At 41.9% G+C, this 140721-nt stretch overlaps 23 protein-coding genes across 35 annotated transcripts; 10 read left to right on the top strand and 13 right to left on the bottom strand.

Annotated features, from left to right (window-relative positions):
* Positions 1 to 21562: 21562 nt before the first annotated feature.
* RB195_014018 (uncharacterized protein) lies at positions 21563 to 21850 on the bottom strand (the record flags this gene model as incomplete). The annotated part of the gene is made up of 1 exon (XM_064204100.1): positions 21563 to 21850. The coding sequence occupies one exon, from the start codon at positions 21848 to 21850 to the stop codon at positions 21563 to 21565; it is 288 nt and encodes a 95-aa protein (XP_064059981.1).
* A 4505-nt stretch (positions 21851 to 26355) lies between these two features.
* Positions 26356 to 26862, bottom strand: RB195_014017 (uncharacterized protein; the record flags this gene model as incomplete). The annotated part of the gene is made up of 1 exon (XM_064204099.1): positions 26356 to 26862. One exon carries the CDS (start codon positions 26860 to 26862, stop codon positions 26356 to 26358), a length of 507 nt encoding a protein of 168 aa, XP_064059980.1.
* A 381-nt stretch (positions 26863 to 27243) lies between these two features.
* On the bottom strand, positions 27244 to 28185 carry RB195_014016 (uncharacterized protein; the record flags this gene model as incomplete). The annotated part of the gene is made up of 1 exon (XM_064204098.1): positions 27244 to 28185. One exon carries the CDS (start codon positions 28183 to 28185, stop codon positions 27244 to 27246), a length of 942 nt encoding a protein of 313 aa, XP_064059979.1.
* Positions 28186 to 34309: 6124 nt separating this feature from the next.
* On the top strand, positions 34310 to 39300 carry RB195_014015 (uncharacterized protein; the record flags this gene model as incomplete). 2 transcript variants are annotated; one of them, XM_013438718.2, is made up of 7 exons in its annotated part: positions 34310 to 34435; positions 35544 to 35631; positions 35713 to 35801; positions 36092 to 36175; positions 36851 to 36931; positions 38234 to 38323; positions 39106 to 39300. In XM_013438718.2, 7 exons carry the CDS (start codon positions 34310 to 34312, stop codon positions 39298 to 39300), a joined length of 753 nt encoding a protein of 250 aa, XP_013294172.2. The 2 variants fall into 2 exon arrangements, with proteins under 2 accessions (XP_013294172.2, XP_064059978.1); XM_064204097.1 differs by having other exon boundaries at positions 34310 to 34456.
* A 1244-nt stretch (positions 39301 to 40544) lies between these two features.
* RB195_014014 (uncharacterized protein) lies at positions 40545 to 41261 on the bottom strand (the record flags this gene model as incomplete). Its single annotated transcript, XM_064204096.1, has 1 exon — positions 40545 to 41261. One exon carries the CDS (start codon positions 41259 to 41261, stop codon positions 40545 to 40547), a length of 717 nt encoding a protein of 238 aa, XP_064059977.1.
* A 3134-nt stretch (positions 41262 to 44395) lies between these two features.
* Positions 44396 to 48689, bottom strand: RB195_014013 (uncharacterized protein; the record flags this gene model as incomplete). 2 transcript variants are annotated; one of them, XM_064204095.1, is made up of 12 exons in its annotated part: positions 44396 to 44469; positions 44593 to 44710; positions 45136 to 45263; positions 45314 to 45467; positions 46580 to 46661; positions 46935 to 46990; positions 47045 to 47118; positions 47184 to 47251; positions 48159 to 48274; positions 48330 to 48424; positions 48513 to 48585; positions 48645 to 48689. In XM_064204095.1, 12 exons carry the CDS (start codon positions 48687 to 48689, stop codon positions 44396 to 44398), a joined length of 1083 nt encoding a protein of 360 aa, XP_064059975.1. The 2 variants fall into 2 exon arrangements, with proteins under 2 accessions (XP_064059975.1, XP_064059976.1); XM_064204094.1 differs by lacking the exon at positions 48513 to 48585 and having other exon boundaries at positions 48330 to 48455.
* A 4382-nt stretch (positions 48690 to 53071) lies between these two features.
* On the top strand, positions 53072 to 53450 carry RB195_014012 (uncharacterized protein; the record flags this gene model as incomplete). The annotated part of the gene is made up of 2 exons (XM_064204093.1): positions 53072 to 53182; positions 53283 to 53450. The coding sequence occupies 2 exons, from the start codon at positions 53072 to 53074 to the stop codon at positions 53448 to 53450; spliced, it is 279 nt and encodes a 92-aa protein (XP_064059974.1).
* A 114-nt stretch (positions 53451 to 53564) lies between these two features.
* RB195_014011 (uncharacterized protein) lies at positions 53565 to 66545 on the bottom strand (the record flags this gene model as incomplete). 5 transcript variants are annotated; one of them, XM_064204090.1, is made up of 22 exons in its annotated part: positions 53565 to 53737; positions 53804 to 53975; positions 55785 to 55894; positions 55966 to 56041; positions 56163 to 56231; positions 56290 to 56387; positions 56889 to 56996; positions 57062 to 57169; positions 57235 to 57342; positions 57408 to 57515; positions 57581 to 57688; positions 57741 to 57848; positions 57902 to 58012; positions 58176 to 58241; positions 60232 to 60345; positions 61998 to 62051; positions 62151 to 62288; positions 63100 to 63202; positions 63254 to 63365; positions 64608 to 64720; positions 65303 to 65360; positions 66469 to 66545. In XM_064204090.1, 22 exons carry the CDS (start codon positions 66543 to 66545, stop codon positions 53565 to 53567), a joined length of 2292 nt encoding a protein of 763 aa, XP_064059969.1. The 5 variants fall into 5 exon arrangements, with proteins under 5 accessions (XP_064059969.1, XP_064059971.1, XP_064059972.1 ...); XM_064204091.1 differs by having other exon boundaries at positions 57902 to 57979; XM_064204089.1 differs by having other exon boundaries at positions 63103 to 63202.
* Positions 66546 to 67488: 943 nt separating this feature from the next.
* On the top strand, positions 67489 to 67746 carry RB195_014010 (uncharacterized protein; the record flags this gene model as incomplete). The annotated part of the gene is made up of 1 exon (XM_064204087.1): positions 67489 to 67746. The coding sequence occupies one exon, from the start codon at positions 67489 to 67491 to the stop codon at positions 67744 to 67746; it is 258 nt and encodes an 85-aa protein (XP_064059968.1).
* A 329-nt stretch (positions 67747 to 68075) lies between these two features.
* On the top strand, positions 68076 to 68462 carry RB195_014009 (uncharacterized protein; the record flags this gene model as incomplete). The annotated part of the gene is made up of 1 exon (XM_064204086.1): positions 68076 to 68462. One exon carries the CDS (start codon positions 68076 to 68078, stop codon positions 68460 to 68462), a length of 387 nt encoding a protein of 128 aa, XP_064059967.1.
* Positions 68463 to 69369: 907 nt separating this feature from the next.
* On the top strand, positions 69370 to 70098 carry RB195_014008 (uncharacterized protein; the record flags this gene model as incomplete). Its single annotated transcript, XM_064204085.1, has 1 exon — positions 69370 to 70098. One exon carries the CDS (start codon positions 69370 to 69372, stop codon positions 70096 to 70098), a length of 729 nt encoding a protein of 242 aa, XP_064059966.1.
* Positions 70099 to 70245: 147 nt separating this feature from the next.
* RB195_014007 (uncharacterized protein) lies at positions 70246 to 79203 on the top strand (the record flags this gene model as incomplete). Of its 3 annotated transcripts, XM_064204082.1 has the most annotated exons (15): positions 70246 to 70500; positions 71882 to 71966; positions 72100 to 72220; positions 72279 to 72378; positions 75519 to 75631; positions 75685 to 75827; positions 75882 to 75964; positions 76074 to 76193; positions 76733 to 76864; positions 77566 to 77658; positions 77737 to 77820; positions 78068 to 78172; positions 78628 to 78750; positions 78811 to 78951; positions 79144 to 79203. In XM_064204082.1, the coding sequence occupies 15 exons, from the start codon at positions 70246 to 70248 to the stop codon at positions 79201 to 79203; spliced, it is 1758 nt and encodes a 585-aa protein (XP_064059963.1). The 3 variants fall into 3 exon arrangements, with proteins under 3 accessions (XP_064059963.1, XP_064059965.1, XP_064059964.1); XM_064204083.1 differs by lacking the exon at positions 70246 to 70500 and having other exon boundaries at positions 71885 to 71966; XM_064204084.1 differs by lacking the exons at positions 71882 to 71966; positions 72100 to 72220; positions 72279 to 72378; ... (9 more) ...; positions 78811 to 78951; positions 79144 to 79203 and having other exon boundaries at positions 70246 to 70554.
* Positions 79204 to 79424: 221 nt separating this feature from the next.
* Positions 79425 to 85767, top strand: RB195_014006 (uncharacterized protein; the record flags this gene model as incomplete). Of its 2 annotated transcripts, none has more annotated exons than XM_064204081.1 (8): positions 79425 to 79464; positions 79539 to 79628; positions 80973 to 81132; positions 81209 to 81330; positions 81395 to 81480; positions 84912 to 85034; positions 85109 to 85364; positions 85688 to 85767. In XM_064204081.1, 8 exons carry the CDS (start codon positions 79425 to 79427, stop codon positions 85765 to 85767), a joined length of 957 nt encoding a protein of 318 aa, XP_064059961.1. The 2 variants fall into 2 exon arrangements, with proteins under 2 accessions (XP_064059961.1, XP_064059962.1); XM_064204080.1 differs by lacking the exon at positions 85688 to 85767 and adding an exon at positions 85530 to 85603.
* A 237-nt stretch (positions 85768 to 86004) lies between these two features.
* Positions 86005 to 88717, bottom strand: RB195_014005 (uncharacterized protein; the record flags this gene model as incomplete). 2 transcript variants are annotated; one of them, XM_064204079.1, is made up of 3 exons in its annotated part: positions 86005 to 87660; positions 88278 to 88411; positions 88534 to 88717. In XM_064204079.1, 3 exons carry the CDS (start codon positions 88715 to 88717, stop codon positions 86005 to 86007), a joined length of 1974 nt encoding a protein of 657 aa, XP_064059959.1. The 2 variants fall into 2 exon arrangements, with proteins under 2 accessions (XP_064059959.1, XP_064059960.1); XM_064204078.1 differs by lacking the exons at positions 88278 to 88411; positions 88534 to 88717 and having other exon boundaries at positions 86005 to 87603.
* A 2525-nt stretch (positions 88718 to 91242) lies between these two features.
* RB195_014004 (uncharacterized protein) lies at positions 91243 to 92654 on the top strand (the record flags this gene model as incomplete). Its single annotated transcript, XM_064204077.1, has 3 exons — positions 91243 to 91354; positions 91757 to 91882; positions 92542 to 92654. 3 exons carry the CDS (start codon positions 91243 to 91245, stop codon positions 92652 to 92654), a joined length of 351 nt encoding a protein of 116 aa, XP_064059958.1.
* Positions 92655 to 93582: 928 nt separating this feature from the next.
* On the bottom strand, positions 93583 to 94230 carry RB195_014003 (uncharacterized protein; the record flags this gene model as incomplete). Its single annotated transcript, XM_064204076.1, has 1 exon — positions 93583 to 94230. The coding sequence occupies one exon, from the start codon at positions 94228 to 94230 to the stop codon at positions 93583 to 93585; it is 648 nt and encodes a 215-aa protein (XP_064059957.1).
* A 47-nt stretch (positions 94231 to 94277) lies between these two features.
* RB195_014002 (uncharacterized protein) lies at positions 94278 to 94763 on the bottom strand (the record flags this gene model as incomplete). Its single annotated transcript, XM_064204075.1, has 1 exon — positions 94278 to 94763. The coding sequence occupies one exon, from the start codon at positions 94761 to 94763 to the stop codon at positions 94278 to 94280; it is 486 nt and encodes a 161-aa protein (XP_064059956.1).
* A 71-nt stretch (positions 94764 to 94834) lies between these two features.
* On the bottom strand, positions 94835 to 95371 carry RB195_014001 (uncharacterized protein; the record flags this gene model as incomplete). The annotated part of the gene is made up of 1 exon (XM_064204074.1): positions 94835 to 95371. The coding sequence occupies one exon, from the start codon at positions 95369 to 95371 to the stop codon at positions 94835 to 94837; it is 537 nt and encodes a 178-aa protein (XP_064059955.1).
* A 138-nt stretch (positions 95372 to 95509) lies between these two features.
* RB195_014000 (uncharacterized protein) lies at positions 95510 to 96287 on the bottom strand (the record flags this gene model as incomplete). 2 transcript variants are annotated; one of them, XM_064204073.1, is made up of 3 exons in its annotated part: positions 95510 to 95816; positions 95860 to 96012; positions 96096 to 96133. In XM_064204073.1, 3 exons carry the CDS (start codon positions 96131 to 96133, stop codon positions 95510 to 95512), a joined length of 498 nt encoding a protein of 165 aa, XP_064059954.1. The 2 variants fall into 2 exon arrangements, with proteins under 2 accessions (XP_064059954.1, XP_064059953.1); XM_064204072.1 differs by lacking the exon at positions 95510 to 95816 and having other exon boundaries at positions 95823 to 96287.
* Positions 96288 to 98222: 1935 nt separating this feature from the next.
* RB195_013999 (uncharacterized protein) lies at positions 98223 to 99079 on the top strand (the record flags this gene model as incomplete). Its single annotated transcript, XM_013448501.1, has 2 exons — positions 98223 to 98262; positions 98913 to 99079. The coding sequence occupies 2 exons, from the start codon at positions 98223 to 98225 to the stop codon at positions 99077 to 99079; spliced, it is 207 nt and encodes a 68-aa protein (XP_013303955.1).
* A 405-nt stretch (positions 99080 to 99484) lies between these two features.
* RB195_013998 (uncharacterized protein) lies at positions 99485 to 114756 on the top strand (the record flags this gene model as incomplete). Its single annotated transcript, XM_064204071.1, has 15 exons — positions 99485 to 99649; positions 100979 to 101071; positions 101813 to 101880; positions 105018 to 105136; positions 105496 to 105654; positions 105866 to 105963; positions 106495 to 106575; positions 106634 to 106708; positions 113542 to 113598; positions 113659 to 113731; positions 113948 to 114041; positions 114109 to 114200; positions 114288 to 114369; positions 114450 to 114562; positions 114626 to 114756. The coding sequence occupies 15 exons, from the start codon at positions 99485 to 99487 to the stop codon at positions 114754 to 114756; spliced, it is 1500 nt and encodes a 499-aa protein (XP_064059952.1).
* A 5277-nt stretch (positions 114757 to 120033) lies between these two features.
* RB195_013997 (uncharacterized protein) lies at positions 120034 to 120606 on the bottom strand (the record flags this gene model as incomplete). Its single annotated transcript, XM_064204070.1, has 1 exon — positions 120034 to 120606. The coding sequence occupies one exon, from the start codon at positions 120604 to 120606 to the stop codon at positions 120034 to 120036; it is 573 nt and encodes a 190-aa protein (XP_064059951.1).
* Positions 120607 to 121157: 551 nt separating this feature from the next.
* On the bottom strand, positions 121158 to 140201 carry RB195_013996 (uncharacterized protein; the record flags this gene model as incomplete). Of its 2 annotated transcripts, none has more annotated exons than XM_064204068.1 (24): positions 121158 to 121527; positions 121584 to 121804; positions 124498 to 124602; positions 124673 to 124798; positions 127263 to 127325; positions 127401 to 127520; positions 127580 to 127744; positions 128121 to 128256; positions 128321 to 128421; positions 128482 to 128590; positions 128855 to 129402; positions 130525 to 130620; positions 130676 to 130797; positions 130861 to 130951; positions 131006 to 131119; positions 131220 to 131347; positions 131407 to 131492; positions 132119 to 132216; positions 132281 to 132377; positions 132425 to 132498; positions 132609 to 132714; positions 133337 to 133401; positions 133599 to 133747; positions 140159 to 140201. In XM_064204068.1, 24 exons carry the CDS (start codon positions 140199 to 140201, stop codon positions 121158 to 121160), a joined length of 3333 nt encoding a protein of 1110 aa, XP_064059949.1. The 2 variants fall into 2 exon arrangements, with proteins under 2 accessions (XP_064059949.1, XP_064059950.1); XM_064204069.1 differs by lacking the exon at positions 124498 to 124602 and adding an exon at positions 135746 to 135824 and having other exon boundaries at positions 140159 to 140173.
* Positions 140202 to 140721: the final 520 nt, after the last annotated feature.

Below are 140721 nucleotides of genomic sequence, written 5' to 3'. Positions count from 1 at the left end.
TTCCTGCTTAGGGAGATGAAGCTGAGATGAAAATTTAAGAATTTTGACTGCTGTGTTGCAAACATTTATTAATAAAATTGAGAATGAAGCTGACATGATAGAAATTTGCCGTTTATCGATGTGAGGGAAGTTGCTACTAGAAGGGATGCCCTAACATGAGTGGAGAAGGAAATCTGACGAAATATGTAATCCTAATACTATCGGAAAAGCGCGGCTAATTAACCGATTTAGGACACTAATTTTTCGGGTAAACTGTTTTAGAATCACAAACATTCCATATTTTTGAAAAACACTGCCACGGCCAGTTTTCTACCTCCTTTTTCTGGGAACAAACAAATGAATACTTTTCCGTCCCTGAACTAAGTTGACGTACAACATTTGTGGATAGAACTACGCTCTTTCTACTGCCCTGAAATTCACTTCTTTTGCTACGTGATGGCATCAGTTATGAACTGGTTGCAAAACTATTTTTTTTAAAGAACTCTACCATCATAAAACAGAACAAATTATAAATCTGACGTAAATCACGTCCTCACCGTAAATAAATCTCGGGTACGCATGTCCATTGCGCAACAATAGTGTAAATGTGAGGTTCTTCATTTTCTAAGGGGGTATCGAAGAAAAGAAATCCTCCTGGTTGCAAAATGTGCAACTCAAGGCGTATGGATTCTCGAATTTCCTTGCGCCATTGTTGCATATTTTTTTCTAAGGTTGGACGTGAAATTTTGGAAGAGGTGATTTATCCAGAATATTCGATTTCTTTCCGCAGATTTGCTTCATTTTTACCTGTTACGTTTGGTTATTTGCCGATTAAATTTTTTTATACACCATGAAGCCTATCGATTCCTTGGGCGATGATACTCTCATTGTTTGGGGTTGAATGCGATTAAAAGGAAAATGGTACAAATTTAGTCCTCGGCATGTTCTTCAGCCTCTGGGATCACGTGGCCTCTCCAGCCCTTCCACTAAAGAGTATTGTTTTCAATAGAAACATCACTTTCTGGTGCTTTGAAAATAGACAATTTTTCTGAAAAATATGGAACACAAACAAACGATATTCAAGCGCGAAATGAGCGAGTAAACTAGAGCTTTCCAAGGGATTTGTTTCCCTTCTCATTTATTCACCACCACGGTGGTACTGAAACATGTCACAACTCGCTCCCACAGATCCTCTCGTTCTCTCGGATTCGCTCGTTTTAGGAGCCGCGCTGAGCAAGTTCCGGACCTCGGTGAGCTCGCCTCTATTTCATATTCAATACGAGAGTTGCGTAGTGTATGTGAGAATATGTGTGTGAGTGAGTATATGCGGTGAATTTATGATCAATTACATCTGCCCCACACACTGCCCATTCACACGTTCATCGCTCCTTCGCTGGTGCGCTCACCTCAACTCACCTCTTCTTAACCAGCTCCTCCTCTTTTTCTATGGATTTTTTGCCGTCGAAAAAAGTCACTTAGAAACTGCCGATTCGGAGGAGAACAGGGGCCTGAGCGTAAAAAGCGCAGCAGCAGCACTGCTTGGTATTTTACCACGCTGAAAGGCAGAGTCATCATTCTACTCAAAAAATGTGCACCTGTTCTGGTTGTCTATCATTTGTGGAGAAATTTCTGTCTATTCAGCTGCTGGTTTTTTTTCTACTACCGGCTGTTCTCTTGCTCAATAAGATAGATTTCTCAATGCTTTCCGCTGATAAAAAGTTTAATTTCGAGAAATAGCGGAAAACTATTGAACTGAATTGGAACTTGGGCTGCGCGGCTTCATTCAGAACGAAACAAGCTGTAAATTTTTAAAAAACAGCCTCTCAAACATACGGAATGAAACCAAACAACTACAAGTTTAGCAAACCATTTACAATGCAGTGGCCTGCACTGCTGCATTTTTTTTCTTGAAGAGACAGTGGAATCAGCCTGTTCTGGACTGTAGATAATCTGTACAACTAGCTAGCTTGCCTTGAATTTGAAAAGAATTTTTGAGTTATATGAATTGGAGGCAAGGGTTTCGAGAAATAATCAAATAGACTATAAGATTTGGATGTTCCTCTATTTTCACGACGTCCCCGGTAGTTGTAGAACGTTCTGAATACTTCTTCGCAAAAGTTATATGAGAAGGAGTGCTTTTTCGTGACTTCAACTTCAAAAGAGCAGATTCGAGCCTCCACCTTCAACGAGCGCACTCCGCAGCACTGCAGTCTTGACCGTAACGTCAACTGCGCATTGGCCGAAGTCCACGCTACGTCTCCTGCCGTCCGCCTCTGGTTTACTCCACTTGAGGAAGGAAACACGGACTTTGAAGATCAGCCTCGGTTGAAATATGTTAACCGCAGTTGGAACAGGGAACTACTTTTTTACTTTAAGCTGCTCCCACGGTCATCTATGCCACTCAGCTCTAGAGCCTCACGAAAGCTGTCTGAACACCTTACGTTCAAAGCATATGATTCCATCTTCTCCAACAAAAAACTGCCGAAAGGAGCTTCAATGTACCTCCTTCACGTCAACGTTCACACACGCTGCAATGGAAACACGTCAGAAAATCGAAGAGCTCAGCTGGTACACGGTGTCCTACCCACCATACTCTCCTGACTTAGTCTGCTCCTGACTTAGTCTGATCCGATTAACTCTTGTTTCGGCTGCTGAACGTTTCCTGTCCAAGAAGGAAAATCTCGCCAAGTTTGAGGGTAGTGGACGGACTGTTGCTTACTTCATCTGTTCCCATGCTCGCCGATTCAGCTCCGCGAGAAGAAAATCGCTGGCCTGCTGATGAGATCAACGGTGGTAATACTGTTGACTAATTCAAATTGCGTACAGGAAAGAAAACGGAAAGCAATCACAAGTATCTTAAAACGTTTTTTTAACCTAATACATATGAATTTTAGAAGACACACTTGCATTTAAAAAAAAAAAAACTTAGATAACTTAGAAGCCGCCAATACGCTTTGCGATAGGATATGAATTGGGAACACCAACAACAGAAGCCGCCAGTAGATAAAAACTAGTAAATCCGTTTTCTCACCGACATGCACTGCTTGCAATAAAGGGGGAACTTCTATGGATTTCCGCTAGACTATCACATCAATTAGACCTTTGGATTGCAAAAACTATTGGATGCTTAAGCGAATATGTTCTCAGGGGCAGTGGATCTATAACCAATTTGAACAAAACGTCGTTAGTGTAACAATATTAGGAGAACATTTAGTATTTGCAAATTTGACGTATAGTGGCTTCAGAAAAGAAGGCAGTGATTTCTATTAATGTGCTTTTGCAACTAAGACTCCTAATTCAACGTAAAAAGGTGCTTACCTCAAACAATAATTGCTGAGGAACTGTTTAGTTGGTGCCGAAAGGATTCAACTGTACCAGCGCGATGCGGAGGCGGCGAGGAAGAGCGGTTTCGTTCTGACTGCCTGACAATCATGCAGGCATCACAATGCCCAGCACGATTTCGCGAAAGTACCAGCTTCTTCACGTACCAAACGATTTTACATTTCATTTCGGTTTGCAATATATTTAAAAAATGGCATCGGTGGTTGGTAGAGCGAAAACACGACTTGTTGGAGTTGATCAAGACTTTCAAGTAAATCTAACACTTTGCTTGCAAAAAACTGTGTGGAACTCTCAGAAAAACTCCATTTGCTCCGTTACACAATTCCTGAACAAGAGAAATTCAAGTAAACTTCACCTCTACAGAATCTCTGAGATACTAATTAATTAAAAATATGTGCTTTTTTCTTCTTTGAACACCATTTTAGCAACTTTACATACTGTCCAGCACAACGTAGCTGGTAGCTATACTGGTTCCGAGTAAAAACTGGAATTATTTCCAGTGTGATTCCGACTAAAAAAACGTTTTTATTTCACTGCTATTTTAGCCTCAATAATTGCGTTTCTGATTTTCGTTAATGTATGAACATGTAAGTTCTTTTTTGTCGTGGTGTTCGTGACACTCACTCATTAGGCTATCTCATTCCTTATTTCTTCTACAAGTGCTTATTGACGTATGTCCCTTAGCGGAGAAGGGTGTGGTGTTAATTTGAACTACAAGAACTGGCTCTCTGATATCAATTTTCCATATTCCACGAGATTTATCATGGAATGCTAAAAAATGTTTGGTCACGACTCTTTTTTTTTGAAACATGCGAAGCGTTAGGGAGAGAGGGATTATAACTCATGTGGCTTCTCAGAAAGAGTCCCTAAAGACTGCTGCTTATCCAAGCGCGAAGTTCCTGTAAGTTTTTCAAATTTTTTTCTGAATAGCAGAAACTTAGAAATATCTTAACGAGATAGAATATAAATGAAGTCGCAAGAATGAAAACCTTTATTAGAAATAGCGGGAGCGAGTGGTTCAGCTTTGAGCATTAGGAATGCAGATCACGAACATGGACGCAATCACTCCTAATTTCTTGTAGTAATCGAGAAAAAAGAAATGAAACAGGCTTGCATGGTCTCATCTCTCCAATGATGTTACTTGTTACGGACGACGTAACGAGAGCAATCCGTTACTTGAGTGATATTAAGTCTACTGCGGACGACCACTGATTTCCTCCGTTATATCGCTCAATAAGTTGTATCCTGGGGGATATGGGATCACACAGCGTAGCCCCTGTCTTTATTACTGGTAGTCTAGTAGACTAGTAGGCGAAATCTAGCGCGATGATGGTCGCGCTTGTAAACTACAACCCTACTTTTTTTCGTGAGGAAATCCCAACATCCTCAATTTCGTGTTACGCTTCCTTTAACTTTAACTTCATCCACAGCTGATTGCTTCACTGACGTTGGTCCAAATTTACATTGATAATTTTTCGAGTAGAATCGGGACGAGCCACCTTCACTTCCAGCGTTTTCATGCAGAAAAGACGGGCACAAGCGACACTCACTGCAGTCATGCGAACGTCAATGCGAATGCCACCTAAACGGTGACTGTGTTCAGGACTACACTTGCGCGGTGATCTGGTGGCGCGGACGTCGGTGATTGCCGAGCACTCGTTTGCGTTGTTCATACTTGGATTTCCAGTGAAAAATCTACATTTCTTCGAATGCTTGCTTGCTCTGCCGCACTTTTCTCGTTAACGTCACTATCAGTGCGCTTGCCTCCCAAGCGCTGAGGGTGTATGTCCTCGTGCTTTGCTGACTGAACCCTCGCTGATGCGAACACGTAGTTCTCTGCTTGTTCTCCATCAGTTACCTACCTGGTTTTCTTGTAATGCCTATTGCAAGGAAAACTGCGCTAACACAAATTTTAATCTACTTACTGCATGAACCTGTACTTTTTAGCGCAGCTTCCTAAATTAATGTATGGACAAATAATCTATATACAATAATGTATAAAGACAGGCTAAAATACCACCCTCTGCTTGTCTGAATTGTATCATCTGGCATTTCAAGCACTGTTTTTCTCAGTTTCGTCGACTGCAGAAGGGCTTCAATTCAGTGGAGACGGAAGAGGTCATGGGTGCCCAGACGACCAATGTCTTCTTACAGAAGAAGAGAATCTGTTATGCCTCTGTTCTTCTGTTTACACAGAAATACGTTTTGTGTTATATGACGAATTTACCACCAAAATTCCCCCATTCCACAATAAGGTCACATGGTGACGCATTGTCACTGTAAATTAAAGGCATCACCTCCTCTGGGGTGGTACAGATTTCAGGTGGAGTATCCGTAGATGGGGTCGTAGATTATGGAGCCCCTGAATGCTGTTCGGTGCGATGCCTTCTATTGCAGCGCGCCACCCTTGCGCGCGTAGCGTCCCTTACTGCCTATCGGGGCAGTCCGAACTGATTTTCGAGAATCCCAGGGCGGAGGCGGCGCAAGGGGTGGAGCGTTGCAATAGATGGTTTCGTACAAAACAGCATTCTGGAGGCAGCCGTTTGCAGTGATTCAGGGAGAGATGAGCGGAACTACCCCCGTCTCCATAACCTACAACCCCGTATACGAATACTCCACCTGAAATCCGCACCAGCTCAGATTCGTGGTATGCTGCCTTTAAGTGTCATTCCCGGAGAACGTAATGCGAGGACCGGAAAGGAATACCATGGCAGAGCAGGTTGATTATGGTTACACTATCTTCGTTTCGCTGGTAGCATCTGGTAACTCTGATAATATCAAGCATCAGACAGGCACAGGGTCTATCAAGGTGACTAAACATGACCACTTCTCCTCACTTTCCCTCATCCTGAAACCCTCCTCAATGTTGCTGCAACAGTTCTCCGTCACCGCCAATCCACTATGTTGGAAATTTCCTGTGTTTCGAAAACGCAGCATCGGAAATTCGCTGAGGAATGAATGGCAAAAGGGAAGCTCGGTAGGTGATAGAAGAGAAGGGACCCCGAGTATCAGAAAAAGTTGAATATTGTTGAAAGAAATTATCTGTACCCTAAATTATCTGTACTGTAAAGACGGATTAAGCTACAGAACACAGTAAATCTGAGAAGAGTGGTGAACACAGGTCGAATTACTGAGGAACAACAAAAAATCATTCCCATATTTGGGTAAGGGGTCTAAAGAAATCAACGAATGAACGATTCTTCTTTTCGAATTTGCAGAAAATCTGAGCTTTTTGGGCCATTAAATTTCATTAAGTCCCTGTGTTAAGAACGATATATCAAATAAAAATCAAACTTTTCGTCCTTTCAGTATTTTCACATTTGTACTTCTTCGCAAGAATTCGGCTCACCGTAGTGTCGAACCTGTCAGCACCACACTGCCAAACTGATTTTTGCGTCGTTTTGCGTCGTTGCCCTGTAATTCCACGACGTACCTCATCGTCTCTGTCCTGTTGCACTGCGCACTTTAGTCAGTCTTTAAAGATATCTCAAAGGTCCTAGAACGTGGAAATATTTTAGCAACATTTCAGCGAATTTCCTTCTGCTAAATGATTTTTCCTCGCTTCTGTCAACTACCGAATTTCTCTTTTGACACTCATTCCTCAGCAAATTTTCAATGTTGCGTTTTCGAAACACAATAAATTTCTCAAGTACTAAACTGGCACTAAGCAACGTGGAATGTATGAAAGAGAAATTGAACGAAACTGGGCAATTATGGTTTGCTTAGTGCCAAATCTCATTTGTTGAAGTCAACTTCTTTTTCTTTTAACTGAGATTTCTTTTTTTGTTTCACAGGCTTCACGTAATGTGTAAAAATTGTAAAATAAGGTTAACAAAATTGATCACTTCCTTGGTTTTTCCAGAGCGATAAAGGAGAGGAATTTCATAGTTCAATCTCCGTAAACTTTAACAATTCAAGGTTTCAAGAAAAATGATCCATTTCAAGCATTCCTGATCAGAAGTCAGGAAAATGCCGATAACTTGGGGGAATGCAATGAATTTTTTGCCGGAATTAGAACAGCCCCGCACGCTTTCGACAACACCGAAAAACTGACTAGAAGGGAAGGGAGTTTAATGACAGGGGGGAAGGACAGGCTACTAATACATTTTGTTCAGTGCTATGTGCTCTCCTCTTCGCAAATGTTTTTTTTTTTGTTCGGGTGATGTGGATTCTTGGACTGCTTCACAGACAACACATAATTATGCATGGGAGAACCATCGACGCAGCATTGACTAAAGCAACGAGAAAAATGTCAATTTTCGGTGGACTCAATGCGCAATAGATCATTTTTAACGTATTATCTTGTCATCGCTATATATTCATCTTCTCCGGCAACAAAAACACAAATTCAACGTTTTCCACAATGGTTTATACAAGAAACTATGAGTTTACTTCAAGGATGTACAATTAATACAACATATTGTTCTTCAGTCTTCCAATAAATCCTGAACTTATACGACTGCATTGGCATCCGGGAGTAGAAACTTTAGAGGCTTCATTCTAAATTTCTACAACTAACTTTGAACTCGCTCTACTTCTAATTTTTATTTAGTGCCACCGTGAGGAAATACATAGGACCGTCCCTGCGTGTTATCGGCCTAGACCTGAAGTTTATTTACTTTCGTCCTGATCATCATTCTGTGCTCAATTCACCTGCTACGCCATTCTCCATCCCTCCACCCTGTTACGATCCCCTCCATCCTTACGACCTTCCCTTGCGACCTCCAATGGGAAAATCCCACTACACGCATGACTCCTGTAACGTGGAGCGAATACTGTTCGAACTGAATGAAACAAGTAAAGAGGTCTCCGCCAGAGTGTAGTAGAGATACATCCGAGTGCTCCAGCTGCGTATACCTAGGTCGAGAAATTAAGATGGTGAACGACCTATTCTTCGAGCAAGAGAGGAAGTTACCGGCTCGAAGAGCGCCTAGGGGCATCGAGGACCATTTGACATAGCATTTGACCATATCTTCTCCTACGCGAGCACTCGGATCAGCGTTGCTGAACGTTGAGTAGAAGGAGAGAGTTTTTCGTTTCACACAAGTGAAAGAGGGGACTCGAAGTTTCGTTCCACTCAGCGGTCGAAGAATGGCGATTCCGTCACAATGCCACGGAAAGTAAAGTAAGCTGATGCGTTTCAGCGGGAACCGTTGGACCAGAGCAGTGGACGAGTAGGTCCGAAGCGATATTAAACGCAATACGTGAAGGTCGTCGGACCCCTTTACGAAGTGTTCTGAAGGAAATTACATGCTCTTCGTTTTACTCGGAAGAATATAAGCTGCTGTGTAACCTTTGCTCACGATCGAGACAAATGGAAGCAATATTGGCGCCAGCTCGAGCAACGACGAACAACGGGAAAACATGTGATACAGATGATATCATCTTGCAACCGAACTCGTATCCTGGTGATAAATTTGATGGAACACTCGCTAAAACTTACTTTGTAAACTAACAACCTGGGTTTTGTCTACTTTCATACGTTCCGCTTTTGCAAACTTCTATTTTTTCTTGCCTCTCGTTGTGAGTTTCCAATTTGCAGCATTCACTCAAGAGATACTCGAAGATGGATGTTAGCTCTACTTGAGATTTAGTGCTAACGTGGATCTCGACGTCTCCGAGAAGCTTAGGTGAGAGTCCCTTCCGTCCCGGGAAACAATTGGTCAATCTCACCTTCTTTCATTCCACACATTTTGATCCACCTTGAATTTCTCGTCCACACAGGTGTTCTCATTGGTGAACTCTTCGCTGCTCATTAATGTGCTCTGCGTGTACGTGATCAGTGAAGTGTGGAAATTCTTTCTGCCTTCGCACATGAGGGCAATCGTTGGGGAATAACTTCACGGAGAGTCATCCTCTTTCGCTTCTTCGTGCAACGCTCCTGTCAGACACAGTCGAGGTGCAAATCTTTCCAGTTGCTTTGAGCGAATCAGGAATCCACTAATACCGTCCTCCACCTGTATAGCGGCGCTTGGAAAACTTTACGTAACTGCCATTAATCAAACAGCTAACCAACGCTCCGACCAAGTACGTAGAGTGCGGATCGGCCGTTTTTTTCCATAATGAATTCGCGCAACACTTGCAAGCTGCTGCTCGTCAGTCGACACTGCCATTTGCTCGCTCGGTGCTGTCATGCTCCCTGATACATGTCCACTTCAATTGCTTGCCCTCCTGAGTTGCCCGCTTGACAGCCAAACAACACGTCCTCGGATCAGTGTACTCAAATCGCACTGTGAACTCCTCTGCAAACTTATAGTACATAGTTTCTTTCTTTTCTCTGCGAAAGTCGAAGTAACAGTTTTATTAGAAAGCAATTTGTTTTTTGACCTATTTTCTATCACATATTCCCCAATCAAATGGTTGGACAAGTCTTATTTACCCTGATTCCCCTACTATCAGTGCCTTGATGATGTCAGGTTTTCCGAACATTTTTGAGACGGTGGATATGGACCTGAGAGGTGTCTTAACAAATCCGATGTCGTTTTTTTCCATTTGTTCTCGGCTTTTTTGAAATCGGTTTTCTCGTATCCATCTGTGAGGAAGTATAAGACACATGCCGTTTTTCCGTACATAACCCCATCCTTTGTGTAAATCCGGATTTGTAATGGAGAAATTGGAGAACCCGATATGTTGTAGTGGGTGCGTAGTGCAATTTTAGAAGCTGCTCCCAATATTTCTCATCAGAAAAGTTCTTAACACAAGCTTAGCGAGTTCTAGAGGGCAACAACTCATGCATATTTCATTAGCCACAAGACTAAGTGTAACTTGAATTCCCCGCTGTTTTCCAAGGTTGCATCTCAGGAGGTTTGTAACGAACACTCTTCGCATTTTCACAACAATATATATGCCCTTAAATTTGAATGACTATTATGTAAATGTTCAGTTTGTAAAGAATTTGATGTCCTACTTAGTGATAATCCTACTGTGTAGGCTGTAAGAGCCCACTAGGATTTTCTCATAGAGAATATTATGTAGAGGTTGTTACGGATGAATCGGACAGTAGTGACAGAAGTGCAGCAACGTTAGCGTCTGTGTTCGTTAAGAATTCTTCGAGAAGTACTCTTGGCGGAAAATGGCGAAGAATTCAATTTACCATTACTAGTGCCTAATAAAATATGCATGAGGGTTTCGACAATCTTACTCTTCTGAATTGTCTTTACTAACAGTCATTTGATAAAGACAGAAACTTGTTTTTCCTTAAGACAATGGGGAGAAAATTCATAGAGAAGCAAAAAAGAAGCACTTTATCTCTTAACTCTAACCTGAAGATTAAGCTCAAGTTACGTTCTACTTGCTTTAGGGTAGATCCGTAAGATTCTAGGACTAGGTACATTTTTGATCACTTGAACACGATAATTATTTATCTCAATCCACGCGAGGAACGCCACAAAAAGTGTAAGTCCGAAAAGGATTGAACTACAATTCCGCAAGTACACCGACCGAGCTGAAATTTACTATTTCCATGCTGCCTACGTCCTTACGGCTGAAGTCTGAAACCACGACGTAACTTCGTCCTCGACCTCGAAGCCACTGCCTAGTTGCTCACAAGCTCACAGTCACCGGCGAGCGGTTGAAAACAGCTTCGCCCGAAGACTTCGGACTCGCTTCTGCTCTATAACGAGATGAGTCAGATCTTTCCAGTTCACTCTAAAAACGTAAACTGGAGAGCCGAGACGTTATCCTCTCGCATTTCCGTTCGATTTACTGTTAGCTGCAAATCCCTACTTGAGATTTCTTCTCCGAGATTATGATTCGCTTACAGAACCCTTACATGTTCCTCCTCTAGGTAAAAATTATTCGCCAAATTATATGTTTATAAGATACTAAATAAAATAAGTTCCTAAACGCAAAACATAAAGCGATGAGAAGTGGAGTGTGGAAGTGGAGTGTGGAAAAGCTTTCGAGTAGGGTGCTTGAGTCAATATTCGGTGCGAGGACAGTTTGAGACCCCAGTGACGGTGATTCGGTGTTGAACACCATTGCGAATTTTCGTCTCGGAGTGATTTTGTGGATGCCGATCTTCTCTTCTTGCTGTTACTTGTTAGATTTTCGAATCAAAAATTCCGGCTGTTTTTTTTTAAATAAAACCCTAAGGCGTCCCGAAATCGTCTAATTGTATTGTCATTCTATTATGGAAGGACCTTCATCCCATCTTCGCAGCCACAACGAAAGTGAGAGTTTTAGAACGTCTTTTCTAAAATTGCAACGAGCTGGTTGATATCTTTATTTGACTAATTTTCACTTCAGCATTCTTGCGGTGTTGATCCTGATATTTACTTTTAGTCCTTCGAACCTATCTTTAATGTTAGTTTCTAGAAACGAGCATCTTTCTCTCTCCTTTGTTTCGAAGATTTCTAGAAGATCTCTGTGGGCCCCACTGCTTCGGTTTCACGTAAACTGATTTTTTTCCTTTTTTGACGCACTTTTTATTGGTCTTCCTTGCAAGTAAACAATGAACAAAAATCTCTGAAACGGTTAATGTTCACTTAATTGCGTAGTCTCATAGCTAGTTAAAGGTTCCTCTGTGAAAAAACGCAGAGTAGAATTCCTATGAAAGACGAGAAATGCCATTTTCAGGCGCTGTTCACGGGATGCTATGCGATCTTGGTGCTACGTAGTTATTGCCATAGGTCTGTATACAAAGCAGAATTCTAATATTCTTTGGTAATTTCACACCCAATTCCAATTCAGTCAAATGTCAAATAAAGTGTCACTCGTCTCCTCCTCTGGATATCTATTTGGTCAGATTATTGAAAACGGGTCACGTCTAGCGGTCATTTAGTGTCTTTGAGTGACATCTGGAACGTTTACGCCGTCCCTTCAGAAATCGAGCGCTACCAATGTCGATCAGTTCTTCTTCTGTTCCTAGCGCTTACAGACAAAAGTTTACATTTAGCACCGCTTTTCCACGAAAAATACCTTTCAGGCTCATTTTTTCGAACGCTTGTTTGTTTTTTCTTGCCCACCATCTAAAGGCGTTATGTTGCGAAACGTTTTCTGTGGTAAATAAATAACCCATCTATCTGGAATAAAAAGTTGAAATACCAATAATATGAAGAATAAGTGACTACAAAAAATGACAGTAAATGCTCGATTAGACGCAAATTCTCCTAGCAATACTTCTTCACAGAAAAGCACACTCATCGACTACATCTAGCATGGTTTCTTGTGTATTTACATTTATATTTTGTTTTACAAGTAGAAAATAAACAAACCTAGCATAGTTTCCACTGAGTAAACGGATAAAAAGCTGTTATTTTAAATTCTTGTTCCTCTTTAACACCGGGTGGAGACCAAGTACATGCAAATTCATTTGGTGGGATGTGCTTTTCTCCATTCTTTCGAGAGGATTATTCAGATCATTTTTTTGCAGTCTTATTTACTTCACATATTCTATTTGTTAGGGGCGGTGTAGTGCAGTCGGTAAGAGGTTACGCTGTGGCTACAATCGATCAGAGGTTCGAATCCGTCCTGGCGCAAGCCAATCCTTTCCTCCCTCCGTCGATAAATTAGCACCAGACTTGTCTGAGAGGATATAAACACTGATTTACCACATCGACTAGACCTGCAAGTCATTGGAAGGCGTTCATAAACCTCAAACGAAGTCTAAGTTGACGTCGAACGCGTGGGCGCTTGATAGGGATTGATCATCGATCACTTTATTATTTATTATTATTTATTTCTTTTCCTTCCATTAATTTCCCTTATTTGTTCTATTTGTTTGTGTTTACCTTCACATTCCGATATATGGCTCAGTTCCTCATCCCGATATATATTTCCCCACAAAACTGCATTTAGAGGTAAAACATCATTTTCAATAGGTGAATCTTATTTGGAGAGGTTTTTTTGTGTGGATGCTTGTTGTTCATACAAATTATTTTTCAAGAAAAAGTAGTATTATAATTGAGAGAGAAATAAAGTGATAATCTACTGCTTCTCTTCTCTTTTCTCGGTTTGCACATGAATTGCGCAATAAACGTTTGTATTTTCAAAACTAGAAAGTTTTCTTTCTTGTCTGTCTGTTTTCTGCTGGAACACCCGAATACAAAAAAGTAAATAAATAAATAGATCTCTGGAAAGATGAGAAGTTGATATCGCAGCACTTATAAGCTAATTTCTGTCGTCATGTTGACAGTAACTTTTGTTACAGTGTTCCATGTAACTGAGGAAAACTAGGGAAAAAAGGAAAAGGAACTTAAATGAAGATTCCTAAAATAGAGAGAATCAAATAGATCTACGGTGTTTAGTGATTATCGAAGGTGAGACTATCCAACATAAATCCGTCGATTGTTCTTCCCGCATTTTATATAAACACTTCTTTGAAACAGGAGACATGGAGATTTATTACTAAAGAGGAAAAAAAAACTGAAAGAACTTGAAGTAGCGCAAGCAAAATCACTCTTGTCGCATCCCTGAATGCCTGATTCCCATCTCCATTTCCAAGATTTATTGGAGTGCGGATTCTAATAAGATCTAGCATTGCGAACCAAATATCTCAGCGATCCGAGTGAGCGCGGGTGGGGACAGAACGCCATCCACACCAGCAGGCGGTAGACCCGTAACCCTGTGCCTGCATTGGTTCACGCTTCGCTGCAACGGGGTCCCTACACCTGGAGGCCCTAAGCTACTATTCTATACTTCCGTTTACTATGGTCGTATGCTTGGCCTCTTGCACTACGCTCTATCACTTGTGCGACGTTGCTAGCGCAGTCCCTCGCGCAGCAGGGTTCTGGACAGCTCTCTGCGGCTTAGATGTACATTACCTGGCCACTTCCTCCAAATGAGGACATGAATTACGAAACATCGAGTTGCAGCTTTTAGAAAGGCAAAAACAGGCGGGACAAAAAGGGCGCGCAGTGGACGAGGCACCGCCAGCGCCTTGCGACCTTTAGATGGAAACGAAAGAAGTCGTGTCGAATTCGCAACCACTTCCAAGAGAGCACTGTTTGAGCAGCAATGTTTTCTGAGAAAAGAACATTTCTTCTTGTGACCCAGTAGCTGTACAAATTTGTGTGCCGTTTCTAGTCACTACGGGTTCCTGTAGAAAATTTCTGCTCCAGAAAAACCTACGGCCTTTTTAAGATTGAATAAATACCAGTCTTGTGTAAAGAATGATAACGCCAAGACCAGGACAGAGTCAGAGGGAGAAGAGGATGCTTTCGTGATCTGCCTATCCTTCATCATGCGTTGTTGTTTACAGGACAAATGGCCGAATAATTAGATACAAACACCACAAAAGCGTAGATATATGTAGATGTAAATATTGTAAAAATTGGGGGTCGCTAAAATGACGCTTTCCTCTGGTCATCTACCGTTAAGAAGTTGTTTTTGGTGGACATCGAAGATTCCAAGTAGTTCTCTTCCACATAGAATGTACGGACAGTTCTCTGGATTTTTTCCACTTGTTACCGAAACTGAGAAGAGTAAGACGAGCTGAACATACCCGCTCGAAACGTATGTGTTTACGCAGACATTCTCACGTGGGCAGGTCTGGTTCGCTGTCGCTCCTCCGCCATGTCCAGACTTGGACAAGGAGTTGACACATTGACACACACATAGACACCGCACGTAAAAGTGAAAATGATTTAAAAGGCGACTTTTTTAGCTTCTTCAACTCAAATGAGAAGGTATGCTCACTTCCAGCGAAAATGTCTGTAGTGTCTGTAATTACAAAATTATCTTTGGATGCTTATAACTACACCTTGCACCAGAATAATAAAGTTCAGGTCACATTCTTCGCCACCAGCTCACATTTTCGCCCGCTTTATTGAACAGAAATGCAAAATTGTTGAACGTAAATTGGATTATTTGCTTCTGCAACGGAGAAGTATCTCTTGTACTTTGCGTCAATATTCTAGCCATAGCTGTTTAGGATAAAATTGATCCAATTACGGACTACAACTGTTGCCGCAGCAATAACACTTCATTTCATGCTTTTGTCCTTCACACAGGAGGGGCCTGTGTGAAGGACAAAAGCATGCCCAAATCCAAGTCCGCAAAAAATGCGCACTTACATGGTAGAAAACAAATGTTAAAAGTTGGCGCCTTCTTTCTAAAAAAAAAAAAAGGATTAAAAAAAACGTTCCGGACAGCTCTGGTGTTTTTCAGTTGCCGTTCAAGCTTAGTCGAATCCTTTCCTTCTTCCACTCTTTTGTCGTCTTTTCCAGAACACGCAGCCTAGAACTACCGTGTTTTTTTTTATTATAAACAATTATCTCTACTTCTTATACGAAATTTTTTGGTGTAATTTCTTCACTTACGTTATTGCATAATTAGTACAGAGTAATTTTACTTTTCATTAACAGTTTACTAATTTTATCCAACGAATTTATAATTTCTAAGCATTTTTCATCCATTCTTATGTATGTTATATATTATTATGTTTTATCTTGTGTAAAACTGCTTCATTTCTCGACGCCTCAACAAGAACTTCATTCTTTCTTTCTTGGCATCAATAAACTGACTGAAAGATCTTTTTTTTCGAAATTTCAAATTCTCGGGAACCGGTTGAAACTTCCTATTAACCTAAATTGTATCTTTGCATTTCTGTCAGCGATACTTTATACTTTCAATTGCTTAAATCTATTTTGGATGTTGTTTGAGCGTTCTCGTGGGACTAGGTCCCTTTGTCGACGTCTCACCTTCTTTTGTTCTTCTTCATCATCGCTAAGAAACTTCCTTTGAGCTCATCTACACTACCTCGCATCCCTTCGCTTTGGTCACATTTTGATTGGTGTTTTCGGCTGTTGCGCAGACGTCTTCTTTTTAGCTGAGTGTGGAAGTAAATAACAAATAAATGAACCGTTGCACTTTTAACACCTTAATTAATGCTTATTTAATTATATTTGGTTGTGACAGTCCCATAGACAGCTGTAGCTTTCTTGTGAAACCGACCATGAGGGAAATCTTTAGGAACAAATGTAAGCCAAATCAAATCTGCTTTCCCTTAGAGCTCCCTTATCAAAATAATCTTCAAGAAATAATAAAGACCCGATTAAAGCGTAGCACTAATTGTAAATGTGGTGAAATGAAATGAGTCTCTCCATATCAATCATTGATTCGAACCAATTGAATAAAATAGTCTGATGCAAAATTTCGCGTTTTAATCCATTCTGGCCGTGCAAACGGCACCTGTGATAGGATTTTGAAGGGAATTTCTCTAGACTATTTTCTTTCCAGCCAATTGTCATTTTTGCAGTTTAACTCTACTGAGACGCGCTCCTTTTCGTATTACACCGTACCATTCGATCTCAGTTTATAGCTTTTCACCACAGCTGTATTCGTTCTGGGTCGTTTTCTGCACAGGAGCCCCATTATTACGTCCTCGCACCATATCTCATTCATAACTGATTTACCAGCTACTCTCTTCACGTTCGCTGACCGCTGCGCTCACCTCACATGTGCACACAACCGTTCTAGGAGCCTAACATTTGCTCATGCTTCATAGTATCTTGGATTATTATGTCTGGATACAATTTTCTCTTATAAGTTATGGATCAGAGCTAGAGAAAACGAAGTTATGGGGAGCGTAATGGACAGGACCGAGTTTTTTCTCCTGAAAAGAAAGGGAGCAAATAAAGAACTTGGTGCTTTGTTTAATTACCACCCCTCCACTACACATGGACTTCATTCTACTCAAATGTTGGACGATTTTTTTTCGTTGATTCTTTTTGTAAGATTGTAGAAATCGTAATGCTTTGTTTTTCATCTATCGCTAACAAGAAGAATTGATTGGCATAGAGTAGGGTTACATAGGCTTCTTAATCGTATAGAAGCCATCGAGGCATTCCCCTCCTCTGTCTGAAGATCGATCATCTATAATTATATGTCCTATAACACAATATTTCATTATACTATAAAAAAGAAGAGCTTCTTTGACAAGGAAATTTCATTATCTCTTGGGAAAATCCCCTTTATCCTAATTACATTTGTTCTAGTTAAAGCAGTTGCGCATCGAAATCTGTCATCACGTTCTTGCTTTTTCCACGATGGAGTCTGGATTTTGCTGGCTGATTTTTTTGTTATCCTCACTTATTATCAATTATAAATGCTCAGTGAAAGAATAGCGTTGTAGTTAGCACCTAATAACTTGGAAGTTTAGAAAAATTACCTATTTTCGAAGCAACAGCTCAATCAATGCTTGGATTAATCATTTAAAAATATATAACAACAGGTATGAAATCTTTGGTAACGCAACGATTAATTCAAGAATACGTCTATGAGATTTTACTCTGTATAATATATATTATAATTCTCTTCTCCTGGGGTCGATAAATTGGTACCAGACTCGTCTGGGAGGATAAAAACACTGACTTGACACATCGGCTAGCCACCACCAATCATTGTATAGGCCAGATACACGTTAGTAAACCTCAAACGATTCTGAATTGAAGTGAACTTGGGGCGAATCCCAGGCGGATTGATAAACGCCAGAAACTTTATCCTTTATTATCTTTCCTTTGAATTCCTCATTCCTCCCATCCTTCTTGACAACTCAAAGAGGAATGCATGTTCTAGATGAGTCACATTGGTTTGACTTCATCTTTTCTACAATATTTTCCAAAGAACACACCGGAAGTATTCATGAGATTATAATAGGAAACTTGTGAGAGTCGTCGGCTTTGCTTCAAATCCCTGCGCTGAATGCGCAAAAATCCATAACTGCTCTCGATTTCCCTCGATGATTCCAGTACATATAGAAGCTGTTCATTCAGTTTATCGCGTTGATTCATCATGTCCGTATATTAGACGCTAAAGACCCTAAGGATTTGCTATCGTATTCGCATAATTGCATCATCAAATCGAGAAGAAAAAACGCTGGCGGGTTCGGCGAGCGTACGCCCCACTGCACATCCGGTGATGCTGTCCCCAGCTTACTTCTTACTCTAGTACATTGTTTTTCCTGTACTTCCCTTCGTTATCCGTTCACCCGATCTCAACGATAAATTTTTCACCGTTAGGATGGATCTACTCGATAGGATCGTGGATTTTTTTCACAACAGTGCACTTTCATAATTGCTCAATTCGATTTCGTTGGAATCGAATGAATACTAAATCGAATTTTCTAGAATGGGTCCGAAAAGCTTGTTAATCCTCACATGCGCTGAGAACCTGGACGTATAATGAATGGCAGCCGAGGGCCCGCATTATTTCGATTTTCCGAGTATTCGGAATGACTTGTTTTTTGAAGGAATTCCCGGTAACAGATTTGGAACCTTCCACTTAAATCACGAAAGGGGCAAAAAATTACCGGTAGCAACTGATAAGTGTTACACGTGTCGCCAAATTGTAGCGCTAGTTCTCTCAATTGCAGTCTTTCTTAACCTGAACGCAAATTGAGGTAATGTGAGGAACGAAGGAGTACGTCAGAGGAAGATATTTAAATTAAAAAGGATTTAACATTTACATTTGTCTCACTCAGCTTTAACGCATCTCTATTCACTTTCTTAAGCATTCATTACTATTATTATCAGTATTAATCAAAAAAAGAATATTATAAGCACTGGAAGCTTTTTTCAGAAAATTGTCATTTTTTAGCGCATTAGATTGCAGGCATTGAATTGCAGAGTGTAGTTTAAACTGTTGATACTAAAGATGCTTAGAATTCATGGATTCTTCTTGCCTTTTTCTGGTTTCTGCCCTCATTACACATTCCCGAAAAAAAAACCTTTCAAGATTTTCGTGTTTTCGTTTTTGGTGCTATCATCTTCCGATTTTTTCCACTAACTTAAACGATCCCCAAATGCTGGCGATCAGTTTTTGTGTGATCGTGGAATATCTGCGATCTATCAGGCCATCACTCGAAAATTACAAATATATTATTTTATTTTTCCATCTATTTTTGTTCGGAAATTGATGCGCCTGTCACAGCATACGTTGGTTGTCCATGACACATTCTCTCTTCTCTCGGTCCTTCTCCAATCGAAAACGCATCCAGCACTCTCGGCTAAACATGCTTAGCGCTGACTATGTACGCCATTTACTATCGCCTAGCATTTATTACTACTTATGGTACTGCAAAAAAAAATTAACAGAAAAATGACACCCTGCTTCTGTAAAGATTAAACAGAATTTCTTCTCATTTTTCCTAACGCCACCAATGTCTACGATTTTTTGCACTTTTCCCTATAGTCGATGGATATTGGTTCAGCTAGACGAGGCTTAGATAGATGCGTGGGAATTTTGCTTTCCTGTCATCCGCCTTATAATTCAGTTCTATTCTTATTTGAAGGCCACTGCTGTTTTATAATATTTTCTGCACACGCTTGTAAGCCTACAAGCTTTCTTCTTCTTTTTTTACTAACACAAAATGGTAGAACATTATCCGCACTAGTTTACTGTTTGTAGAATTCTTCCACGTCCACTGGCTTGAGAGAAAACAACACCGCCAAGCCCGGAAGGTGATGATCTATGAAGGAGGCTAAGGACTGGTTGAATCACTTCTTTCATCAAATACGGGACAACAGTCGAAGCTTTCGCCGCTGATCAGTCCATTTGGGATGCACGTTCGGCTGCAATTTACGATTGTTTACGATATTTGAACGCATATACAATGATTTGCGTAGCCCTACCAATCTATCGAGTCAGCGAGTCTTTGCCCTAAAAAACTACACAGAAATCAATCCGTTGAGGAAGGAGGATTGGTAGGCTTAATGGTATTGAGCGGCTTCGAACCATCGAGCTACAGACGTTGGAATCCCCAGTACGCTACACATGGTCATTTTCTTTATAATTAGGACAATTCTGACAATCTTCGGAAGGATGGAGTGTTGCGGTGGAAGCCTAACAAGGCATCCATGGATGCTCTTCGTTCTGTTCCACCCTAACACACGATTGTCATTCTGTCCTCGTTTTGATCTGTTTTTGCTGAGTCATCCAGTTCTCCCGTATTCTATGGAACCTTGCAAATATCATTTAAAAAATAAACTGTTGAAGTTTGTTAAGCAATTTTCAATGAGAAATAAACCCCTGCAGTGTGTCGGTGTGCGCTATTAGAGCAGATGGAGCAAAGAAACTACTTTGCAGCGCATACGCGACTAAGCCAGAAAATAAATCTACTTACAATGTCGAATTTGTAAGAAAAACCATGAAAACTCACGACTTCAAAAATAAAGAAAAAAAAGGAGATTAATAACGTAACAATTACCCTGTAGCTTGACAAAAGCTGGGTATAACAGGAAGCAGCAAAGCACGATCTGACGTGGTGAGGGAATCCGCGGGAAAAGCTGGAGATGGGGTTGTAGATTGCGGGATCTGCCGTGGTTCCACTCAACGCTCCGTAACTCGCCGTAACTAAATGGAGTGGGAAGAACGTTAGTTTCTACGAGACACCTTAGAACGTCCCACTAGGTACACATTCTGGTTGCTTCAGTAGCCTTTTGATTAGCTTCACTTGAATAGGCTGGTGAAGACACCTCATCATTCTTTGACCGCTCGCACGTCGATGCGGCGCGTGCGCAATGGTGCCGCGTTTCAAGTGATTTTGTAGGAAAGAACGCCGCCTTCCACACCGTTTTTTTCACGGCGTTTATCGAAAGATGACCGCTTCAAATTCGTGGTATGCTTCCTTTAATTCATTTATTGTAGAAGAAGGAGAAAAATCTTTCTTTTCTCCAACAGCTGTTTAATAAGTTTCCATTTGTGTTTGTAAATAAGTAAGTAAAGTAGTGTGTTTGCAAATAAGTAGTAAGTAAACCATGAATTTATTGTTGTAATTGTAAACATTTCTCCAATGTTTGACGGAGTTGCATATTTATGTATTTAAAGAAGTTTTTTCTATAAAGTATACATGCATCAGCTATGCACAAATTATAGCCGTTCAGTCTGAAATTATCAGAAAAAAAAGTCTGATAGACCATTTAAGGTGTTCAGTTAGAATTCAGAGGATTTGATGAGAGAAATATGTTCCTCGCCAAAAAAAGATGTACGATCTCATATTCAAAAATAAAGCATAAAGTGGGGGTTAAAACATAAACAACAATTCTAATGAATACATTAAATTTAAAAGAAATATTTTCCATCTAAAAAAACCTCCCCCCGTCGACTCTCTACTTAATTCATATGCATTCAGAAGAAATTTTAAAAAATTCGCTCAGATACATACATTTTTCACATTCTCCATTAAGCAATGAATTACTCTCATTTTCCTATTAGGATGCACATCTCTAAGCTCTGATTTGCGCAATTTACTGGCAGACGCTTAAGCGTTTTCCTCCCAGTCTCAGATTTCCATCGATGTTTTTCAACGTTGAGGACAAAAATCCCTATGTTCCTTCACTTCCCCATCTATTTTATGCCTATTCCTGGTTACGGGAACAATTCGTCGACGAATGGCCGTGCAAATTTTCGACTGCTCGATGAGCGCATTAACGTAATGGATAACAAGCGTTTTTCCATCACAGTCATTCGTCTTATCCGACATCTCCGGATCATTGACATTTCCCAAATCCGTAGCTGAGATTAGTGTGTCGAGCAGAGCCGAGAAGACAACGCGGTGCTTTGTCGCCGTGCACGCGGTGCCAGCAGCCATGACACATCTGCCTCCTCGTCGTCGTCCTCACTCCCCCATATCTCTTAATCTTCGCGCTAAGTGGCCACTTTATCGGTTTTTTGAACTTTATACTTGGTCAGTCTGTCCGCTAGTCTTTCTTTCCTGCGCATGGATTATGTGGATTAGGTGACTGGTGAGCCCAATTTTTTATTCGAAGTTTCAGCTCATCGTTATGTATGTACACGGCTCACGGTGGCTTTCTAACGTTTCACTGAAAACTTCGGGGAAATACTTTCAACAAAAGTTACAATATGTTCTCTGCAGTCACAAGTGACTCACGAACAAAGGAACTCACTGTGCAGTGTGTTAACAAAAAGAGAAGAAAGACAATAAAGAATAACTGCCGCTAGATCTAAAATAAACGTACTTAAAGTGTTGAAGTTGCGGCACAAAGCAATTAAGTCCCGTAACTTCAAAAAAAAAGAATTTTACATTCTACATTTACACTATTACGGAGAAATGTCAATATTTATTAACTTATTTGAAAGTATCTATAACTGTGTAGTGGACATTATTCTTGTCTATATCCGACTATCAAACAATTTCTCTATAGATTATTTATTAATTTTGTAATATATATTTATTACGTTGTTTAGTTATTATTACTACCTGTCCCTTCTTTCTAACAAAGAAAAATATCTGCTTTGCGCTGAACTTAACGGGATTTCCATCCTTTACTCCATAACGTAAAGTAAAATGTCATTCTAATGTAGAAACAGAAACTGCAGCGTAGAAATGGCTAAGTCAGTGTGTGGATATCCATTACGCACAGCATTACTGATGGACGTCCAGCAAAAAACACTTCTCAGGGAGTGCTTCCTGCTGGGCACCACGCAGCCATCCCGATCACCTCCCTAAACACCCATTACTTTTTTACAGAATAGATAAGCTCACAATGTTTCAAATCATGTTGTATGTAAATACTGCCTAACGCTGTTTAGTTTCCTTCTAATTTTTTAATGACATTTTAAGGATTTAAATTATTTCATTTTTTACGTCATTTTTCACATTTGTAGATCTAGGTACGTTCAAAATAGGCCCAGAATCTGCCTAGGTTTATCACGAAGAATTCTTTAAAAAAAAACTGCCTGTATCCCCATCTATTTCGTTTCAGGAACCCTGATTTTTAATGAAATGTGATGAAGTCTCCTGAAGTCCTTACATGAATCGCAAAAAAATTGAGATGTTGCAGTAGATGACGTACGTCATTAAGAAATTCAATTCAAACTATTCGATACTGAAATTCTTTTGGTCAAAGTTATATGCAGCACTCTTGGCGCTAGCTGGCATCCTTGTTAACACTATCAGTTTTCCTCAATTTCTATAGAACGATATTCTATGTATTTCCTTAGCAACACATAATCCGCCCTTTATCGTATATCACTATGACAAATGGCGAGAAAATCCAAGAATTTATTATGGCATCTGGGAATTGCTGATGGCTGAGCCAGCTGATACTAGCAATGGGAAATTTTTGGGCGACCAAATCTAGGCCTATTTCCAACATAAGGAGCTGCTTTTTGTTCCTCAAACCACCGCTCAGATATTCAGGATTTTTTGGAAACTTTTCAGATACCCTGGAGCTTTTTTATTCCTCCGTTTCTTTTTTCCTGCAAATAATATCTTTTGGAAAGTCTAATGTTGACCATTTGCTTAGAGAAGAACGATCTTATTTCATGAAAACGTGGCCGACACGGTCATTTTCTATTGCTAGAGCACTAGCAGTGAAAGTCTTGCTTTGACTCGGATACAGTAACACATTTTCTCTCCTTTAATGCATCTCCCTCTTATACAAATGAATAAGTAGATAAATAGTCAACTCATTGAACATAAAACAGAAATGATCTGTGATGGAACTCCTATCCAGATAGCTATTGTTCTACTGAAAATCTAGTTGGCTAGGCTGGCTTAATCCATCTAATCTCCCGTACGGAAATGGATGGGATTAGGCTTCATAAGCACGATGAGGAACATCGGCGATAAGGAGAACAGCATGAATAGGAGAAGTCACTAGTGTTTTTAGAGGGAGGAACGCCACAATGTGGATTATTTGAAACGAACTGAGAGCTTAGTTATCCTATGAAATATTTATTTGAATCGCGTATGCCACATTTTTTAGAGTACCCCACTCTCGTTGCTTCTAAAACTTATGCATGTGTTCAGATGATCAGAAAAAAATTAAGGAAAGAAGGACGTTGTGAAATTCCGAAAAAAGAAGGCTTAGAAGTAATAAATAAATTCAGAACTATGGATTTGAAGGAGTAGGAAGAAAACAACGTCTTCAACACTTCTGAATATTCCTGCCTTACTATGACCATCCTTAAATTCTCATTAGTTTGTTCGCGTGGATATAATTTTCTTTCACAACGCAAATCCGTCATCAAATTGCTCCTGTCCTTGTTTTGACTCTTCGACTCCCTATCATTTTCACAATTATTCTTGGCGTACATCAAATGAAGACGCAGAGATGTCTAGGATTTATGAGTATTATAAAGAATTACCGGTGTAATTTTTCACTAAAAGACAATTGCGCACCGTGATCCTGCACATCAGGAGCAATCAGGTAGATAATTTATTCTTCGGGGTCTTTTGAAGTCATCCTTATTTAACTTCGACGTTTCTGCGTCATACATCATTGTTTCACGCTTTCCTTGAACGTCAGTAGCAAATAGGTTTCAAAACAAGAGAGGAAAAAGCGAAAATAAGAAAAAGAAGCTACACAATCTCTGAAAAACTGATTGCTTTGATATGCTCAGTCCTAGCTTTCCTCTGGTCCTTTTTCACTCACATCAGACCTGAGAGGTAGGCGGAGCTAGCAGCTGAGAATATAACAACCTCATACCGTTCTTCACGAATCTTTTCTTCCATTTCAAATCATTTATTACCTCGGAACTCTCAGCGTTTCCGGGAAAAGCATATTTTTTGCGAGAACTATTAGTTCAGCCATTCCAAGCAGATCCTTTGAGTTTACCGCCGCCGCCGTTTGGCAAGTGCACCTCTGCGACAAAATCATCCAGCGCTCTATTCAGGTGAGCCACTTATTCCATGAAAGCCCCGCTGCCAGGGTTATCCAAATGTGCTGAGTACGCCTATTTGGACATTGCGGTGGCGGCTTCAGCCAGTCAGCCGACCACCGCCGCCCCTGGAGAGCAGTCCAGCGATTCGTCATATCGGTCGCCTTTTCCCAATTGTCGCACACAAGAGTCTCATGAAAAATGTTCATCTCATCGAGACACTCAAAACTCTTCTTCATTCTTATTTTTCAGTTCTGTAACTGAAAAACATCGCTGCAATATGACGCCGTATTCTGTTTCCTCATATCCGAAGAAGGATAGCCAACTTTTGGCTGGAACTCATTTCAATTTTATTTTCTGTACGCCGCAGTAGTATTTCGTGGAAATTTTCCGCTAAGTAACTCTCGTTATGCATAGTGCAAATATGTGCAGTCCCTTTTATGATGTGATTTCTCTTCATTTAAATTTTAAATCACTAACGAAAAAAAAGGAAGCTCATCATAGCTTTCTATGTTTGTCATTCTGGTCAAAATCAGTAAAAGACGGGTGGAAAACAACGGAAAACACGGGGTTCTGGATAGATCTTCCAACTTTCTCGTTATAGAAATGTGTATTCGATGACATGATTGTATTTAACTTGTCCCACAAAATTACTGTATAGATCACTGCTGACATATGCGTAGACCACATAACCTTGTAATTGCCTGTGTTTTCCAAGGATTATTCTTCTGGTAATGTGTTTGTACACCTTCTCAAATTAACGTTATCTATAATTTTCTTAGTTCTACCCTCCAATATTGTGTAAGTTTTTCAAGCCGGTACAGCATATTCGAAGAAGTCCCTTGCTTTCTCCTTCCTTGCGTGTGTCACTCAGACGACCACTTCCACTTTTCAGAGTGAATTGGGATTCGACCTGTACTCTTGTGTTCGAAAATCGGCTCCATTCGGCTTGGTCACGTGAAGACTGTTCGAGCATGTTCTTAAAAAAATGCTCTAGCCGAAATACATCGACGAGGAAAATATTCCTACCTTAACAGTGATCATATACGAGCGTAGTTTGCGTTAATAAGATAGAGATTGTAAACCAATCAATAAAATCAATGGTTAGTCGATGAAATTCAAGCGTGAATCAGAAATTAATAAAAATCTTGTACAGCGATTCTGATGTCCTTGACAATACTTAGTTACTTAGTTACTTAGAGGGCCCGTCTTCACTGGACGTGCAGGCCCCATCATCTCTTCCACTCGTTTCCTTCCCTCGCCATTGTCATCCCAGATGTTCTCAAGTTTAGTGAGTGTCGTTGACGAGGTTCTTGAGCCGTATCCAGCTGAGTTCTCAGCTGGTTCATCCGTGTAGCGGACACGTCACCCCATTGGCGGTCTCCCTCGAGGGCGTTTAGCATCTCTTGGGATCCACTCTAGCGTTCTTTTAGTCCAATCGTCGTCGATTCTTCTCATACTGTGAGCGGCCTATCTATGCTTTGCTTTCGATATATATTCTGCTGGATCGCGAAGACGGGACATTCCTCTTAAGTCGGAGGTGCGAAGGCCAGCTAGGTGTTGTGTGCGCCTATTAAACTTCAGAAGACATCTCTCAAGGGCTTTGTGGGTCGTAAATAACTTCCTAGAGGTGGCAGCGGTGTCTGCCCACGTCTCCGCTGCGCAACAGAGCGCTGGAAGAACTGTCGAGTCGAACAGATGGGCACGAAGATCTTGGTTCGCCAGTTGGTCCGTAACTTTCCTGACGAGTGCGAATGCTGCCCATGGTGCTCTCATTCTTCTATTCAGTTCTTCCTTCAAGTCGTTTTCCATGTTCATAGAACGTCTGAGGTATACGTATGACGAAGTTTCCACGATTAGGGAGCCTTCGCATTGTACTCCTCTATCCTCGCAGTAGGCGTTCTTCATGAACTGTGTCTTCTTTCTGTTTATTCGCAGCCCTATTTTCTTCCCTGCTTCGTTCAATTCGTTGAGCATAGTTTCTGCTTCATTGGTACTGCTCGAAAAACGATGTCGTCCGCGAAACGAATGTTCGAAAGAAATCTTCCATCAACACGTATCCCTCTTTCTTCACAAGGTAGTGATTTCATTATCCATTGCAATGCAGCCGTGAACAGCTTCGGCGATATAGTATCGCTTTGTCGTACCACCTTTTTAATGGTATGGTGAGGGAGCGGTGGAAAAGCTGTATCTTAGTGATGCATCGATCGTGGCAATCAGCTAATGTCCTCACATACGACGCGTCCACTCCTTGATCGACCAGCGCCGACAGTACTGCATTCGTTTCTACGCAGTCGAAGGCTTTCTCACAGTCGACGAAGGTTAGAACAAGGGGCAGGCGGTATTCCCGGCAAACCTCTATGACCCTCGGCACGGTCTAGATGTGGTCCAAGCAGCTGAACCCCTGACGGAATCCAGCTTGTTCTTGAGACTGGGCTTCGTCCTAGATATGCGCGTGAGAATGATCTTGGTGAAGACTTTGTATAACACGCTCAGCAAGCATATCGGACGGTAGTTCCGAAGGTCCTCTCTGTCACCTTTCTTATGGATGATAACGGTTCGCGAGGTCTTCCACTGGTCTGGGATCCTTTCTTTCTGAAGATAGGATGTCATGTGCGCATCTAAGATTACATGAAGCGGATGGGCACCAGCCCGAAGAAAGTTTGCTGATATAAAATCAGGTCCGGGGGCTGTGCCAGGTTTCATGCTCTTGATAGCGACTCGTACTTCCGAAGGAAGAATCCGTGGTGGAGCTTCGCCAGTGGGGATGATTAGGCTTGACACAGGAGTTGATGGACGGAAAAGGTTCGAGTGGAACCTCTCCGTAATGATTTCCATCTTACGACGAGAACACGTGCGAGTCCCGTCTTCGCTCAGCAAGGCTGCTAGCGGAATATTATATTCGCGGAGATCTCTGCGGCACTTCTTTAGACTCGTTCTTCTTTGTGCTGCTTCTAGAATCTTCTTCTGCCTGTACTTCAAAAGATCCTCCTGCAGCGCTTTTCTGCAGCTAGTGTTTGCTACTAAGCGCTCAATGTGCGATGCATTCGGATCCAGCCTCAAAGCCCTTCTTCTTCCCAACAATTCTTTGGTGGTCTTCGAAATTCGATCCAAGTTTGTCGTGCGCGGCTTCGAGGCACGTTCAGCGCAGGCTCGTAATCCTCTGAGGAGCATCTCGTAGTCCACGTTTGGGTCTTCCTCGATGTGCCAGTCACTTTGGAACAAGGAGTCCTCGAGTACGCAATCGTCGTAGACGACTTCTTTTCTCCTTCGTTGCCGATAGCAGATGTTCTTTTCCATCGTGTGGCTAAGACGTATTTTCGCACGAAGGAGATGGTGATCAGAACCACTACAAAAGGATGGTACTACTGAGACATCAAGTAGACACCACCTCCGGTTGGTGAGTATGTGGTCGATCTCCGCATGAGTCGCGCCATTGGGTTTTTCGATTCCCATGTCCACCGACAATGATCTTTTTTCATGAAAACAGAGTTCCCATGAAAGAGGCGAGCGGCGGACAACAGCCCGGAGAGACGAACATTTTCATTCCGGTCCCCTAGTCCAAATCTCCCAATCCTGTATTCCTCTTCTGTGGCCTTTCCTAGTTTTGCGTTGAAGTCTCCGACAACGAATTTGTAGAAGGACTTCTCCTTGCGGACTACTTCATCCAGCTCCTCGTAAGACGCGTCCAATTCGGACAGGATCTCGTGAGAATCGACAAGATGGACGATGGGTGCACAACAAAACCAACACCGCCTACATTTCGCGATGGAACCTTCTCTCCACGAATGACGAGTGTACCGTCATTCATCTGTCGTACGTCGCTCCTTCTGCACTTGGTCTCCTGCAGAGCAATCACGTGAAATTTGATACGCTTTGCAGCTCCGAGAAGGGCATGCAGGTCAGCGTCTGTGGAAACTGTTCTCGCGTTGTAAGTACACAGTCTGAGACAGTCTCCATGGCGAGTGCGTGCGTGTGTCGCCTTGGTCCAGAATCAATGACGTCCTGAGCAACTTGAGATTTGATCGCCTCTCACCGGTCGCCATACCGTCCGACGTCTGAGACGGCAGGGCCCAGTGTGCAGGGTACTGAGGCAGTGAATATGCTGGAGTGGCAAAGAGACTTTTCCCCAAACTAAGCAGCCATGCCACGACGAGCTTAGCTTTCACCACAGGTCGTCGCCCAAATTATATGGATCAGAAAACCAACTTGCGACATTTTGCCGAGACGGTGGTGAATCTTAGCAATGGTTTACTCTTAGCTAGGCTCCCGATTCCGAGAAGTCGGAATGTCGGATGTGTCGAACTCCTTCTCAACTTGGGAGACCCTGCCGGAGGACGAACCTCCGCTGTGCATCGCAGTTCGACGCCCAGTCACCTCCACGCCACTATGAGGCGGTAAACCGTTGTGGACTCAAATAAGCAATAGAAGTTGTTCCACCTCCGAAAACGAGGACACACTGTTGATTTTCCTCGTTCTATTGCTCGTGATGAGTTGCATCGTTGCGGAGACGTGATCACACAAGGTTGTTTCACACGTGTTATTTTATTTTGATTACTAGGGTGATTGGATAGGATCACACTCATATTCGTGAGCTACAATCAGTGCCATCTATCCGATGGTGCAGAATCCATATATCGTCAATTCCCTCAACTCCTCGAACACTTCGTCCAATTGGAATGTGTTTAGTAATAGTGAGTAACCAACACTTCAAGAGAGCAAATTTCCACTGTACATTCAGAATTGTTAATCGTGCTCAGCGCCCGTGCAGAATAAGCATGTTTGTCATTTCTCCAGGTTATTTGCTTTTTACATGTGCGTTAGGAAAGTCTGAATGCATAATGTTGACGTTTGCACGAAAAAAACCGAACCTGAACTACTGCTTGATTTATTTGCAGCATTTTTTACAAACGACGCACAGCAGATGCTGCGGACATCAAGGAACACTGACTGGCATCCCCAAGGTCGGCGCTGAATATCGATCGATTGAGAGCAGCATCACTGCTGGAGCGCACGCTCCTTCTGCGCAACACCTCTCCTGCCTTGCTCCGATCGTAAGCGCATCGCAGTCATTCAAATGGACATATTCAGCATCGACCGTACTTCTTCTTTGACCACTCAATAATCAACATTAGAATGCGGCAGTCGACAATATCTGTTAGAAAAAAAGAAATGAAAGTTGTCTGATCTCTCCCATCGTTGCAGCCCACTTCGCAAACCTCCCATTTTCCCGAAGGATCAGAAATACTCCTTAAAAACATCCTGGAAAAGTTACCAGATGTGTTAACTCATCCGAAAATTTCACCTATAAGAACACCGCAAACTTCTTGGGTACTTTCTCAAATACCGACTTTGGTATGCACAGTGGATTTTTGTCGAATGCCATATTCTTACTTCTTTCGGGAAATTGCCATAGCACTGTAGCAGGTCCACGAGAGCTAATTAAATATTACATGACTTGTTTATTTATGCTGAAAATATGTAGGATAATCTGGAAAATTACATTATGTATAGCAAACCATGCAACAACATGTAATGGACACGGCTAGAACACTGAGTTGGGTTGCAATTTACGTTATCTCGCAATTTTTCCCCATTTCTTTTTTCTTCCTAGCCGTCCATTAGCTCGTAGCCGCAAACATCTTTATTTCCTAAAGTTAACTCACGGAATATGTTTTTCTGATGGGCTTTGGGGAAAAAATGAAGTACAACATTACTGTAAATGTTACTGAGTTTTTGTTCCAGAACAAAAATTTCTGAAAAATTTTTGCACATCGCGTATCAGTTAAGGAATGATCGGTTGCTAATTTTCATGTTCACCATGCTGCGATTCTCATCTTGCTTCTTTTTTTTTTCGAAATTCCAGACCGAAACTTTTTTTTCGAAATTTTCAAGATTAAAAAAAAGATTAGTTTCCGGGTTTTTCCTATGTATAGGTTTTCCGCTCCCATCTGTGATGTGGACTGTTTTGCACACAATAGTTCCGATGACAAATGACTTCTCCTGAAACCTAGTGTGCTAGGCAACATACCTTTCATTTCCGGAGCTCTCCAAGTCATTATGCTTTGCGGCAAAATTCTTCGACTTATCTGAAAAGAGACTTTTAATAGGGCTTCTTCAACAAATAGGCTAATTGTGCATAGAATCTTTTGAATTGTGAACTTTTGAACTTTTGAATTGTGTACCCAAAGCGCTCAGTGCTGCAGTGTTTTCCACAATCACAAGGGCTACAGAAGTAGGAAGCCGCAAAATTACTAAATGGTGGTTTGTTTGGACAGAATCCCAACTATCACCCTAACGAAACAATTCAAGACTCTCACCACTGTGGAATAAAATAAACAGCTCATCAACCTATTCACATTTCATTCAAGCAAGAATAATTTTGGGAGAAAATTATGGTTCATTACTCTGATTCTACTCTTATTTGCTTCACTTTTCACTGCGTTATTTGAATGAAATGTGTTATATCAATGAAGATATTGTTGGAACTGAACTGTTGTTGTCATTTTGATTAAAAATTGCAGAATTTCCCTGCGACTAAAAAGAAAATTGTCTAAGCTTCTATATCCAGAGGTTAAGCAAGTTAAATAAATAGTCGTCCCTATATATGGGGAGTTTGATCAATATTAGTTCATTTTTTCGGTCCGTTTATCCAGTTTCTACTTTTTTCTCTCCGTAGAATTTCAATGATTTTCCGTTGCTGATTTCTATCTTTCTTTTTCCGACGTAAACGTCATCTCTACTCTTGTTTGGTTCGAATCGATGTTGTCATTATCGCATGACTAGGTGGATAACTAGACTTAATGAGATGATTGGATCAGAACTCGTACAGAGCAACTAAAAGGGAAGGAGAAACAGCAGGATTCATACGGTCCGTGTCACACTTATGTATATGAAATTTTCCCGCTCCCGCCAACAATTTTTCCAAATTTCCCCGCTTTGTCTTCTTTGAGTGCGACTTGCTTGACGGAAAAGGCTTCCAATAAAGTGTTGGATGCAACGGTACTCTTACTCTTAAAATTAGTCTGCAATTTTAATTAGCCATAGTTTTAAAATGTATTCGCTTCATTTTCAGCTCCCATTTTTATCCAAATTTTCGAAACATTACTTTATTTTCAATTATTTCAGTTTTCCAATTTTATTTGAAAAGCTGTTGAACCTCCTGTGGAGAACAACTGTAGATCAGAACAAGATGATCAGACCACCATTCTGAATCGTCAGTGGAACCACGCTCACTGAAGGTGAAGCCTCTGCAGGACGCAGGCGTTTCAGTTTCTTTTGCTCCTTCCACTCCAATTATGATAAGTTAAAGTGTTTATTAAAAAAATTGCGACGATATTCCAGTAGGACCTCAAATACCGACACCATAACTGTCGACAACCAACATTTCTGGGTATTGTCAATTTCTTACGTGTTCTTGCCGCTATCCTAAATCCCTATTGTTTATTTGTTCATACATCGCAGTTCCGTTCCTATTAATAGCAGTGGTCCCGGAAGCTGTTCCCTCGATAATATTTTCTTCTCTTGTTCTATTCCTATGTTTTCGAGTCCAGAAGAGATAATCCGAAAAGACTATGTGATCTGGCACAATGCTGGTGAGAAGGCCGTGCTTGTGTGTGGATGGATGTTGGTGGCACGTTGTTGGCGAGCTGGCAAGCTGTTTGCCTGACAACCTGTTAATCGCTTATGCAAGGCGTTCAGCGGTGTTTTCGGTTTGTTCTACGTGGTTGTGAATACTCACACAATACAATGATGCCTCAGCAGAATGTTCACTCCACTCCGATCCGAGTTTTGCGAAAAAAAAGTCACAATTATTTTTTTTTTTGCATCAGATCAATCACTCAAAAGAATCTTTCTTAATGATCAAAATATAGCGATTGCTTGTGGTGATTCTCAGATTAGCCTCACTTTTTTCGATGTTCACTTTTTCTATAAAGCAACTGGGAACAACGGCTAAGAGGTGAATTTCACGAAATCCTACATAACCTGGCTCACTCTTCGTAATTTTTTATTATATTATTAACACTTAATTATTTTTTAAACTCTGTTTTTGCGTATGTCCTGTCTTTCAAACACTCTTTGTGACCTGCAATTGAGGAATAAGTAGGAAAATGGTAAGCATCTGTTTGGATCGTGCTTCCTCTGATTGAATTTCTTTTTTTATACCTGTTTGTTCCTAAATACGAGTATTTTGGTGATTATTTAGTTGTATTTGTACCATTTCAACTGAAATACAGATTAGTCTACTCATAGAACACTTGTCGTTTACAAGTTAAGATAAATAAATTTAAAAAATTATATATGTATCTCTATCGCTCAATGGTAACCAGTTTCCGCGCCGTCTGCATGGTCCGTGATTCGAAACCGGCCCAAATCTGCAAAAACATCACCTTTCGGCGATCGATAAATTGATACCAGACTTGTCACGGAAGATAAAATGCTGACTCGGTACGTTCGCTCGCAACCGCAAGCCAGTGCATGGGCCATCCTCTATGGTTCGTGAAGCTCAGACAGATCTGAGTGGAACACGAACGAGTTCGTGCATCCCAGGGGAAGCAAAGAACACGAGCTCTTCATATTCTACAACCCACTTCTGAGTTATTCGCTTTATAACGGAAACACTTGCAAGATAAACCATCTGGAGCTCTGCATGCTTTCATTTGCTGTTGCTATGTAGGTTCTCTTTCTAAATTAACTCCTAACAAAGGGTACTACTTCGAAAAAAAAAGACGTACATAGTACAGAGTGCTTTGAGGGAATGCCACCACCCCTTCTTCTTTCCCAGTGTTCCTTTCCAAGAACTTCTCAAACTCTGTAAGCTTTCTCCTAGTTATTTTCAAAAACACCATGGGAGCCGTTTCTCATCTACGAAAGATTGTTTGCTTGCCTGAATGTCCGTGATTTTATCGTTCTCTAGTTTTTATTTGTTACTTCTCTGGATTTTGCTATTTGATATGTAAGATTGAAAAGTTTGATGAACTGCTCGATCTCTGCCAGGAAAAGATCTCAAGGATCTCTGCCATGTGAGCGCTGCCTGTAGCACTCACATGTTTTTTATCCCATTATCAATCTAGTTTTTTTTAGCTTCTAATTCAACAACATTGAAGTTTCAGGATGTTTAGAGGATTTGCAGGATTTCCGCTACTTTGCAACCTTCCTCCGTTTGCAGCATTTCTTTCGTAATTTTCCCTAGAGTTCCTCTTCATTCTGACGATTGTAGATTACGATTTTTCAATCTCTTTTCATCGTTTCTATGCCCCATTTGTTCCTCTTCCTTATGCGCTTGGCAGCTTTGCAAATGTTTTGTAGATTTTTTGCAACTGTGCACAACTACTGAATACTGAAGTAGATCGATGAATTTTTCTCATTGTTCGTCAGTTCTTCCACACTTGCGTTTAAAACTAATTTCAGTTACTATGTGGTGATGATTTCACTCACTGCCTTCTTCGTTATTTTGCGGGCTGGATGCGCTTTCCTTTTCAATTCACAGACGGATATCGCTCATTGCTACGAGTTAGACCTCGAGAATTGCTTTCGGGAGGCTTTTCTGGTCAGTTCGTTCAGCGATTGGGTGGGTTCGAAGGATATTTCTCAGAGGCTTGGCTGAAATCCACTGAAATGTGACGTCTACAGATAGAGATCAACATAAAAAAAGTTCTTGTGGCGTGTTAATGTGACATTCGCAAGTGTCTGTACGTAAGCAACGTTTATATATGTGCTAATTTACTAATTATGGTTCTTTATTCAGAAAAAAAATTGATGTCTCATTATGAATTCAATAAATTTACATTACCTCAAAACACTCATCTCAGTCTGCTTTTCAAAACTACTGATTTTCCCTCAAGATTAAGGAAAATCGCAAATACCAAATTTGCATTCCTCCATGATTTTTTTCTTTAACTCTTTATAGGAAAAGGTGAAGCTTGAAGCCCCAATGTTTAGAAGCCTTGTGGCAGCTTCTATGCATCCTGACGTATTCATTGATCTGATAATTTCCGTTGTTTCAACTCCTACTACCTCAGTAAACTCCATATTCCGATAACACTACTTTAAATAAAGTTATCGGAGATTTGCAAAGTTATTGGTGGGGTTCCTTTCACTGTACGCGTAGCGAGGGTCCCCACACTTCTTCTTATTCTTCTCATCTGAAGGGAATCCATGATGTGTGAAGTGAGAAATCCAGATATCCTAAATTCACTTGCCAGTCTGGATGGGTAAGTGGTCATGCGTATCATTTCTTTAAAAAAATGAAAAAAGAAGCACTTTTCCGGAACTTCGGGAATGGGACGAAACGCTTTTGCCGGATACTTTTCAGAAATCACGTCTATTTGCAAAACGGAAACAAGCTCGTGGTCATGTTTTGCACATCGATCTGCACATCGACAATGGTAGCACGAAGACATTTAAAGCACTAAAAATCCCGCGATCACTGTATCTTCCTGGAGTCAGCGGCCTATTTGCTAGATATTAACCGCAATAGAATTTACTGTTACAAAAGTGGTTTCTCTTTCAAATTGTTTTATTATAGTTCTTAAAACGTTCATTGGTTTGGTAACAGCCTTTTTTCCATTACTGTTTTAAGTCTCTTTTTCTTCTTTTGTTCTTTTTTATTTTGTATTCGAATTCGTTTCCTTCCCTCACCATTCTCGATTTTCCAGGCAGCCATTCATCCACCAATTCGAGGTCGACGAGCCCAATCGGTCCACCATTCCGGTAACATTACAGTGTTGGATAAGCGGAAAGCGGGTAATCAACAGCATAGTGAAGAATTACTACGCATAATTCTTCACCATGTTTTCTTGAACAAAACATTAACACCACATTCAGATCCAACAAATTTACTGCTATGTCACGACGTGCGGAGATTTTCTCTCTGTTTTCACTATCCCGGATGTTCGGAACACGTTGCTGCAGCTGTAAGTCAACGATTTTTCCATACATTTTCCTAGAGATATTCTGAAAAAATTTTTAGTCAACTAAGATTGACAGCATTGCAACATATAATACTTCAAATCGTGTTCGGATGTGCTCAATCCGGTGGGTGCGATGCGTCTTCGGTTAAAGGCTGAGGGTAGAGGCCGAAACTGAGGATGTTGGTGTGTGTTGCGTCAGACGTGTCGCGTTCATCCGGTTGAACACATTCGCCACCGATTACACAACGATGCAATCACATGCTTTCTTTCCTTATATGTGTTCATGTTTCCAGATTGCGTCGGTGCAGTACCATATGGTGTTCGGCAAAAAACTTCCACTACATATTTTTCTTGCATACAAAGGATATGGTAGGCAAGTGAGTGGTTTGCATTCCTTATTTCATTCAGATATAACACAGCTGCTCATGTAAAGTGGTCACTCAGAAAAAAGGTGTCGAACTCCTTTGAGGTCATTGTGCGTTGAAAATACAAGTTATAAATAGACACGTCAGACTTTCAGTTGCTTTGATGCTTGATTGCTTGAGCAACATTCGCTTCACTCTTCCTATTTTCATTATTTTTGTGCTCTCTCTACAATGTTTTGATTTATCATAAAATTTACTTCAGTTTGACCAGCCTGGTACAAGTTTGAAACAATATTTTAGTTCTAGCTATCCAGAAAACAATAGTTCTGTTCAAAACACCTTTTTGACAGAGCAAAGCCCAAAATAAACTTGTTTCTAAAGAAACTTTCTCAAGCGCTAGGTTTTCAAAAGTTGTGGAAATCGCATCGCACACAGAGTTTAGAAACTACTTTATTTTAGGATTTGCTCCGTTAAAAGTGTTTTGAACAGAACTATTGTCCGTTCTATTCTTTCCACACTAAATTTGGATCTTGGCTTTTTTCTGGAATAGCTCATTTCATTTGGGACACGCTAACGCATAAATCATCAGGAAATACAATGCTCGTGGAAACGAGACGAGCATTCGTAGAAAGTTTGGTTTCGTCTCAACAAATTCTGTTAGCGGATGTGATAATGTTTTCTTTTCAGATGTGTGAACAAACGTGTTCTCGGGATGCCATGTTGATATGTCGAAGAGCAATGACTGAAGATGAACAGCAACAGGAGCAGGTGCTGCTCTTCTCATGTTAATGTTGTTATTGCAGCACTTACTGAAATCTTGAATTGAAAGTGGCTGCAATTGCAACAGTCCTTATTTATTTAGCTGTTGTTTTCAAGTTTTAATGCACGCTTTCTTTCATTTCGCTTACACAAAGGGAAAATTTGATTAATCTTTTGTTATTACTCTGAAGAATATCGGCTCTTAGAAGTATCGGATCCAGAGAGGTTGGAGAGGCGTTGCAATGAGTCATAGCGAAGGGAATGTGGAAGCGATGTTTGTATTAGTTTTGACGTTTATAACTTAGTATCATGGTATGTAATGACGCGCATAGAACCTGCGTGTGTTTGTATGCGTGTCACAAATAGATTCCACAAAATTACAAAACTTTTCAACGTTGGGAACCGAACCAGCAACATCTTGACAGACGAGCCGCTCAGCCACTGTGAAGACCTGTGTGGGCGTATGCGAAACTCCTGATAGGGGAGGTTACTTTCAGTGATGTGTTAAAGAAAGCCTACAAACCTTTGTCAGCATTTTCGCCACCAATTCTCCACAACAGTAAGAAAGATTAGGCTTTCGATTATACAGATGGATTGAAAGTTTATGTTCGGCGCATTAACAAACACCAACTTATCGCAATCTCTTTCAAAATATTTTTTCTAGAAAATTTTTAAAGGTAGAGTATCTTTTTCTTACAAAACTAAAAAAAAAACTGATAAACTATGATTAAGATTCCTCCCTAGCCGATGTCTTTTATGACGACTTCTTCCCCAATTTTTACTGATGTAGCATATTTAAAATTCCACATACTATAGTTCTTCTTTCCACATTTTTCTTTCCAATTGCGCTATTAGGGTAATTTTTGAAATATGTGTAAACGCATTTAACGAAACGGCTATGCTCTAAGAACGCTTTGATAGAAAACGTTTTATATCTAGAAAAACCTTGAGCGCTCACACCAATATTGAAGATTGTGCCTCGCTATCAGCACTTTACTTCAATCTTAGAGTTGTAATGACAGCTGGAGATTTAGACATTGTTATAAACTATGCACTGAAACTCCAGTAGTGAAATTCTACAATCGAATCTACAATTTCATATTTCATGCACGAACAATTGTATTATGTTTCCTCTTGACTTCATTCTGCGCATAGAACTGTTCACGCGAACATAGCGGACAAGTGCAGCTGCACTCACAGAATGACAGGAATTCTCTGAAACTGGAGAAAAAGAAACTCGTAATTTCTGCAGTGAGCTCCATAGGGAAAAAATTCAGATTTTCGCTATTTCCACGGCATTTTTCTTTTCAGAATTACATTATGGAGGCGACGACGATTGCTCAAAGTTTTAGTTTTGGAAATGAAGAGACCTGTGACAACTTCCGCAGATCGCTTGCGAAGGTGAGCGTTCCCCTTTCGTTGTTTCTCACACAGTAATTTTTAGTAAAGTAACTAGTAAAGTAGTTTTAGTAACTTTTTAGTATTTTTAGTAAGTAAAATAAATACTTTTTGTTTTATACATTTGCGCATATTTGCGCTGTTTTCATTTTATTATATATATCGTATATTTATATATTTGTAGTACATATTTTTGTGAGCAGTAATAGTTCGAAATTGCACAAAGGAATAATTTTTGGAAGTGTCTGGAAAATAAAACTGGCAAAAGTTATAGAAAGTATTGATTGGACACAAAAATTATTTGTATGGTCACTTCAGCAACACAATTAGTAGCCCCAGTAGGAACTTCAGCTCAAAAGGAAAAGTCGAGGAACATATTAGAAGAAAGTGGGCTCCTGCTGAAAAACGTTCGTGGCCAACTAGAACTTAGTGGACGAAATCGAAACTGACAGAAGCTATGTTTGAAATTAAACGAAAAATGAGAATAAACTTCATTATCTCCAGTGTTCTTTTTATCTGCCATTATTCTGGAAAAGATTTCGGGATTACTTCTTCCATATCTCAAGGCATCTTTTTGATTCCATTGCTTGACCCAATATATTTTGCGAGAATATCACTTTTATCTTGACATTAGTACCGTTGCGAGCATGTCATGGAAAATAATTAGTGTGCCATCAGATCCAGTACTTGGATGATCCCAAAGGATGCCACCATCTTGAACTCAGTTACCCCTTAATGCGTTAATTAAGTGTTATGTCTGGAGAAGTTATCCGATATTGTTTCAGTTAGTGCGATTCCGTAACGAGTTCTGCGGCGACCTGTCGAGATGCACTTGCGCCGAAGCTCGCTGGGAGGCGCCGACCATAAGGTGCTCATTCGACTGCGATCGAATGTGGCGAGAAGACGCATTTCAAGTTGACTCCGCTCACCATGTGGGCTACTTCGCCATGGTTCTGCTTCTCCGAATCACTATGGGGTAATTAGTGAGTGTTAATGGTTGGTCTGTGCATAAGAGCCCAAACATCTTGCCTATCCATGTGAACCAATTGTCCTTCTTTGCGTTTCCTCACAAGATGCATTACTAAGTGTACGGGTAGATAGAATTTGTAGAGTAATCATGTTTATTTCGTATTTATATAAGCTATTACATTATAGAGACCTCAATGGTGAATAAATTTTCTGCAAGATGTTGATGTCTTTGTTCTCTAGCCTACATAGACAAAATATGGGAGCAAAACCGTTGAAATCTCAACAGTAAACACATCAAAAAAGAGGGACTTATTTTTGTAACAATCTGGAAACTCTCTGGGAACACAACTGTATTTTCAAACAAGTACTACATATTTGTGTGCGATCGTCAAGTTGTAATGTTTTATCTGTACTGTTGGAGTTCCTTTGCGAGATTAGAATCGATAAAGGATCTATCTGCTCCAGTATCAAGCAGCTCTTGCACCTCTCGGAGCTCCTTTGTTGACGGATGTATAACTTTTAGAGAGCCGGTCAGAAGAAATATCTGGTCCCCCTTTGTTTTTGTAGACGCGTCTGAGACTGTTAGAATTGTTTGATGTACAGCAGGTTTATTTTCCGGGATGGTTGAAGTTTTCGCGCTTGTTGCGAAATTTTGTGTTGTTTTTTGAATCTTTTCATTCTTTTTTGTGGCAGTATTCCTTGAATTTTCTGGAATTGATGGTGTGGATTTGAAGCACGTTGAAGTATGGTGTTTTTTGCCACAATGCGCACACCCTCTCGATTTGCATTCTGTGGTATTGTGGAATTTTGACCCACAACCCAGACATCGCTGCATCTTTTTGAGGAAATCAACCCTTTCTTTGGGAAGTTTAAGTTTTGTGCAAGATATTGGCCAGTGTTCCTTCGATTCACAATAGAAACAATACAGCGTTCGTTTTCTATCCTGCCAAGGATTTGGTTTTAGTTTCGATGGAAAATTTTTCCTCTCAGTTTTCACCGGCATGTTGCGTTCAATTTCTTGCTCTTGCCGGATAACTGTTTCAAGCGTTTTCATCTGTTTCTTGAGATTCCAGACCTGTTCTGCGGGTAATGAGACTTTTTTCTCTAGTACCCTCCTCTGGATATCTTGCCTGAATTTTGCAAAGATCTTGGACAATAACCATGGGCTATCAAGATTCTCTCCTTTGCTTTCGAGCTGCTTAGTGAGCGATGAAATCTTGTCGAAAAGGTTGCACTGGTCCTGGAGGTCAGTACTTCATGCAGTCCAAGTCTCTAATCTTTCATGTAGATTAGTTATGATTGCAGACGTATTGCCGTACTTTTCCCGCAAGTGTTCCAACACTAGGGGATAATTTGATGCAGTCACTTGAAAGCGTTCTGCAGACTGTCGTGCCTCTCTCTTTAATGCTCTCAGTAAGTAATTGAACTTCTGTAAATTTGAGAGCGGGAGTGAGTGTACTGTGGCTTTAAACAATTCCCAGAAATTGTCCCACTGCCAACTTTTGCCGTTAAATTCTGGGATAGGAAGTCTGGGTAATTCTACGCGGCCCACCGGTGTTTCCTGATTTTGCACTCCAGGGTCCGGATATACTTGTACTCCCGTTTGAGTTCTCATTTTCATCGTCAAGACGTGTTTTTGCACCTCAAGACGCGCGAGAAATGTTTCCGTTTCGGAAAGGAGTGCGTTGACTTTTTCGATGTGTTCCGAAACGCGTTTTTCTTCTTCACCTCCTGGTGGCATTTCTATGCTGTCGACAGTTTCGGCAAACGCGTAAATGGCCTTTTGGAGAGAAGTTTGTACAGTGCGAATATATACTAACGCTGAGTCTATTTCGCACATTTTTGCTGCGAAATCTCCTTCCATGACGGATATTTCGGTTTCACCCAGACTGACATAATTTTTGAGGGCGTCGGCTAGCACATTAAATTGGCGAGTCACGACCCCTTTCCGGATCTTGAGAGAAGTTGCCATTGAGAATGTGGATATACAGATCTATTGTGGCAATGAAAGATAGTAATTGTTAACAACCAGTAGACGATGACTGATGATAATTGCACCGATCGATTCACTGCTCACAATGTTAGTGAAGTTGCTCCGAGATTTTATAGATAAGTAATAGAAATAACCAAAGGAAGCGGAAGCGTTAGCATGCAAATTCACACTGCAACTTGTCTTAGTGCTAATCTCTATCCGGTTGTCGTTCCTTGGTTTTGAGGTCCTTAGTGGTTGTAGCTGAGTTCGTCGGATCTGCCGATGCACCAGTTGTACTGTTGGAGGACTTGTATTGGGCTTCGGTAGTTGACGGTCTCGTATTATGTGCCACGCGGGATATTACTTAGCAACTTTATTCAGCATCACCTCAAACTTGGGTAATTAAAGCATAACGTTAACAGTAACTAAGACAAGCAAAGCGAGCAAATGATTAAATGAGTAATAAAGGCAAGCGATACATGTAGGCAAGAAGAGCTAGCAAAATTATAAACAACACAAAAAGCAAGAAAAATGGCACAATGAACTTTCTACGGCTATTTATATGGTACATTGAGGGCGGAGTAGACTATTATGATGTCCTGTACAAGCTAACACAAAGAAGTACTCGGTTGGCCTGTAAACATCTTTGTCCAATGAATCATTTTTTGCTACTGCGAACCTAAGGACTACAAATTCGGCCGCCAGACTGCGCTAACTCAAATTACATTATGAATAATCGACAGATAAGCATTGCTATAAGACGCAAAAAAGCAGCTATTGAGCTAATTAAGTAGTATCACGTTCGTGATACTATCCCTGAGAGGATGTTAATTTAACTTTTTGTAGTTCAATAGGTTGCTTATACAGAATTATATATCCAGAAACATTTTCAAGCTCCTTGAACCTAGTAAGCATCCTTGTTTCTCTCGAAGTAAACAGTTTACCTGCTACAATGGATGCTGATCCTGTCAAGCGCAGCATTTCAGGATCCGATCGGCCACTGAAGTTGTGACGATCAAATACCGGCTAAACTCTAACTTGAAACGAGGGGATGGTCCAGCGGTCTTAATCCAGGTAATCAAAGTCATGAAAGAATGTTTCAGGCAGCTATCGCCCAAGAAATCTCACCAAATAAATGGTATGGATCAGCACAGAAAGTAGTTGAGCGACGCTATGAAACGCTAACCCGCCTTTGTTTTCTACATATAAAGAACTCTTAAAGATAGAGATTTTTTCAATCCTCATGGGAATGCCAAAGAAGGCAACGGATGTGAGCGAAGGCATATGCATGCAAATATAAAGTAGAGTATGTATACCCCAGTTAAAACACTTCTAGGACATAAATGGTGTCAGGCCCACCGTGATGATTCTGCGTCGTTCTCGAGAAAGGGTCAATCGGTTACTTTGAATGGGAAGGGCAGTAGCCGTTGTGCGATGTCGTGGTGCACTGCAATACATAGCGGAAATGGATTCGCTACTGATAACGTGCGAATATTATGGCCGCCTTAAAGGCATCACCCCACGAATCTGAGGTGGTGCAGATTTCAGGTGGAGTATTCGTATACGGGATGGGAGACTACGGAGAGAGAGGTGATTCCGTCCATTTCTTCCTAATTGCCGTAAAAAACGGCCCGGAAGATACGGCTGCATTCGTTTTGGCGCACCATTTTGTACAAGAGGTTCGACTGGAGCGCGCCAGTCTTGTACGGCGCCGCATCTTCCGGGCCGTTTTTTACAGCAATTAGCAAGAAATGGACGGAATCACACCCCTCTCCGTAGTCTCCCATCCTGTATACGAATACTCTGCCTGAAATCTGCACCACCTCAGATTCGTGGGGTGATGCCTTTAATGTATTATCGCTTTCCTCGTTACTGTTCATTCGTTGTAATGGTGTCAAGGTACTCCCTCCACGCTTAGATCTAAAGATTTTTCCCTCTTTGTTAATAGCTTACTATGAAAGACGTTTAAGATAACTGCATCTATACGACAATTTCAAGTAGTAGGACAAAATTCAAATGAGCGGCATCAAACGTGAGCCTGACGTAACCACACTCCTCTCCATAATCTAATAATAATAATAATCTCATATTGGTGCCAGATTGGTGCACCACGGTTAGAAAGTAGTAGGACGGCTCTGCAGAACTAGATTGGTGCGTCTTTCCAAGCAAGCAGTCGAGTGGCTCTGATAGCATCAGATTTGCGGCGGGCGCTCGAATGTGAGGTTAGTGATGAACCATCCCTAATTGGGTCAAAGAAACTAAGCAAGTTACTGTGTTAACTTCTAAGTTTTTAAAGCCTAAAAATCATGCGTTGTGGGAGGGGGTGGTTGCATCTTAGTACACGCTAATGTATATTCACCCTCCTGCACCTTTTTCTTTACAATTTTCAATTCCAGCCGAGCCGAACACACATAAATTTAGTTATTTAGATTCAATAGCTATCAGTCAACATATTTTAATTTAGGACCCCTATCTTTATTATTCTGGTGGTGTTACTCATATCATTCTATCTTGATACGATTTTGAAAAAGAAGCTGAAGAAAAAGGCTCTTTCTAATACGCGCGTCAAAGAATGTTATTCAGCGCAAGGGTATAAATAGAATATAGATGTGCATTCATATCTGAATGGATAACTGACTGAGTCCGTTTTAAAAATGTAATATCGATATGAGATAACAATGATATCACAACATTGTAATAACAATAGCTAGTACTCTCCTGTCAGTAAGATTACTGCCAAATTCTCCGTCATTAGACATACTGGGAAACACTTCTGAAAAGTGAGTAGCACGTTGTTGACAATAGCAACAGTTTTGAATGTGAAGGAGAAATCACGGAAAGTGTTTGAAACTCATTGGCTGTTTTGTAGTTTTCTATCCGGCAGATACATTACTGAGATTATGCACCCTCAATTTTTTCAACCTTATGTGTTTTTTTTTTTGCAACAAAATTCTCATTTGTTCGGTTCCGTTTAGAAAAAATTGTAGTTGCTCTTTCAATCTTATGAATTCTAATGCGAGGAAATGCTGATATGAACAACGTTTATTAAGTCAAATGTAATTAAAATACTATTTACACGACAGCGGACATAGTTCATACTTGAGAGAAGCCCCAACATTTTTTTTCGACCCACTCTAATTGGGTAGGCCAGCGACAACCGCATGCTCAATGCCACATTCATTCAATCCTCGCACAATACGGAAATACCCTGAAATATGTGGCTAAAGTGTCGCTAAAGTCGGTGTTCCAAGAATGGTCTTTGTAGCTTTTCTTTCAAAAAGTGGTCTTTGTTGTTCTTCTTTGAAAAATAAATCTGAATTGCGAAGGCTACCGTTCTCTCCCCAGTCGGTGTTCCAAGAATTGGCGACAAGCCAGTACGGCGTCTGGTTATCGACACCCCATCCAAGAATTCTCACAGCGTGTCCGCCAACTTGCTTTCCCGCAGTGTGCTGTAAGCATTCAATTACAAAAAAACATCAGTGGCTTGTAATAAATAATAATAATAAATAATAATATGTAATAAAGAAGGTGTTCGTTAGATCGTCCGTGAGAAATGAGCTAACAAGATTATTTGAGGCGTAGAGAAAGGAATAGAAAGACGAAGATCAATGTTTCCCAATGAATTTTTCTCTACTAACAGTGGTGGGTTTAGTCGACTTTGCGCGAATGCAATATTTACAATCCCACTGGGACATTCGTGGTCCTTAAGTCGGCACAATATGTAAATATTGCTACTTATTTTAATAGTTACTTTTTTAAGCAAGGACTGGAATAATCAAAAATGTTAGATTGGCGCCATTCTGATGCATATCCTCAAGTTGACTTTCCCGACCAACTCGTTTTCTCAAGTACGGAGGAAACCCATCAAACTAACCACATAAACACCACCGGTGTACTGGTAGAAATCCTCGTAAACAGTGTACGCAGCTTCAACAGGGCCATTGGTCATGATCTCTTTCTGTATTCCTTGCACCGTCTTTGCTACTCCATACGCCGATTTTCCTGGAGTAAAACACATTAACACAAGTTTTTAGTAACTAAGAAAATCATACCATAGTGTTTGTCGTCACTGTATTTAGTAGGATATCCAGCAATGCAAGTGTTAGTGCACACAGGTGTGTCGTATTCATTTTCTGGACATGGGCCGTAGTAGGTCTGGTTGGCATGATGACCGCATGGTGGAATTGGGTATGGCTTGCATCCGGACTGAATTGTCCCAGTTTTTTCCACTAGCTTCGACTTTTTTTTCAAGAAGATGGAATTATTTGATGAAAATTTCTACTGATTTACAGTCAGCAAAAAAGTTGTTGTAATGCGGTGACGCGACGCGTCCTCGGTGAAGGTGTGCACTGGGTCCTCTTCGCAGTATGCAGAAAACTCCTCGGACCTCTGTACTTTTACTTTTTACGGCTTCCGTTTTTTTTTGTGTAGTAGTGTATGAATAAAAAAACATAGCTTTTACAAGCTTCTTTTCCAGTGGTTTTTTTCTTTTGTTTTCTTCCTGAGTCATCTCTTAAATTTTGGTTTGTAGGGGTTCAAGTTTCATTATTTTATGTGTAATTGTGCGCGGTTAGCGTTTATTGTGATAAGACTCATAGGAAAATCCCAAAATCGGCCAAAGCAAAATACTAATTATAAGCGATTGTTCAAGTCTCTGCAGCATTCTAGATATGGTAAGTAGTTTCTCCTTCAGCAATAGTATAGGTGCTATTTGCTACAGCATCTCTGAGTTCATAGTTTGCGTCGAAGTTTTCGACACAGTACAAGCGACCACAACGCGAACAAACGGTATCGATGAGCAGCTATAGCATGCGCGTCTCGAAGGAAGAAGAAAAAGAAAAGCAGACCCTGTGTCTGTACTTCACTACAATCTGTTTCAAGGATTTTTTTAGTGTTTGTTCTACATTGAATAACTGAATGGTGAAGAAAACGGTAATGAAGAAGGAGCAAGACCAGAATGTTCTTCGCAGCAAGTACAGGTATCCTCTATTAAAAAACTTATGAATTGCAAACTCTCAGACATACGAATAAACAAAACTATGAGTCTTGGCTTCAGTTTGTTTCCCATGTATACATTAGTGTTTTACCATCATGTTTTAGATCAACAATATTTGTATGCTCTCCCATCTCAGTGTATTGAGCGCATTTTATGTACGCGAATCTGAGTACGGTATAATGCCACCAAAGGGTGAATAATGAGAAACGAACTTTCGTTCTAAACGTAACTCATTTGTGAATTGAGGACTGTCTGTACGTAGCTGGCCATTGGCAATGTATCTTACTGTTCAAATTCATGAATTAATGTTTATTTAACTCACCTGCGATTCGTAGGAACCACCAGTGCAAATTCCATGTTTCATCCAGTACCTCCATGCCTCAATTGGATACCCTCCTTCGCAACTGAAATTAAGGAGTTTGTTAGAGAAAAGAAGACACACTTACATATCAAAATATGCCGTTGCACAACACCCACAATGTTCTTTATTTTCAATGTAACCGCTGGCTTCTCGTAAAACATCTTGCTTATATTCGGTCAAGAAGAAAACTATTTAATGCATCACTCATTTTCAGCTTCTTTTAATTGTTGCAGCCCATCCCTTTTTCCAATCCTACTTCTCATTCTCTCATTTTCGGCCTACAATGGAAATTTCACAAGGGAATATTTAAACTCACCCGTCGCCGCAGGTTTTTCCGCAGCAAGAAAGAACGTCATCTACGGAAATAGTTACCTTAAAGGATCATAATTTTCACTTGTTTTCATTACATCATCACCGATAACTTACTTGTGTATTTCCGTTGCTAGCGATGCAAATGCGATCCGACATTGCTTCCGCGGCCCCGAAAGCCCAACATGATCCTTTTAATTTCTCGTGTGAGAAGAAACATTTAAATAAGCGACTCATGATATTTCCGCGAGCTTACCACAGTCTGACTGGTCACGAATGTTTGAAATTGAAGAGCACTGCGGCCACTGTACTCGTGCATCAAAACTGAAGTAACATAATTCAGAGCTTGGTTGAAGGTTTCTACTGGGTTTGAGAATGAATTGCTGGCGTTTTCTATTTTCAAATTGAAAGTTCGATCAGAAGTAAAAAGTATCTACAAAATCTTATTGGTCAATTAAAATAGAATGTCTCGCTTGTACAAGAGCGCCGGGTTCTTGGTTTTCAATTTTATTGACGTTTCTTTTTTCAGATTACTAAAATGGAGTGTTAAATAAACAAAACGAAGCGTTTTCGACGTCTGCTCTTCGCATTTGTTCGAGTTGGTAAAACCAACGTTGAATTTATGCTGTGGGGTGAGCGTCCAGTGAACCATGATAAACTTGAAAAAGAACGAAATTGATTCAATAAGCTAGTAAAAGAAGGAAAAAAACATTTTGGAAAACAGTATGGTGTATGGAAATCCTAATTGAATGGTGGGTGGAAGACGTTTAGAAAGGTGTAAGGAAGAATAACGATCAAAAAGAGTACAATATTGTTTGATTTGCAGTAAATTCCGTCTTTCAAAGAAAAAAGCGAACTGTCTCCCAACTCATAAAAATCTGACGAACGGTGCGCACTCGGTAGTTGATATATAAATTACAATTTTTGAGTATTCATGGACAGCACTGATCTCAGCTTCAGCAGCCTCATTGTCTCGATTAAATGCAAGAAACAAATCGTAGGAAGTACTCGATTTTGCCCACTTTACCCCTTTTCAATGATCAAAAAAAATAGCTAACAAAATTAAGAAAGCAACACACTAGCACTAGGAGCGTATTATTCTCTATCAAACAATATCTAGCAAGTATTTTCCATTTCTATGGGCATTTTTAGAACTGAAAATAAACGCTCGCGTCTCACTCCTCAGCCTAATACTTTAAACTACGTTTGGTTATGCATTAATATTGCTAACCTGTCAGGTATAGCAGCGTCGATGGCAAGCTCCTCTTCATGTGACGGTGCTGCTAAATATTTAACATCCATTAATTTCGCCTTCATCGACTCCATGCTGAACTTCGGTACCGCAGCCTAAGAATTTCTTTGTGAGAACTGAGAAGTTATTGCAGTCATGATTGGTGATTACCTTGAAAAATTGCTGATTTTTGTTAACGTACTCAGCAAGTGCCTCTCCAGTCAGGCTTTCGGCCTCTCTCGTGATCACTCGATTGCGAAGTTGTTCTATATAGTTTAGAATGTTAGCTCTTGTGATCTACAGGGATAAGCAGTTTTACATGGAGCACTGCATCTCAACAATGGGGAAACTTGCCTAGGACATCATGTTTCTGAACGGAAAATCCATTTGCAGCTGTTAAGGAAAGGAGAACCAAAAATATGCTCCTCTAAATGCAAAAGAGGGATATCAGTGTTAAAGAGAAAATGTAGTCGTAGCACCACTTACCATTTTCATGGAAAGCCGACGAGCCAACTTTTCAGATAAGAGCATACCTTTATATCGTGCTTATTTGTGCACCAAATTATTTCTTCTTTACTCGCTATTTTTTTACTGCCGCAATAAAAACATTGACGCAAAACCCATTATCTTACACATCGCTCAGCAGTAGCTGGTGATATGCTGAGGAAGAATAGGTAATTATTTCGCTATCAGTTACTTATTGCTAGCGCACATGATATGTGCCCCAATATCGCTACGCAGTGGTACATGCAAACTCGAACTTCCGCGGTCCGCAGGATGGGAACCAGCAGCAGTGTCAGCAAAGCGCATTCTATCAATCAGATAATTTCTTTCTTCTCACCTCAGAAATCTACCCGATCCTCCTTCTTCGTCACTTCCTCCAACTTCACAACGTTTTCAGCTTCGCTTTAACGTCCGTTGCTGAAGGCACCGAAGCTAAATTAAGATAATCTCTCCGTATTGTTGTGAAATGCGCTTTTTATGATTGACGGTTCCCAGTCGTCTTTGAAGAAGAACTAAGAAACGAGGGATTGATACACTTTTGAGTGTGGGCTGATTCTTTCGTGTATATGTTATTGGCAATCTGCCTCTCCCTAGAAATGTGTCCTCTGTTTTCTGACTAGGAAGTGAGCTTCCTGTTCAGTCGATAAACCTGGAAATGGTAAGCATGACTATGCGTAATCTTAAACATGTGCTTCAACATCAGCGATGCAGAAGTTGGAAGACCTGAAATCAGGTGCAGAAAATCACGATTTAGACTAGTTGTTCCGAAAATTCTAGCTTAGAGTCGTATACCCCTCAACGACGTGGAGCTGCTTGACGAAGAACAAGAACTCCCCCGAAACGAAGACCGAGAACTCGAAAAATCAAAGTGTCAGTCAGCGAAAATAAGAAGCGTTTCGTTGCGATTTTACGTGAAGCAGAGATGGAACGAAACTTGTAGGTGTTGAGACATGCTTTGTCCTTCGCAGAACAGTCTTCAAAATAAACAGACAAATGGGAAAACACAACAAAAACGCGAAGAGCGCGAGTAGAACTCAGTAACGCCTCGATTCAAAGCAGCTACTGGAAAGGTTTTTGCTCAACTTTTTTTAAAATTTTTTAAAGGAAGTTTATTATTATTAGTTTACCTTCAGTTCAAAAGAAGCATATGGCAGCTTAAACAAAACATTATTTATCGAAATAAAAACCACTAGAATCAATACGCTTTTGCCAACGAGAAACAAGTGTATTTATTTAGTTCTTGACGAGACAAAGTCTTTAGAGGCCGTTTCGGCATCTTCTCGGTTCCTGAAGCATTTCTAGCGAAGAAGAATGTTGAGTTTCTTGAAAAAGTTGTAGTCATGAAGGCGAGAGATCCGACGAGTATGATGGATGGAGAGGAGTCTCGTAGCCCAATTCGTTCAACTTCTGCAGGGTCTATTGTGAGACGTGTGGGCGAGCGTTGTCTTGAATCTGGATTGGTCCCTTTCTTTTGACCAGTGCCGGGCATATACAATACAACACATGAACATTGAAAAACCAATGGTGAGTGACGGTGCGGCACCGTCGGCCTCCGTCGCTTGCTCGTAACTTGTCATTAAATAGGAATTTAGAAACAGTTTATATGTCGCTAGATTCTTCTCTTTGCTATCTATCTAAGACTGCCGTTGAGAAAAAAGCAAAATGACGCCAAATATACGCCAAAAGCAATATTTTAAACCTAACATACCCTAAGGTTTTTTTAAGGTGTGTGTGTGTGTGTGTGTGTGCGTGCGTGCGTGCGTGCGTGTGTGTGTGTGTGTGTGTGTGTGTGTGTGTGTGTGTGTGTGCGTGCGTGCGTGTGTGTGTGTGTGTGCGTGCGTGCGTGCGTGCGTGCGTGTGTGTCCGTCCGTCCGTCCGTCCGTCCGTCCGTCCGTCCGTCCGTCCGTCCGAAGGTATAAAATTGTGCGCCTCAAAAGCTCCAACGCGTCATATTGGTGCTGTGCACAAATAAGGTATAAAATTGTGCGAAGCGAAAACAAAGAAATGACAAAGCAACATGCTATAAATGGGAACTTGTTATCGTCCATCATTGCACCAATTCAATGAATCTTGTACGTCTTGAGTGTTCCAACACCCGCACACAAATCGACAAGAATACGTTGTCCAAAATCGCATGTACCTGCCAATAAATTTGTGTTGTATTTTCCGATGGTGGATGGAGATCGCAAGTTTTTTTTGTAGTTTAACTTATAAAGTGTTAGTCACACATGAGAAAACTTAGTTTCGACTTTGTGCCCGAGTTTCCTCATGTTGGAGAGGATTTTCGGGATATAAAAAACACAGCGAAAAAGAGCAGCCGTAACTCATAGAGGATTTCATGACACATGAAACTTTGAAGACAACAAACAGCAAAACAAATAAACATCACAGCTGTCGTCTATGTAGTAGATATCAATCTAACCAATACTTCCCGGTCACGTCAGTCGTTGATCGAACGTCGTGCGACGTCTCGGCAGGGCTCAAAATTCGTTGTAAAGAAAGAAGTTTTACAGAGGACTCATTTTTCCAAACTCCATTTCCGAGAATCCACAGAAGCAACCTGACAAGGACGCTAACCTATTCACCAGGGGTGCGCGTAAAGAGGGAAAGAGACCGGCGGAATTTCCAGCATGCCCCGGTCATGCCTCGTCAGGGCAATTAGCGATGGTGCGTGTCCTAAAGAGATTCACTTTCGTTGGCACCTAAATAACTGTCTCTGCTTACCTACCCCTAATCATACGCTGCGTCACCGGCCAGGTTATAATTCACTTTCTGTTGAATTGTTCTGGAGAATCAGACACATTCACTGCAATTTTGTAACGTGAGGTGATCTCAATTTAGTAATCGTACCAGAAGCAAGAGAAATCCTCACGTGAAGTTTGAGATAAGGATGTATCTAGTAGCTTCAAATTACGTGCATAAAAATTTTCGTTAAAGCGGAACATTCAAGCTCTCAAAACTAACTCAAAAGTAATGAGAATTAACATTATCCTGTAACTCCCAAGCTTTCTTGTAGCCTAACTTATTTCTGGACAGAGGGACCTTCTGTATCTCTGACTTCCGGGAACTTACAGGAAGAAAAAGAGTTCAAATTTGGTAAGATTTCTAGACTTTCTGAAGGTGATATAAAGACAAACTCACTGCCTTTCTTTATAAGAACACCATACAAAATCCCATGTGCTTCTATCTAACGCTATTATTCTTTGACTTATTCGGTCATTTCGACAGCTCACACCACTCTACTTTGCATATTTCCTTGTAACTGCACAGTTTTCAGCGTCTCTATGGCAGGAAGGATATCTATGGCGATTGTCTGCGTCTTCATGAACGACTGGAGCGTGACCTCGTCGAGATATGTTCGCGTATCCGCCGGCATATCCACTGGGCTGTCTCGGAGGCATCGCGGAGAATCCGCCGGGACCCTCTTTACAGTTACCCATTCACCAGGACATCCTTATTTATAACTTATAGGCCTGCCAAGTATCTCTGACCTTTCAAGTTTTATATCGCAACAATCTTAGCCCCTTCAAATTAGTAAGAACCATTATGCGCCTCCACAACGGCTTACCGCCCCAGTCGCGTAGAGATGACTCTCCGGTCGAACTGCGATGCACAGCGAAGGTATATGGTAGCGCCTCCCAAGCGGAGAAGTTGAACACCTCTTATATTCCGACTCCTCAAAATCGGAAGCCTAGCTAAGAGTAAGCCACTGCTTAGATTCACCTCCGTTTTTGGACAATGTCGTGAGGTGTCTCCCTGAATCATACAGGTTTGCGGCGACCTGTGTTAAAAGCCGAGATCGCCATGGCAGGCTGCCCAAAAGCCTACTTCTTGCCCCAACATATACACTGAGGGCAGTTACCACTGCCACATCTACGATGTTACACAACACCCGGCAGATCTTCGCAGTTCCGACTCATGGGCAATGTACCACTTCGCCGATCCAGCGGAATATATGTCGAAAGGAAAGCATAGATGAGCCGGTTACATTAAGAGAAGAATCAACTACAGATGAACTAAAAGAACGCTCGAGTGGATTACAAGGGATGCGAAACGTCTTAGGGAGACCGCAAACGAAATGGGGTGATGTGTTGGCTGCACAGATGGATCAGCTGAGAACTCAACTGGTTACACTCAGAATCTCATCAACATCACTCGCAAACTTGACAACATTTTGGATGACGATAGCGAGGGAACGAAACGACTAGAAAAGATGCTGGGGCCTGCATGTTTAGTGAAGACGAGCCATCTAAGGTCATCTAAGTATATATTGTTTTTCAGAAACAGATAAAACTTGGACATCTCATCCTATGTCACCGGGAAGTAAAAAGATCTACAACGAAGGGTTAAAGGCATCACCCCACGAATCTGAGGTGGTGCCGATTTCAGGTGGAGTATTCGTATACAGGATGGGAGACTACGGAGAGGGGGGTGATTCCGTCCATTTCTTCCTAATTGCCGTAAAAAACGGCCCGGAAGATACGGCTTCATTCGTTTTGGCGTACCATTTCGTACAAGAGGTCCGATTAGAGCGCGCCAGCCTTGTGCGGCGCCGCATCTTCCGGGCCGTTTTTTACGGCAATTAGCAAGAAATGGACGGAATCACCTCCCTCTCCGTAGTCTCCCATCACGTATACGAATACTCCACCTGAAATCTGCACCACCTCAGATTCGTGGGGTGATGCCTTTAATGTCGCGACATCCCATCAGGAAGAAAAAGAAGGCTCTTCACTCTTCACTCAAACAATTATCTATCCACTAAAATTCAACACTTTTTGGTCGAGTTAATTTTCTGTTCAATCAAAAAAGACAACAATAATTAAGACTGACATTTGGAAAACAATTCAACAAATATTTGACAGAACAAAACAGAGCAGGCAAAGTCTCGAAGGTACAGAGTGATTACTCATACAACTGTAGATTTTGATAATACTCTTTTTCCTGTGCATTTCTTCGGTTCTTGGCTTGAGCCAACTTCGCTTCGAACCCATTCGACCGATCAACTCCATCCCATCTATAGCCAGGACGGATTCCAAACCGATTGGGAGGGAATTCGCCTTGGTATGTTGGATATACTGAAAAGAAAAATGAGTTTTTGGATTAACACAACAGAAATTATAACGTGAATCTCAAAATCTGACCAAGCTCTCCTTCATCCATTGCTTCTTCACGTTTTCTGCTCATGAGCATCTCAGCCATTGGATCCTCCTCATAAATGATATCTTTTAAATGACGGTTCATCTCTTCATCATCTGCCATACGAGCCAGAGGTTCAGCAGCAACACGAGCCATCTCTTCCAATTGCTTTCCACGCTGAAATCGTTATTTTGGGCATTGGAGCATGAGGAGACAGTTTCAAATAGTTTTGTAAATATTTCGCAAAACGAACGATCCTACACCGTGTTTTAAGGTGTTTCATTTGCCAAACAGATCTCAAAGACACAGTCTAGGGTGCCCGCAGAGTTCACAGCCGCGCACGGGTCTGCACTTGATGGTTATTGAGCGCCCGCAATCGCTCGCTCAATAACCACCAAACGGTCGGACGAACGAGCGGCGCCTCCCGCGCGGCTGTGAACTCTGCGGGCAGCCTTACTTTTGCATTAAGGATGTTTCATTCCCTAATCTGAGCATTCTAAATAGTAATGATGAGATGTTGCCAAAGTATGTATAAAAGAATCAAAAAATCAAAAAAAAAAAATCGTCGCTGTCGCCTCCAACAAATAAGCTCCATTTGTCCACTCAAGAAGAACGCAACCTTCTCCCAAAACTCATGGGGCTAGAGGCAGGCAACCTGCCCATAGGTTTTGAAATTATACTCATGTTAAAGTAATAAGAAAGAGTTTCTTGATCCCGGACGAACGTATGGTATGGCAGCTCTAGGACGGGGCTGCATGAGACATTCAAGCTGCGGAACGAAAAAAAGGACAAGGACGTTTTGCCTGACAAATGTCGCTGTTGTACCAAAGTTTTACACCTATCACTCTAAATCGATCAAGAACTCCTTTTCGTTCACACCAAAATAAGAGAAAGCCGCAACGTTCAGAGAACGAAGTCCCAGAAATATCAGTAACTGCGATCTTTTCGCTACGCTAGACGGATCCCGGGAAGATCCCGCAATGGACAGCATCGACGAAGAATACGATCGATTCGTTGAACATCTTCATGACTGCACGAGGAAGACTCAGAGTTCTAAAAACACCAAGAGGCGCCTGTCTACGAAAACTCAAGGGCTGATACATGAGCGCGGAGCTGCACGCAAGCAACCAAGAACTCAAGTCCGACCTCGCAAGGCTTTGCAGAGAAGCGCTAAGACAAGAAAGAGAAAACGGCAACATTGACGGAAGCAGCAGAAAGAGATGAGGAAAAGAATATTCGCCACGTCCGTCGGCCCTTCGGAACCAACGTGCTTCGAGTAAAGGGATAAAGGTCAGTCAAGAGTTTTACTCCCAGCCCTTTGTTATTTGCCTTCACAGCTCTGATAGAAGACGAACGTATCATCTCAGATGTCCTTTCTTCCAAAAAAATGTAATCACCTCGGTGAAGAACCGTACTTTACCCGGTCCCGACAGGGCAGAAATCTAAAAGCCTGAAAAACCTGCGGCTAGTACTTATTAAAAGAGATTAGAAAGCGGATATTTGAAAAGCTACTGGTAGAGCTTTCATCGCATTCATAGCAAACTAAATGGCAAAACTCCGTATTTCGGCTATCCTCCGAGGGTTTTTTAAATAACTGTCAATAAAGCATATCTCTTCGTAGAGAGAAAAAAAAAAACAAATCAGACAGGTTGGAAAATAAGACAGGCTTTTCGAAAACGAGAAGTAACCTCCGTCTAGAAGGAACTTTTAGAAACAAAGCACGATTGAGGTTGATACGATGTACTGGTGAGTCCTGCGACCACACGCGTGCAATCGCGCACCATAATAGACTAACGGTTAACAGGTCGTGAGAGTGATGGTTTCAGTGGGACTTATTTTGTTGTAAAAAAAAAAATTCTAAAAAACCTGTAAAGAACCCACAGCTTCGAAATGCACCACTATGCACCACTAATAGGGAACAATATGAAATAGGCTTTGTGTAGGGAAAATATAATAGTACGCTAACAACGTAGTACGTAAACCTACCCGTTCACTCTGTTCCACTCCTTTGTTCCACAATTTGTACTTCTCTTCCAGCTCAGCCTGCTTCTTGGCTTCGCGCTCCTTCCTCTCTTTGTCCTCTGGCTTTTCATGTCCTGAAAAATAGAATAATATACTCATTCATTAATAGAAAATTAAATACAAACAGCTAGGTAACAGAACCAACGTTTTCGAACATGTTTTTGCCGTACAGTTGTCTCAGCATATCTACCGCTCACGGATGCATCCATTTCCTCGAACATCTTGAAAAAAATAGAAATGTATGAACTGTTTACAACAAGGGCACCATAGCCAAAAAGTAAGACACCAACAAGGATAGCTAGCACGAACAAGAATAGAATTGGCGTAATCAACATGTCATACCTTTGTTTCACGTTGTCGTATTTTTTCTGATTCCTTTTTGAGATCTTCGGCTGACTGGAGACCTGCTACCTAATGAAAGGGCTAATAAATATTTTGCAATTCGTAACCTTCTGAGAATTTGCTTAACCTTTCCATCCAGAGTTCGCTGGGTTTCTTTATTCAGTTTTTCAGGTGAAGCAATTGGTCGTCTGCGTTCGTCCGCTCGCATTCTTGGAGGAGACTCATCTAGAAATTAGAAAAAAATAGAAATAGAAACATGACGACGAGAATTTCGCAGACTTTTAAAACCATATTTTTAATAAGATAATACAAAAAGATGTGCTATCCAAAATCTTGTAATGACTTAATTATTTTTTCAACTATTTATTTATGTTGTTTATTATTATTGGTTTATTTATTTATTTAACTCCAAACCTTAGCTAATTTTTCAGTCCAACTTATTTTTAAAAAAGGAGTGAATACAAATCAGTAACTACGCAAGAGAGTAGGAACAGACGCCGCATGTTATGCAACGAGTAACCCAAAGGCTCTGACACGACACGTATTCTCTTTTTGAGCGACTCGCAATTTGATATAGCATTTGACTTGTGTTCAAGGCAAGAGTGTATGAAGACTTGTACAGTAACCTTCTTGCAGAAAAATGGTCATTGCAGTACATTTGTCAGTGCACAGCTTTGTCACAAGAGACTAACTGTCCTAACGAAAGCTCCAAGTACAAAGGCTTACCGCTGTCATACCTTCCTCGAACTGATGACTTAGACGTAGAAGGATAGGTCAGACGTTTCCGTGGAGGGGATTGATCCGATGAAGAATCGTGCCTTCGCCGAGGACGTTCTGCAGCATTGCATTTGTCTTGAACATTTATCTTGAAAACAGTAGACGTGAAAGACTGAACTTACCATTGTCATACTTTCCTCGACCTGATGATTTAGATGTAGAGGGAGAGTTCGGACGTTTCCTTGGAGGGGATTGATCAGATGAAGAATCGTGTCTTCGCCGAGGACGTTCTGCAGCATTGCATTTGTCTTGAACATTTATCTTGAAAACAGTAGACGTGAAAGACTGAACTTACCATTGTCATACTTTCCTCGACCTGATGATTTAGATGTAGAGGGAGAGTTCGGACGTTTCCTTGGAGGGGATTGATCAGATGAAGAATCGTGTCTTCGCCGAGGACGTTCTGCAGCATTGCATTTGTCTTGAACATTTATCTTGAAAACAGTAGACGTGAAAGACTGAACTTACCATTGTCATACTTTCCTCGACCTGATGATTTAGATGTAGAGGGAGAGTTCGGACGTTTCCTTGGAGGGGATTGATCAGATGAAGAATCGTGTCTTCGCCGAGGACGTTCTGCAGCATTGCATTTGTCTTGAACATTTATCTTGAAAACAGTAGACGTGAAAGACTGAACTTACCATTGTCATACTTTCCTCGACCTGATGATTTAGATGTAGAGGGAGAGTTCGGACGTTTCCGTGGAGGGGATTGATCCGATGAAGAATCGTGCCTTCGCCGAGGACGTTCTGCAGCATTGCATTTATCTCGAAAACAGTACACGTGAAAAACTAAATTTACCCTTGTCACACTTTCCTCGACCTGATGATTTAGATGTAGAGGGAGAGTTCAGACGTTTTCTCGGAGGGGATTGATCTGACGAAGTATCGTGCCGTTGCCGACGATGTTCTGCAACACTGCATTTATCTTGAAAACACTAAAAATGGATTATCAAAACTTACCATTATCATCCTTCCCTAGAAGTGATGACTTAGATGTGGATGGAACGCTCGAGCGATCCTTTCTCGGTGGAGACTGATCTGATGAAGAATCATGTCTTCGTTTGGAGGACGCTACAACTCAGTAATTTTTGTACTGCATGTACTTTGTTCTTTTCCGCATCTATATGCAAAAAGGAACTTTTTTTAATTTATTCAAACTTATGAGTCCTACAGTTATTAACCGACGACTTCAGAAAATAAATTTCACAGAAGTCCCGGTTACTCGAAAACTAACCTTCCCTTGAAGGTGAGTGATCAGAATCAACCTCAACTTTGATCGAAGCCTGATCTGGGATTGATCCTGAAAACAGATCCATCCACAAAATAATTTAAACCATCTCCAAGGAAAACTAATGCAAACTCAGAAAAAACGTCAAAGGATCACTCGAAAAAAAAAACTTCAAAAAGACAAGGATCTAAAAATCAAAGACGTTACGCGGTGCGATACGAGAAGGTGAACGCGTAGAAAATAAATCAATGTACACCAATCAATTTTCCAAACCAATTCTGGGGAGAGACTGATCGGAGTTGGTTCTATGTATAAAAGGATAAAAAAGCCACTGGTGCATCAATCCACTTTGGATGCGCCAATGTGCTTTACTGCTATTCGTAATAGTTGAGGTTCTGGAACGCGTGTTGGCACATACCGGTGTGAACTCAACCTACAATGACTTGCGAGGGCCAGCCGATAATCAAGTCAGTGTTTTTATCCTCCTAGACAGGTCTGTTAACAATTTATCGATCCCGGAAGGATGAGAGGCTTGGTCTGCACTACAGCGGTTTCGAGCCATTGATCATGTGGCTACAACGAATCTCTAACCGACTACGCCACACCCGACCGGACTCCTTGTATAGTCGGGTAAAAAGAAATGAATCACGGAACACTTACGTAAACGGCCGCAGAGGAAGCGGCAGTGAAGACGACAGTTGGAAGCGAGGTGGGACCATTGCAAACTGCAGCAATGAGAGGTGCTAGCACAGAGTCCTCACCCGATCCTAACCCACTCCTATGCCCTTCACCACAACATTTCGAGTGCACCCGTTTACACAACTGAACCATGCTTCATGTCCTTTTCAGCCAACTATATGTCTGCTTCGGTTAAGTACAAAAAATGAATATCTGCTCCAATCCAATCATGTCGCTAGTGTTTTCACAATTTCTGTTATTGTACCAATTTTACAAAGCAATTATTAATTAATTTATTATTAATTAATTAATTATTTGGCGCTATAAAAACCAAAGTTCTTGAGTAGATGACCTAATATGTTTAAAAAAAGTTTTAAAAAATAAAAGCACTGTCGTGATATAGTAGAGTCAAAACGACATTGTGCAGTTGCGTGAGCGGCTGCACTCGGAGCGTTGTAGTGGAGCGTACCGATTAGGTTCAAGTGGAGGACCCATGCTAACACTTCTCATTGCTGCAGTTTTCAATGGTCCCACCTTGATTCCGATCGCTATCTCCACCGTGCCGCTTGGAGCGCAGCTGCTTATGCAACTGCACTGAGTTTCACGTCGTTTTGATTCGACTATACATCGGCTCATCTCCGCACGTCATTGTAAGGCTGTGCATGCATCAACCTCAAACGAATTAAAGTCAAACGCGCAGGCATATTCCTACAGTGACTGATCAACGCAATGCCCTCACACTCTTTTATTATTTTATTCGACCATTATAGTTCTACATTTTGCTGTACTATAAGGGTTTTTGTTAGTTTTCTCACAGCGTATTCGAAAATTTGGCTGGCGAGCACACCACTTCAAGTATCTACATATAACAGTACACGTTTACACAGTTACCGTACCGAGCTCTAGAAATGTAATTTTTCAAAACCGCTTATTTCAAAGGCAAGTCCAAGTAGTTCTAGCAACACTTTCACCAACAACAGCCGTTACTTTATAAACAGGATCATACCACCGTGAGCTTAGTTTTGTGGAACCTATAGAAGTAAAATAAATTTGGGAGCTGGAAGTTTTCATAATCCTCCGCTTGTTGTATGTACATTTTCTCTCATATTCTGAACTAATTATTTTCAAGGAAAATGTGTAAACAAGCAGATTATCACACAGGTTGTTAACCCAGGTTGTCGCTCGTTTGGGAATGAACTAGTCATTCGGAATTGATCCTGAAAACTATACACGCACACAGACTGTGGAATCGTACTGCACATAGAATCAAGAGCTCATGTAGTACTACTTAACTCGGGATAAACAAATATATAGCACAATCGCTATCAAATGATAAAATTGATAGGTACCGGGATCACAAACTTAGCAGAAAAAAGGTACTCACCACCGCGTGCTGGATGTCGGTGATCTGATTCAAAACGTTTCTCTTTGCTGTTATGACGTTTCTTGGACAGCTGTGATTGTTCGTCTGAACGTCGCCCCCGCCGGAATTGTTCTCCTGAATTTAAGTTCAATCAGTGGACTGCTGACGCTAACTCCCTTTCCCCTCGGTAGCAGACACGTTGAAAACTCGATCAAAAAGGCCACTCCCAACGCGGTTCTTCGGATCGATGGGGGGAATTGAACATGATCGCGCTCATGCTCTGATCTATACCTTCTTTTCTAGGAGAAATCACAACGTTGTCAACTGCATGGTACGTTCTCTCTAGGTTTTCACTTAACATTGGACGAATAATAAACAGCACAAAAAATAATCAAAGCTCAGTTTGCTGATAGGATTAAACTTCGTCAAAAATGCTCTCCTCTTCTTCCTCATCTCCCCAAATTAAGAAATTACAAGGAAGGTGCAAGGGGAAGGTGACATTGTGACCTCGCAAGTTCGATTCCTCAATGACGTATCAGTCCATTTAGAATGTGCCTACGCTTTTGACTGGTGTTCGGAATCGTACCAGCAAAAACTAAGTAGTACCAGCAATATAATCATTTTGTGGAGCAAACCTGCAGAATACGTCTAAAACTACTTCTCGACGTGTATTCTCATAAAGCTATTAATGTTCTAAACGTACCAGTGTCTACACTCTGAGCACTTTTGTCCATTAAATATCAAAAATCCAAGTTCAAATTGTGGAAAATTGTATAATGTAGAGTTATTAACCTTTTCGATGCAGTTCCAAGATTTTCCTTATTTTGCGAAACTTTCGCTGCAGCGGGTATCGGACTCTCGATGTTTCATTGTCGTTTTCCCGGAACAGGAGCTAGTTGTTTTTTTTTCAATACAGTGGTTCACTATCGACTTTCCTTTCTTGTTCTTCTTCCCACCCATCTCCTACTTTCGTCTCCCCTCCTCTTTCTCATTTAATCCTTCTCCTCTCTCTTCACCCTAACTCTGAGAATACGTGTAGTTTTTCGGTTTTAATGTCCTGCAGAAATTCTCCTTACTATGTGTCTCCTTTTTAGCGCAAACACAGTTAGCGGAAATAGTTACGTTAATCCTTACTACGTTTCTAAGTTATTCATTTCTTCTTATTAAAACTTAATTAATGAAACTTATTCAACAGATTAATTATTCAAAGCTCCTGCAGAACTTGGCTTCTAGCAGCGGTCAGTTATCTCTTGTATCTCGAGCACTTTATAAATCTTAGTTCTCGAGAAGACGGATAATTTGGTACATAGATTGCGAAGCAACCATAAAATCACCATTACATTTCTTTCACAACTACAGTTTGCGCACCGCAGAAACCTATTATCTTTGCGATAACCACGATGTCATCACATTTTTCTTCGGGATACAAATACGACACCCATTTTTTAACTGCAACTATATTTGTGCTAGTCATTTACAGTTCAAACATTGCATATTTGAAAAAAATACAAGGAAAAACCGCCACGCAAAATAAAAGAAATCGCACTAGAGGAACACACCAAACAAATGACTTTCCGCAACTTAGTGAAATATTTTTTCATAGCTTCGGGGTTCACTACGTATACCCGAACTCCTAATAGCAGTTTAATTGTAGTATGATTATGAATATTTAGTTATGCAAAGCATACCTTGCAATTTTAACTCTCTAGTTTCAAATCACTATCAATACTAAGTACACGTATTTTTGGCGAATTATAAACTTCAGTCAAATGAAAACGACAGCTTACCGCCTGTGGATAAATCAGAGCCTGAGTCATGCCTTCTTCTCTTTTTTGAATGATCTGCAAGCAAAATATAAAAATAATGTGAATCTTTGCCTACATGAAATCCAGTTATTTCAGAAAAAAAAAAACTAAAAGAATTAATACGAGATCAGAAACCAAGAGATCGTGAAGGCGAGTTGCTAGAAACGCGGCGCTTCCTCACTGGTGACTGGCCCGAGTTGGAATGATCACGCTCTTCTGCGGGTGATTCGTCAGAATCGTGACGTTTTCTCAAGTTCTGTGGTTGAGAATCATCTGAATATATAAAGTTAAGTCACATTAGGACTTATCTGCTGTGTTAAAAAAGTCTAATCTGACAGTATTTGAAATACTCGCATTCGCTAAGAAAGGACTATGTGAGGTAGCAGGTATAATGTAGGCGAAATAAGTTTGCGATGCGACACGGTGCAGCACTCGCATCAAAATTTTTAGGCCATCTCACAAAATGCTGTATAGTAACCAAAAGCGAAGAGTAACCAAAGATGTGTCCACCTCATCTTCACCTGCTATTTTTAATATCTTCTAACAAATCCTTTTTTAAAGATGAGCTCAAGCTTCGCAACTATTATATTTTCTACCGAAAAGATGGGAAAGTTAAAACGCAAATCAACTTGACTGGAAAACATTTTACAACATTAAAGTGCGCTATATTTGACATACTGATTGCCCATACCCGTACAGAAAAGCAGTTCTTTTCTGGGTGACAAGGTGACACATGCAAACGGCACCTTATTTTGAAAGACGGTAGATGCTCTAGAAGTGTAGCCTATGGTATGAGTCCCCAACTTCGTGTAGGCAAGATTTGGCGCAAATTAAACAAAGACAACAAGGGACAGAGTACGCAGGTAACAAAAGCAGGGACAGGGACAAATAAACAAAAAAAAAGACAAACAAACATCTGTCAATGAACTTTGACATAAAGCATCCTACAAAGCCCCAGAAAACAGTTCTACCACCTACGATTCTTTTCTAAAGGATTAGAAAAGCTCATAAAGAACGCGAGTTTGAACTGATAATGGTAATAGAAATTCATCCCCAATAAAAAGTCTAATAGGAAAAAACACACTGCTTTTTATTGCCGAAAGCTCTGGTTTGACATCCTCATCTGCTGCATCTAAAGGTTTGAACGAACTTCGGAATTTGGGTGCTTCACGAGCCTTCTCTTCGATCTAAAAATACAAGGCAACCTAAGGAACTACAGGCTGATAAATGAAACTTACCTGTTTCGAAATGCTAGATATAATGGCTATGTCTTCTCGCTCTTCATCGGAGTCGATGTCTTTGAATTTCGCCGACACAGCAAGAAAAGCGTCATCCTCGACTATGCGTAATCTGATTGAAAAATGGTGAATAAAACAAGACCACTTCTCATATATTACACTGACAATCGCGCTTATGTTTTGCTGTTTCCTTTATACGAAGTTTTAGGCTTTGGTTGCTGTTACAAGAGCGACATCCTAAGCATTTTAAGAGTGCTATACATCACAAGTTTTGCACAAGGAGATAAAACAGCAAAATGAATACATCTCCACTCATGTTTTACTTCCTTATCAACTTAATTAACTTGCTCCCTTCTGAAGAAAAAACTATTTAATCCGTTAGAACGAAGTGAGAATTGTAAGTCACTACATTCTTCATCCCCCACCAAACCTATTCAGGAGATGCTTCGGGGCAGTACCCCCCAATCCATGCCTACACACCAATAGAGCAACTTGCACTAAAAATCAAAACCTGAGAATCTGCACCAAGACAAAGTACGGACACCATAATTTTCCGTACTCTGTCAGAAAATTGGACAACTGCATGCTAGACAACACCAATAACAAAATGCATATAGGGCGCAGAAGATGATGATATCATGTGCTCCACTTCATATTCACATATATTCGTCTTTGAATTCCCCCAGCTGCGCTCTGCACTTAAGGTGCTTGAGGATATAGTATCACAGTTGTCAAACAAAGAGGGGAACATCTTTGATGTCACTTAAAAGGAAGGGAAATAGACGTTGAAAGCAATGGCACTGATCACGACATTAAACTCTAGTTAGTAAAGCCAATAGAAACAATTCTTACATATTCCCGCTCATGAATGTCACTGTATCATAAAGATTCACTTTAGAAGACCAGTGAAAGTTACCCATACTCCGAGTACCTGTACGAAAATGGCTACACTTTATAGCCGCGCCAATTAGTGCATCAAACAGCAGAGCAGTAGCTATGGATTGAAGGGTCGAGGAGGAATATTTCCTTAAAGTCTATTATTTGTAGTCGGGTCGAAACGACTTGAAGCACGTTGCAGTTGCAGAAGCGGTTGGATTCGAGGTGGGACCATCGCGAATTGCAGCAGTGAACGGTAGTAAAGGTCCCTAGTTGATCCTCTCAGGCGCATTTTTGAGGAAGGTATTTGTAATTACCTGTGTTCACCAAATGTGTAATTACCAATCTATGCGTAGTAAACCAGGCAAATCTCCCAAAAAAGCTTGGGATTTCTTAGATCGTGGACGCAGACTAGAGCTTACTTTTCAAAAAAAGGGCTCGCTGACCACGATAGGAAGTAAAGATAGAATAAGCTCACCCAGCTGCACGAACTTTCGTCTTCTTCTTTTTCTTCTTTGCTTTCTTTTCCTCAGCTTCTTTTCCAGATGAAAGGTATCGCTGAAGATACTCAGCCTTCGATAAAGTAGCCATCTAAATTAATAGTTCGATATGTAGATATCTGGTGGCTGTACAAAAGCAAACAAGTACTGTTAACTACATAACTCTAATTAAAGGCAGCTACTCGCATGTATGCTGATGCCACTGCATAGAGGATATAAGCATAAAGATAGTTTTCTCTTTCTGCAACGTTTTTGCCGCTGCAATCGTTTACACTTAAAGGCATCGCTCCACGAATCTGAGGTGGTGCAGATTTCAGGTGGAGTATTTGTATACGGGATAGTAGATTATGGGGAAGGGTGTGGTTCCGTCCATTTCTTCCTAATTGCCGCAAAAAACGGCCCGGAAGATGCGGCGCCGCACAGGGCTGGCGCGCTCCAGTCGAACTCCTTGTACAAAATAGTGCGCCGGAACGCTCGAAGCCGTATCTTCCGGGCCATTTTCTACGGCAATTAGGAAGAAATGAACGGAACCAACCCCCTCCCCATAATCTACAACCCCGTATACGAATACTCCACCGGAAATCCGTACCACTTCAGATTCGTGGGGTGATGCCTTCAACTGTACAAACGTAGCAAAATGAGAGTCTAACTAGGCAGAAAAAAAAACCAATACCACTGAAAAACATGGTGCGTTACTCCTTAGGAATCCCCACTCTAGTTCGAATTCAACCCTGTACTCTTCCCCGAAGCAGTGTTATCCAACTTTTAACCGCCATTTTAAAAAAAAAAATTAAATGGGTTCTGTAGAAATCACAAGACACAATGACAGACCCCTTATGAGATGCACCAACAACGATAGAACCCTAAGAATACGAAAGGCTGTGATGTCTTAGACACGATTTATTTCGTGCATCGCAACAACAAAAAGAAGCCAAAAAATGCAAAACGAAAGCCTTTCGTATTACGTCGTTCTGGGTTGTGTTGCAGTTGTCGTAATTACACCAGTTACGCGAGCCCGGCCAAAGTCCGGACTCCTTGAAACTCGTGCTGGATAGATTCTTCGTTGAGTTCCTTAGTATCGAAATAAACTTGGAAAGTAGGCCTGTTAGTAATCATCCGATGAGGTATGCACGAAAGCTCCCGTTTCGGGAATGCTTCGCTTGGCTGGAATACGGGTTCGTACTGTAGAATATTCCCGGAGAAAGAGCGTTGATTTTCTTGTAGCGTACAGAGGAGCCTATGTTATAGAAGTTTCGACAGTCCTCACACTTTGTAACTTTGCTCATCTACTACATATCATATCTCACTATTTCATCACCTAGCACAAACCGATTTCGATAAATAGGTTAGTGAACACTAACGTTTCTGCTCTCTAAGGACACAGTTGTACAAAAAATTACCTTGAACAATCCTATGCTGGTCAGTGGTCAGATGAGGTGAATGGTTTCTGCAATAAGCGTAGCAGAGAAGAATTCCGCCCTACAATATAGTAGCAGAGCATAAATCTATTGTTACGTGGTACTGCAGAAATATGAACTAGAGCAATACAGATTACTACTGTATTATAACTGTTGGATCTGTTTGGAGGCTCAAACGTAGACTTCTGTGTGAACGGTAACCAGTACGTTGAACTACAATTCGAAATGTATCAGGCAGGCGTATATTATTGACGGTGCTGGAAAGAGCGAGGTACGGATGAGCTAGTGTGTTCGAGCACATTCGTGCACCTTCTTCCCATGTCATATTGTAGTCACCCGAAGTACCTGAATCATACCATCGAGTACGACTGGATCTTTAAACCTTTTGCAATATCTGCAGAATTCCTAGTGGCATCTTCACCCAGCAGCAGCTGCAATGTCAACGACTCCTGCGGACTCCTTACATTTCCCCCATGTATCATTCCTCAAAAGCTTCATTTACGATATATGGATCTCAAACAACAACTAGTTGACTGAAGCCATTCTTTTCGAAGTTCCTCTTCTTCAGACCCAAACAATGATATGTGCTTGGTTAGGTAGTAAGACAACGCACATAATCAGGTAAAATGACCTGCAGCCGTGAGGTTGCGTAAGCAGCGCAGCAGGTAGAGACACTGCTTGCGATTGAGATAGGGCCATTGCTAGCTCCACTTGGATTGCAGAGATGGTTGAAGTTAGCGAAGCCCTGCGTAGCCCTATCTCCATCACGGCTTCGACTGCATCCTTTTATGCAACTACATTATGTTTAAGGATCCTTCTATATCTGACTAAGAAAAGGGATATGTCCTAGTGTCTCACAGAAGAGCCACTGGCTGAAAAAAGTCTGAGAAACGGTCGTTTTCATCAAAGTCGATGACAATCAATGACATCGAAATGTCCGAGATTTGTGACCGTACAGTTCAGCGACCACGAATCTCCCTCATTAGAGGGAACACAGCCGTTTAGTTGCGAGGCTACGTGACACATCCCCATGTGGTAGATAGGGGCTAATTGCGGACAAAAGCGACCACGTACCTGCCCTGAGACGCAGGTGAATTTATTGGATGGACTCCCTGTTTCTGCTGTGCCAGGATCGGCTCATAATACTACCGCATCCTCGGCCCGGCCAAAAGCCTGCAATCAAGGACTGGGAAGTGCAAGGGAGGGGGTTTGGAGTCGCCTCCAACAAATAAACTGTTCCTGTCCACTCCGGGAGAGTGCAAAGTTCTCCCAAAACTCATGAGACTAGAGGTTTGCAACCTGCCTGTGGGTTTTGAATTTCTATGCAAGACACAGAAATAGAAAAGAGTCTCCTGATTCCGGAGGAAAGCCTCGTGCAGTATCGTCAGGAAAGACGGGATTGCAGAAATCATGTAGACCACCGAAACGAAAAAGGACTAGGATGAGGATATGTACTTATAACCCCCGAACGCTTGCATCGGATGCAGCCATTGAAGATCTGACGATGCAAGCCACGAAGTCTAAGTATGACGTCATCGGACTGACCGAGGCGTTGCGACGCCACCCAATGAACGTTGTGTGTGACACTGAAGAAGAACAGTTCTTAGGAACATGCGACAGCGATAGAGGAGTTGGTGGAGTTGGTGTCAACCCGAATATGGCAGTAAACATCGACTCTTTCGAACAACTTACAACCTGAATCGGACGTTTACGGATGAGAAGATGTGCTACGCCACCAGCTTTGACCATCTTCGTCGTTCACGCTCCAACATCAAGCTAAGAAAAAGAAGAAATCGAAGCTGTCCATAAGGAGATAGAGAAATTCTACACAGAAGATCATACCTTCTACAAGGTCATAATTAGTGATTTCAACGCCAAAATTGGCCCCAGGAGAACGCCTGGAGAATTTCACATCGGAACCCACGGCTTTCAATGGAATAAGCCGAGAGAGAGGCTTTCCGAGTTCATCATGACGACTAAGACCATCCATGGAACTCGCAATTTCAGAAGTCCTCCTCTACACGCTGGATGTGGGAGTCTCCCGATAGAGACATAATGAAATTTACCACATCATCGTCACTAAAAGGTTATCCTGACGGATGTCGCTGTTGTACCAAAGTTTATACCGGATCGGACCATCCCCATATTCGAGGACGATTTTCTTTCACACGGAAAGGAGGAAAAACCGCGAAGTTCACTAAGCGAACTCCCAGAACCATCATCGACTTGGAGCTCTTCGCTTCGCTTGTCGGCTTTTGGGAAGATACCGTCATGGAAAAAATCGACGACGAATATGAACAGCTTGTAGGACGTCTTCACGACTGTACAAGGGAAGCGAAGAGTTTTAAAACCACCAAGAGACGCCTGTCTCCGAAAATTGCTGCAGAGGCGGGACAGAGCATTTCCGTGAAGTAGTTATTTTTGTTTTACGATTCCGACGCCCGTCGGAACCTCACCAATCGTAAAATAAAAATAACTACTCTACGGAACCCAGACGGCACAACTACAGCATCGTAAAGGGGTGGAGAAGATCACTCACGAATTCTACTCATTATCATTTCGTCGGGGCGGGTGTGGTGTAGCGGTTAGAGGTTCCGCTTCCTGCACGATCGATCGGAGGTTCGAATCCGCCCTAGTGCTCACCAAGCCTTTCATCCCTCCGGGGTCGATAAATTGGTACCAGACTTGTCTGGGAGGATCAAAGCACTGACTTGACACATCGGCTAGCCACCGCAAGTCATTGTATAAGCCAGATACACGTTCGTAAACCTCAAACGATCCTGAATTGAAGTGAACGTGGGGGCGCATCCCAAGCGGATTGATTAACGCCAGACACTTTATCCTTTATCCTTATCATTTCGTCGACAGCCACTTACTTCCTCACGATCTGAGAGAAGATGCCATTCCAGAGGGTTTCCCTTCCGAGGTCCAACATGCCATCATGTCGATGAAGAATCGTACTTCACCCGGTCTCGACAGAATGAAGCCTGAACATCCGAAGTACCTATAACCCAGTCCACATCAACACACTGGCGAGGCCCTTCACTTGTTATCTGTCGGAATGCAAGATTCCTAAGCAATGGAAAACCAGCAAGACCGTGCTGTTGTATAAGAAGGGAGACCCACAAGACATCGGCAGCTATCATCCAATCTGCTTACTGTCTGTCATCTACAAGCTCTTCAGAAAAGTAATCCTAAACAGGAGAGGAAGAACATTAGATGAGGGACAGCCATGTGAGTAAGCAGGGTTCTGAAAAGGGTTCAGTACGATTGACCACATACACATGGTTTCAAACTTATAGAGGTGTCGCGAGAGTACAAGATGCCGCTGTGCCTCACTTTCATCGATTTAAAGAAAGCCTTCGATACAGTTGTGACCGAAGCGGTCATGGAGGCCTTAGACAACCAAGGCGTCCTTACTCCATACATAATGATACTTCGTGAGTTGTACAGCAAATTCACGACCAAAATTTCCTCATTCTACAATGATGTCATAATCGACGTGAAGAGAGGGGTTCGTCAGGGTGACACAATTTCACCCAAAATATTCAGTGCCACTCTCCTGAACGCTATGCGAGGATTGCAATGGGATAGCATGGGTTTGAAAGTTGACGGCCGGCATTTACACCATCTTCGTTTCGCTAATGACAGCGTTCTCACCACATCAAGCATCAATCAGGCGGAACGCATGGTGGCTGAATTTGATATAACGTGTAAAAAGATCGATCTTCAGCTGAGCCTAGACGAGACGATGTTTGTGAGAAACGGATGGGTTTCTGATGCCCCAATCACGTTCAACGGTACGAATATACCCGGCTATGTATATATAGGTCGTGAAATCAACATAATGAACCACCTGACCTCCGCGCTGAGCAGAAGGAAAGGAGCGGCTTGGGGAACATTCAAGAGCGTCGAGGATAGCAGTGAAGGGGACCAAGAATATCCGGCTCCGCGCTCACCTATTCAGCATCATCGTTCTTCCTGCTTTGACTTACGCTTCAGAAACATGGGTGTTTCGCAGGCAGGAGGAAAATGCGATCAGCGTCGTTGAACGCGGAATTTAAACGGTGATGCTAGGAGTAATCTATTTTACGCAAGTGAAGGAAGGGATTCGAAGTTCACTCCTACGTCACGATCGAAGATCAGAGACGCTGCCGCATATGCCAAGGAAAGCAAAATTAGTTAGCCCAGATACGTAATGCGTATCAACGACAATCGTTGGACCGGAGCTGTAAGCGACTGGATACCACGCGACATCAAACGCACCGCAAGAAGACCGCCGACCCAATGGTCAGACCTCTTTGCGAGGTCCTTCAAAGATAAGTATGACGCTGTTATCCGGCCTCGAGTCCCTCGCGAAAAGAGATGCCAGTCGGCAACACATACACGATCGGGACACATGGAACTATTACTGGTGCCCGCTCGAGCAAATCGATTAACAACGGTACCACAGGTGATACAGGTGATACTGTTCATCGAGGCTGCACAAATGCTCTCGATACTCTAGACTTTTAGCTCGACAGCATGTTCCATTCAATGGTCTCGTTTTTCATTTTTTCAACGACGTGTAGCACTTTTGTTAGATCGACGCAGGAAATCATTCTGCGCCGATCTAACAAAACCTCATATTATTCGAAGTCGAAAGTCTGGACCCAGGCTTTATGCTGAGTGCAACGATCAGACTTCAGAGAGCTTCGTTTCAGGTGTGGATGGTAAATGGCTTCATAGGCGTAGCAAGACTGTCGGTCTCCACCTCCGGTGTCTCTAGTACGAATGAGAGCCTGCCTGCACTGTCTTCACCTGCCGTCCCGTTTTTCCGTTCTTCCTCGAAGTCGCTCTCCATGTTCATAAAAGTCTCAAGAGCGCGTACGACAAAGACCATCTTGCTTGAGGGCCTGCAGAACCTATTATCTCCCCTTTCGAGAGGCTTTCTTGATAAACTCTGTTCTTCTTCTGCCCTGTCGCAGTCTTCTCCGTTGCTTCGTTTAGCTGAATTAGCATCCTATCTTCACCACTTGTACCTCTCCACAGAAGAACAGATTTATCGGCAAAAAGTGGGTTTGGGAGAAATTTCCTACCAACAGTTGTCTCTCTTTTTTTCCAAAAGTATGGTCAAAACGACATGAAGCACGTATCCAGTTACCTACGCGGCTTCTCTCAAGGTGGTGCGGTGGAGCGTAGCTACGCAGACTACGAGCGTGGTGAAACCCTGCTGCACCAACCATCGCTGAAATTTGCGGCGGCCTCACCTCGGTTCCAACTGCTGCCTCCATCGCGCCGTTTCGAGTGCGCACGCAAAAGCACCACAACTACACTCGTGATTCATGTCATTTTGACCCGACTGTAGTGGTTTCATCGCCAGTGCAGTGCTGCTATGCAGTTTCTAGTACTGAATCTCTTCGTCTTATCCGCTGTCCAGTAGGATGAGCTTACAGAGCTTCCACATAGGCACCAGCCTAATTCCACTGAATCCAGCAATGTCAACTCAAAATCGGAGATCTAGACAAGTTTTCCACCTCCACAGTACCAAATCACTGCAGTAAATCCCAGCCTAGGGTGCCAAGCCGCCTTTTGTGACTCTTTTTTTTGTGTGTTTCGTCCGCAGATACGTCCCTCTGTGCCATTTTGGCGTATGAATTTGAAATATATTCGTAACGTATCTCTAATGTCTTTTAGAAGCATTTTTTTTATATCTTGATATCTTGGGTTCATATAAGTAGGATTCATCCACCACCTCCGTGAGCATTTTGGTTCTCTGATTCATTTTGCTCAACTTTTTTGATGTGCAATTGTAAGTTTTGTGTAGTGTTTTTAATGTTTTAGTTGAGTTTAAGGTGATGTCAGTTGAAGTACAGACTCCCTCAAATGGAGCTGAGGAAGGGAATTTGCCCGAGAAACAAAATGATGACGGGGAAGGAGGTATGATTTTTTTACTATTTAGAACAAACAAATCATTGCTCTTTCAAACGTTAGAGTAATTTTTACTCATCTCTGTGCCATTTTCATGTTATGCAAAGTTTTCTGTAGGAATTAAGTTTTATCTATTGTTTAGGAATCCAGCAACCTGACCAAATGCAAAAAACGCTGCTGAACTTGGTATTTCGCTCAATGAAACGAACACACGACATGTTTAGCAATGATTACACAACGTTTCCGGAGCTCTCTGAGAAAGAGTGTGTTTTTTGCTACCAACATCTGTTTCGGATCTTTTATGAAATTGTCAAATTTAAGCTTAAACGCCATCAAATCAATCAAAAAACGATGTGAATATGGCTCAGTTATACGACATGTTGAAGAGGCAAAGAAAAGGCGGGAGCAGGAATTATTGAAGGTGATCGATTTCCAGCCTCAGCTTTTCTTCTTCTTCTTTTCTTCCTTACTATTTGTATGTTTCAAAACTGGTCTGATTTATTTTATTTCTTGGTCCATTTTGATCTTCTTTGTTTTCTCCTAAGGAAGACTTTCGTGATTTCTTTCTTGGCAGTCTTATTTATCTTGAAAAATAGTTCAGAATCAGAGCGTAATCGTTCTGGACATCAGAAAACGACAAATATGAAATTTACGAACAAAGCTTGTCATGTACAGTTTCTGATGAAAATCAAACAAAGTTCGTTAACTACTGAACTCATGACAACTGGGATTGAGAGTTGTCTCTTATTGTTTTAGCTAAAAATTGTATCCAGTGGTACTGCGAATTTTTGTGGAATCCACTTGTAAAATTCCCTGTCAACTGTTCGTCTGGCGAGCAGCTACTTTGACCAGCTCTTCATTTATTCATAAAACTTCAGCACACTCCAAAACCTTGTTCATTACATGTGATATTCCTTGGCAATTCCTGGGTTCCTTGACGGATAACTTGTTGTGGTGGGAATTATGATAGCGCGTCTCCACGATTCCGGCGTACGTTTGAATCCATATTGAACGAATCTTAGGGGGAAGGAATTCCAATATTTCTGCGCTTATTGCATGGTATCCGCCAGACTCGCCACTCTTCACTTTTTGAATACGAGTAGAACCTCCGACTTCGTCGGTAGTTCTTTGCTGACCGCGGTGTATCTCTGTCTTCCGATGTGCGACAATTCAGGGAGTGACGACGCTTTTCCGTTTAGCAAAGTGTTAAAATGTTGACTGACGACTTGACGTGTATCCGTTCTCACAGTCACTTTTCAGCTGACGACACAACCTTCTCAAACGCTTCTCCTGGGTACAGTCGCCAGTAGTGGCGTTGAGCAGTGCTGGCTTCGTATACAGAGTTGTATGTAGGTCCTGCTTCCAGAGATACAAAGACGAGCTCCTTCCCCGGCGCTGAAACCGGGAGAGTTTTCTTTGCAGCGTCCTCAATCCAATTAGTGAAAGGGTCAGCGTCATCCACTCTCTTCTTAGTCCGCAATTCAATATTCATCGACACTCTTTGGCGGAATATTTTTCTGAATTCGTAGTCTTTCAGACCTCCCAGGTCGAGCTTAGGTTTATGTTGAACTCCACCACGCCTTTTCTGGAACCCTAACTTCAAGTTGAGAGGAACTGGGCGGTGATTGGAATCGAATGCGAAGTCTCACACTGCTCTAAGTTCTTGGATTTTTGGACAAGGGATGTTTATCGGAACGTAATCGGGCTGAAGCTTAAGAGTTGGGATCTTCCGCTCTCGCTGGTATTCTTTCGTTAAAGGGATTGTTCCCTACCACGTAACCTGATGGCGTCAATGATTTCTCTCAAACGTGGATGCAAGATGAGGTTCATCTTTTTGCATGCATTTTCATGTAAAAGTTCACCAGGCGATTTCTGTTGCCCGATGTTTTCTTTACGGGATAATACCATTTTCCAAACATCGTGTTGTTGTTTGAGTTCCAATTTTTTTTTCACATCAATTCTGATATTCACCTCCTCTTACTTGCTATTATGGACATCAACGTACTAAGTCCCTTGTTATAGGCTTCAGGGTTTCCGTAGTTGTGTGAACGATACGGAGTTTGAGTTTTCTGCGATCCCGCAATAGTTCAAAGGCGTATCTTGACGAAGTTGATTGGTATTCCTCCACCAGATTCCTGCAGCCATTTCTCACAGCTAGTGCACAGCCTCTCATCAGCATCGCCGCAATGGATGCAGTTATCGATAATGATGATGGAGCGATCCCTGGTACGTGTTTCCTGCAGTGGAGCAAACGGCTCATGCAGCTATCGCACCTAGTATGGACAGAGCGGCTCGTTGGACTTCGCTCGACAGCGACCAGCAGTTCAACGTTACGAGACGGATGTTTATTCCCAAAGATTCCATGTTTCCCTCAGTCTTTTCACCTCTCAGAGTGCGGGTTCTGACAATGTGCTGGACGATAACACCTTTTTCAATGTATGGAAAGCTTTCGTCACATAAGACTGCGGTTCATAGAGCTTCTTCGCTCGCCCCCGGTAACACAGATGGGATGTTTTGGTCCTCCTGGACTTGAAGACTTGTAAAGAGAGTCTTCAAATAATCGACGATGTTCAGATCTCTTCAATAGACGCTAGCAGGGTTAGGATTTCAGATGAGGGGGAATTGAGCGGAATCACGCTCGTTCAATACCTAACAACAGCTCCCTTCTAATAATCCATAAAAATTCACGAAAGTTTGTGTGATTTGTGTGATTCCGTCTTACAGTCGACGTGAAACGTATCGTAACGCGGTGAGTCTTCAGTGAAGGTCTGCACCGAGCTCTACAGCGTGCGAAAAACTCCTCGGAGACCCTTTCTTTTTGCTTCTTATGGTTCTTCTTTTTCAAAAATAATTTTGCATGATTAGGATTAGTGAAGTGATTTTCCATTAGTTTCATCATTTGTTCTTAATGCACCTCTAGTATCGTAATTTGTAAGGATTTGATTTTTGTCTCATTTTTCTATGTAATTTCGCATACTTTTCATTCCTCGTAGTCGTGATATCAATCAAGCCATTTCGTAATTCTAATAGTTCCTTCTGATTCTAAGATTCTAATTTTCTATTCTAGATTTCAGTTTGGACTTTTTTTCAGGACTGGAATTTCTGCACCTGTCTTTGTATTACTCTGCATAGTTAACATTCTTCTCTTGGGATTTTAATGACTCGGATTACAACAAATGCTAATCGTACACAGTTACACAAAGACTAAGCAGAAATCCTTAAAATTGAAAATTAGGGTATTAAAGGTTTTGTGGGAACAAATGATACGATAAAAGTAATGAAAAAGGACTTCTCTAAGACAATCCAATCCAATTCAAGTATTATTACAAAAAAAGAAAGAAAAACTACCAAAAAACTAAGGGGGGCAGAGGCGATTTCCTGCACAATGTATGGTGAGATCATTGAATGCCTTCACCGAAGATGCGATGCGTAAACCCATTACATTACGTTTCCGCCGACCGTAATTCTCTTCACATCCATAAAAAGTGCAGTGTCCAAAGTCCCTGTTACTTATTTTGTATCTTGTCATCTTTTCCATCTTTGTTGATCTCTGCTTTTCAGCTACCAACTAGTCAGCCTTCTATAGGTATTGGATCTGTTGTTACTGCTTCTGATGGTCCACTGGCTATCACAGATGGTACGGGCAAGCCCGTAACATCTGCTCCTCCTCAGGGGTTAGTTATTGCATCTTCGCTATATTATCTGACGTCAGCTTCATTGTTTACAGGCAGGTGTTAAATACTTTACCGGTAGGGTCGAGTAGCACTCGCTCTGAGGATAGTACAACTAGGTCTTTACTCCCTCTTCGCGCACCCATGATGGTGAAGCCAAAGTGGCATGCGCCGTGGAAGTTATACAGAGTTATTTCAGGTGATTGTTACTTTGCAGAAATTTGGGATTCATAACGATGACCACTTTGTTAAGGACATACCGGTTGGGTACGCGCAGTTGATGTGGAACCTCAAAACCAGTGGTTTGCCAGCGGTGGTGGTGATCGCATTATCAAGGTAGCTTATGAGTTCAAAAGCAGATGTTCGATTTTGAAATTTTTGCAGAAGAAGCATGAATTTAGGAAGTATGTATCGTTTTGAATATACACCAACATTCTTTACACAGATTTGGGATTTGGCCTCTGGAAAACTTCGGCTTTCTTTAACTGGTCACATCAGCGCTGTTCGTGCTGTGAAAGTATCTCCAAGGCACCCTTTCCTGTTTTCCGGAGGAGAAGACAAACAGGTTGGAAGAAGCGATTGCTTTCTGTGATAATCATAGGTGCGTTAGTGAGGAGCCGGACCCTCCTCGGATGAAGGGGTCTAGCTCAAGCTCAAGTTATGAGGATACACTTCGACAACTCTCCAAAAATGAATTTTTGCCAACCCTGCAAAAATGAAGGGGTCCCTTCGCCAACCGTCCAAAAGTGAATGGGGTCGGAGTACCCGCTCCGAATTATCGCATCTATGTTGATAATTTTGAACATAAAATGCAAGGATTTGTGACTGTGTTTGTGATATGCCAATATCAATTTGTTTGATTAGAAACTGTCTTTATTCTAATGATCCGTGGTTGGGAAATCTGCTTATCAGATGGCAGAACCTCATTAATAGTGATGGCAACCACATACTTGATTATGAATAAGAGAATAAAATTATTTTGTTTTAAGTTCACAGAAGGAGTCGTTTTAGTTCGCCAAGGAACATGTCACTTTCCAGTACCCTAGTAATATGAGGGGCCGCAAACGTTCTAAGATCATGTGCAGTGAAAATTACATATTTCAGGTCAAGTGTTGGGATCTCGAATACAACAAAGTTATTCGTCACTATCACGGCCATTTAAGCGCTGTTCAAGCACTATCGATTCACCCTACATTGGATGTTCTGATCACCTGCGCTAGAGACTCTACAGCGAGGGCAAGTGTTAATGTCGCATTCCATGTAACCTATTATCCTGATTGATTCTATTTAATGATTCCAGTGAAACAACTGCGGGTGCTTTATTTGTCAACTATGTCCGTTATAATCTAGTAGTAACATGCTTTGTACTTTCCATCAACTTTTCTTTGAGAAAAAGAAACTATGAGGAGAAAACTAACATGAAATGTGTAGATGTTTGAATTGATAGGGCAGCACTCTAAATCAATTTTTTTTCCGTTATATTATATTAAAGGCAGCATTCTACGAATCTGAGATGGTGCGGATTTCAGGTGGAGTATCTGTATGCGGGGTCGTAGATTATGGAGACGGGGGTAGTTCCGCTCATTTTTCCTTGTATCACTATAAACGGAATGCTGTTCTATACGACGCCATCTATTGCAACGCTCCACCCCTTTGGCCGCCTACGCCCTGCGATTCGTCGAAAATCAATTCGGACTGCCCCGATAGGCAGAAAGGGACGCTACGCGTGCAAGGGTGGCGCGCTGCAATAGAAGGCATCGTACAAAACAACATCCAGGGGTCCGCTGCTTGCAGTGGTTCAGGGAGAGATGAGCGGAACTACCCCTCCCTCCATATTCTACAAAACCGTATACGGATACTCCACCTGAAATCAGTACCACCCCAGATTCGTGGTATGCTGCCTTTAAGCATATTGTCATCTCATGGTTCAAGTTTAGGTGTGGGACATGCGGACGAAAGCACAAGTGCACTGCTTAGCTGGCCATACTAACACTGTATCTGATGTTGTTTCTCAGGCGGCTGAACCGCAGGTGAATCCTCTTTGTTGTTGTTTTGTTGCGAGGTAGTGTCTTTATCATGGTCGTTAGAATATGATTGAAACTCTTAAGGTTGTCACTTCTTCCCACGACGCGACCGTCCGGCTTTGGGATTTGGCCTCTGGACGATCATTATGTACGCTCACACACCACAAGGTTAGAAGTTATGGTTGTCGTTTCAAATTGACATTGTAAGGGGTGGTTGAAAACATTCTGTATTCCGGCATTTGTTAAAATGCACTCGGAATATTACGGCGTTCTGCTTACATAATTTTGCTTTGCTGATCACATTTGAGACAAAATGTGCATTGTGATTCCGAACAGGAGTCCTTGTAAGTCTGAGAGTTTTTTTTTCGTTAATTCAATTATGTCGGCTACTGGCGCTTGTCTAGTTCATGTTTAGAAATCCGTCCGATCGCTTGTGCTACATCCTCGCTTATACATGTTCGCATCGGCATCTCCCGACAATATTAAACAATGGAAATTCCCCAAGGGGGAGTTCATGCAGGTGTGTTGAAGATCGTAGTTTTGCCTCAAATATGTATTTCTGGCTTCGCGTTGAGGAACATACAAATAGGGAAATTACAATACAATTTTGTTTACAACTTGCACAGATTATATCTTTTCTTTGCTCTAAGGTATGTTTTTGTCACCTCCTACAAAAGTTTGTCAAAATAACATGCAACGTTGCTTCTTTTTCATCTTTACACAGCGAAGATATCGCAAAAGTTCAGAAGAAAAAGCATCTTCGATTGAAACTACGCTATCGGTGATAATCAGCAGTAAAAGGGCGACTGTATGGACAGTATGGTTAACGATTTGAATGAGTCATTCTCATCAACGAAGTAGAAAATCTAAAGTTCTCCCTCTTTGTGATCTCTAAATATTTCAGCATTCAGAAATTTCCTTGTAGTTTTGTCATAACTATTTTTACTTCCTTGGATATTGCTGCTGATATTTTAGAATCTGTCTGGACATAATGCTATTGTTAACTCCTTGGTTTGTAATGAAGATGGTGTACTTGTCTCCGGCGGTGATAACGGTTCAATATGTTTTTGGGATTGGCGTTCAGGTTTTTGTTTCCAGGTTAGTTCTTGGCGTCAGTCATAATCTAAACATTGGAGTTTTACGCTCTTCTACCTTCAGAAAATACAAACAAAGCCACAGCCTGGTTCAATTGATTCCGAAGCTGGTATTTATGCTATGTGTTATGATAAGACTGGTTTGCGTCTTATAACAGGAGAAGCTGACAAGACAATTAAAATGTACAAAGAAGATGAAGAGGCGGTAAGTTGCTTTTGATTATGATATCTAGACAGTGCTAACTTCCCTTTGGTCTGCACGCAGGCACTTTTCCTTTGTTCTGTTTTCATAATAGATTTCCTATTGTATTTTTTTTGTGAAGAACACTTGAACTTCTTAAAGCATTTATGAATTCCATCATGTGACTTTATCTTTCTATTACATTCGAAATTTCAGACCGAGGAAACACACCCTATTGTATGGCGGCCAGAAATCGTGAAAAAGAAAGCCTACTAAGATTGATCCTTATTCTCATTGTAATTATTACACTTCTGTTTCCTTTTTTTGTTATATCTCTCTATGTCTGATTTCATCCTTGGCATCGGGGAACTATGTCGGTGTCATCAATAAAAAATCTGGCGTACTGCATTTTCGCTGGTGCTTTCTGGTTTTGACCGAAATATCCGCTGAATTGTTGTAGTTCTTCGACATCATTTCATCCTCCTTTTGCTCTGCAGATGGCAAATCGCACTGCTAAAGATGCACATACCGTTCGAGGTCTGCCATATTATTATTTTTAAATTTATTTTATCCCTTCATTTCGTGCTTTAGAATAGTCTGTGAATTTTCAGGTACAAATCCTCAGTTTCTAATTGAAAAAATTATTCGACAGCGCATCTACGACAGCAAATATTGGAAAGAGTACTGTTTTGCACTCAGTGGTGAGTAGATCTCTTCTGTAACCTTCTGCTTGTGGTTACAAGTCATTAAGCCGTGAAGAAGATGAACTACTTGTTTTTTTTCCATTTTCACCGCTTTGTGGTCCCAGTGCTGTGTAATACATTACTAGCGATGTGCCAACGTTAAACAAACAACTGCAACAGCCATTATCCATTGCTGTTATGTCAGCCAAATCAGTTTTCAAGCAAAAAAAAAATGCAGGATAACGGTGCGTAAAAACTTTTATCTTTAGTCCTGCGAGTGTAAATTTTTCGTGAGATATCTTTCGTCATATCTGCACTTTTTACTTAGTTACGTAGTGTGGGAGGTTCATGCTAAAAGTACTTCATTCCTTAGATGTACAAGTTATGGTGTCACTACTCACTTGTTCTCTGTCGGTCTTCTGTCGATCTCAGTAATGTATTCATTCGTCCCTGTCACGAGCTGAGGTTTCGCTGCATCGAAAGACAGAGAGCATCACACTCTCTTTCAAAAGACTTCGAGAAGAAGTCAAGCATTTAGTATGTATAGACCAGCTCCCTTGGACTTTCCAGAACAGGTTTTCAGCGTTACCGATGTGCACAATTCGTGTACATTCAGTCATTCATTCATGAATATGTCCACACCAACAGGAAGTACGAGTAAATCGTGTACAGCAGAAACAAGGATTCTTATTGCTGAATCTGCGTTTCTGGACATAGATCAGAGTAGTTATATAGGTTCTGCAAATCTCTCCGCAAGTAGTCCTCTTTCTAATTGGTAGTGAGCGATCACATTTCATAATAGTTTGTAGGACCATTGCAATACAACATTAAACTGTGTAAAGTGCGTCTTTGCTATAGATTATTTTCGTCGTTGTATTAATTGGGACGTTGGTATCTAAGACAGTAATTGACTGTTGAGGTCTTTTCAGACAAACCTGGGGCACTTCTATTATCATGAATGTCAAAAACGAAAAAGAAGAGTAGTGCTATTACTTCATATAGTCAGCACCGAATGCGTTATACGTATAGGGCCAAACGCGTCTGCCGCAACACGCAATAATTCTCTGTTCATCAGCCACTTCCTTTCACCACTCTTGTCCTAATTGAAAGTCGCATTCACAGCTTATTTTGCTAGAAACCTCTCTGCTTCTTCCTTCCTTTGCCAAGAACGGTAAATCATAGTTCCCTGAGCAAATATTCTTTTGGTCTAAAGAGTAGACGGCGGAGAACAATTAATATCACAGTACCTTGAAATTTGATTCCCGTTACGATCAGACGTAAAGGGAAAATAATTTTGATCTGCATTTTGGGTTGATTATTTGCTTGGATTTTTAAAGCAATTGAAAATTTCCACTATTTCAGCTGATCTCGTTGTCGATCGTGCTCTTGAGCTGCGCTATATCGGCGGCATTTACGCAGGGAATGTGAAACCGACACCATTTCTTTGTCTTTCGCTTAAGATGCTACAGATTCAACCAGAAAAAGACATTATCATTGAATTCATTCAACAGGAACAAAGCAAGTACGGAAGTATCCCATTATTTAGTCTTTTTTCTACTGATTCGTTGTGGTTGTTACGATTTATTTGTCACGATCAGGTACGCTCGAGCATTAGGAGCCATGTATCTGCGACTCACCTTCACATCTGTAGAAATTTACAAATATCTGGAACCATTATTCAACGATTATCGGAAGCTTAGATACATGAACAAACAAGGAAGTGAGCTGCTCTGCATTATTATGTTCTTTTCCTTCTCAAAACTAGCCATTAAAAACTTTTTAAGGGTTTGAATTAGTCTATATGGATGAATTCATTGATAACCTTCTTCGAGAAGAACGGTACTGTGACATTCAGCTGCCGCGATTACAGGTTTGCGCTTATTGGCACACTGATCCAGGTTGAATGCAGGTTTTTTCCTTTAATGATGCTTCATCGGGTAGCGTAACTAGTATATTTGCGTTTTACACTGGGCGATACATGTGGCGTTTCGAGAAGCTTATTTCGGGTCAGAACACAACTTATATTTTAGAAACAGTCGTTTTAATTTAATCTTCTGAAAATAACGGATGAGCTTATGTCGCGACGACATTTCCTACGATTACAGAAGCAGTTCTATAAGCGCAGAATCATTCAGGATTTCACGTGTATGATTTCATCTTTTTCGTGCGGATGCAATATACTACTAGAACTTCATGATCATGATCATGATTCGTGATATATCATGTACATAATAACGGGCTTATTCTGTCACGTGCGTGCGTGTGTGTGTGTGTGTGCGTGCGTGCGTGCGTGCGTGTGTGTGTGTGTGTGTGTGTGTGTGTGTGTGTGTGTGTGTGTGTGTGTGTGTGTGTGTGTGTGTGTGTGTGTGTGTGTGTGTCACGAAATTCAAAAAGGGGGGTGCGACGGATCCACCGCCGTCGAGTTGGTGCCTCGACGCTAGAAAGCTATAAAATAGTGTGCGACGGGTCCACCGGCGCCAGAAACCTATAGAAGAGGGTGCGACGGGTCCAACGGCGCCAGAAACCTATAGAAGGGGTGCGACGGGTCCACTGGCACCAGAAACCTATAGAAGGGGTGCGACGGGTCCACTGGCACCAGATACCTATAGAAGGGGGTGCGACGGGTCCAACGGCGTCAGATTGCTGCGCCGACGTCAGATATCTATGGAAGGGGGTGCGACGGGTCGACCGGCACCAGAAACCTATAGAAGGGGTGCGGCGGGTCTACTGGCGCCAGATATCTATAGAAGGGAGTGCGACGGGTCCAACGGCATCAGATTGGTGCGCCGGCTCCATATACCTATAGAAGCGGGTGCGACGGGTCCATCGGCGTCGAATTGGTGCGCCGACGCGATAGCTATAAGATGGGGCGCGACGGGTCCACAGGCGTCGGATCGGTGCGCAATTACTTCGTGTGCATGTCGCAAAGTTATCGTTTGTCGCAAAGGGACGTTGCATCCGTTTCATATCCCTGGAAACTGCGCACGTTGCTTTTCACCTCTACGATTCATCCGTAAATCTGTTTGCTCGCACGTTTGCAGAAGCGGGTGCGACGGGTCCACAAGCGCCAGATACCTATAGAATGGGGTGCGACGGGTCCACAGGCCCCAGAAACCTATAGAAGGGAGTGCGACGGGTCCACAGGCGCCAGATACCTATAGAAGTGGGTGCAACGGGTCCACCGGCATCGGAGTGGTGCACCGGCGCCACATAGCTATTATATGGGGTGCGACGGGTCCATCGGCGTCGGATTGGCGCGCTGGCGCCAGCCACCTCTAGAAGAGGGTGCGACGGGTCTCGCGGCATCAAAATGGTGCGCAATAATTTCATATGCATCTGGCAAAAGGTAAATGGGATGTTTCATAGCCGTGGCCACTGGGCGCTTTGCTTTTCACCTTTGTGACTCCTCCACGCGGCTATTTCCTTCTTCGTTCTCCTCAAGTTACTAGCATACCGTTCTCAGAAAGTGGAAATACGGATGCAAACGGCTGCTTAAATAGTAGCAAGATATTTATGTGATCTGACGTAAAGCTTAAAACTTTATCTTTATCAGTTGGATAAAGTCTTTCACGTCATTTTGTGCTTAAACATCATTCATTGATAACTCTTGGAGAGAAACAGGAGGATAACCCAAATTTACTAATACTTCAAATCGTGTCTACATTGTATTGGTATCGACGGAGTGTTCCAAGCTGAAGTTCGAATATTCTCCAAATATAGAAATGACGCGTTTAGAACGAAGACTATGAAATCTTTCGCCTTTAGTTATAATATAAAAAAGGAAGAAAGATTGTTGGAGATACAGAAGTCCAGTTTCATAGAAAATGGCTCTAATATTAATTTCCGTTGATCAGTCAAGGCGAGCGAAGCAAACACCACAGAAAGTCTGAAGTCCGGCTTTAGTCGGATGTTCAGACTGGCTTCATTAATAAAACGAAATTATCGTCATCATTGCATATTTATATTTATTATCAACACCTCGAATAACATCTGCAAAAAAAAAATCGAGCGACTCTGAGAGGCCGACCTATACTGCAACGTTACAATAACAATTACAATTACAACTGCATAATTATCGCAATGAAAAGTAGTTCATTGAAAACATTAACATATTTTTGTTTGTCTTTAGACCGTGAAAATACCTCAACAGTTTAAGAAGTTTCATTCAGGAAGAGAAGGAAAACTGATAGGTCATTCTATAGGTCATGAAACGAACGTTTTAATTACTGATCTTGAGAAGCTGGATATGTGAATGTTAACTATTTCATAGCTAAAAATACAAATCCTGTTCAAAACTCTTTGGTGCCGGTGATTCTTGCGTGGTAGTTATCTAATGTTCGAGTGTTCAAACTTTTTGTCATGGTCGCACATGTACACTCGTATGTTTGAATCAGTATTAGCTTATATGCACAAAGGAAACCTCGTTATTAGTTCTTATTTCTGGTGTGTGTGTGTAATATCGTATGTGTGAATATGTGTAATATCGTAATATCTTTCATTACCTATATTGAAAAAAAAAACATATCTTTTATCGCTTTCGTTGACAATCCTTATTGTGGTCACAGTTTTGCTTGATATATTAGAAGGGACAGAACCGAAAAGTGAAAGAATTGAAGAGAAACTGAAAGAAAGAACTGAAAACAATCACTGAAGAGTTACCGCTTCAGTTCAGATTCTTTTCAGTTCTTTCTTTCAGTTTCTCTTCAATTCTTAGCACTTGTTATAGGTAGCTTTAGTTGAAACATTCTACCTATAACAAGTGCTAAAGAAATCCATGCAATATCTATTTTGGAAATGATATGTGCAGTCCACTTAATGCGTTAGGTTTTCTTTGGAAGCTCACACGGTCCCGACAATGAGACAATCATCGGACAAGATCGTAAGCGCAGATAAGCGCATCAGTCTTCTGATTAGAGCGGACCGGTGCTCTTGGCTACCGAGCACGTATCGCGTCGCTCCGATTGTGTGTGAAGATTTGCCGCAGGCGAGTCTTGTGCGTCTAACAATATGCAAGCAAACTTAGAAGATGAGATGAGAATGCCTACTATGCCTGTTTCATTATGATTAATGTATGTTTGTAATGAGATCCAGAACTCTTGCACAAAGCTACCGAATCATTACAGCCGATTGCTATATCTGGAGTATTCTGGAACACATTTTCAGTTCAAAGAGCACACTTTTGCCCGCGCTCTGTTGATTCCTCTATTAATATTCAGCATTTAAATTCAGTGTTATAGTTCGGTACTATCCTTAATAATGACGCGTTTGCTTAAATTTGGGATTGAGTTTGATCTTTTCAAGAAGCGGCAGGCACTCGAAGAAGTTGGAGAGTTGGACCCATATCGAAGTCTTCTCGATGAAGATCTTGATGCCTTAAGTGCTTCAGACAGTGAAGATGAAAGGGAGAAGAAGGAGAAACGCAAGGTTGGTTAAATTTCTATTTTATTACTTTTGGATTGTTATTTATTCTGAATTAAAATGCGTAGAAAAAATTTCAGGAGAAACCACGATTGATATCAAGACGACGAAGTCGCAGCAGGGATCGCTCAAGGGAGCGCGAAAGGACAAGGGAAAAAGTAAAAGACCGGGATAGAGATGACAGAAAGCGGGATCGTTCGAGAGAACGGGACAGAGACCGTGAGAGAGAAAGAGACAGAGATAAACACAATGACAGAGATCGTCACGAGAAAGAACGTGATCGCCACAGGGATAGATCACGTGATCGCGACCGAGACAGAGATAGAGACAGACGAGGTGGGTGTTATTGTCTTCCAGCTTCCTTATTTTATACACTTGTTAAATGATTTACGAAATCAAAGATGTGCGGAATCTATGAGTTCTCAGATCATAAGTGGGACCCTTTTTTCAAATGTTGCTGCTTGAAGTATAATACTTGCTTAAAGTGTAGATGTGTATTAGGTGTAGAACTCCTCTGTGCAATATTGCTCGATGAAGAAGAATCAGAATTAGGCCATTCTGAAATAATTACTTAGATACTTAGATGACCCGTCTTCAATGGACGTGCGGGTCCCAGCAACTCTTCCACTCGTTTCGTTCCTTCGCCATTGTCATCCAAGATGTTCTCAAGTTTTGGAGAGATGTTGACGAGATCCTTGAGCCGTATCCAGCTGAGCTCTCAGCCAGTCCATCCGTGTAGCGAACACCTCATCCCATCTCGTTTGCTGTCTCCCTCGATGGCGTTCGGCATCTCTTGGGATCCACTCCAACGTTATTTAGTCCATCTATTATCTATTCTATCCATCGTCGATTCTTCTCATAATGTGACCGGTCCATCTATGTTTTGCTTTCGATACATATTCCGCTGGGTCGCGAAGACGGGACAATCCTCTTAAGTCGGAGCTACGAAGACCGGTAAGGTGTTGTGTGCGCCGGTTCAGGAGACATCTCTCAAGGGCTCTGTGGGTAGTAAGTAGCTTCCTAGACGTGGCCGCGGTGTCTGCCCACGTCTTTGCTGCGTAACAGAGCGCTGGAAGGACTGCCGAGTCGAAAAGTGGGAACGAAGATCTTGCTCCGTCAGTTGGTCCGTAGCTTCCGTGACGGCTGCGAATGCTGCCCATGCTGCTCTCATTCTTCTATTTAGTTCTTCCTCCAAGTTGTTTTCCATGTTCATTGAACGTCCAAGGTATACGTATGACGGAGTTTCCACGATTTGGGAGCCTTCAAGTTGTACTCCTCCGTCCTCGCAGTAGGCGTTCTTCATGAACTGTCTCTTCTTTCTGTTTATTCGTAGTCCTTTTCTCTTCCCTGCTTCGTTCAATTCGTTGAGCATCGTTTCTGCTTCATTGGTACTGTTCGAAAAGAGAACGATGTCGTCCGCGAAACAAAGGTTCGAGAGAAATCTTTCATCAACACGTATGCCCCTTTCTTCCCAGGATAGTGATTTCATTATCCATTGCAATGCAGCCGTAAACAGCTTCGGCGATATAGTATCGCCTTGTCGTACCCCCTTTCCAATGGGTATGGTGGGAGGGCGGTTGAAAAGCTGTATCCTAGTCGTGCATCGTTCGTAGCAATTGGCTGATGTCCTCACATACGACGCGTCCACACCTTGATCGACCAGCGCTGACAGTATTGCATTCGTTTCTATGCTGTCAAAAGCTTTCTCATAGTCGACGAAGGTTAGAACAAGGGGCAGGCGGTATTCCCGGCAAACCTCTATGACCCTCGACACGGTCTGGATGTGGTCCAAGCAGCTGAACCCCTGGCGGAATCCAGCTTGTTCTTGAGGCTGGGCTTCATCCAGCGTCCTAGATATGCGTGTGGGGATGATCTTGGTAAATATCTTGTACAACACGCTCAGCAAGCATATCGGACGGTAGTTCCGAAAGTCCTCTCGGTCACCTTTCTTATGGATAATAACGGTTCGCGAGGTCTTCCACTGGTCTGGGATCCTTTCTTTCTGAAGATAGGATGTCATGTGCGCTGCTAAGATTACATGAAGCGGATGGCCTCCAGCCCGAAGAAAGTCTGCTGATATGAAATCAGGTCCGGGGGCTGTGCCAGGTTTCATGCTCTTAATAGCGACTCGTACTTCCGAAGGAAAAATCCGTGGTGGAGCTTCGCCAGTGGGGATGATTGGGCTTGACACAGGAGTTGATGAACGGAAACGGTTCGAGTAGAACCTCTCCGTAATGATTTCCATCTCACGACGAGAACACGTGCGAGTCCCGTCTTCGCTCAGCAAGGCTGCTAGCGGATTATTATATTCGCGGAGATCCCTGTGGCACTTTAGACTCGTTCTTCTTTGTGCTGCTTTTAGAATCTTCTGCCTGTATTTCGAAAGATCCTCCTGCAACGCTTTTCTACAGCTAGAGTTTGCTACTAACCGCTCAATGTGCGATGCATTCGGATCAAGCCTCAAAGCCCTTTTTCTTTCCAACAATTCTTTCCTAGTCTTCGAAATCCGATCCAAGTTTGTCGTGCGCGGCTTCGAGGCACGCTCAGCGCAGGCTTGTAATCCTCTGAGCAGCATCTCGTAGTCCACGTTTGGGTCCTTCTCGATGTGCCAGTCACCTTGGGACAACGATTCCTCGAGTACGCAATTGTCGTAGACGAGTTCTTTTCTCGTTTACGACGATTGTTGCCGATAGCAGATGTTCTTTTTTATCGTGTAGATAAGTCGTATTTTCGCACGCAGGAGACGGTGATCAGAACCATTACAAAAGGATGGAACCACTGAAACATCAAGTAGACACCACCTCCGATCGGTGGTCGATCTCCGCACGAGTCGCGCCATTAGGCGATTCCAATGTCCATCGACGGTGATCTTTCTTCATGAAAAGAGAGTTCCCATGAAAGAGGAGAGCGGCAGATAACAGCTCGGCGAGTCGATTGCCAGTCCAAATCTTCCAATCCTGTATTCCTCTTCTGTGGACTTTCCTAGTTTTGCGTTGAAGTCTCCGACAACGACTTTGAAGAAGGACTTTTCGTTGCGGATTACTTCCTACAGCTCCTCGTAAGACGCGTCCAATTCGGGTTCATCAACTGCTGGTGTTGGTGAGTAGCAGTTGATGAAACTGATGGGTTTTTGGCGCAGAGGGGGGAGGCGAAAAATAGCCAGACGAGGGGACAGGATCTCGTGAGAATCGACAAGATGGACGATGGGTGCACAACAAAACCAACACCGCCTACATTTTGCGACGGAACCTTCTCTCCGCGAATGACGAGTATACTGTCCATCATCTGTTGTACGTCGCTCCTTCTGCACTTGGTCTCCTGCAGAGCAATCACGTGAAATTTGATACGCTCTGCAGCTCCGAGAAGGGCATGCAGGTCAGCGTCTGTGAACACTGTTTTCTCGTTGTAAATACACAGTCTGAGTCTCCATGGCGAGTCGTGCATGTGTCGCCTTGGTCCAGAATCAATGACGTCCTGAGCAACCTGAGATTTGATATTCTCTCACCGGTCGCCATACCGTCCGACGTCTGAGACGCCAGGGCCCAGTGTGCAGGGTGCTGAGGCATTGAATATGCTGGAGTGGGAAAAGGACTTTTTCCCAAACTAAACAGCCCTGCCACGGCGAGCTTAGCTTTCACCACAGGTCGTGGAACCGGTCGTCGATGGATCAGGGAACCATCTTGCGACATTTTGCCAAAGCGAATCTTGAATCGTGAATCTTAGCAGTGATTTGCTATTAGTTAATTACTATTACAAAACTATTTAAAGAGGGACTGGAAACCTAGGTAAACATATTGAAGAGCAATATCGATGGATGTCGCTCGGATTGTCTTCGGAACGCTACGTACTCTAGAAACTTTCCACAACTTTTTTTTTTAAAGATAAATGTTTTGTCTTTCTGTATCACAATATATCTATTTTCGAAGAAAAAAGACACCCATTTTGGTGATTAGCAAATATCGAAGATATTGAAGATTCCATAGTTGTACTTTCGTCTTTTTCCATTAAATATTCTATTCCTGAACAAGATCATAACTCGTTCAGGAAACATCATAAAGTACCGTTAATGGCAGTATACCAGGAATCTGACGTGGTGGGAGACCACTTGGGAAACGCTGCAGATTGTAATTAGTGAATGTGATTGGGATTGTAGATTGCGGGATACGGGGTGGTTTTTCCCAGCTCTCCCTAATCGTCGTTAAAGACAGCGAAGTCGCTTTAGTTCCTACGAGGTACCTTAGAACGCTCCTCTATGTATGTATGTTTGGGTTCACTCAGCACCTTATTCATTTGTCTCACTTGAACAGGCTGATGAGAAGACATCGTTCGTCTCCGTCCGCTCGCATGTGGATGCGGCGCAGGCGCAAGGATGGCGCGTTGCAACTGAAATCGTCGTAAAACAACGTCGTGAGAGACGCCGTTTTTTAAAGAGGATTAGAAAGAAGTGGGTGGAACCGCGCTATCGTTAATTGCTCTACGCAGGAGTTAATAGCGTCAGCAGAGTACTGCGCTGCGTTTGCCTTATGCCCCGCCAATCATATCGTCTCTCATCCTCTAATGAGGTGCGAAACTTGCTTCGCAGGAGCACGTTATGTCTGGTATTGCTTCTGTATGTAGTATCGATCGCTTACGTTTAGAGATACATCGAATGATTGCATACGAAATAGCAGAAATGGAAAATAATAGTGTTTTATTTATGTAAAACAAGCGAATAAAACTTTTACAAACTATTGCAGTATCTTACTTGGATTAACTAGACTATAGATACAAACATACATCTATATCTTCTATATAGTTTTTTCAATTACAAATCTACGTCTTTCAGAGATAAGGATATCGTTTCTACACCTAATTTTTTTTGGAACGTTTTCAATTTTCAGCTTCGTTTATGTTTTCTGATGTTGTTTTTTTCTCGTACAAATCTTCTACGTTCTTTCTTCATTTTTAGCATTTTCAATTTCTACGTTTTCTCCACCTGCTACGTTGTTACCTTTTCGTTCTTTGAATCTTCCTTGAAGTCAACTCTACTACTTAATTGCAATACAAACATGCATATGACCTTAGTGACGTGGCGATGGGCGTGGCTAAATGATCACAGCTAGCCTAAGATATGCCTGCTCTGGCCTACCTACAGCCTCTTCTGCAACCGCTTATTCGGCTGCGGTTGTCTAACGACCGCCCCCGGTTGAATAGAGTCAGTCACTCGGACCATTTTTGACACCATTTGTTTTTTGAATTCAGTGGAGATCATATGGCCGCAAAGCTGTGAGGAGAAGTTCCAATACTTGAAAGTACTGCTCGCTTTTCGTCTTCGCTATTCAGAGCGGAATTTTGAGACCTCAAAGACAGATCACACACCAATTAATTGTCGTAGGTTGAAGAAAAATCTTTTTCCTCCAGATCTGTTCCAAAAAAAAGCTAACACTGATTGACACTGTTTGATGTGAGCTATAGAATGACACGCGGAGCCATGGGATGTCAGTTATCTCCTTCAACCTTTTAGGGACCCAAAGATTAAAAAAAAACCTGACATTTCATTAGTAAGTCGCTTAAAACAGTTGAACATTAATGAGAGGTAGGATTTAACCGAAAATTTTTCAAACTTACACACCAGAAAATTGGCGTGATTTTGGTTCTTCTCTTTTGTAGATGAAATTCCATTTCCTATATTCATCGCCATAGCAAAATAACGGAATCGTTAGAGTAAGAATTGGTAAGAACTGAAACTCTAAGGAGAAGGAAAGAAGTCTAATAAAGTAGTATAGTGACAAGATGAAGAGTTTCGCATGTCCTCAATACCACCAACGCGCTCCCTTTGGGTGATGCGACCTTGTCAATCTTGAGGGAACTTTTAACACCTTGCTGAACCGGCAAGTATCAGGCAGCATCGTCTGCCCCTGAACTTGCGTACGTCCAGCGACCATCATACACTGTAGTCACCGAAAAAGCGCCGACAGAATCGAAAGTTCTGGTGTGAATCCAGATATTGAATGATGGAAAATCTGGACGCTGCGGTGGAATTATCGCAGAAGTGCTAAAATCTCTTTATTTTTCTGAGATTCGTGAGATCACGAAGATCATCTGTTCAATGTCGACTGACGGAAGGTCCTATAACCTCATGTCATAGTTCCTTTTCACAAAAAAACTAAACTGCAATAGTTCGTAAAAGTAACTAACCACCGTACTGAGCAATTACCGAGAAATATCGCGTGTAATGTACAAGGTTTTGGAGTGGATCATATTGAATCAGCTAATTATACATCGCGAAGAATCAGCAGCGATGAACAAGCCGGCTTTCGCTTTGATCGATAGGCAGTTTGTCAACAGTTGGTCAGGTGTTTATTGTGCAAAGAGTGATTGAAGTGAAGTGAAGTGCGGCAGCGAAATTCGAAGCCTAGCTTTTCTGGACTCGAAGTCGCTTTCGACTCTCTTCATCAAGATCGTCTCAACGATTGCAGTGATGGGATTCCAAGAAAATTTGTGCGCTTGATTGTGGATATGAATAGAAGAACAACTGCAGCGGTTCGAACACTACCCGCCACGGAACCGAGCCATTACCGAAAAATATTACGTAATGTAATGTACAATGTTTTGGAGCGGATGTACTAACGTCTGTTGTGGAAACTGTAGTGAGGCAATTAGCCGTTACACGACCTTTTCTGTTCAACTTTCACGTCGCTGGCGTCATGCAAAGAACAGTTCAGCAGTCTTCCCCGATGTCCTTTTAGCACCATCTGCACGTGCCTTGATGGATCCCGAGTATGCCGACGATGGATTAACATTCGCTTCTAGCAGCGCGAATTTGCGACATGTTAACGTAGCATCGAAATTGGCTGCCCTTCAACTTATCTCGAGTACGCCGACAACGTTGTTATACTCGCGGAAAGCAGTTCGAAAATTCAATATGTTTTAAACCAACCTGCAGTCTATGGGCTGCGAATCTGCCGTGATAAGTGCAAGCAGAGGTGGATTTCCTGGAGAACCTCAACGAGAATCAGAGCGGACGGACAACGTATTGAAGTCGTGGACGAGTTCTGTTATTTAGGCTGTATGCTGAAAAAAAAAACAATGGCAATAAACAGCGGGAGAGATGTTCAACAGAAATGCGCTTAAGCAACTCGGCATTCAATCCACTGACCAAGTGCTCATGGTTGAGCCCCAACGCCAACAAAGTCAAGCTGAGGGTCTACCTTTCCGCAATTCACCCTATCATGATGTACGGACTGGCGTAGCGCCGTCGACGGTGATGGAAGAACTTGAGTGCATGTAGTGAAAGCTGTTCAGACAACTGTTAGGTTACTTTTAGTGTGCCATAACGCAAAACCTTACTCGAAAGTGGATATGGCGTGCAGGCTGATGACACGTAGAAAACATTAACATCTTGTCCGGCCTTCTAAAGTAGTCGTACAAAACCGTCTTCACTTCTTCGTGCACTCTATGAGGAGATCCTCTGACAGTCTTGTCCAAGTTGTCCTGAGGATGCTCCTAGACCCAAACTGCAAAAGGTTTCCAGATTGCCCATGTTCGACTGTCTTTGAATCTCGGCATGTTGAAACGTGGTGGTCTGCTGTGTTAACAAGTCTAGCTAATGAGGCTCTGACGAAGGCGATAACGCCGAAACGTTAGCCGTTGTTAAATAAAGACGATCAATATCAATCTTGGCTACAGCTCAAAGGTTTGCAGATTGTAGAAGAAAGTTTTGGGCAGAAGTGTTAAACGGAAGACTTGAGTACATTTGGCGCTGAGTTCAGGCAGGCAGTTCAGTCAAGACGTAAAATTTCGCCGATTATGGTGTTAGCGACGGACAGACAGATTCTTTGCGAACTCTAGCTGAATATAGAACAGGATGGCCTCGGATATGTTTAAGGACGGCTCATGCCCGGCGAAGTTCCGGATAGGCGCGTTGTGCCGTAACAAGCGCCCGCCGACTAATTCAAGCAGATCAAATATCCATAACATATGTGGATTGTATGTGTTCGATCTTTTCTGTGGAAAGGTCCATCGAAGACATGACACCAATTTTCGTGGAGCTACTGATATGCCTGTGCTAGCTTTATCTTCTGAATATTATGGTAGCCAGGCAGTTGTACCAAGTCCTTCAGCCTATTGTTGCGGTAAACTTCGTGCAACGCAAAATTTACAGTCTTACAGGAAGTTTTTTCGTCCCCGAGTTGTGTCACGTTGCGCTTTTGACTTTCGACTACAATAGACGTCCACACATTGCGATTGTGCTTAACTCCGCCTTGAAACTATTTTTCAAGAAATTCTCATGCGAGATCCTATCCACATAGCCAGAACACTTCAAGGATGACTGGAAATACAGCTTGCTTGACTATTTAACCTGGACGAAAGTATTTCTCAGTGACTTCTTCTTCTTCTTCCTAGCGTTTCTCATGCGTTGTTGCAGGGTCCGCTTTTCTGCTTCTTGTCTTCCATTTGGTTCTATCCATTGCATCAGCCGTAAACAAACGTGCATCTATCATATCCAGCTTCACACGGTCTAACCAGCGAATCTTTGGCCTCCCGCGCGGCCTCACTCCTGAAACGTCGAGCTTCAGAGCGGTTTGGCAACAGAATCTTCCCCCCGCCGCAACGGACCAAACCATCTCAGTCGCGCCTCCTTCATCTTCTCAGTTATCGGGACGACACCGAAGATGGAGCGCACAGTGTCGTTGGATACTTTCTCTTTTAGCGTCACACCTATCGTCCACCTCAACATCCGCATCTCCATAGCGTGCAGCACTCTTTCCAAGGCTTTCGTTGTCGGCCAGCACTCGCATCCGAAGGGCAACAGGACGCACAACCGTCCTGAGATCTTCGACTTCAGTCGAACAGGGACTTTCTTGTCGCACAGTACCCCTGTTGCCATTTTCCATTTCATCCATGCAGCATTAACACGTGCTCGACCTTCTTGATCAATGTCGCCTGTGGAAGTCACTTTGGATCCAAGGTACTTGAAGCAGTTCACCTTGTTTAATTCGGTGCCATCAACACGAATTGAACCATCCTTTATCCTTATTCCGCACTCCATGTACTCAGTTTTTGATGTGTTGAGGCGCAATCCATATTGCTGCAGTCGATCCTTCCAAGACTGTACTTGTTTCTGAAGATCATCTCGAGACTCCGACGCGAGCATGACATCGTCGGCAAAGAGTAGAGTCCACGGATGCTGCTTCTGGATTTCCTTCGTTATCGTGTCCATGCACAGTATGAACAGCAGAGGTGAGAGGGATGAACCCTGATGAACCCCTACTCGTACAGGGAATGGCCTGCTTGTTCCAACAGCACATCGTACAACGCTGGTAGGCTTCGCATAAAGCAGCTTCGTCCACCCACATATTCTTCTGGTACTCTATGCGACCTCACGGACATCCATAACAGCTCATGTGGACACGGTCGAAAGCTTTCTCGAGATCGAAAAAGCAAGATGCACACTGCGGTTCTTCTCTCGATGTTTCTCCAGGAGGATCGGACAGCATGGATAGCATCTATAGTGCTGCAGTCCTTCACAAAACCGCACTGGTTGAGTGAAACGCTAACAATTTTCCTCAGACGAGCTTCCAGGACACGCTCAAAAATCTTCATCGTATGGCAGAGCAGTCGTATAGGCCTGTGCGAGGTGCAGTCAGCAATGTCTCCTTTCCCTTTCCAGACAGGCACGGTCACGGAAGTTTGCCAAACGTCTGGAGTCCGTCCTTCTGCAACGATCTTGTTAAATAGAGTTGCGAGCCACATGGACCCTCGATCTCCTAGCAGCTTCCAGACATCAACAGGTATGTCATCAGGACCGGTTGCCTTGTTCGACTTCATTTTTGCGAGGGCAGCACTGACTTCGACGGCAGTAATGGTAGAACAGGACCCTCGACACTGGGAACGGTTGGGATGGGAGGATGACAGAACTCTTCGTTACACAAGTGATTGTAGTACTCTCGCCACCTCTCCAGGATCTGACCAGAGCAGCGTAGAACGACTCCATCAGCTCCCTTAACGATCTTGGTGTGCTCCATATCCGACGTTGAGCGATGACGTGCTCTGACTAAACGATACACTGCCCGCTCGCCTTCTCTGGTATCAAGCATGTCCAACACAGCCTTGTAGCGGTCCGACGTCGCCTTGGAGACTGCCTTCTTAGCCTCCCTCTTCGCCGCTAGGTAAGCACCCCAACCTTCAGGCTGACTCGTCCTCCACCAGAGCTTATACTTGGACCTCTTCTCACGAATTGCCGCCTGAACTTCCTCGTTCCAAAACCACGTAGCCTTTTGTACCTTTGGCTTACCTAGAGTCGTCTTTCCCAGAGTGTTTTCCGCGGTCAAGCGTATAACGCTGGAAGTAGACAACCACATTTCCTCCACACTACGAGTAGGGGGGAAGTGTAGATGGAGCCACGGACGCGAAAAATACCTCCTTTCGATCCTTCAGATTCCACCATTTGATGCGCTGTGTTTCAGCCCTTGGATGTCTCTTCCTTGGACGGGAGATTCTCAAGTCCATAACGAGCAGATGGTGTTGGGCAGCGACATGATCTGTAGGGATGACTTTGAATCCTGCAGAAGTCGGCGATCTCGTCGGCGTAACATCCAGAAATCTATTTGTGTTTCACGACCGCCGCTGGTGTACGTGATCAAATGCGATTTTCTTTTCCGATACTGCGTGTTAGCAATGATCAAGTCACTTGCAACAGCATACTCCAGGATTCGCAACCCGTCGTCGTTACGAGCTCCATAGCCGTATCCACCACGACAACTCTCGAATCCGTCTTTCCGAGAACCGACTGTCCGTTGAAGTCTCCTCCGATTAAAAGTATTTCTTCGCTTCCAGTGATTGGACGTACTGCTCTAGATCTTCCCAAAAGCACGCCTTCTCTTCTTCACTACAGCCCGCCTGTGGCGCATAAGCAGAGACGACTCGCAATTCAACTTCTCCTGTATCTACTTTTACAGCCATCAAGCGATCCGATAGTCGATCCACCGCTGTGACGCTATTTCTAAACGACTCGTTCAATATGACGCCAACGCCATTGCGATTTGATGTGCCGTGGTAGATCTGCTTGTAGCCATAGCCTAATACCCTTGCCTTGGAGCCTTTCCAGCGAGTCTCCTGTACATAACATATGTCAACACGGCGTTTTCTGAGACTGTCTGCCAGTTCACGACTTCTTCCAGTAAGCGTCCCAACGTTAAGTGCACGCACTGGATATTGCTGGCGATGGCGGACTAACTTCTTTGGCCGGCTTCGTCTTCTAGCTGGTAGCCCCCGCATATTGCCACATGCCTGGGCGAGGACAACGCGCGTCGCTTCCGGGGTACGCCCTAGCCTCTGAAGAACACATCTCCCCCCCCCCCTTCTTTTTTCTTTGGCCGGGAGGGCGCGGAACCCTTTTTTGGTTTGGTTGAGCGGGGAGGACCCACCATACCCCGGGCGGCCCCGGGCCGCTTTAGGTGACTCTGCCTTAATATTCCTCCTTTGCTTTAATAGAAAGGGTCCGCAATTTCTATTTTGCTTAGAGGCATATCTCCACGAATCTGGGGTGGTATGGATTTCTGATGGCTAAAGACTGTACGGGGTAGTAGATTGCTGAAACGGATGCGATAACGCTCATTTCTTCTTAATTCCCTTTAAAAAAACGCCCCCGCAGATGCGGCGCGTGCACGAGGGTGGTGCACTCGAATAAAACTCGTCGTAGACAACAGCGTCCCGGAATGCTCGAGGTTCTGGGCCGTTTTTTCACGCGAATTAGGAAGAAATGAGCGTTATCCCATCCGTTTCTGTAATCTACGACCCCGTATAGTCATCGGAATTCCATAGCACCCCAGATCCATGGGGTGATGCCTTTAAACGAATAGTCCCCAATATCCGGGACCATTAGAGTTCTTAATAGGAAACTGTCAATAGGAACCTAATTAGTCAGGTAGGCGCTGATTTCTGTGTTTTTTCAGCATGATATTTGCAAGCCATAGTGGGGTTAGAGAGACATGAAGCACTGTGCAGTTGCGTAAGCGGTTGCTCTCGAAGTGGTGCGGTGGAGCGCAACGGTTGGAATTGTGGTGGGACCGTCGCGAACTGTACCAGTGAATGGTGGTAGTAAGGGTGCTCGCTCGATCCCAGCCACTATGCTCCACCGCTTCGAGCACAACCTTTTAGGCAACTGCACCGCGCTTCTTGTCGTTTTGACTTTGCTATACGGCCTAAAATCCATCTGCTAGCGGATAAAACACGGCATCTAAAATTTTCCAAAATATTGTCTCCATCTGTAGGGTAAGTTTATTGCGAATTTACTTGTTCGGAGGAGGGGGGGGGGGGGAACTATGGAGAAACAACACCCACGGATTTTTGGTGAAGCAGAATCGAGATTTGTGCATTTCGAATCCGAGCAACTCATGATTGCAAGTCGTTGTAGGCTCGGTGATAAATTATTCGGAGAGAAAGAAATCCGGATACGTTTTCCCTACTACGCATTTCTCTCAGTTGGTCCTATTTCTTCTCTGGGCTATTCTGCCTCTCGTTAGACCTTTCTTATCTTTTGTGAAAAGAATTTCATTGCTATTTCTGCTTTTTCATTTGATACGAATTGTACAGAATTATTGCCAATTTTGACGAACACAAAGGTATTTGGTGCAACAAACATTGTACCACAAGATATCCATATCATATCATTTCTAATATCAGATGTTGTGAACATTTTCTAGACTTTCTTTGTAAAACTACTACTCTCCTTGTCTCTTTCTAGAACGACTACTCTACTTTTCTTCCACTGTACCTACTACTCAGATATAAGCTTGCTTTTATTTTTTTTAAAGGCATCACTCCACGATTCTGAGGTGGTACGGGTTTCAGGTTGAGTATTCGTATACGGGATGGGAGACTATGGAGGACTTCCTTCCATTTCTTCTTAATTGCCGTTAAAAAACGGCTCGGAAGATGCGGCGCCGCACAAGGTTGGCGCGCTCCAGTCGAACTCCTTGTAGAAAATAATGTGCCAGAACGCCTGAAGCCGTATCTTCCGGGCCGTTTTATACGGCAATTAGAAAGAAATGGACGGAATCCCCTCCCCCTTCTCCAAAGTCTCCCATCCCGTATACGAATACTCCACCTGAAATCTGCATCACCTCAGTGAGGTGATGCCTTTAAAGAATTAACACAGTACGAGACTTTCATTTTCCGTGTTCTCATGTGAACAAGTTGGCGTGTGTTTTCATGCGCAAATCTGTAGCAGTTGCATGCTTCATTGACCATGGTATTCTCTAGTCATTGTGTTCACTGAAGTGAGCACTGAATAATTCAGTTTTTTCTCACTTTATTTTGTTCATGCGCTAAAAAAAACTCTTAATTTCAAGTGCTGTATTAGCACTTTAAGCTATTGTTGAAGACTAGAAATCGGGCGTCGTGAACGCAAACACTTTGAAGAAGTTTTGCACGCTTATTTTTAGAGTGCTTTTTCTTCAAAGAAAAACTCGACAAGTGATCTCTGGTTGACTGGCAAAAAAAGCAATTTGGGTTTGTTGCGCGGGGAAGTTTCATGAGATTTTTGTTGGCTTGTGGAACATAGTTTGTTAGAACAAAGCATTACAGTGAAGCGTTTGGAACCAGCACTGAGCTGCGCATTCGTTCAAGCTCTTTCCACTCTAACAATTGACAGCTGAATCCTTTATCATTTCGTGTTTGAAGGTCAGAGGCTAATAAAATGGTAGAGTGTTCATAGTAACTGGTTTACTTCGCACTGCTATCCGAAAGTCGTTCAGAAAATGATGCTTTTTTTAAACAAGAATCTAAATTCCGGCACTGAAAAAATCGACATTAACTTCTGGACAGTAGTCTAACATTCAGCTTTTCGGAACTTTTCTTTATTTACCGTTTTGGTCGTTCAATTATTTTGGTTGTTTTCAGATAGAGACCGAGAAAGAGATCATTCTCGTGAACGGTCACGCCGTGACGATCGAGATCGTGATGATCACCGTAGAAGCAAGAAAACAAGCAAGGATGATGAGGAGCGCGAAATTGAAGAAGCAAACGCACTCCGGGCAAAGCTAGGACTTGCTCCTCTCGAGCGGTAGACGCTAGGGGAAGTTTGGTATTTGTTAACGGTATTTAATTATCCCACTTCTGTTTGTACATTCTTTTACCAATAAATCATGTTCATGAATATTATTGTTGGTTTTTGTTTCTTGCTAACCAATTATGGTGCTTGATATTTCGCTAATTGTTATATAGTGAAGTTGTACTCGTTTACATCGTAATGGAGTAAGTTTTTGCTAAAGAGTAAACATGTCTTGACAATAGCCCTTGTCCCATTTCACTCAATATGCTGTCTACGAAATTTTCTATACATCGTGTAGGTGAATAGGTGAAGGAGTAAGAGCGGAAGTGCCGTTGAATGGGCCGCACGCTTTCTGCTCGGACTCTGGACAAGCATTTGGGTGCTTCGCTCTTGTCGCCATTACACTGCACTGATCGTGGAGATGGATCAGAATTATCTACGCTACGACATGCATGCCTTAGGTGTCGACAATACATACCGTTGTGGCAGTTGTAATATGCGAGCATCATTTGGAAGTGGCGAGGCCGAGTATTCACGCATCGTATCGAAGGCCAGCGCCAAAATGCTGAACTCGTTGTGGGAAAAGGTTTGATTTTTTTTTTGTGCGATTCTTTCTTTTGTGGCTCTGTAGGAGTGGAAACAGATTAGAAATAAGCTTTTTATTGTTTGGACATTTCTTTCTTCAGTTGAAAAAACAAGCCTTTTATTTTTATTAGTACTGTATGGTGGTATTTCAATTTAGCGTTATACTTTTCATATATCTTCCTTATATTTCTTGGAATAAGCGTCATTGAAACATACAGACTACTTCTGTGTCCTTTTTGCCAGCTCATTCTTTCTACGATTAATCGTCCTGATATGATTAGGAAGTAATGATTGAATGACTAGCCTAGCGGTGGTGACACTCCACAGACAATCATACATGTTTCAAAGAATTTATCCTTTTGGTTTGCTAATGCCTGGCTAATTATTTCCGCTCGTGATTTCCTGCTTTCTCGACGTTCCACAGTTTTTCGATTTACGTAATGCAAGCTCAGCTTTACCTGATGGAACCTTCTGGAGAGCTATTCTCCTCTCTTGTCTATTTGGTGACAACCAAAAAATTAGCAGTCTCCAAAACTGTGTGTCAACAGTAACGTGTTTGTTTGAAAATCAGCATTCATCTTATACTTTCCTCTTGCTTTCTTAAGTGTCTCAATGAGAAGAGGTGAAAATATACCTTTTAATATTTGTGTTGGTTATGTAGGTAGCTGTTCGTTACTTTGTTTGGTGGTATTTCAGATAGCCTTGTTGTGAGAGTTAGTTTTTATTTTCTCACTGAATGCCTTGCAATTTGTAAAGCATTCAAATTGAAAGCAGTGTTGACGGTATAAGATCACATTTATACCGAGACACACGCCGACAATGGCCTGCTGAGCGACTCCAGCATCAGCATTTCAGCGTGGAATTTCTTGTCTGTTAATGTGAGGAGTGGTAATTGCATTCAATAGAAATGTACGGTGGTGATATGGTTGAAGAATTTTTATTTCTCAAGAAAATCATTTTCTCGTCAAAACTGTTACAGCCCTCGAGTTTATGTCGTTATTCTTGCATCCTCGTACTGGTTCGCTTTAAAACTCCCATATTTTCTGTCCTTTGTTCGAAATGCCAATCTTATGGATGGCGACAAATTGGCTTTTGCCTACATTATGAAAATTAATATGATGTGAAGTTTTCTATGCAGCTCTTTTTTCATACACTCAGGGAAAAATGTGACATGGAAGGCTGAAGAAATGGGAAAACTATGAAGAAATTAATTGACGTAGAAAGAATGCAGTTTGAAACTACTCTTTTCCCTTAGCTTTCAGATTTCCTCATTTTTTGCTACTTTTCACATTTTTAATGCAAGAAAGTAATCTTCGGTTCTTTTTTACAGAAACAAATACCTGAAGAGGGTTGGCCAGATCATGCGTTGGATCTGTTTCTCTCTTGGCTTGCATGTCATGACACCAACAACAGAGTAGACATTGTAGGTGTATTGTTTATGTTTCTCTAAAGCCTCCCCAAGCTCATGCAGTATCTTCTGTCGCTTTTTTTTACTACGAAATCTTCCTTAATTGTTTGCACCAAGTCCCTTAGTTTGTTTCCAATGCAAACAATTATCTAATGCAGCTAAAACGAAATTGAGAATTGAATTGAGATTGTTGGGATCTCGCCGGGAAAGGCAGGGTAAAGGGTGCGGATCATGAGCATGAACGCAAGATGAGCAATTCCTCTTTATCGTCGTGAAAAGCGGCTTCGGGAACGACGTTGGTGGTCGAATTTCCCTGTGGGGCAGCTAACAACGCATCAATGGGCTGCTGACGCTATTTTTTTCTGATGGCGTAGTGTGAGCAATAGCGCCAGCTTCCCATTCCTTGGTTCGTTCACTGGCAGACGTCGTGCGTATACCTGCGCAAATTTGGCGCGTTACAAGTGTCTCGTGGGAAAATTCGCCTACCAGGGCTATTTCCGACGCCATTTTCTGGGACAAGCAAGGGGATCGAGCGTGATTGCGCTCATGCTCATAATCTGCACCCGTAACCCTACCTTTCCGTGGCAGGAACCCAACATAATCAATTTTGTGATTTGGTGCTTTCAACTCATCGTTTTACTAGAAACATGCGGCAACATTACTTTTTTTATATTACTGAAATCACTGAAATTGTGTGACTAGTATCATACTGCAATGTTTTTCGTAAAGTGATGCAATACACGTCAATCTTTGCAGAAAACTGTTGGTGCAGGGGAAAGGGAAGGACGAGTAGTATGCTCTTTCGTACGGAAGCTTCATTGCAAGTAAGCGGAATTTTTTAATATAAACTTCGATTTTTGTTATTCTGCGGGAACTTTGAACGCATCTTTCCGAATTGCTGTTTAGGTACCTAGTTTGAGTAATTGAATGACTGCTGCTTGTATGTAGTATATACCCAATCATAACAAGCTCGTGGAGTTAGAATGTGTTGCGAGAATCTTGCCAACTCCAATTTAACTAACCACAAAAACGAACACTATTCGTATTTTTGCACTACTAACTAGCCTTTTGTGCATCTCCTCATTCCTTCATAATTTCTCTTATCTCAAAAAAAAATTAGATTGCCCATCTTACTCATAATACTAGTTAATTTATTTATTACACTAAAACGGCTCCCAACATATTGCGAGCGAAACAAGTGTAAAAATGAACAACAGCTAGAAGAAATAAATGTTTCAGAAATGAGCAGCATTGAAAGGAATACGAATAAAAAGTAGAATAAACTGTAACAAAACATCCTGATGTTGTCGAAGTCATTTGAACCGAAAGCAGAATGTTGTTTTTGAGTTGAGTTGAGTCGTTTTTGAGTTTTTGAGCAGAATATTGAGAAATGGGGCGGGTGTGGTGTAGCGGTTAGAGGTTCCGCTTTCTGTACGATCGATCGAAGGTTCGAATCAGCCTCAGTGCTCACCAAGCCTTTCATTCCTCCGCGATCGATAAATTGAAACCAAACTTGTATGGGGGATAAAGACACTGATTTGACACATCGGCTAGCCACCGCAAGCCATCGTATAGGCCAGTTACACGTTCGTGAACCTCAAACAATTCTGAACTAAAGTGAGCGTGGAGACGCATCCCGAGCGGATTGATACGCCAGTGAATTTATATTTATCCTTTATCCTTTTATTGAGAAATGTTTTATTCTAAATAATCACATTTTGACATAAATGTAGCAATTTTAATGTGTTCGTAGTTTGGCTCTTAATTCAACCATTCTCGCGCAACATGAGAAATAAAATGGAAGGTGTTCGGATTATTTCCGATTGTACTTTGGTGTCTAATATGCCACTTTCAGTTCACATTCATGGAAAGCCCACATTGACGATGTTCAGATCTCTGTGCGAATAGATACCGGTAGTGATATTGTTCAAAAGTATCAGCTTCAGCACCCTCTAATAATCCAGAAAAAAGTGTGGAACTGCTTTGTGCGATCTTGTCTCATCAATGATGCGACGTTTTCCGGGATAGAATGCGGGCAATGCTGTCATCATCTAGGGTCCAAATTTAACTATTTTAGCTCCACTAAGCTGCAGAAGCTTCCCCATCCGCACTTTCTAGACGTCACAGACGCTCTAGATGGCGGATTGCCCTCGACATATTATCCGCAATAAAGTAAACCTTCGGGAGAGGCGATCACACAAGGTGTGTATGGACAAGTTTTGCAGGTTCAAGTTCTTGCAGAGAAACCACACTAATAAAGAAAGTACAAGAAAAGAAATGAAAAAGGAAGTCTTCCTAGCGTGAGATCACACCATGGTTAGCAGTCACAAGGAACTCTTATCAGATTAGACCAATGGTAATCAGGAGCGAAAAAGTTACTAAAAAGTAAAGCGTACTAAGCGCTCGGACAGAAAATGGCAACTTTTTGTTAACACACCCTTAGCCTTCATCATTGTTTTGAAATATCAAAAATTGATCCCTATAAAATGGCAAAAACAATTACTAACGCAAAACAGAAAACTTATTAGTTATTTTTGAAAAGTTTTTGTTCTAACCGACTATTCTTATGGGATGGCTGAAACATATCTTAGGGAATATACTGGCACTGCAGAAGCTGGCTGGCTTGAGTTCGAAAGCAAGCTCAGTCCAGCTATTTTCAGATCGATGACAGATGATCACTGACAGGAACCTGAATTATACGTGACCTTTGCAAAACTTTATAGCTCTTCATTTTTCGTTCAAAAGTTGTTAAACTAGCGTTGATCGTAAATATCATTAGTCGAACCTAATATTTACAGCTAGGAACGTGAAAAGTGGGAGTACAGGGAGATGCTGCATGGTGGTGGAAGTTCCGACAGATCTTTGTCAGTGTTCCAATGGAATTTGTCCTAAGAAACATTCATTAAGAAAGGCAACACTCGCAATCACTTCCTACTTCGAGATTTCAAACATCTTGACATCTTGGCACTTATGAGCGAGGAGAGCATTGTATTTTAGTAATCTAGATTTCATAAGCACAAAGTTCAAGAAGCTAAGACTCGTTTTCGAAGTCCTACGAGCGCAGGAAAAAGCTGGAGTACTAGGTTGAGAAATAAGTCGTGGACGGTTTTTTTTAGCATGACAAGTGAAAATAGAAATAAAAAGTATATCTACGGCGTCTTAAACATTGGATGGAGAATTTTTCACTCTACGAGAGATCTGTGATTACTCAATTTTATTGGTTCTTCTTCTTCTTGGTCATTGAAGTGGGGTGTAAAGTTGAAGAAATGGAGCATTTTCCGCTTTCTTTCACTTCGCTTTCGTTAATCATTTAATCGAGGTGATGAGGCAAGTGAAGCTGTTTGCGAGATTTGCTATGTATGGAATACATGGAATGAGGCGTAAAAAGTTTATAAAAGCGGGAAAACAACCTATAAAAATATGAAATACAATAAACATGGAAAAACCAATGCGAACTGACGAAAAAGTACTGAACAGTGAGACAAAATTGTTGAGAATACTGGTAAGAATTACAATGGTATTTAGGATTATTTAGATCGGTTTGTAACAGCTTTCCTATTTTTTTTTTGGTTAGAAAAACATTTGTTTAGAAAAAAGGGAAAAAATGAGGTTTTTCTCAACCCACTACAGTTAACCGACTGGGTACGTTATCACTCATCAGTTTTCGAGTCCAAAATCCTTAATTTTGTATCGCAAGAGCAGATACCGGGTGGTATTTCTAAGCATTGCTCCTTCTCCAAAAAATGGTGTCGGAAATGTTGTGTGCACGTGAAACTATACGTCAGTTACCTAAGAGACAACAGTTAGTAAAATTAAAGGATCAGAGCTACACTCTCTTGTGTGAAATCCGTCAAGAACGCTTCCTATTTTTGTGTGTATTTTTCGCATTGAGAAGAACACGATTTAATCCTCATCTTAATAGAAAGTGCAACATGATTAAGAAGTAAAAATAGACGTTCAGCCTTTCGCATGGAATTGGAAGAAGTGGCAACATTGGAGATATTCAGCCGAAGGCTCTTGGTTCTTCAATGCTAGCTTGTCTTGCTAATGAATTCGCCTTACATGCATTACAAGAGATTGGTTAGTCATAAGTTTCTGTATGTACTTTAGGCTTATTTTTTTGGAAAACCATATGGTTGAAGGAGGAACGAAGTATCTGTGAACGTCCTAGCTACGATCGCGTTCGATACCTACTTTAATAATCCTTGATAATTACTGGAAGCGTGACGATCGAAAACCGAACTGAAGCCTTGCAAAGTTGTGTAAGAGGGCTGTGTTCGAGGTTGACCCTTGCTAACACCAATCAGCCTGCAGAGACAAGCAAAAACCCCACCGCTCACACATCACTTCGACCGCACTCGTTTATGCTACTGTGCAAAGTTTCAGACCGTTTTGATTCGACTATACTCGGCTTCGACTGCAAGAGAACTAGATTCCAGGAGTAGTCACGTGCAGAGGCGCTCTCGTTGTACCGCTATGCACTGGAATGGCATTGTCACTGTGCATGGGATCATGGCGAAAACTACGGCCTAAAGCTAAGTACGTCTTGTGGTGTCGCGTCGATCAGAAGTCATGTTTCAAGGCGATCTTGCATGCAGGTCATATTTGCTTTCTCAAATGAAGGACGGTTTTAGATTTGGTGGAGTCCACATCCGAATTATATTCTATAATGAGTAGCTCACCAGTGTTAAAGTAAGCATACTTGATGTGTTACTTATTTTTGAGCGCAACCTGATCGACAGCCGTAAGGAAGTCGGTGTAGGACACTAGTTAAGAACACTGGTCAGGTTTTAAGATTGATTCTTTCAGGATACGAACCTATCATAGTAGACCCCGTCCGAGAAGGTGATGCCTTGATGACGGATGTGGAAACACTGAACAGGATACTAGAACAGCGCGCAGAAGAGGTAGCTTAAAGGCAGCACATCATGAGATTGACCATTTTGGAATTTTTTTTTTCACAAAACGAAAGGAGTGTAGGTTTTTTTTCGCGATTATAATCGTGATTACGCTCAATTCCGGTTATTCTGAAAGAAAGTATGAAGAAACAGTCTTGTTTGCCCCTAACGCGGAACTTGTTACGGGATAGAAAGCGAGCAATTCCGTCGTCGGACGACGTTCACAATCCAACTATTGTAACTCAAATAAGCTGCAGAAGGTTTCCTACCTACACAATCGCAAAAGCGCGGATTGCAATTGGTCTACTAACTGTATTAAGCTGCTTCGTTGGGGACACAGATGTAACCAAGGTTGTTTCGCATGCCTTATGCTTGATTAGTAATGGGAGTTGGGCTTGAGTTGATCACGCTCATAATTGTGCACCAAATCTCTACTCCTGCCTGTTCGTCCCATGAGCAATTTCGAGCTGTGTTGCCTTTAACAGGGTTAACGAGGGTGGTAATGCTCCCGCTTAGTTTTCCAACAGCGCTCAATTTTAGATTCTTTGTGTACTTTCTACCACCTCTTGCTTTGCACCCCGAAGCCCAGACTCGTTAGAAGCGATTTCCGGAATTTGTCAGGTAATATTGTAGTTGAGAACAAACGCTTGTCACGATTGCGGTAGGAAGACTAATCCAGATGCATAATGTTCTCCATCTTGTGAACAATGCGTACGGCCTTCAAAGTGAGGAATGCGTCAGACGACTTAATGCTGTAAGTTGGTACACTTTTGTTTCTGCAGACACTTTATAAGTTGGCAAATCTTTTATTTTTTTTTTTAACAAAGCATACTGACATGAGAAGGGTAGGGGAGGAACACTTCTACAGTCGGCGTCGAAAGTGTTGTGGGGACCGAAGCGTTACGTGCTCGGTGTTTGTGGCCTTGTCAACAGGACAATCAGCTGACAGCACCTTGTCATCATAACAAACTCTCTCATCATAAATTGGAAAATTGGCGATGATTTTTAAAATTTTAATTATTTCCTGTGTTCCAATTTACGTATGTAGCGTTCTTCTATGAGGTCAAAATTTGGGGATTTCTTCTAAGTTTAATTCAATGAGAAGAGTTTAATTTTTGTAACTTTCAATAATGAGATCGTTCTGTCTCTCGTTCATCTGTTTGCTTCCCGGTTGTGGTCTGAACTGTGACGCAAAAAAGCATCCACTTCTTTCCACCAATTAATCTAAAATAAGAAGCGTTTTTTAAAGCTCAATTCCCTGTGCGCAATCACTTCCCTGATCGCGTGCATCTTCAAAAACTTTGCCCCATGCATGATCCAGAGCTTCTTTCAGCGAATCCAGTTATTCGTTTTTGAAACAGCAGGCTTTTTGCTCTAGAATCGACCAGACGACAAAATTCAGAAGATCGAGATCTGGCGAGTTTGAAGTCACTCGTCCAGAAATCCGAAAGATTTGTCTCACACCACTCCAGTGTTTTCTTTGCGCCGTGGAGTGGCACCCAATTTTGCAGGAAGGTCCAGACAGTCTTCTTACCGGTTTCTTTTGCTTGAGAAATCACCGCATGTCTGGACTGTCCGTAGCTCTTCACACTTTATATACACCAGTCTCATCGTCCGGCTAAAGCCGGACTTCAGACTTTCTGTGGTATTCGCTTCGCTCCACTTCACTGATCAATGAAAATTAATAGTAGTGTATTATTTTCTGGAATTAGATTGCTGTTGAGCTGACAACGCTTTCTTACTCTTTTTTATTATCTTCCCATTCGCGTCATTTCTACATTTGGAGAACTTCAGCTTCAACCACTCCTCCGGTGCCAATATAATGTAGACACAATTTGAAAGTATTACTCCAAGAATAGATGTTCCTCCTGTTTTTCCCCAGCAGTTATCACAGAATGATGTTTTAACATAAAATGACGTGAACGACATCATCGTGCTGATAAAGATAGCGTTCCACGTCAGATCGTATAAACAGCTTGCTGCTATTTAAGCAGCGGCTTGCATGCGTATTTCTACTTTCTGAGGAAGTGATGTTACCAACCTGAGGCAAAAGTGCGAGCAAACAGATTTACGGATGAATCGTAGAGGTGAAAAGCAACGTGCGCAGTTTCCAGGGATATGAAACGGATGCAACGTCTCTTTGCGACAAACGATAACTTTGCGACATGCACACGAAGTAATTGCGCACCGATCCGACGCCTGTGGACCCTTCGCGCCCCATCTTATAGCTATCGCGTCGGCGCACCAATTCGACGTCGGTGGACTCGTCGCACCCCCTCCCGTAGGTATCTGGTGCTGGCGCACCAACCCGACGCCGGCGGACCCGTCGCACCCCATTTTATAGCTATCTGGCGTCGGCGCACCTATTCGACCCCAGTGGACCCGTCGCACCCCCTTTTTGGAATATCGTTTCACACACAAACACACACACACACACACACACACACACACACACACACACACACACACACACACACACACACACACACACACACACACACACACACACACACACACACACGTGACAGACTAAGGCCGTTATTATATAGCTCCGTAGATCGTCTCATCCTGTTAGATCTTCCGTTACTAGAGCTTGCCTAGAATTTATCCGTCCGTCGCTATTCCGTAATCTTCTTGGATGAGACGATCTCCACATAACGCAGCCAGAGAAGTGAAGGCGGTTATGTGACTACTTCGGAAAGTCGGGCAAGCCGTTGATGTTCCCCACGTGTCATCCGCCTGTAGAGCTTATCCGCTTCCGAGTAAAGTTCTTCGTTATGGCACACCATTGGCGAAAAGTAACCTAACATTCCTCTAGGAAGGTTTATGTCGCGTCGCGAGTGGTTTCTTCGCGATGTTTGATTAGTCGATTCAATATGATCCACTCCAGAATCTTGTTCATTACATGTGATATTCCTTGGTAATTCCTGAGTTCCGTGACGGATAACTTCTTGTGGTGGGGAATTATAATAGCGCGTCCCCACGAATCCGGCGTACATTCGCCAATCCATATTGAAGGAATAAACTTCGTCATACCAAGAATCCCAAGAGGAAGAAATTTCAATATTTTTGCGCTTATTGCATGGTCTCCGCCAGATTTGCCATTCTTTACTTTTTGAATACAGACTGGAACCTCCGACTCCGTCGGTAGTTCTTTGCTGACCGTGGTGTATCTCTGTCTTTCGACGTGCGACAGTTCAGGGAGTGACGACGCTTTCCAGTTCAGCAAAGTGCTAAAATGTTCCCTACAATTGAGCTGAGTTGTCTCCCCGAGAGTGACTCCGTTGGCCGTGCCAAGAACAAGCAAACACCTCTTCATCTTGCCGCTGTACTGCCTTAGCAGATAATAGGCTTTCCTCCTGTTCTTTTCCTCTCATACCTTTTCTAACTCCTTCGCTCGTGACGTGCATTCGTTCTTACAGTCACGTTGCACTACACGACGCAAGTTCCTTCTCACATGCTTCTTTAACTGAACTCATTGTCTCAGCTGTCTCCGCGGCGTTAAAATTGAGAGCGTTTTCTCTGCAGCTTGAATAGATTTAGTAAAAAGTCGGCGTCATCCATTCTTTGCGTGGGCCCTCATCCAATATTGACGAATACCAGTTGGGTGGACGTAATTCTGCATTTATGGTCTTCAAAGGGTAAAGGATAAAGTGTCTGGCATTAATCAATCCGCTCGGGATGCGTCTCCACGCTCACTTTAGTTCAGAATTGTTTGAGGTTCACGAACGTGTAACTGGCTTATACAATGGTTTGCGGTGGCTAGCCGATGTGTCAAATCAGTGTCTTTATCCCCCATACAAGTTTCGTTTCAAATTATCGATCCCGGAGGAATGAAAGGCTTGGTGAGCACTGGGGCTGATTCGAACCTTTGATCGATCGTACAGGGAGCGGAACCTCTAGCCGCCACACTACACTCACCTTATTGTCTTTTAGACCTGTCTAGTCGAACTTCAGTTGATGTGAAACGTTATTGCTCCTTCTCTATAGTTGAGTTGAGAAGAACTGGGCGGTACTTGGCGTAGAATGCGACGTCTGAGACAGCTCTGAATTTTCGGATGTCCGACGGAAGGATGCTTTTTGTCAGAATATAATTTAATCTTTTTAAGCTTAAGAGTTGGCATTTTTCGCTATCGCTGGTCTTCTGGCGTTAAATGGGTTGTTCTCTGCCACGTAAACTGATGGCGTTGTGGCAGGGAGCAGCCTCTGCAACAACGACACAACGATGATTCCTCTCAAACGTGGATACGAGATGAAGTTTATCCTTTTGCAAAAGTTCACCAGACGATTTCTGTTGCCCGATGTTTTCTTTACGGAATAATACCATTTTCCAAACATCGTGTTGTTGTTTGGGTTCCAATTTTTTTCACATCAATTCTGGTATTTACCTTCTCTAATTTGCTGATTTGGACATCAACGTACTAAGTCCCTTGTTATAGGCTTCAGGGTTTCCGTAGTTGTGTGAACGATACGGAGTTTGAGTTTTCTGCGATTCCGCAATAGTTCAAAGCCGCATCTTGACGAAGTTGATTGGTATTCCTCCGCCAGATTCCTGCAGCCATTTCTCAGAGCTAGTGCACAGCCTTGTACTTTCCTCTCTTCAGCATCACCGCTATGAATGGTGCAATTATCGATACTGATGATGGAGCGATCTTTGATGCGTCTTTCTTGCAGTGGAGCAAACGGCGAATGCAAATATTGCAGTAGTCTGGACAGAGCGGCTTGTTGGACTTCACTTGACAGCGACCAGCAGATCAACGTTACGAGACGGATGTTTGTTGTTAAGGATTTTATGTTTTCCTCAAGCATTAGACCTATCGGGGTATGGGCTCTGGCAACGTGCTGGACGACAGCACCTTTTCGCAATATTTGGGAGATTTTCGCTATATAACAGTATATATATATATATATATATATATATATATATATATATACGGGGGTGCGGCGCAGTTGACCATGCGCTATCGACCGTGCGGCCACAGTGGTTAAAGGTCCGCTGTGGCCGCACGGTCGATGGCTCGAAACCGCCTTAATGCCAACTAAACCCTTCATTCCTCCGAGGTCGACAAATTCGTTGTAATTTTGGTAATTTCGGTAATTTAAAATTGTTTTGTGAAAAAAATTGTAAGAATTTTACAGTACAATTTTTGTAAACTTTTTTCTGTCAACTATCCCTTCAATTTTTTACCCGAAAATTTAAGCGTAGATGTAAGATTTTATAGTTTTTTCCAAAGCGCGTCAGCTCTATATTTGGAGAACAATCTGACTCGATTTTACATCTATATTTCTCTCAAATCTCTACAATTTGGAAACATTCTTCTAAGCATGAGTTTCCTCCGTTCTCAACAAAGAATAATGTGCTAACATGAAATGACGTGAATATCACTATCGTAGTGATAAAAACAACGTTCTACTTCAGATGAGCTGTTGGCTACTATGTATTGTATTTGATCAGCCTTTCGCACGTGTGTTTCCTCTTTTTGAAGAAAGGTTAGCAGCATCAGGAGACATGCTGGAAAATAGAAATGCGAAGGAACTGTAGTAACCCATTCTACCGCCTTGGGGCTCTCGCGCACCAACCCGACGTAGTGGAACCCGACTCTCCCCACTCTATAGCTTTCTGGCACCGGCGCACCATTCCGACCCTGTGGGACCCTCCCACCCCACTTTGCAGCTATCTGGCTCCGAGGCACGAATTCGACGCCGTAGTACCCGTCTCACCCAATTTTACCGCGTTGAGGCTCCAGCGCACCAAACCGACGCCATGGTATCCGTCTCCCTTTTTGGAACTTCTTGACTGGGAAATACACATACAGAGAGGCACACATGTGACAGAATAAGCTCGTTTTTGTATAGCATGGTGGGCGGGTGTGGCGCAGTCGGTTAGAGGTCCGTTGTAACCACACGGTTGAGGGTTCGAAATCGCACTAGTGCAAACCAAGCCTTTCATCCCTCCGGGGTCGATAAATTGCTACCAGACTTGTCTGGGAGGATAAAAACACGGAATTGATCATCGGCTGGCCCCCGAAAGTCATTGTATAGGCCAGCACGCGTTGCAAAACCTCAACGATTACGAATTCCAGTAAAACGCGTTGACACATCCCAAGTGGATTGATACGCTAGGTCCTTTATCCTTTATCCTTTATCCTTGTTATATAGCATGATAGTTTGCAAATTTTTAGGCATACATTCACATAAAAGTTTATTTACGCTCACTAACATATGAGAGGAACTAATTTGTCTTATCAATGCCAACATACATGGTTTTTTAGATTTGGACAATGGTGAAAAGGTAGAGTGCTCGCCTATCTGGTGCATGGCAATAGTTCGGAGCCTCACCGGTGCAGATTTTTGCATCATTATGGAGTGTTTTCGTACACACAGACAAACACACGCACGGACTAAGCGCGTTATTATATAGCATGATATTGACTTACTTGACTTAATCGGCTAGCTGGTGTTGCGGCCTAACGCGGCTATCTGCATCTTCGCCGGAGTTTGTCTTCCTCGAACCTATCCGAGCCCATCCTGCTCAATCTTCAACTAGAGTTCGCATAGAATCTACTACCCTTCCGTCGCTATTCCACAAGCGGCGGAATTTCACGTCTCGACTGAACTGCTTGTCAACGCCAAATGTCCTCAGATCTTCATTCACCACCTCCGTCCAGAATTTGTTTGACGACCAGGAGGCGTTTTCCAATTAGGATCTGGAATTATCCTCAGGACTACATAGACAAGACGATCAGGCGGTCTCCTCATAACGTGACCAAAGAAGAAAAGACGCTTTTCCATTATTACTTCAGAAGGCCGGGCAAAATGTTGACGTTTTTCACGTGACATCCGCCGGTACACCATGTCCACTTCTGATTCTCGTTCACAGGCACTGGGTCAAAAAGTTTAATGCGGAGTTAGCTTTGGCGCATCTTTGCTGAATATCTCTTATGCCATCGTTTTTCAGCATGCAGCCCAAATAACAGAACACGAGTTCGATAGGTTATCCAGCCACCCTGATTCTCGTTGAGGGTCTCGAGGAGACCCACATCTGCTTGCATTTATCAGGGCGGAGTCGTAGTCCGTAGGCTGGAGCTAATTTCTGTTCAAAGGTAACAATATGTTGTAACTTCGCGCTGATTGAAGCGAATATTACTAAATCATCGGCGTACTTGAGATCCACCAGGGGACATGCAGAAGGTGCTAAAATGACATCGGCGGGACACTGCTCAACTGTTCTTCGCATTATGTCATCGATGGCAAAGTTGAACAGAAGGGGTCCCTCTATGGCCCCTTGTCTCACTCCAGTCTCCACTTCGAATGTACTGCATCCAGCTGGTGTTCGGACCGCAGCAGTTGTTCTTTTGTTCTTGTCATTTATTAGGCCTACGAATTTTCCTGGAACTCCGTCGGCGAGAAGCGCATTGAGAAGACGACCTCGGTGAGCAGAGTCGAAAGCGGCTTTGAAGTTCAAAAATGCTAACTATAGAAGCTTCGAATACCGCTGCCACATTTCAATCAATATATTTATACTTCAATATATAATTTATATATATATATACACATATAATATTTTCCCTAGGGCTATTTTTTCAGGGTCGCTCTTCTGGTCGAATCGATGCGTTTGTACAGTCCCTTGATAAAAATTTCCAGGTACTTGTTAGATGTTCGAGTATCTAATCCTATTCCTTCTCTTTTCGAATTTCCTTTTAGGTTCCTGTAGGGGGCGCCATTATTGGGACGTTCAAGCAAAGTGCTATTCTGCCTATCGCCCAGTTTTATCCTGGTACTGTTTCATTGTTATTAGTAAACAAGGCGGTAAATATCAAGAAGTTTTTCTACATTTGGAGTCATTGCATGTTCAACGGGGTAAGCGCGATGCGCTCATTCTACTAGGTCAGAGCAAAGGGGAAGGTAGTACCCATCAGGCCCATCAAAGAGTCGCACTTATCCGGTTGAAGACATCCACTACTGTACATAATCGGGAAGCATTTTAGTTTAGGTCGTGCGTCGTGTGTGCCATCGCGAGACCTTGTACTTACATTACTTCATCAAGGCCGCCGAGGGCTAATCGAGACATACGACAACCAAAAAAGGTGCTGTAATCAGCTTCGAATTAGATTCCCCTCTTCTTATGAACAATGATTCATGTACTATTCTCAGGTTATTCCACAAAATGAAGAGACGCTTATCATCCTTCGCCAATGAGATTGGAGAGTGCGTGTACGACGTAGATGATAACCTTATTAGCTTAGGTATTATTATTTCTTATCTGGAGTTCTGATAGGTTCTTCATTTTCTATAGTACGCAGCACTCGGATACAAACTCGTGATCTTTTCAGCTCTTACCCTTTCCTCGATTCCGAAGGAGAAACAAACTTTGTTTGGATCCATTCTCTTCAATCGCGGGGTCTCCGGTGCCCGGTGCTGGTTGATTCTACAAAACTCTTAATCTCCAGAATTTTCAACTTTTCCTCTCTCTGCATTATTATGTAGTACTTCAGTGTGGTGATGTCAACTACTAGCAAGACATCCATTGAGGGTTACGAATTTATGAATTTTGGTTCACACAGTAATGAACAACACGGCGGATACCTAAACATAGCCTGTGGCGTAGGTACAAACACATCAGTATGTGTAGATGAGTAGAATCAAGATTACATCGCTCTTTCGATTTCAGGAATGTCAGAAAGTGAATTGGATGAATTGTTCAGCAGAATTGCGACGACTTATACGAAATTCTCACGTCAGAACGGATTGTTTGTGCCACGAAGTGAATCTCGGCTCTATGAGTTTGAGAGTGATGAGTAGAGATGATCATTGCTATGCTATCAGAATCGAATTTACTCTTTACGGGACATTACTTTAGACATGTAAAAATGATAAAAGAAATGTAATTCATTTTTTGCAAACTCATTTCACCCTTTGTTTCTTGTTCATTGAGTACTCTTTATTTTTTATGTCATTTCATTTACGTTATTTTTCTTGCATGAACATGCCTTTATTAAAGAAATGTAAAGAAATGAGCTACTGAAGTTTAGACCAGCGGAACATCACCGATTATTCTATTCTTAGATCAGCTGTGGAGGTCCTCTCTCACATCCCAATTTGATGTACACTTCCTGTTTACTGAAAGAAGCACTACATAAAAGGGATCTAACAAGTGCTGCTTCATTTGAAGTTTTTTACCTGTCTGCTCACTGTAGAATCTCAATTTTATCATTTAAAAGTCGCTTTTCATGAGTTTATTATTATTTGCGGATTTTTCTTTAATTGTCTTTCTGTTCTTTGTCAAGAGTAGGAAAAGAATAAGCATTGTGGTCGAAGTCATTGCTAGCAGGTAACAATTTCTAAATACTTTGCTTGTCGGCAATGTCTTCTACAATTTTTTTCTGTTACTTTTATATTTCACTTATGTTAGGGATAGAACTATAGGTTACGACTCACGGCATCAATTGTCAGTAATTAAGTTTGTTCGTGTATAAAAACTAGCATGAAGATTAACATCAAAAATTATTAGACATCGTGAATACGACCTCAGCGCAGGTTGAGTGTTACACAGCTTTGGTCAGAATGACGTGACATGTGATGGAACTGAAAAAAACTGTTGTTCTCGAAGTAGTGTGGTGGAACTCCTAAACGCCTGTGCTACTCGGAACCGAGAGATGGTCCACATCAACTTGCGCAGTTTCATCAGGCCAGTTCTTTATAGTCCGACTTCAAATACAGCAACTTTGCCGAACTCATCCTCCTACAATGAGTATAGGCAAATCGAATTAAGAGCAGATACGATAAAACCACATAAATCTTCTATAACATGAGATTTTTTTTACGAGATTCCAAGTCTTCTAAGCTGTTCGCAATCTACAATCATGTCCTTAATTTGTATTTTCTGGTGGTAGATTTCTCGTTGTCGGCGATTGATCGATAAAATTTCGTCATCTCCTAAGTTTTTTACATGTCTGCACAACTACAACATTCGGTGTTCCTGTAGCGACTTTGTGACCTCGATTTTATCGATGGACCATTTAACCTCTGCACCCTGCACCGAAGCAACATAATGTAACGAGTCAAGACACTGGTGCGGTACACAACAACAGCGACTGTATACAAGCAGTACCAGTAAACATTGCTGCACAAATACGAGATTAATGGGGTATATAAAAAAGAATAAAGGCTCTGGTATATCAATTCACTTGGGATGCGCCAACGCGCTGTACTGCTTTTCGTGATCGTTGACGTTTTTGGAGCAAGTGTTGGCCTGCATAATGACTTGTAGAGGCGAGCCGATGATCAAGTTAATGCGTCTTTTTTCCTGGGCGGCTCTGGTACTAATTTATTGGTCCGAAAGGGATGAAAGACCTGGTTAGCACTAGGACGGTTCCGAACAATTAACCGTGCAGCCGCAGCGATGCGCCATACCCGCCCCAGAAGGATAAAAGGGGTACTTGTATAAATGGTTAAGTGGACACGTGACGTTCGGGTGAGGCCTGCGCATTTAAGGTGGATCTGTACTCTTGAGGCAAGCGCAGCCACTAGCGGTTGAAGTAGTTTCTAAATTATTTTTGAAATTAAACGAAACGATATATCAAGTTCGAATGTGGATCGATGCGGGAGTGAATAGATATAGTCAAGTCAAAACGACATGAAACACGGACAGCTGCGCTCGAGGCGGAGCGGTGGAGCTTAGCGGTTGCGATCGTGTAAGGATCCTAGCTACCGCCACCCATCTCTGCAATTTGCCATGGTCCCACCTCGATTCCAACCGTTGTCTCCACAGCACCGCTTCCGAGCGCAGCCGCTTACGCAACTGTCCGTGCTTCATGTCGTATTGACCCAACTATACATTCGATCTGCTGTCTGCGTGGAAATTGGGCAAACTTGTACCCATTTTCGTGACTCCAGAGAGCAATTGACTTGCCTGCTCAGAATCCCTCTAAAGACATCCGAATTTTTGCACAAATTTCGATTGGCCTGTCTTTTAGCGTCAACAGCGTGCACGAACCCTCCGTTAGCGACATAGATTCTTCTTTCCTTTTCAACCATTCGGAACCCTCTGAATCGCATGTGCTATTTATGACTTCATGGCAAGGTTCCTGGACCTTGGAACGCACAGCTATGTCAGCGAGTTTCTCTGGCAACAATTGACGCTTGTTCCTGAAACAGGGCGGGGTAGAGTGTAGCTGGGGGAGGGGGTACTCTGACGCCCCCAAAATGAACTGCTTTCCTCCTGTATTCTGAGTGAATGTTTGAAGAGAATCGTGGCGAGAACTTCGATTGTGCCAGTACTGTACCTCCTCTCAGAGCGCGAACAAGGCATATAACACCATAGAACCGTTCTCGTCGTTAAGTCATTCCTTAATGGTGCCTCTAACTTGCTGACTCTTCGTGACTTAACACAGATTACTGATTACCATTTGGCCGGATCTTGCATCGAAGTCGAAGGAGGAATTCGGCGGATGGCTCGCTGATCGTGAAGTGCTGTGGAAGGAGCGACTTTGCCCCAACTGCGGAAGTCCAGTTAAAGTCGCAAAGCAGACGAATAGAACAGCCTTCATAAAGCTAACCCAACTCCTTTCTTAGGGCTCCAATTTGCGAACACAAATAGAAAATGAAAGTGAATAAAAGTTATTGCATGCATGCTCAGTGATCGTGGACTGCTATGGAATTCATTTTCTGTTCTTTTTTCTTTGGAAGTAACACATGATATGACTTGGTTAGTTATTTCTCGTAAGCGTGTTTGGAGTAGAACGTATTTGGGGATGGCCACTCAGTGGCGACCTTGTTTCTGGAAGTAAATAACTGAATCAGTCAGGGGTTTAAGACTTAAGCATTAGTCTTAGGGGATCTATAACATGTAAGCTAAAATTAGTAACAGAAGAAAGTAAGACAGATCGTCCAGAAGTAAGGTTACCACTAAATGGCCCCACAACTACATTTCCCCCTTTATTTGAAAGATTTGGTAAAGTTAAAACAGTAGTAGTTCCAGCTCTGTCTTTCTTTTTACTCAGTAGCTTCAACTTACATGTCGTGGATCCTCTAAGACTGTTGCTTAGGTCTTAGGGCTCCGACTGACTCAGCTACTCAATTGTGCTCGGTGATCTTTTTCGCGCTTTGAGTGCAGGTGCAGTATTGGCACAGTCGAAGTTCCCGGCACGATTCTCTTCAAATGGTCACTCCAGATACAGTTCGATTTGGGTGCGTCAGAGTGTGCATTTTATCTCAGGACAGTATCTTCCTGGGGTAAAATGTATTACATTTCGTTCACCGGAATTCTTTATTTTTATAACTTTTCAGGATTCTCTACATATTACTTGGTAGGCCCGTCTAAACACCTCTCACCTCTTCAACATCACCGTGGTTCTGGCTTTCACCTATGCTTCGGTAACCTGGGTATTTTGCAAGTAGGAAGAAAATGCGGTGATCGCCATTGAAAGCTTAATCGAAGGAGTTATCCTAGGAATATCTCGCTTCTATAAGTTAGCAGCGCGAGTCGAAGTTTTATCCCACGTTAGCTACCGAAGATTAGGGAAGCCGGAGCGTTTGCCAAAGAGAGCGAAACAGGGTGTGCCGAAGACGTGATGCGTTTCAGCGACAACCGTCGGACCACAGCGAAACGCGGCTAGATTCCACGTGATCCTAAGTGAACCACAGGAAAACCGGTGACCGGATAGTCAAACTTCTTCACACTTTTCGTATCCCAAAGTAGAAACAACAGGGTGACTCTGGCGATTGGGATAAGTGGAACTATCACTGGCGCCCATTCGAGAAAATCGACCATCAACGGGTGTCAACGTGATCAAGGTCGTTTTAAAAACTGAAATTGTAAGACTAGGATCTTCTTACCCGGATAGTTCGTTCTAATCTAAAATGTGTTGCGGTCTTTCCGTTTTCCGCCATTAAATTCGAATAAAGACGAAGCAATCAGCTGCAGTTGTGCAACCCGTTGCGCCCGAAACGGCGTGGCTACTATAAGGCTTTGGGGTGGGATCACTAACTCTGCTCTTCGAACGTAATCGTTGGTGCAACTGCACTGGACTTCAACCCATTGTGACCAGATGATGAAAAAGAAGTATGTATTTGTAAAGAGTCTGTGGCATGTTCCACTTTTTTCACAACACTAGAAAAGAGACGATATAAAAGCGGAATGAGCCTTATCGTTTCAGCTTGTTATCATATATCACGATCGTGCTATATAATAACAGGCTTAATCTGTCGAGAGTGTTGTGTATGTGTGTATGTTACAAAATAGAGTGAGATGGATCCCACGCTGTCGAATTGGTGCGCCGTAGTGCAGTAGTATCGCACAATAACTTCGTGTGCAGGTTGCAAAAGGTAAAAGGAAAGTTGCAACGGTTTCATAACCGTCTCCACTGCCCGTGTTATGTTTCACCTCTATGATTTCTTCGCACGTCTACTTCCCTGCACGTTTGCTGCAGGTTGGTAACACGCCTTCTTCAGAAAGTGGAAGCACGTATATATACAGTTGCTTGAATTAACAGTTGACATGATCTGTGAATGTGGAGCGTTATCTTTGTCAGTACGATGCTGCTATTTACGTCGTCTCATGTTAGACATCATTCTGTGATAACTGTTGGCGGGGGGAACAGGAAGAAAACCCACACTTCCAGCAAGACCTTTAAACTGTGTCTATATTATATTGCATCGAAGGACTGTTTGAAGCTGAAGTTTGATAAGTTTGATTGATATCTAAATGTAGAACTCACGCGATGAGAAAGGAAAATATGAATCTTTCGCCTAAATTTATTTTGAAAAAGAAGAAATCGTTTTTACTTACTTACTTAGTTATTTAGAGGGCCCATCTTCACTGGACGTGCAGGTCCCATCATCTCTTCCACTCGTTTCCTTCTCTCGCCATTGTCATCCCAGATGTTCTCAAGTTTAGTGAGTGTCGTTGACGAGGTTCTTGAGCCGTATCCAGCTGAGTTCTCAGCTGGTTCATCCGTGTAGCGGACACGTCACCCCATTGGCGGTCTCCCTCGAGGGCGTTTAGCATCTCTTGGGATCCACTCTAGCGTTCTTTTAGTCCAACTGTCGTCGATTCTTCTCATAATGTGAGCGGCCTATCTATGCTTTGCTTTCGATATATATTCTGCTGGATCGCGAAGACGGGACATTCCTCTTAAGTCGGAGCTGCGAAGACCAGCTAGGTGTAGACCGCCTATTAAACTTCAGAAGACATCTCTCAAGGGCTTTGTGGGTCGTAAATAACTTCCTAGAGATGGCAGCGGTGTCTGCCCACGTCTCCGCTGCGCAACAGAGCGCTGGAAGAACTGTCGAGTCGAACAGATGGGCACGAAGATCTTGGTCCGTCAGTTGGTCCGTAGCTTCCCTGACGGCTGTGAATGCTGCCCATGGTGCTCTCATTCTTCTATTCAATTCTTCCTTCAAGTCGTTTTCCATGTTCATAGAACGTCTGAGGTATACGTATGACGAAGTTTCCACGATTAGGGAGCCTTCACATTGTACTCCTCCATCCTCGCAGTAGGCGTTCTCCATGAGCTGTGTCTTCTTTCTGTTTATTCGCAGCCCTATTTTCTTCCCTGCTTCGTTCAATTCGTTGAGCATAGTTTCTGCTTCATGCTGCTGCTCGAAAAACGATGTCGTCCGCGAAACGAATGTTCGAAAGAAATCTTCCATCAACACGTATCCCTCTTTCTTCACAAGGTAGTGATTTCATTATCCATTGCAATGCAGCCGTGAACAGCTTCGGCGATATAGTATCGCTTTGTCGTACCACCTTTTTAATGGTATGGTGAGGGAGCGGTGGAAAAGCTGTATCTTAGTGATGCATCGATCGTGGCAATCAGCTAATGTCCTCACATACGACGCATCCACTCCTTGATCGACCAGCGCCGACAGTACTGCATTCGTTTCTACGCAGTCGAAGGCTTTCTCACAGTCGACGAAGGTTAGAACAAGGGGCAGGCGGTATTCCCGGCAAACCTCTATGACCCTCGACCCGGTCTGGATGTGGTCCAAGCAGCTGAACCCCTGACGGAATCCAGCTTGTTCTTGAGGCTGGGCTTCGTCCTAGATATGCGCGTGAGAATGACCTTGGTGAAGATTTTGTATAACACGCTCAGCAAGCATATCGGACGGTAGTTCCGAAGGTCCTCTCGGTCACCTTTCTTATGGATGATAACGGTTCGCGAGGTCTTCTACTGGTTTGGGATCCTTTCTTTCTGAAGTTAGGATGTCATGTGCGCTGTTAAGATTACATGAATTAGATGGGCACCAGCCCGAAGAAAGTCTGCTGATATAAAATCATGTCCAGGGGCTGTGCCAGGTTTCATGCTCTTGACAGCGATTCGTACTTCAGAAGGGAGAATCCGTGGTGGGGCTTCACCACTGGGGATGATCGGGCTTGACATAGGAGTTGATGACCGCAAAATGTTCAAGTAGAACCTCTCTGTGATGATTTCCGTCTCACGACGAGGAGACGTGCGAGTCCCGTCTTTGCTCAGCAAGGCTGCTAGCAGAATATTATATTCGTGGAGATCCCTGCGGCACTTCGCTAGACTCGTTCTTCTTTGTGCTGTTTCCAGGATCTTCCTCTGCCTGTATTTCGAAATATCTTCCTGCAACGCTTTTCTGCAACTATGTTAGGTTCTAACCGCTCAATGTGCGATGCATTTGGATCAAGCCCGAAAGTCCTTCTTCTTTCTAACAACTCCTTGGTGGTCTTCGAAATTCGATCCAAGTTTGTCGTGCGCGGCTTCAAGGCACGCTCAGCACAGGCTCGTAATCCTCTGAGCAGCATCTCGTAGTCTACGTCTGGGTCCTCCTCGGTGTGCCAGTCACCTTGGGATAAGAAGTCCTTTGATATTCGGCTTTTCTAAAAAGGTACTTCATATTAAATCCTTGAAAAATCATAACGGTGGTTTACTTCTCTTTTCTTGTGCTTCTTGTACGCTCCCTTGTACAGTTACGCTCTCACAAGAAAACCAAAGTACCGCTATAATTTTTGCTGCGCGACAAGAGGTACCCACGAAAATCGGCCTTTCGCTGCTGACCTGCCATCGCGTATTTACGGCTGCCGCTTCAGCTAGATAGCATCCACGACCGCCTTGGATCACTTAGGCCCAATCTCTCTAGTGTTCTCGAAAATTAAAGAGAAAACAAATACTTCTATCCAATTACTAGATATATCATCAGAATTATACCAAACGGTGATATGCTGAGTGATAATGGTGATGTGCGTGACCTATGGTCGGATCAAAACGACATGAATCACGAGTGTAGTTGCAGCAGTTGGAACCGAGTTGGGACCGTCGCAAACTAAAGCGATGGGTGATCCCAGCAAGGGTTTCACCACGCTCCTAGCCGCTACCCTCACCGATGCGCCTCAAGAGATGCCGTGTACGTAGTTCCGTGCGTGCTTCGTTTTCGTTTGTCGTTTTGACTCTACTGTACATTGACCTCTTTTGAAAAATTCAACACAGATAAGGATCATAACAAAAACATGCTGCAGAAAAAAATGTTAACACATCCCATATTTCACACATTTTACGTCGCAGCTATTTAATCTAAACTCGCAGCGCACATGTATGTTTTTGTCACAATATATTTCAACGAGTTTGGTGGTCAATTTCCAACTGTAACAACTGTATAGACAGCGGCTTTATGGCCCTACTACGTTGCATACATTTTCAAACTCCTCTTCACATTTTACCTTTTTATCGCTTTGTTTCTATCTATCTCTGCATAGGATCAATACGACAAGTTGGGTAGATTAATGGCGAACAGAGACCTCTGTATCTGCGAGATGCGCCTTTAGGTACTATTAATGTCTGGGAGGCATTAGCCTCACCTCTCTACGCGTAGGATAAGGTAGTTTCCCTTGGTTTCTCTTGTGTTGTACCGATAACACATCTCTAGACCTTCGACTTTTCGAGCCTAAGCTTGAACGACTTTATTATGTTTAATTGGAAACTTATATGCTCTATTTTGGGCTATTACATAGTTAACATGCAGTTTTCAAATTCTGTTTTACCTGCGTAACTGAGTATCATAAGTGATAAAATACTATTTAAACTCTTTTTCTTCTTCATTTCCTTTATTTTCTTGTTTCACTCTTTAGACTCTTAGTTTTTCTATGTTAATATTTATTTATTATAATTATAACAATATTTTCCTTGGATTGTTTTCCTTTCTGTATCGAGGAGCCTCAAGTGAGACCAATCTGAAGTGCATTGTCTAGGTAGAGGCAATACTATCCACCCTTTTGATGAGAACCTTTTAACCTCTTTTCATTATGAATGATTATCTAAATATGTAAATAGAAATGCCTAGAAAGAAAAGAAAAAAGAAGTAAAGAGAAAAGAGTGAAAAAATACAGCATAACACCGAAAAGTGGGACATTTTTTCCTTTTCAAATTTTTCAATACTTTTCAAAGTTTCCCTTGTATTTTCGGAAATGAATGAGTGGTTTCCCTCTTACAATTCAGAACGGATAATAACAAATACACAATGAACACTAAAACACTAATAATAAACAATGACAATTGACATCGTTAGTAAACACTTCCACTCACATTTCTAAACGCTTCTTCAGTTATGTGAACTTCTTAAACCACTTAATCTGTGATTTGAGACAACTTTTATCACCAAGCACTTTCCCTTTTTGTTCGCTTCAAAAAGCGCTGCGAGCGCGACGAAAATAGTGCATCGTAAGAGCGGCAAGATGGGCGGGGAAGACGTCGTGGGCGTAGTGTCAGCGAGATGTAGCAAAAGAGAAGCGAACAGGCTACTCCGGCGATTGTGACGCTATCTAGAGATATACTTATCGACGCTCATTAGCCGCTTAGATATATCGGCGGCATATCGTACGGGCATGTCTTGACGGGTCCCCATACTAACGATGCGGCTAAAAGCGTCTGACTCTCTACAATTGGACATGACAGCTCCTTTGAATCTCCAATTTCTTCCGAATGTTGCAAGATGATCATCATCGTTTCTAAACTCATAATAATAACGTTGTTGATTTGAATTGTAAACTTGGTCAATGCAACTTAACTTTTTAAATTTATTTCTGTAAATGTATCATCAGTAAATTACAATGAAGAACACCTTCTCTGCAAGAGTGTCCATTAGATACACGTTTTCAATACGACGATAAGGCAATACAAAGGCAAAACAATCAGCATAGTTAGGAAATTACCGACAACTGATATCAGGAAAGTAAAGCAACTTTGAAATAACAGTGCTCGTCAACAGTATCAAAGTGTATAGCTTGCTGGTACAAAACTAGCCGAGTTTTTGGTTGTCCCGGCTTAATAGTCATGAACTACGACAAATGTCTGCTAAGAATAGAGGCAAGTACTGGCCATTGGTATATTCCTATATTACTCTGGAGTGATTCTCATAATAACCGCTTCGGTCCGCTCTTTTCTGCAGGCCATGAGTTGTATATGGATGTAGAGCCGAGACGTGAACCTGGAAAATTATCTTACTTAAGGTGGAAACCTTCACAATGTTTTCCAAAGGATTGAGGTGCGCCTCTTTCAATGGAGTCAAGGTCCCACTTACTTGCGAATCTATGTAATAAGGGCGGAAGTAATGTGTTCTTTTTCTGTCATACAACATTCTGATGCGAGAGCAGTTGAGGTAGATGAGTACAAGCATTATTACAACCTAAAGAATTCCCCTCAAAATCGTCGTTAAGCAAGCAAGCGAACGTGTGGAAGCAACGTTTTCCACCTACCAGCACAACTAAAACTATGACTTTTCCGATGACAAAGAAAGCATTCCAAAAGGTTTCACGGCTTGGTCGAAGCACCATCTCACTTCGTAAATCGTTGGTGAAGTGTACTGGAGACAGTTGCGTGACCTCAATTATGCGATAATATGATAGAGAAGAAAGAAACTTCAGAATGTTTGTTACGGTGGATCGAAATAGCCGCGAAAAATCAAGAACATGGAAAAGATAACCCTTGTGCTTCTAAACCAGAAAATAAATCTTTCATTAACTTGTTGATTTCTAACACGGTTTCCCTAAAAGTGGTCTATTAGTCGCGGAATTCTACATAATTTTTTCACGGATATTTGGACAGAGAAAATACAAATTGTGTGTGAATATTAAATAGAGGGTTAAAGAATCAAGTGTTTGGCGCTAATCTATGCGCTTTGGATGTGCCACAGCTTTCTACTCCAATTCGGAACCGTTTCAGGTCTAAGAACGCGCAAATGGCCTAGAAATGACCTGTGGTTGCCAGAAAATCAGTCGTATAATATCAGTGTATTAAGAGAGTTTGTTTCAGTTTTAAACCATTGGCCGGACAATCACAAAAGAACCTCTTGCCACATGCTTGCTACACTCGCCTCTAATAATTTTTTTTTCTTAAATAACCCAATTCGAGCCGAAGCACTGGTGATTTTGGACGAACTTTTCCATGAAATGGCATTCAGTAGCTTATTGAGACAACTTCTCTCACTCTCGAGAGACAGAAATTGTGTGGGAAATAAGTTTTCTGAATTTTCCACACAATTTTCTATTCACTGGAAAAAGCGTAACACTTATGCATAGGAATGTCTCCAAGTTTACACTTGACATGGATTTTGCAACTTTCTAGCGTATTGGTCGGGGATGCTCAGGAATATGTCTCTGGTATACATTAGGTGAAGTAAAACGTTTTTTCATAGTTCGGAAAAAGAGCTTTTTTGCTTTATTTCGACAAGGAAAACAGTTACGAATAACCGATTTGGATCAGATATGCGGCGTTTTGTTTGGTAACCTTTGTCCATTTTGAGGGCAATTTCATAATTGCAAAATACTAAATAAATACTTGACCACCTCATTTTCGCAAGCCTGTCTTGAGGCCGGTTTTAGATCATCAAGAAAGCTTTGTAGATGGCTGAAAAGGTGATAATCGCTTAGGTCTGGATTATACAACGGTTGCGGTAGAACCACCTATACAGGCTGTCGGAGCTTCTAATTCTTCCTTGAAGATGTGTGCAGGCTGGCGTTATCTTGATGGAACACAAAACGTTTATTATTGGCCAATTCTGGCCGTTCCTGGTCGATTGCCTGCTTCAATCCATTCAGTTGCTCAAATTAGAGGTTCTATTTGAGTGTTTGGCCCAAGCTCATAGTGGACGATTTCCTTCCATTCCTACCAAACACACAGCAAAACCTTCTTGGCCGTTAATCCAGACTTTGCAATCATTTGGGCCGTTTGTTCTCATCGCCGTAGTACCGGTCTTTCTCGGTCTTTGTTCTCGTATGTGATTCATTTTTCATCGCATCACCATCCGCTTCAAAAATAGATCGATTCGTTCGTTAAGTTCCAGCAAAGAATCGCAGACATCAGTTCGGTCCAAAAGGTTCTTTTATGTGGCGTGCGGCACCCATACATCGAGGTTCTTCTTGAGAAAAGGCTTAGGCAAATGGTTCCAAACAGTTTTCTGGCTAATCTTCAGTTCCCGTGCAATAGAATGCTCACATGGCGGTCCGACTTGACGACTTCCGTGATTTTATCGACATTTTCGACGATTCTTCAATGTCTACATATACTGCTGGAACGGAATTGTAGAAACCACCATTTTACTATTGCATTCGATACTGTATTAGGTCCATAACCAGCACAAATTTTATAGGCCGCTTGCTACTCCTTTTCATTAGTCGTAGTGCTACTGGAGGATGAATCAAATCTTCTCTTTTTTTTACCTCCATTTTGGAACGCTAACAGGTGACAACATACAGCTGGCGCCACCAAGCACAGGACTGATGGGGAATTTTTCGAAGCGTAATGTCACCTTAGAACCGCCGTTTAACATAACTTGGTGTGATGTTGGCTGATGGCTCACTAAAGACATCCAGCGAAAACGCTCAGAATTTTTTACTTCATTTAACCATCACCTCGCTTCATCTAGAACACAATCATTCGACTCGGATATGAAAGACGGTTGATCTTAGGAAACTGAAGAAGCGGAACTGCGGCTAAAGCGAGGGGTCGATAGCGCAACGAGTCTGACCTTGGATTCGCATACTGTCATACCATAACAACACAAAGGCCGTTATGGACCAGACATTTTACCGTGGAGAACTAACTTGTACGTACAAGATGTTTGGAACTTTAGAAACTTTTCACAAATCTAAATTCCAAAAAAAAAAATACTATTTTCGCAACCACTTTAACGACGCGAGCTTATTATCAATTTTGTTCATCGAGAGTAGAGCTTTTCTTTTTGTTTTTATCCTTTTCTTGTTGCCAACACCAAAAAAATTTGCCCAAGAATTAAAGCAACCACCAGTACCAAAACACTTAATTTCAGATGATTCTTTGAGATATTACCTGAACAATGTTCCCGATTCTGTTGGACACAATATCAAGGTCCCAGTTGCGGCTGTATGGATCCTGAAAGATGCAAAAGTTTGCGGAACGTTCTAGTCTTGTACTCATTGCATTTGAGTGCCATGTTCAGCTCTGTACCTTAACTTGGGTACTGTTGAAGGTACAGAAGCGCATGCCGTATGCAGCATCAGCAATTATGGAATTGTTCACATGGAAAACAAATGGTTCGGTGGAAAAGGAACCAGAGCGAATAAGTTTCTGTAAGTTTTCAACAATAGAACGAGGTGTACAGTCCGAAGAAAATGAATAGAATCCACCTCTATCTCAACAACCATCCGATTTCTTTTCGGTTCATCAAAGCGTAACATCGTAGGTGAGGAGTTTGGATGCATAGTCTCTTCTCTTACTCTTCCAAATTCTACAAAAAGGTGATCCGCATTGTTTACTGAACGAATGTGATCGCTTGCTTCTTGGCTGCGTACCTGAAACAATTGTACTAGTACCAATCACATGAATGTAAAGCCCTCAGTGAATGCATTCTGTTGGCTTAACGCACTACGTCATTGGCGAAAGCGAGCACTGGGATCCTCCTTCTCGACACTCGCAAATCAATGGGACGATCGATCGATAGAACGACGACCCTCGTTTTTTCGTATGTTTTGGGTAGTTTTCGATTTTTTTGTGTGAGTGGATAAGATCTTTTCATAATCCCAGTGCCACAATCTTTCCCGGTTTGTAGATGTGTCATACGATCTATCGAATAATCGTCTCAACGACGGCCATCGAGGTACCACGTCCAGCTTTCCACAAAGACGTGTGATATATTATGTTGGGAAAGGGCTGCATTGTCTCCCTCACCAAAACATTCATTGACGCCGCGTCCCATGTTGCATTAACATCACTTTTTGGCAGACATAAGGTGTGTCCGAACGAATCACGGCTAAGACATCCTCCTTCAGGTGAGAGGACATGAGAAATTAGTGGACACCGACAGCTGTAATCAATGTTAACAATCCATTGATAAACCACATTCCTGCATCGCTTCAAATGAAACGAACGTCTTGCTTGTCTCACAACCGAAGTTGCAGACTATTCCAGTACTGAGAAGACATTTCTTGCTTTTTTCATGATGCCTGAGCTCAGACGACGTAGCGCCAATCTGAAAATAGAACAATAAACTCATACCGGTCGAAAAATGAAACAGTTTTTGTATTTCTACCTTATTCACGATTTCGGTAGCTGCTTTGTGCACTGCAAGTTCTGCCAACGTTGTGTTCAATGGAACAACGCCTGATGGTAGGGAAGTACTCTCTTCGAAATTCCATTTTCTGGTGAAAAAACAGTTATACGGAATCCACGCTACGCGTAAGAGTAGCATGACTGCATGGTTATTCAGGAATCGACTACGTTGCTGAGGCCAGACTTATTATAAAAAAAATTTATTTGCTTACTTTTAGCAAGAATTGGTAAGGTTATTATTATATTATTGTAGTGCTTTCATTTATACTATATGCTTACATTATTACAGCCGTATCAAAGATGACCAGTTGTATCAAAGTTGTTAGCAAAAAAAAATCACCAAACCTACTTACCGCTCCTTCTGAACCTCCACTTCTTCAAGGGCCTTCTCAAGATGCTTGACGGACTCCTCCAATTCGGTCGAAAGGTGCTGCCCTACTGCCGTCAAGTCATCTTCGTTTTCTTTATCACTACTGGAGTCTTCAACATGAAGAGATTTGGTTTGGTGCGTCTCTTTTGTCGTGGTTGTACGGAATGCGGTGGTTGTTGTTTGTTCAGTGTGTTGTAAGAGCGTTTCCACGTCCACGACTTCCACATCGGTAGTGGTCGTGTTTTCATGCTTCTCACCGTCCTCATCCAAGGAGGTGGTTTCCGTGATGGTCGCTTCGGTTGTGGTAGCTACTTCTGTTGACGACGTCTCCTCCTCCTCAATGCCTGTCTCCGGCGAGGCCGTGGTTTCTGCTTTTGCAGTGAGCAAAGCGGTTGTAGACGATTTGGATGATGTGGGTGATGTGGTTGATGTTGTGCTCGTAAATGACGTCATTGAGAAAGAGGTAGTGCTTGTTGCTTGGTCGTTGATCTCTTCAGCTCTTTCTAGAGATATTGGAGCTTCGGCTGCATGCTGAAATAAAGTTAATCTAGAAAGATAACTGTCTCTAGAGACAACAATGTGAAAGAGCTCTATAAATTCTTACACACATTCCATATACTCAAACTTCTTGAAAGATATTGTGTAGTGTGTAGGAAGCTTTCAGTCACTATTTGGACACACCGCATAGCTCCGTTCTTTCACATATGTTTGTAGCGATCAAGTGACCAAAATAAAAATTTCGTCGATCCTACACATGCAGGAAAACATTGCTTGGTGCGCTCATTGCCTGATTCTTGCACTTTCGCTGCGTCGGTGATCCAGCAGCGTAGAACACTCTGGACCCCAATAATATTACGTTTCAAGACAGAACCCTGTGTAGAGAGGCAAAATTTGGTGCCATTGGAAAAAAAAATCACACATGTGGTGTGGGTTGGAAAGATTCCAGGCGAGCACTAAGTGGAGATCGAAGTGGATGGGCTCAGGGATGTTTGATGTCGAAACACCTCGGCGAAGATGCGGATATACGCGTTAGACCGTAACGTCCGCCCGCATATTAAGTTACGTAAGTCAACCCAGTAAACTTCAAAGCGATCAGAGCAAAAACTAAACTTTACAGTCGATTTTTAGCTTATTTCTCGTAGCATTGTATTCGTCCAAAATTAATGGGTAATCTTGCGTACAATCCCTTAGTAATTGTAACCTTAAAGACAGTTTAAATTAGGGAGATAATACTACTTGTCTACTAATCGGTGATCACTATTTGTTGATTTGGTTAATCACCCCAAATGTAGTCACAATGTCGATACCCATGAATCACCTCCCTCTCCTGTGTTACCATGAATCAAAGAACGCTGCCTCCCGCATGCGAGTCATCGCATGTCTGCCCTCTAATTTAACACTCCTGCCAATCATTTTTCATGTCAGCCGTTTCCGCTTTTGGAGACAGATACTTATCAATCCGTTGATCCCGGGGGATTAAGGGATAGTTTGCTTGTCCGTAATTCATTACGATCGAGGCGCACTACTAATAAAGATTTACCGTTATCCAGAACAAACAGAGAGTTGTAATCTACTGGTTACTGATGTCGCAAATACGTCCCTTTGTATTGTGTTGTCACTATTTACAGACAAAACAAAAGAATGAAAACGTACAGTGTTGACTTGGGCGACGCTAATATTTGATCCTGAAGCACGGTTATGTCCTTTGACAAACAAATCTGTTTCCATTCTGAATACTGTATGAGGAATCTGAAAGAGCCTATTTGAACTAGATTCAAGAGGAACTGATGGAGAAGATAGGCACATGATTTCTATGAGCATCTGACACTTGTCGACCAGAACCGCTTGCTGCTTTCCAGCTTTTGTCTGCAACTGTTGTCCCTTCTATTCGTCCACATTCACCACATCGACCCACAGGAAGAGTTGCTAAATCAAGAATGCAGAGATCTCCAGCAACTCTCCCCCGACACAGAAAATTCCATAACCCACACGTATGATTGCAACTTGTGCACTGGAAGGGTGTTACTCTCACCAAGCCGAATTTCGGACGTTTGCGATGAGATGTGAGAATTGCGCAGACCTTAAGGAAATTCCCTTTTACGTTGCTCTTGTAAGGAATTTCGTTTAAGTTAACCTGCACTCCGAAATCCTGATCCTCAGCAACATCTAACGTTAATGTTGTGACCGTACCATCCACCTTTATATCTCTCTTTGTTGCCAGCTGCCAGGTGACAAACGGTGGATTTCCCTGCAGGAGGAGACTTGTAAAGCAATAAAACGGAACAACCAAACATCGATGGGAACCAGGAAAATGGTTGCTTTATCAGTGCGATCAAAGTCGTTTGTACCTTCATATGAGCCGGACCATAGCGAAGGTGATAATAAAGAGGAGTCCGTGGTGCAGGCATCCAAGTGATCGTTGCATGTCCCTGCTTTCCCCGGACTTCGAGTACTTCCATACAAATGGGATTTGCCTCTGAAAAGCAGAATATTCATCCTTGTGTCTGCGAACTGTATAAATAGAAATTCTTCAACCTTTCGAGCATACATCCAGCTCAGGATTTTTGTCACAGTCAATCTCTATGTTCTTCTGTACACTAAACGGTTCAAGGCGAACACACCTGTAAAAATGTAAAATTCACCCATTTAATACGGTTAAACGATAGAAGAATTTGAAAATTTAAATAATTTTGAAGGAATTTTGAAAGAATTTTGAAGGATTTAAATAAGCAGAAATATCGTTGTTCGGATAGTTTTTGTTGTTTCAATAACCAACATGGAGAAGCCAAACAGCTTTTGGAAAGAGTTTCGTACTATCTGAATTACTGCATATTTTTCACAAACTTTCAAATTTCCGGTTTTTCCCGAGAAAAAAAATCAGCAAAGAGAACAAAAAATCAGAAACCAGCCTTATCGCTACAAATCCACCATTCATTATTTGACAATGCAAGCCGGCAGAAGTCACCATTCTCTTGTTTTATATTTTATTGTTGTAACTATTGCAACTATTTCTTAATATAATAAATATAATTGTATATAATAATGTGACGTAGGCGCTATGGTTAGGTCCGAATGTGCTCAAGAGGATGAGCGCGGAGCGTTCGCCATAACTCCTGATCTTCCTCTGTTGACACTCAACCCCAATTTCTTCCGCTCTTCCCCAACCGAGGCTCTCAACTTGTCGAGCAGAATCAGTGCAGTGCACATGTGCGACAATACTTACTTTGTACTTATTAAGGCTACCTACCTAGGAAGCATTCGGACTTCCACCCATAGGCGACAGCGCGCTTCAAGCACTGTAGATGGTAGAGAGACCGCTAGCCGACCACCAGCTCGGACTATCTCCTGGAAAATCAGTATCGATGCTGAGGTGGGTCTTTCTGCCGTTTCACAAACGTGAAAAAATTACGATCTTAGGCTGCGGAAGTTCATCTTCAGGTGTGTGGCATTGTAGTGGATATAAGGCTGGCGCCTCATAACCGTAGATATCAGAGTCCGAATAGCCCCTGGACAAAAACAGCTGAACGACATATTTTAAAGGAGAATGACGAACCTCGGTAGTGTCCATCGAATGTAAACTTTTAGTGTGTCCGTTGTAGTGTTGAAAATGGGAGGCTCAGCGAACACCTTAAAGTTGAGTTTTTTCACTCTCCGCCAAGTCACAGTTACCCTGCTCTTCCTAGTTTTTTTTATCAGTGATCTGATAAAAGAATTCTTCTTAATTTTTTTGTATTTACCTGATCAGCCGCTAAAACAAATGGTGGTAACTGTACGGGAATTATTTTTTGACCGAAGATCACAATATGGTCGGTTGGATTTGCACTTCGTACAACGACGATTACTCTAAATTATAAATTATTCAGAACAAGAGCAAAGAAAATTAAAATCTGATCACCACGGATCTCCACGCTCCTAAAAATGCGATGAGCCATGCAACTGGGTTATGCTCTCATTTGCGAAATTAGAAATTTTAAAGTTTTACTTAGGCTTTATTCAATTGTAAAGTCTTTATCCGATCATCTGCTAGTTTTAATTACATAAGCAGAGAATACAAAAAATACTTGGGCAAAATTCTTGATTCGGTTTATAAACTCAACTTGGACTCAATTTGGATGAAGTTTTTTTTTCTTCTTCATCACTGTGAAGCAGTTGGAATGGATAAATTTCAAAAAGCGTTCGGTTCAGCTTTTTTTTCAAACAAAAACTGATTTGTCCGCTAGAAAATGTTTTACGTTTATGCACATTTAAGACATGTGCGCAAGGCCGAGTTTTGTTTTCTCTTTTTCCACTATCACTGCCTTATTCGTTGAAACTTGCCATGCCGTAAATTTCTACGTAATTTCGTATCTGGCCCAATTTAAGAAAGCAAATTGCCGTAATAGATTTCGCGATGTAAGGAAATATGCATTTAGCTAAAAGTAAATGTTCGCTTAACTGATGGATTTGATCATTTATTTATACTTACCGGAATTTATAATCTCTGCAAGGATCAAGTACGGTAAACATTGTCATTGGAGTAGTGGATGAGCCCTAAAGTCGGAGTTTTTCAAAGCAATTACTTTTGTAACACTCACATGTTTGAGACAGAAATTGATATTCATTAAAAGATAGCTTTAGGAAAAAATTTAATGACTGAAAAAAAATGTTGGTTGAAACAATTGACAGATCCTACTTTCAAATTTTTACTTGTAGCCTTTACTTGAGAAAGAATGCAATGAAGAACTCACCGCAAAATACCATTCTTCAGACTGCGTGCTTACTGTGGCATATTCAAAGATATAAGCAAACGCGGATGGATATGGAGGAATTTGTAGACGAATTGTATGAGCATCCAAATACTCGGATGAGAATGAGGACGGAGTTGGCAGTGTCAAAGCTGGAAATTAGGACATTAAGACAGAACATTGGCGCCTCCCTCAGTATTTCTGAACATAGAAATAATTCCACTAAAAGATTGCCACTGGAAATAACTAAAAATTTTTGCAAAAATGTGTTCCTTACAGGTTTCGATCTCGAGCATAATATTAAAATGCCCTCAACGAGATTTTCCATTTTTTAGCTTGCATTATTATTATTATTATTATTATTATTATTATTATTATTATTATTATTATTATTATTATTATTATTATTATTATTATTATTATTATTGGTAGTAGTAGTAGTAGTAGTAGTAGTAGTAGTAGTAGTAGTAGTAGTACTAGTAGTAGTATGGTGATAGTAATATTATTAATTCCTACTGTCTTTATTAACACCGCATATCTTTTAGTTGTCCTCCAACTACAATTCCATTGAGCATTCAACTGTAGCTTTAGGTACACATCTTTACCCGCCCAAAGCTTCCGTCTAAACTCTGGATTGAGGGTCATACTTGTGTAATGAATGAAGAAGGAAGCTTCCTTCATTTCAAAACTAAGTGTGTGTCTGCGTTAATCAGTCCGCATGGGATGCACCACCGCTGTCGCTTCACTTCAGAATCGTTTGAGGTTTACGAACACATAACTGGCCTATACAATGACTTGCGGTGGCTAGCCGATGTATCAACTCAGTGTTTTTATCCTCCCAGACGAGTCTGGTACCAATTTATCGACCCCGGAGGGATGAAAGTCTTGGTGGGCACTAGGACGGATTCGAACTCCGATCGATCGTGGAGGCAGCGGAACCTCTAACCGGCTGCGCTACACCCGACTTCAAAACTGTGAACACTACATAGAAGCCGTAACGAATATCAAGGGCACTTTTTTTAAAGTTGCAATTATGAGATAATAGGACATATGATGTCTTCTGCTGAAAATTTATTGTAGAAAGACGTTTGGCATCGAATGAAATTAAAATTTTCCATTATTCTGTTGTGGTTTCTGCATTTCTTCGTATACCTTCAGAATGCTACAGTTTCCTTTCTGTCATCACCATCATCTTTGACTGGGTTGTTTTAGCTGGGTCATTCTTTATATTATATTCAAGATCAGGTGAATATAAAAAACGCTCTTAATTAATTTCTCGAAAAAACGAATCAAAATTACCACCGTCTCATTCTTTGAGAGTTTCCTTTATTATTTCAATTACAAATTAGCGTTAAAATCGCGTACCTTTAAATGCGCGAACATTTTTTAATTCTGGTTTTTATTTAATTTTTTAAATTTTATTTAATTTTAAGTTTTTCAAGTTTCAAAAGCCACTCCTTAATCCCTTGAATTCTTGTGGGACATCCGCTGGGTGGACTTTCATCTTGCGGCACTATGAATCTTATTGTGTTCCTCTCGAAATATAGAGAAGGTGATGTTCTTAGGAGAACACTACCTATTGTTTTTCTTAACTTCTCGACTCTATTTTATAACTTATACTATTTTGTTCTTCGTATTTCACATTTATATCCTAAATTCTTAGCATCCAAATAGAAATGCATATCAATGAAGTGCAGTAACCTTTCTGCTTAGCTATTGTCAGCACCGTTGAGAAACTTTTGTCACTGCTTGATATTCTGTTCTTCTTAATGAACTTTCCACAAAACTATAGCTTCGATTGTTTTCATCTTGATAATGTGCGCGTAGTATCTTAACGACCTAAAAAATTACGAGTGATGCAGTTCTCTATTTGCAAATAACTATTTTGATGTGGGGGTAATTTCTCTTTCTTGCAGCAAAAGTTGGAGTTGTTCCATTTTCTCATTTTTTGTGCATTTCTTACACGCACATTTCTACAGTTATATATATATATATATATATATATTATATTATAAATATATGAAGTATATATATGTAGTATATATATATATATATATATATATATATATATACTGCGCAAATTGTTCTGTATGTGAGCAAGCTATCTTTTGATATCCATAAGATATCTTTTGTGGAAGAAAGAAACGAACCTCTTGCAAGCTTCTGATCCACGGAGTTGCATGTTCGATGTGTTCTCTCCACGGGGCAATTGCAATAGACGGCAGACGGCTGAAAAAATATTTACGTCGCTTTAAGACTTGTTCAAACCCCATTATGACATCTGTTATGTTATAAATATAATTCGAAAATCTTTTTAACAAAATGTTGGGAGAGTTTTGTGCACATTGTACGTATCTACGATCCGAGTTCTAGGAAGAAGTTACGAATGAAAAATTGAGGGTGATCTTCTTGGAATGCGACCCGACTTAAGGAAGCTTTGTTGATAACTATTTGCGAAGATTAGAAATAGGTTATAGTTGGAATAAAGGTCAGAAAACCACTGTAAACTATGAGGTTTTCTTACTTAGGTTGCCTAATAAATCCACAAATCCTGATAGCTGAAATTCAGATTGTTTCTAAGAAATCATCTGAAAAAGATGTTAAATGTGGCAGAAAAAATAGGTTTTTATATAATAAAGTGGATCGCGGCGTTAGACCAAGATTTCATTTCGCATAGTAGTTTTGGGATCTCCATTACTGCCGCTTTCTTCGCAGATAAAGTCTTCGCACGACGTTGATCCATTCCGAAAGGGATGGGTTCAACTCGTTCAACTTCAATTCAGGATCGTTTGAGGTTTATGAATGCGCGTGCAGCTTCCTAACGGCCATCGATCGCTAGCCGATGTGTCAAGTCAGTGTTTTTTTATCTCCTTAGACAAGTCTGATATCGCTTCATCGACCCGAAGGAATAAAGGACTTGATTGGCATTAGGACTGTTCCGACTGTTTCGAAGCATCGATCGATCGTGCAGTCAGAGCGGAACCTCTCACCGACTGCTCTACTCCTTCTCATCTTCGCAGACACCTGCGGAGATGGGTGGGTGTAGCTCATGCGTAAATTACGGGCAATGCCGTGAGGACACCAGTGTCATTGTTTTAGTCTCAAAACATCACTGAAATGGCAAAATCCAACAGTCGCTAGAGAACTTTCGCATCGCATTTGAGGTGGAAGGAAACCCCTTGTCTTTTGCTGATTTTTTTTCGTTGTTCGCCAAGTTGTGTTCTTGACGCGGTTTCATATTTTAGGAGGTGAAAATGACGCGCAATTAAATGACAAACGCCTTTTTCCGGCTGTCATTAGTAATTCAGTTACCACGTGCTAAAATCTCTCTGGGCCTTCTGAATGAAGGCTTTGTTACGTTAGATGTTTTTCAACAAGGGATGTGAACATTCTATTCATGACAAGTCCTCATTTCCTCTGAAACGATTTTATTGGTTGATTGCTACATGTCAGTCGCTAAACGTACAGTTAATTTACGAATAACAGCTCTATGAGTTGACCATTTCCTTTTTTCCACCAAAACCAGCTCCTTTTTTACCCACATCAGACCTAAATGCCTGGACAGTGCGTGCGCATAATTGTAACTCAATTACGCTGCGAAGAAGAACTTTCCCCCACACCCCCACTGTACTTTCGATGGTCATCCTGACCGTCAATGGACTGACTCCCTGAACATATCACGTCAAGCGTAAATGCTCGCAACAATTCTCAATGTCATTATATGCACCTGCTTTGAGTGGAAGCTTCTGCGATTCTGATGGAAAAAGTGGAGACACGTATTAGGGCTGGGAATTTCTTCAAACTGTACGGACACGTCTGCTTGTAGTTGACTTTGTCAATTCAGCGTATGACTGGAGAGTTGTAGTTGGAAATAAGTCACTGTTCGGTAACAGAACGCCACAAATATTGCTAACAACAACATTCTAAAACATCTTTGTCGGAACTTTGCTGAAAGAAAACGAGGTCAGCTTCTTTTCAAATTTATCGGTGGCAATTTATTTCTGCCTGGAGATTCCGGAAAAGTCAAAGTCGCCATAAGATGTTCTTAGATGCACCACTCTCCACGACGTGTGTGTACATAATCCTGGAAGCAGCTGAATTTTGTGGGTCCCGCGTTAAAGAAAATAGCGAAGTCTGCTTTAGAATGCTCTTTACCTTTGAAAACATAGAGGATTTTGAAACGTTTATTTGGTATTTATAGTTACTATTACTTAGTGTAATGACTTTTCCCTAGACAGACAATAATCTTCTACAGTGAATACATATCTCAAAGGTACAGAAATTTCCGGATCCAGCTCCACTCTTCCACATTGTAAGAATAAATAAAGAATTGTAAATAACCACAGCTACATCTCGAAAAGGAGCAAACAAGAACCACAAAAACTGTATAACTTAGTAATAGTTTCGCTCAATAACTCTACTCACCACATTCTATAAACATATTTAGAGTTAGACATTAGTTAGTATCAAGTTATTTTCGATTTATACATTTACTGATCGCAATTCTTGAAAAACTCGTTTGTCGTTTAATTGCACGTCATTTTCAGCTACAAAAAATATGAAACCGTGTCAAGAGCACAACTTGGCGAACGAAAAAAAAAAATCAGCAAAATGCAAGTCTTTTTTTTACCTCTAAAGTCTTAGTTCAAAATCCACGAGTAACTCTACTGACCATATACATACTTTCAGCACATGTGCATGTTCCCTTCAATTTTGCCATTCTTTACCAGCATTTGAGAAAATATCTAAGAAAAAATCATTTGTGAACTCGGAACTAGGTACCCCCCCCATGTGGTCGTTGTTTTGTGAAACCACTGTAGAAAATCTGAGAATCCTGACTCAGAGTGTGATCCTATCAATGTCCGCAGCCAGTTCGTGGTGCAAAATTTCAGAAAATTTATAACACATTTTTTTACTATTTACGTTCTTTTCCAGGATAAGGAATAGAAGATCCTCTTTCGACATTATGTGAAATCTTTGATGTCCTTCGTCAATGTGCTATATAGGTCAATTATGAGGTGTGTTAACACTTAAAGTGAGTCAAGAACGTTCTTACATAACCCTGAACGATAAGGACTCTCGCGACTGACGCGACTGCAGAAAGAACGCGACCTCATACCGTTTCATAAATAAGTCAAAAGAGAGATTACAGGATGGTAGATCCTCAGTGTTAGACGGTATTCTTTGGTTAAAGAACCTGAAGATCTTTTTTAGGGCAAACAACACTTTTTCTAGGAGCATCTACTACCATTAGATATGTAATAGGTACTTTGAGTACTTCACGATATAGAGGAAAAAAAAAAGAAAACAGATGAAACCAAAACAGATAAGAAGTTAATCATACTGACTAAATGACTGCGATTTATTTGATAAATGGATAGGGTTGATTCCCTGCATTCGCTTAGACGGAGATTTCTTGATAAAACGGTAAAGGATTGGTTGCAGTGCAATTCTTCTGGAATAGGAAACTGATCTCACAGGGGGAGTTCCCAGATTTTCTTGGTAAGAAAACGACCTCACTCCCTGCCTGCTCCACAAGCTTAACAAAGATTGCAAAAGTTCCTGATTTTCTTGCTTCAATTTCTTCTTTGGGTGCATTCTTACAAGTGATACACTCATCTAAATGCTGCGGCCGAAAGCGGTTGAAAAATGTACAACGCGGCTAATCCCCTGGTCAGAGGACAAACCCTCATTCCGATTATCCTTTACCGTGCCCCATCTGGACACTGGTATGCGCGGGTTACGAAAGTTGATGAGTTGCACACTGTGCGTCGCTCCTTTTTTCTCGATGATTTATAACACTCAAATAAGACGCAATAGAATAACGCCTTCATTATATTTACACTGATATCTTCTGTTTGGACCAGACAATCAGCTACGTACATTTACATAGTTCCCTTTTAAATCGTAGACTTTGGACTGCCGTATGGAAGAATTTAAGAAATCCTTCAATTTCAAGACATCTCTGAAACAGCTGGATGACTAAAAGTGGGACCTTCATCACCAGACATTCTCAAACAGTAAAAAAGGAAGAAATCTGACGCTACTCACAATTCTTTTGTCTTGTCCAAAATCCTTTATTTTTGTATATCATCACCACTGTTTTTTCTTAAAATTTACTGAATTCTCCAATAATTAACTCTTAATTGTTTATGCGAATGTCGAGTTAGGAAAAAATCGGTGAAGGTAGCCAAAATTCAGCCGTGAGAACCGTTAATTTCAAGGTTGTACCCTGACCTTTAGAAATAGAAAAACCACGCGAACTCTTGTAATGACGATGTCGCATCGCATTTCGATCAAACTACCGTTACAGTGAATAAAAATCTTTGTGGTTGATCGTTCAAAATACCATTACGGTAGACAAAAACCTTCGTGGTGCACAATAGCACACGTTCATTTGAAATTTATTATTATTTTAGTGGTAGTAGTAAACGTTAAACTAATTGCAATATGTTCCTTCTTTCAAAGGAGAAGAAAAAGTGTTCTGTAAAATCATTCATTCCTAACTTACCTACTAAATTATTCTTTTCAAAGGTTATATCTCAAAAGTTCCGAACACTCACCGATCCAGACTGCATACATCTTGAATAGCACTCCAAGGAGCATTTACCACGAATACTAGTTGCCGCCGAAACCCATTGCGTAGATTGGAACCATAGCAGTGAAAGAATTATACGTAGCATAGGCGATACTTTCTTACGAATGGAAAAGGGAATCAAACGGCAGAAATTTTCAGTGAAACAACAGGTCCTCAAAGCAGACACCGACACGTTTAACGCAACTTGAGGTGGGCGGAGATAATCAGGAAGATTTCCCTGAAACTGGTCGGTGAATGTTCTGAAAATGATTGAAATGTCATCGAAAGAGTGGAGAAGATTGGAAAGAGGACGATAGAACTACAGAGAGGGGTGGATGAATTATTGTGGGGACAAGAACCCCAAGGGAGTCAGCCAACTGCTGTGATCTCGGCGATAACAGTCTGGTTGGCTGCATATGGGCAGCCGATCCGTTCCATCTGGAAACAAGCACATCTCATGAACACCCTCTGCAAAGGTTTGCAACAAAGCTGAGTAATGGAGAATTAAAAACAATGCATATATTTTTTATTGTCAACAATTATTTTCCA

This window comes from Necator americanus, chromosome V, assembly GCF_031761385.1.
Source record: "Necator americanus strain Aroian chromosome V, whole genome shotgun sequence".
NCBI classification, from domain to species: Eukaryota; Metazoa; Nematoda; class Chromadorea; order Rhabditida; family Ancylostomatidae; genus Necator; species Necator americanus.
This window is presented reverse-complemented; position numbering and strand designations above follow the sequence as displayed.